The sequence below is a fragment of the Zeus faber genome (genome assembly GCF_960531495.2).
Source record: "Zeus faber genome assembly, chromosome: 7".
Classification (NCBI taxonomy): domain Eukaryota; kingdom Metazoa; phylum Chordata; class Actinopteri; order Zeiformes; family Zeidae; genus Zeus; species Zeus faber.
In genome coordinates this window covers 25,852,208-25,991,272 of record NC_137203.1, presented here as the reverse complement: position 1 = coordinate 25,991,272, position 139,065 = coordinate 25,852,208, and the positions used below count along the sequence as shown (strand labels likewise).

At 44.3% G+C, this 139,065-nt stretch overlaps 8 protein-coding genes across 9 annotated transcripts in view; 7 read left to right on the top strand and 1 right to left on the bottom strand.

Annotated features, from left to right (window-relative positions):
• The first annotated feature begins 6,240 nt into the window (after positions 1 to 6,240).
• smad2 (SMAD family member 2) lies at positions 6,241 to 12,991 on the top strand. Its single transcript, XM_080003152.1, has 11 exons — positions 6,241 to 6,377; positions 7,172 to 7,575; positions 9,033 to 9,122; positions 9,371 to 9,564; positions 9,779 to 9,913; positions 10,187 to 10,261; positions 10,615 to 10,668; positions 11,214 to 11,426; positions 11,732 to 11,869; positions 12,317 to 12,461; positions 12,846 to 12,991. The coding sequence occupies exons 2-11, from the start codon at positions 7,340 to 7,342 to the stop codon at positions 12,967 to 12,969; spliced, it is 1,404 nt and encodes a 467-aa protein (XP_079859278.1). The 5' UTR covers positions 6,241 to 6,377; positions 7,172 to 7,339; the 3' UTR covers positions 12,970 to 12,991.
• Positions 12,992 to 15,979: 2,988 nt separating this feature from the next.
• ier3ip1 (immediate early response 3 interacting protein 1) lies at positions 15,980 to 18,545 on the top strand. Its single transcript, XM_080003453.1, has 3 exons — positions 15,980 to 16,146; positions 17,788 to 17,889; positions 17,988 to 18,545. The coding sequence occupies exons 1-3, from the start codon at positions 16,056 to 16,058 to the stop codon at positions 18,041 to 18,043; spliced, it is 249 nt and encodes an 82-aa protein (XP_079859579.1). The 5' UTR covers positions 15,980 to 16,055; the 3' UTR covers positions 18,044 to 18,545.
• A 406-nt stretch (positions 18,546 to 18,951) lies between these two features.
• Positions 18,952 to 22,440, top strand: LOC307233353 (uncharacterized protein). The gene is made up of 5 exons (XM_080004683.1): positions 18,952 to 19,307; positions 19,390 to 19,553; positions 20,461 to 20,703; positions 21,044 to 21,262; positions 22,109 to 22,440. Exons 1-5 carry the CDS (start codon positions 19,069 to 19,071, stop codon positions 22,309 to 22,311), a joined length of 1,068 nt encoding a protein of 355 aa, XP_079860809.1. The 5' UTR covers positions 18,952 to 19,068; the 3' UTR covers positions 22,312 to 22,440.
• Positions 22,441 to 43,722: 21,282 nt separating this feature from the next.
• Positions 43,723 to 46,164, top strand: ctu1 (cytosolic thiouridylase subunit 1 homolog (S. pombe)). The gene is made up of 3 exons (XM_080004530.1): positions 43,723 to 43,860; positions 44,435 to 44,935; positions 45,052 to 46,164. The coding sequence occupies exons 2-3, from the start codon at positions 44,440 to 44,442 to the stop codon at positions 45,585 to 45,587; spliced, it is 1,032 nt and encodes a 343-aa protein (XP_079860656.1). The 5' UTR covers positions 43,723 to 43,860; positions 44,435 to 44,439; the 3' UTR covers positions 45,588 to 46,164.
• Positions 46,165 to 46,907: 743 nt separating this feature from the next.
• Positions 46,908 to 72,783, top strand: pxnb (paxillin b). 2 transcript variants are annotated; one of them, XM_080004580.1, is made up of 14 exons: positions 46,908 to 47,026; positions 57,957 to 58,165; positions 59,490 to 59,575; positions 59,688 to 59,827; positions 65,410 to 65,593; positions 65,848 to 65,968; positions 66,154 to 67,428; positions 68,010 to 68,276; positions 68,410 to 68,823; positions 69,033 to 69,194; positions 69,416 to 69,589; positions 69,734 to 69,815; positions 70,078 to 70,226; positions 70,438 to 72,783. In XM_080004580.1, the coding sequence occupies exons 1-14, from the start codon at positions 47,014 to 47,016 to the stop codon at positions 70,702 to 70,704; spliced, it is 3,543 nt and encodes a 1,180-aa protein (XP_079860706.1). In that variant the 5' UTR covers positions 46,908 to 47,013; the 3' UTR covers positions 70,705 to 72,783. The 2 variants fall into 2 exon arrangements, with proteins under 2 accessions (XP_079860706.1, XP_079860707.1); XM_080004581.1 differs by lacking the exons at positions 66,154 to 67,428; positions 68,010 to 68,276; positions 68,410 to 68,823.
• A 3,791-nt stretch (positions 72,784 to 76,574) lies between these two features.
• gcn1 (GCN1 activator of EIF2AK4) lies at positions 76,575 to 107,641 on the top strand (the record flags this gene model as incomplete). Its single annotated transcript, XM_080004304.1, has 57 exons — positions 76,575 to 76,592; positions 77,330 to 77,432; positions 77,539 to 77,602; positions 77,687 to 77,818; positions 78,669 to 78,777; positions 79,025 to 79,123; positions 79,460 to 79,594; positions 80,178 to 80,355; positions 80,448 to 80,522; positions 80,780 to 80,908; positions 81,013 to 81,063; positions 81,168 to 81,266; positions 81,449 to 81,622; positions 81,708 to 81,860; positions 81,999 to 82,091; positions 82,202 to 82,277; positions 82,742 to 82,901; positions 83,093 to 83,282; positions 85,040 to 85,164; positions 85,306 to 85,484; positions 85,807 to 85,900; positions 85,997 to 86,110; positions 86,225 to 86,423; positions 86,537 to 86,686; positions 87,308 to 87,489; positions 87,789 to 87,869; positions 89,093 to 89,236; positions 89,885 to 90,009; positions 90,135 to 90,324; positions 94,084 to 94,154; positions 94,494 to 94,659; positions 94,768 to 94,962; positions 95,159 to 95,405; positions 95,574 to 95,695; positions 95,982 to 96,096; positions 96,308 to 96,487; positions 96,968 to 97,188; positions 97,498 to 97,566; positions 97,656 to 97,794; positions 99,666 to 99,862; positions 99,977 to 100,119; positions 100,215 to 100,332; positions 100,476 to 100,691; positions 101,006 to 101,170; positions 101,438 to 101,599; positions 101,777 to 101,869; positions 101,966 to 102,109; positions 102,639 to 102,908; positions 103,055 to 103,168; positions 103,643 to 103,873; positions 104,015 to 104,208; positions 104,695 to 104,809; positions 105,090 to 105,186; positions 105,541 to 105,689; positions 105,907 to 106,017; positions 106,616 to 106,837; positions 106,969 to 107,641. The coding sequence occupies 57 exons, from the start codon at positions 76,575 to 76,577 to the stop codon at positions 107,092 to 107,094; spliced, it is 8,013 nt and encodes a 2,670-aa protein (XP_079860430.1). The 3' UTR covers positions 107,095 to 107,641.
• A 244-nt stretch (positions 107,642 to 107,885) lies between these two features.
• Positions 107,886 to 135,317, top strand: rab35b (RAB35, member RAS oncogene family b). The gene is made up of 6 exons (XM_080004063.1): positions 107,886 to 108,182; positions 113,209 to 113,259; positions 113,370 to 113,493; positions 125,975 to 126,099; positions 126,217 to 126,341; positions 132,948 to 135,317. The coding sequence occupies exons 1-6, from the start codon at positions 108,131 to 108,133 to the stop codon at positions 133,074 to 133,076; spliced, it is 606 nt and encodes a 201-aa protein (XP_079860189.1). The 5' UTR covers positions 107,886 to 108,130; the 3' UTR covers positions 133,077 to 135,317.
• A 3,531-nt stretch (positions 135,318 to 138,848) lies between these two features.
• The window catches only part of bicdl1 (BICD family like cargo adaptor 1), a gene marked incomplete at both ends in the record, with an annotated part of 16,272 nt that continues 16,055 nt past the window's right edge, over positions 138,849 to 139,065 (bottom strand). Inside the window, 1 exon segment of the mRNA XM_080004303.1 lies at positions 138,849 to 139,028. Coding sequence (XP_079860429.1) covers positions 138,849 to 139,028 — 180 coding nt within the window.

The following is a 139,065-nucleotide window of genomic DNA, read 5'->3' as shown; positions in this document are numbered from 1 at the left end:
CGCCTCCTGGGAACTGGGAAAGAAAATCCTATTGTATGCACCTGCCCCAAGTCACGCATCTTACCAGTGATCTTGCAGTGACGGCCATCAGACTCCATGATGTATCCTGGGTGGCACTGGCACTGGTAGGCGCCCACAGTGTTTATGCACAGGTGACTGCACGTTCTGGGGCTGTGGCTTTCACATTCGTCAACATCAACACAGGTGGTCCCATCCGCCGCGAGCTTGAACCCCATCGCACAGCCACACCTCTACACTCAGCCCAAAGACACCAAGAATAAGTACGGGCAGCAACATCACGAATACATTAAAAATAACCATTATTTTAGCGACGAGTTTCAGAAACACTGAGCCCTGGCCAAAAGCAATCAAGTGTCCAAGAGAGCGACGTCAAAGGACAGCCTCTGTAAATCTAGGTTCTGAATGTGTGCTGTGAAAAGAAAGCCATTTTAGGTATGGTGCTCACGGTCCCCTGTGGTGTGCTGTAGCAGGTCTGGGAGCAGCGGGCTGCGTCCTGGTCTGGGCATTTGGACTGACAGCTGCCCCCCTCATCTGAGCCGTCAGCACAGTTTGTCATTCCATTGCACACAAGGGTCGTAGCCAAGCACTCCTGACTGCCGCACTGAAACTGGTGAGGAGGACATGCGGACGTGCCACCTGGGTAGTAGCAGCACACAAACCGAACTATGAATACTACCTCAGAAATGTATGAAATCTATGTAGCTGTTTAACACAAAGCAAACAAGTTCTGGACAGTTTTTTTTTTTCTTTAACGCACACGGCACTGTCCGGGTACAGAACCTACTTTAATTTGAAAGACAAATGACGATGTAATATATAAGCGCATAAGCACTTCACTTATTCACTGTTGCGTTTATCTTTTAAGTAAAGAACATAGTTTACACTCAGATTCATCGCTGCCGTCATCACAGTCTTGGGTGCCGTCACACTTCCAGGCAGTGGGAATGCACTTTGTCTTTGAGGCGCAGGACCACTGGAATTCCTCACACTTTGATTGCGCTACAGGGCAATCCTGAAAAAGCAATGGTTTTCTTAAACTCCAAAGACAAGAGTACATTGCTGTACCTTCAATTTAAATTATGAGTAACCTTAAATGTGATAACTGAAACAAGCACAAGCAAATTGCCCTGCAAGTTTATGATTCCATACGGGACAGTAAAGTAAAACTGTACAGCGATGTTCTTGCAACTCTTAACACCCAATTCTATGACAAATTTCTATTGCCTTCATGCATCTGGCCATATCTTTAATATGGCATATTTAGTACATGCTACATGCACATTGTTCATTTCAGCAATACTCTATTGGTGAGTTTAGACTCACCTGTATAGTATAAACAATCTGGACAACATTTCCAATGTAGTGTGTCCATTTGATTTTCTGCATATACACCAATACAGGCTTTGATTCCTTGTTTTCGCCTACATACCCAACAAATTGATTGATTAAAAACTTAACCAAGAGACACTGCTGTAGGCTTGGTTTGTGGAAAATATATAGTTACATTTGGCAAATGAGTGACAATGCCAAATAAAATAAAATCCCACATTAAAATAATCAAATGAGGTTCAAATTGAACCATCTGATTGATTCCCACTGCAATCATTTTCAACTTCCATGACACTGCATTGCTTAAAACAGCTATGCATGATTTCCCACGGAACTTTAATTGCATAGTTTGCACTTGACAAAGCAAGTGCATTCAATTGCCATCACACTGCAAAACTAACACTGGTGCATATTAAAATAGCCTAACAATGTTTGGAGGAATTCCCTTTGGCCCCACCTTCTCATCAGTGCCATCTTTACAGTCCTTTTCTCCGTCGCAGATCCATTCTGGCACCAGACACTCTTTGCTCTGGGGGCAGCGCTGCTTGGTCACACACGCCGAAGGCTTGGTGCAGCTGCGCTCGTCCGAGCGGTCCCAGCAGTCCGGGTGGCCATCGCAGCGCATGCTGGCCGACACACACTGACCACTACTACATTTAAACTCACTGGTACTGCACTCATTGTCCGCTGCAGGGGGGAAAGTAGTTTGGGAACCCTTTCAATGGGGAACTATGCCATTTCACTTCAAATCCTGAAAGTCTTTGTATAATCAAAAAATTCACAGGTAAGTCATCAGCGCTTCACCATTATGCCCGTCATATTCTGTGAACCAAGTAATTATATATTTATGTACCTCATCTTGGTACAGAAATTTCAAAACCCCAACCAAGTGATACACCTAGTGAAACAGACTGCTTGAAGGCGGCCCCCGCAAAGGAATCGCCTTCACCTCATCTTGTACTGAATGACGCAAAATGTTGTATGGCGTCATGCAGTAATACTGTCTATGCACAGCCATACTGCTGACTAGATACTGAGGGGAATATGCACCCACACCAGATTTATTCTACAATAGTGATTAATTTAACGGCAGTTTCCTGCAACTGAATCATTAGACCCACACTAGGACATTAGCTAAACCCATTCTAACGTCAACCAGAGCTTGAATCCAGCCATGACACATGCCTCCATTTAGTTAGATCGCGTACCACAGTTTGCTTCGTCGCTGCCGTCCATGCAGTCCTTCTCGCCGTCACACAGGAAGCTCTTTGGCAGACAGCGGCTCTTGTCGTCACACTGGTGAGCGCAGCCCTCTGTTCGCGCCGAACACTCCAGCTCATCAGAGCGGTCCTGGCACTGGGGAAGGCCGTCGCACACCTGGTCCTGGTCTATGCACTTCTTACCGTGGGCGCACTGGAACTGACCTGAGAGAAACATCCCATGAGTCAGGGTGACTGGCAGACAGCCAGATGGAAAACAATGTATAATGCATTTTAAAATAGCTTGCATAAGAAAATTCTTATTGGGTTCTTAAGCAAAATGTAAGTAAAAAATGATGTACACCAAGGCTCATCCTGCCACAGCTACAAATGTTCATTTTTTTTTTTAATGACGGATACTATGCTAGATGAATTCCTGCCTTAAATAACGCTGACCAAATTAAGTTAAAATAATGAGCAACATTAAATTTCAGGTATCAACTTAACACTTAAGAGATTTCATCTTTTTGGAATGGCAGGACAATCAAATGTTATTACATGCTATGCACTGTTGTGCTTATAGATGCCGATGTGAAGTGTCATACTTTATCAAGCCATTAACCAACTTATTCCACATTTGTAAATTATACATCTCACTGATTTCCACAGCCACAACTATAGTGTGCCATTCAGTTTACATAGGTCACCATTTTGTTAAATTTGACCTGATATGAAGCAGTTGCGTCGATCTCATATACGCTACCAGTAGTACATTCCTAGACATACTTTGAAGGAAGGTAATTTCTCTGCAGTAGAAAATGTAATCAAGCAAAGTCATGTCGCATCGAAAAGTTAAATGTTAGGCCAATTCTTCACCGTTTTCACATTCAGATTCGCAGTCCTCCTCATCAGAGCCATCTTTGCAGTCGACTTCTCCATCACAGACATGGCTGTACAGGACACAGTCTGTGTTGTCGCTGCAGGGTCTGGCACCCAGAGAGCACTTGATGGGGTTGAGGGGAGTGGAGCCGAGGTGATGGTGGTGGCCAGAGGGCACTGGGGTCGTAGCGGCTGGAAGTCCGCTGTAGTCTTCTTCCCCATCTTCTGACATAACGGAGGAAAGTGAACAAACTAAGGATTTAGGCCAATATCAAAGAAATATCCAGTTAGCTGAGTCAATGTTTTGAAAGGTGATGGGGAGCCTTGATGGAGGAACATACATTCCTCCTATTGAGGGCGGTGGAGGGAGTAGTCAGCCCTTTTATTTCCGTAAAGAGTACAAATACAGACATTACTTTATTCCAAGTACAACATTGATATTTCTACTTAAGTATACAACCATTTTGCCCTTAAATGTACTTCAAGTAAAAGTACTTGTCATAACTATCCTAAAACACAGCATAAAGTGCCGATGTACCAGCAAATTCAAGGAGGCAACGTGAGTTTACCATTCCCCACCAACACAAATGTTTTAGACAGAAAAATACCACAGTTTTCTTCGTCACTGCCGTCCATGCAGTCCTCTTCCCCGTCACACAGGAAGCTCTGCGGCAGGCAGCGGCTCATGTCCTTGCACTGGTGAGCGCAGTCCTCCGCCTCCTCCGAACAGCGCAGCTCATCAGAGTGGTCCTGGCACTGGGAAAGGCCGTCACACACCTGGTCCAGGGCGATGCACTTCTTACCGTGGGCGCACTGGAACTGCTCTGTTTGGGGCGTCAGAGCACTTCAGTAAGCCGAAACAGAAACTACATAGTAAAGACTAGAGATCGTTGTAGCATCCATAACTAAAAAAGCTTTTGGGTCTGAATTCTGAAGTTATGGGTAAAGTATGGTATCAAGTAATGGGCCCTCATTTGTCTACGTTCAACCATATAACCTCACAGATCAATGACCTGATGTCAAATACAATGCGCGCCAAGGTTCCAACCGACCCCAGCACTGGGGTGGGATGTAACCCTAATCTCAAACGACCTTTGTCTTAATTATAGTTCTTAAACAGTTCCAACCATCCCCAACAGCCGCCACCATTTAATTCCTGTAGGGTTACAGAACAGCAGTTTGAGTTACGCATGGATGGCATGGAAACCTAGCCGTTTAAGCCAACATAAGCGCTGCCACTTAAACCTCAATCTTCGCACTCGCCAAATAAATATTTTAAAGCGCAGGTCTGTATGGTTTTGAACGTGACCATCTTCCACCCGTTTGGTGGAACTGGCGCCTTTACCGCCCCCGCCCAACCCCGAGGGAGTCGCTCGGCTCGGGCCGGAGCGGCCGGGATGGATTACTTTTTGCTCAATTGTACTCACTGTGACCACTGGAGAGATTCCTTTGGGGGTTGATAAAGTCTGAGTCAAGCATTCGAGATGATTCTCTAACCTGCTCTCACGTTTCAGCTACCACAAAGCGTTTCCTTTAAATAATGGCTTATTTTATTACCTGGTGACTTACATAGAGCTTAATTCATATTTCTCTAATATTTCCTTGAAAACAACTACACTATCTTATTGAACAGTTTGTGACTCCCCCCCCCCCCCCCCCCGTTCCGTATACAGGTGTACACACATCATCCGGATTGGACCCCATCCACGGACGGCGAGCCTTAGATTTGCCACCCCATTCGCGCCCGTGGCCCCAACTCCGACACCAATCCAGCGGGTGCGTTACCTTTGGTGCAGCCGACGGCACAGTCCTCCTCGTCCGAGCCGTCCCTGCAGTCGGCCTCCCCGTCGCACACGTGGCGGAAGCTGACGCACTCTGAGCCGTCGGCGCAGAGTCGGGATCCCAGGCCGCAGCGCGGGGACTCACCTGGGGCACCGGCGGAGGAGGAGGAGGGGGAGGAGGAGGAGGAGTCAGCAAGGAGGAGCGACAGGATTTTCGTTTTTTGTTTTTTTTACCCAAAATAAAGAAAACAACTTCTCATTCTATGGGGCTTTTGAGTGCTTACGGGATTGTCCCCCTCTCCCGCAAAATAAAAATTAAAGCGACATTTCCGAGCGGCTACACACGCCACATCGAACCTCATCTGGGAATGAACGGGACGTCATCACCTTCCACCGCGCTCATCCAAAAAAAAAATAATAATAATAATAATAATAATCACACGACCACAGTTCGGCAAAACACGTGCTCGCCGTGACCCCGGCGGAGCGGCCTCACCTGGCGTCAGCCCCGCGGACAGCGTTAGCGTTAGGGACAGCACGCAGAGCAGCACACCGGCAGCCATGGCCTCGGACCTGGGGAGCCGCGCCGCCGCGCCGCGTTTTAACCTGCAGGTGGAGCGATCGCCGCGCGAGCCCTCCAATTAACAAATCATCCATTAAATAGTCCGGTCGTAATTAGGGGGCGTGGCTGATGGATTGGCCAAATAAGTGTCCGTTTCAACGAATTAATCGGATGATGAACGTGTTGATTGGTCTAAGACCGTCAACGGGACCGGAAGGGCGTGAACGTCAGAGAGGCGAAGTCTAAGCGTTTGCTCCGTTTCCACATGCCGCCAAATAAACAATCAAGAAGTCGCACGAAATCAACCAATCACTTGCGTTCTCCACCATGGCGCTACTTGCAGCTGTCCAATCAGAATTCCGAAAGGCGGGACCTAGAGTTTGTACCCAGCCAGCACGTCTGTCTGACGCGCTCCCGGCCAACCTAGCGTCACCTAGCTAGCCTCGGTAGCTTTAGTAGCAAGTTGAGAAGAGCCGTCAACCCCCCCCTGTTCGAGGCAGCGGCCGCTGTTCAAAGGAATTAAGACGTTTTCAAGCCGTTCGAGCGTTCGTTAAGCGGCGCCTTTCGTTTCTGCAAAAAGAGGAGCTCGGTTGACGCAATTTGAGGGTAACTATGACAAGGATTTCGATAGTTTTCCTCGACTTTGATACGTGTTGTTTTGTTGTGTGGACGAGCGACCTAGCTCGCCTAACTGGCTAGCTGGCTAGCCAGTTAGCCGAGACGCGGCTCAGTTTGGAACAGTTCGGTGGAGTGCATTCATTTTATTGAGTTATAAACATTTATATTTCAGTACGACAATGAATGTGAAAATAAGCAGATATCGTATACTTGTTTGATTGGTTAATGTTCGTGAGCAAAGTAGCGCGGGTTGCTTGTTGCGCAGAGGAGCTTTTTCCGCAGATCACAACAAAAGGATTGTTGATAACAAGCCTGCTAGCTACCCTGTGTAGGCAAACGGTGGCTAGCCCGTGTAGGCTAACGCTAGCCGGCCTAGTTAGAGAGAGAAGCCTCTATAGAATGACTACGATACGCATGTAAAGCTTTGTCACCGCTTTTAAGTTGATTATATTGTATGGATTTAAAAGGTGAGGTATTATTAAAGCAATGTGCGTTAGCCGTGTGTCCTCCGAGCAGCACATTTTAGGTTCATTATAAATTGGATTTTTGGGTTATTTATTTGATGTATTGTGTACTGTCATTTTAAGCCGTTTAGTTAATTTTTTTGATATACTGTATTGCAATCTTTTCTATTTTTGTTCATGTCTTAGTTTAATTGCATATTGCAATTGTTTTTATTCTTAGAACTATAGTACTAACCCAACTCTGTGAATATTAGAGTTTATACTAGACTATACTGTGCTGTTGTAATTTTATATGTATATATTTGACTTTCTGTCCAGGTGTCTCATCGGTTCTGTGCACGTCCTGCCTGCCCCGGCCTTTGCCCCGTCACCCTTGGGTCAGTACAGGGGCGGCACCAGAGCGAGGGCCCAAACTGAGCCTCCAGGTCCCCTCTGCGTGTGACTGGTCGTCAAGTTGACCGGAGACTCTCGGCTCGCCCCACCAAGATGTCCTCCATTCTGCCGTTCACCCCTCCGGTGGTCAAGCGGCTGCTGGGCTGGAAGAAGTCGGCCAGTGGCCCAGGCGGAGCGGGTGGCGGAGAGCAGAACGGACAGGAGGAGAAGTGGTGTGAGAAGGCCGTGAAGAGCTTGGTGAAAAAGCTGAAGAAGACAGGCCAGCTGGACGAGCTGGAGAAAGCCATTACCACACAGAACTGCAACACCAAGTGTGTCACCATCCCCAGGTATAGCTCCAGGTTGTCATGTGACTGGTACAGGAACATAAGCTCTTACTGTGCCACATATGAACTTTTGCTGTGTCATATTTCCTTGAGGTCTTTGACTAAGCCAAGACCGTGAAACGTCCTATACCTGATGGATAGGGATTTTCACTTGCGTTTCTATTATCTTAGTTTGACTGCCCAGGTGACACTGATGTTGAAAGGTTTGTTCAGGGTTTATTTTTAAAGTGCGGAGAATTGCTGGTAAAATCTTTAGAAATGGCATTGTTTAGTGTATCAGCTGGTCCTGTCAGAAATGCAGATAATTATTGCACTTGTTGTGTGGAGACACTACACGCGATCAGGATGTTGTTTTTATCAGCCAGCCTTGATGGCCTACTCTACTCTTTGCTGGGAACAGCGTGTTAACTCTCACTTCTCCCTGATGTGCTGCCAAGTGCCACCTCCGATGTTTGGATGTCTACAGATAGCTGGTCGGTCGCTATCGCCTGAGAACTGTTCTAGACTGCATTGTTGTATTTATGTTCAGCTGTAACCGCTGGTTTGATGTCAATGAAATTACTGCCTCTCATTATTAGCCCTTTCCTGGGTCGTAAAACGTTTCTGCACAGCAGCAACCGCATGGTCAGCTTCCCCAAATTATTCCAAGGAGAGAAGTCGTCGTTAGTGATGAGTGTTTCGGCTGTGGTCGACTTGACAACATCGCTGGTCTTTCTTTGTAGTTAACCAACTGAACCCCTCATTGGCTGATGAAGGATGATTTGTCATATAAAACGCAATTTCACTTGTGGAGAAATACCTTGGTTGTTGTTAGGAACCAGAAAATTAATTTGTTTTTGGTTTTCAGTTAGCTCAGTTGAGGTCCCACTTCCCTTTAGCCCGGGTTTCAGGTGTTGTGTTGGTACCGTGGTACGCAGACTCTCTTCTTGTCCTGTTCTTCAGAAGCAACTATTCTGTCATTCTCCGGCATTCCATGTTATGATTTACTGTTTTTTGTTTTTTAACCATTTTAATGTTTTGAGTGTCTGAAAATGGAAATGTAGTCCTTTCCAAACCCCCTCCCTTTTTGTCCCATTGTGTCTTCAGTGTTTGTTTGAATGTCCTCAGACAAGTTCACTGCCTCAGATATAAATGGCTTAGTGAAAAAGTTTGAGTTATTTTTGATGTTCAGTACAATGCCATAATTGTGTAAGAATGCTCTTTGTCTCACCAACAGTGTCATTTTGTTGTAGTGAATTCCATAGTTTTCTTTAGTTGATTCTGTCAAAAGGCTTCTTTTATTTGAAGTTGCCATCTTTCATTTCCTCGCTGCAAATGAATCTGATGATGATTTCTTTCTCAAGACTCAAATAAAAGAGGCCTTTTAATGTTTACATTTCCCATACTGATACTTCTGAATTATCCATGTCCCATGTTTATCATTTTTTTTGTTTTTGTTTTGTTGTTTTCTCTGTGCACAGCAATTGCTCTGAAATATGGGGACTGAGTACACCAAATACGATAGAACAGTGGGATACATCAGGCCTATACAGCTACCCTGACCAAACCAGGTGACTATCCTCAACTCATGTATGGTGTTGCATACAACTTTGATGTGGGAAAGTTGTCTTTTAAAGTGTGCAGACGGACATTGAGAACACCTTTTGCTTCTCGTCACTACCCCCAACGCGATCCATCTCCATTCCCCTCCCCTGCCTGGCCACATTATGCATTTTCTCTCATATTTATACCATCTACCTTTGCCTATGCGCCTCCCTGCCTTTCTCACCACCATTTGCTCAATTGCTTGTCCTATCAGGTCCCTGGATGGGCGCCTGCAGGTCTCCCACAGGAAGGGGCTTCCGCATGTCATTTACTGCCGCTTGTGGCGTTGGCCCGACCTGCACAGCCACCATGAGCTGCGTGCCATCGAGGCCTGTGAGTATGCCTTCCACCTCAAGAAGGACGAGGTCTGCATCAACCCCTACCACTACCAGAGGGTGGAGACTCCAGGTGAGCAATATTGAGTGACTCGGACAATTATGCTGATAGAATTGTATTTCTTGTTTTAGTGTTTGTTGTTAGACGTTCCATCGTTTTCCCTTTTTATCCAACGGCCCAACTGGTAATGATGCCATTGGACCATAACATTGTAATTTTTCTTTTGAACTTGTTACTTGCTAAACTTTATGATGACCAATACTGTTCTATTCCTCCAATGCTCCAGTGCTGCCTCCCGTTCTTGTGCCAAGACACTCGGAAATCCTGACAGAGTTGCCGCCGCTGGATGACTACACTCATTCCATACCTGAGAACACAAACTTTCCTGCAGGAATTGAACCACCGAACAACTACATACCAGGTTAACACACTTTTACAATGTTAGAATGAGTGGACCATTATTCATGCAACACTATTAAACAAATGTTTAATAGTTTAAAAAAATTATCAATAAACTTGCCATTCATATATTGGTATATTAGTTTTCTCTCAATCTAACTGTACCAGGCTGCTAGGACTGGAAATTGATGGTTGGTTAAGGCTCCAGTGCTTGATTTAATTTTGACATCTTCGATGCAGATTATGACATCTGAACAGCATGTTTGTTTCTCCCTAACTTCATTCATTCCAACAGAAACGCCACCACCTGGCTATATCAGCGAGGATGGAGAGGCCAGTGATCAGCAGATGAATCAAAGTATGGACACAGGTACCCTAAACTAGTGCTCTCCTCCTGTGTCCCTCCATCCCACACCCCAGTAGGCGCAATCCTCCGCCCAACTGTTTGTTGCTGAAGTTGAGATGCACAATTTAACATGATATGGCTATTGTGCTACATCTAATTCCTCTTCAATAGTAAATAAAAGCAGCTCAAATTTTGATTGTTAATGAAATTAGCAAGGGTTGCTTCTTAAGTGTTGGCTGTTTAGAACATATTTCAAGACAAAGCATATGACATTGTTAACTTCAATTTTCAGATTTGGCAAAACCGATTTAGATTTAAGAGGTGTAGTAATATTTTGGGTGTTTCTTTACTGACCTTTGTCTTCTGCCCATGTCCAGGTTCTCCTGCAGAGCTGTCCCCAAGCACTCTGTCCCCGGTCAATCACAGCATGGGTAAGGCCTACCAGGGCTTAACTTCCAAACAAGCTACACTATAGCATTAGCACCAGATTGGAGGCCAATGGAACTCACCATTTTATATTTGGTTTTTATTCTGCTTATTGAACATATTGTGGGGAGCTGCCACATTAGAACGTAGAGACAGTCATGGGTAAAAGTAAATAAATATAATTTGGTAGACCGCTGTCATTGACAGTCCAACTGAGATGACTATTCCAATGAGGACGTTAACTCATATATACTGTTATTGGATGTAGATATGATATGCAAATGCTGTTTAACTCTGGTCAGATCAAACATTGTTCAGTGAAATGTACCCCAAGGCCAAAATGTCGTGATGATATTAAAATGCATCGTCTTTCAAAGCGGAATAGTCACATCTTCATTAGTTTAATAGTATTTGTAATAATTTTGCAGTGTATACTTCATGTTCATCAGATTAGGGGAAAAATATCTACATAAATAATACAAATGTATGTATCTGTATAAATTCATTCAAAGCCTGCCGCAAAATAAGATTCCCTGCTGTCACTCCACAGACCTGCAGCCAGTGACGTACTCTGAGCCGGCCTTCTGGTGCTCGATAGCTTACTACGAGCTGAACCAGCGTGTGGGCGAGACCTTCCACGCCTCCCAGCCCTCGCTGACAGTGGATGGCTTCACAGACCCATCCAACTCTGAACGATTCTGCCTGGGCCTGTTGTCTAACGTCAACAGGAACGCCACGGTGGAAATGACTCGGAGGCACATAGGTACGGCTTCTGGGTGGGATTCAGCGGTCACATTACAGTGGTTAAACCATTTCCTGGTTAGATGTGAAGTGCAGACGTCTTGGCAACTTGAAACAAGGAAGGCCAGTTCAGCAAATGTTACGGTGGACAACGTTTTCATGGATTAAATCCATTCTCTTCTGGGATTCAAACAAAGTATGGGCTTTAACTGTTTATGTAATAGGCAAAACTGTGAAGCGCTAAAGTTTTGCACATCTGTCAGTGAGAAAGATTTTATGTATATTTGTACTTGGAATGTGGTTGTGATGCTTTCTACTGTCTTACAGGAAGAGGCGTTAGACTGTACTATATTGGCGGGGAGGTATTTGCTGAGTGTCTGAGTGATAGCGCCATCTTTGTCCAGAGTCCAAACTGCAACCAGCGGTATGGCTGGCACCCTGCCACAGTGTGCAAAATCCCCCCAGGTAAAGCAGCTGGAAACCAAACCCAATGAGTTGAAATTTCAGATGATGGGGCTGAAATCTGATCATTTGTGTCCATCTGGCTGACTAGTGCTGCAATAAGACAAGATATACTCCTCTAATGGCACCTTGATAAACCAGCTAGTTGTTTTGTCATTACTAGCATTTATAACCATAAGACTGTTTCAGATTTGTTCTTGGATCAAACATTTTGTCTCCGAGCAAATAAAACCCTAATGGATAAAATAACAGAGGGCTGGAGCAGGACTGTGTCTTCTTCCGCAGAACTATGCATCTGTAGAAACTCAAAGCATGACCCTGATGCAGGAATGCATTTTGAGGAGACATTCCTCTTTTTTTTTTTTTTTTTTTTTTTTTTTTAAATAAATAACCAAAGGATGCCCAAATTCAAAGCATCCACCCCCACCCATCTTCTCCTGTGCCCTCTAGGTTGTAATCTGAAGATCTTCAACAACCAGGAGTTTGCTGCCCTGCTCGCCCAGTCCGTCAACCAAGGGTTCGAGGCCGTGTACCAGCTCACCAGGATGTGCACGATCCGCATGAGCTTCGTCAAAGGATGGGGAGCAGAGTACAGGTGAGCGGGATAAGGTCCAGGTACATGCACGACAATACCTCTAACGTTCAACTTAAGCAATGACCATCTCATTTGTTTGCCATTGTATTTTTGCAAATGGCAAACTGGATTGTACGCTGCTTTAAGTTCTACTATTCACCAAATGGCATGGCCGGCCTTCTGATTACCTTGAATATTTGGGATCCTTGTGGACATGTTCATTAGAATAGCTAGAGTGGCCAAAAAGTAGAGCAACTGGAGCTGCCTCACTGTATTTAATTCTGAGTTCACCAGGATGCAACACTATTCTCTTTGATTGCCAACACAGCTTGTCCCCACTTTTGAGTAATTGAAAGTCTGAAACCACGCAGCCTAAACAGTGGATGTTATTATTTTGTCTCTTAGGCGGCAGACTGTCACAAGCACTCCATGCTGGATCGAGTTGCACTTGAACGGACCCCTGCAGTGGCTAGACAAGGTTCTGACCCAGATGGGCTCCCCCTCCGTGCGTTGCTCCAGTATGTCCTAAACGGCTAAGGAACCACCCAAAACGTCAGCCCATAACAAAGATCATGACATTCTAAACTTGTGATTCCCATCATGAAAAAAAGAAACCCCACAGAATGAATTTCTGTAACATTGTCATAGTATTTGTGGCTCAGTTCCACGTCCCAGTTTGAACTCTCATATATATATATATATATATATATATATATATATATATATATATATATATATATATATATATATATATATATATATATATATATATATGAGGCACTTGCACACACTTAAATTCCTACATACAGACTTTCAGTATAGAATTTGGCACTTTGTTACCCATCTAAGTCATGCACCTTGTTAAATTGCTTTTCCCCAAATCCTTAATTTTAGATCTATTTGTGGTACAAATGAAATGTATATTGGTTTTTAGTCCAGGAAGCCAGGGAAAATACCAAAAATATGTCAATAGTTTCTTCAGTATTGGAATATGCTTGTATAAGTAACACAAGCTTGAATACTAAAATGACCCCCGCCCCTCCCAACTATTGTTCTGAACCTAAGTTTACTTTTCTCTGGGAATCTTGGACCCATCTCTATTCAGGAGGGAGTTGGCTTGGTTGAGAAACGATGGCCTTTGGTGGCTGTTCTCCCCTGAGGGGAAACACCATTATGTGTTTATTAAATTTGCTGATTTTACTTCACTCTATGCCTGAATGGCCCCCCTTCTCTCTTTTTTTTGTTCTTTTTTGTTTGTTTTTAACTCTTGATGTGTGTCGTTGTAAGACACACATCTTAACGGACAAATAGGAATGTTAGTAAAATAAGAGACAAACCCTAAACAAACTCAGTCTGGCTGTAGTTTAAATATTTGTCATTATATGGCACCCAAATGTGTCCTTGGTATATTGGATTTGCACCCTCCCTAAAAAGAACACCTGGCATGAAGCTGTTGAAATATGGTCCAGGTTTGCCGGGTGTACTGGGCAGGGACCAGAGAATATCAGCTGTTAGGCAAAGCTTTTCGTTGTTCTTTTTTGACATGACACTGGGAGTTGTAGAGCTCTGCAGGGTGAAGTGATAATAAATGAAAAACGTACAAAAAAAAAAAAAAGTCTCACCATGAGAAGTTGAAGGTATCAATTAATTTCATCTTGTATTGTTTTAGCCTATATCCCCTTTCTTTTGCTACTTTTTTGTATTCTCATGTATTTTTATATATAAATATACTTAAAGTTTTCTGTCGTTCACTTTTTCTTAAAGTAATATTTTAAAGACCACAGCTGTTTTTAAAGACATGGAAAGCATGGATCATTCCTCTGTTTTTACCCATCAGAAGATTCAGCTTGAATCCATTTCCAATCGGAGCCCTTTTGTTTTGGTATGATAATCACTGCCCTACAAGACGTAGCCCGTTTTTCTTTTCTTTTTTTTCCTTTTACTGTATCCAAAGAAATCTGGTGCATTTAAAGTACATGAAGCAACTGAAAGGCTTTTTTTTTTTTTTTTTTCTTCCCTGCAACGGTTTGAACGATTCCAGAGGCATGTTGTAAAATCAGAGTAAACGGCATTTATATCCTTGCATTCTTAAACCCTTATCGATTACTTTTGGAAGCCTTTTGGTGCTTATCTTTACAGCTAAAGGTCAACCAGTAAAAAATTGGCTTTCAAAATGTTACACAAACATGGCAGTATTCCAGTTTCTTACATCGGAAAGGAAGACCGAACAAGCCTGCACACTGAGACATTCTGTGTTAATGTGTATTTGTTCCCGTCTATAAAATATCCCCCATGTACAAAACCTACAAGCTTGCAGTCTGCCATTTTTGTCATTATGTGGCTGTTGCAAGGTTTTTAAATGTCCGCCCCCCGCCCCCCCTTTTTTTTTTTTTCTTCTCCATCCCTACTCCTTTTTGATGTAAATGTGTTTACCTTACGGCACTAGTGATTGTACTTTAAGTGCACCTAGTGAGTTTGGATTTGGGGAACTGAACCATGTGTTAAAAGGGTCCAGTGTTACAGTGTTTTTATCTTTGGCCTACAACATATGAATGTGAAAAAATACAGTACCAATCTGACGTGGACCAGAAGTACATATACATAACAGTAGTACAGTATGTGTGTATTTAACAGTAATCTTTTATTTTTACTTTTATTTTTTTTTTATTTTATTTTTTATTTTTTGCAAAGCAGTCAGTACAGTAGATGTCGCAGTTGTTTTACCAGTAGAGGGCGATATTGATAGAGCAGTTCTTTTTCTGACCATAAGCTTCTCAGGCGTGTGGCATATTATGCAGACTTCATAAAACACTAATAAAGATTTTTATTCTCATGATGAGAATGTGGTTGTGTTTGTTGCCTGTTGTTTTTGCTTTTTAAAGTAAAAAAAAATGTAATTAACACGTGAAGTTGGAAGGTCTAAAGTTGTTTATGTAATTCAACATTGGTTGCATTTAATAGCTTCATCACTGTGTTCTAGTGAGCACTGGGTGGTGTGTTGCATAAAGTAGCACTGTGATACTGTAGCCACAACAATTGGGGGATAAAATCCAATTATAATAAAGGCTTTCATTACAACCAACAGCATGCATTATTACTATTAGTATGTCATTGTCGTTATTTGTGATAAAGGTTAATGTCCTTATTTACAGAAAGGTGGTGCCGTTTCTGAGCTTCATAGACGGTTCTCGCTGTACTAAGTGTGTTTACAAGACACGTCCACGATTACACCCCATTAATCGATACTTCAATATATCTTTATCTGTCACATACATAAAACATACACGCTGTGAAAACCTCATGACACCCGGGCGATCACGCGCCGTGAGCTCTCGAAACTTCTAAATCGTGCGCGATCGACACGAGGCGTCGCTTTCGGGTCATTTTTCTGCTTTGTACCTCCGCGAAACCCTCCGAGGCGATTGGCCGCGTCGGCTTCAAACCTGCGTCCCACCGGCACCGGCACGTCGAGGACCCGGTCACCGCTGCTTGCCGCTCTTAACTGTATTTATAGTTCGCCACGTCAACGCGGCACTCGTTCCTCCCTTTTCCGGCCACCGTACGCAACGTCGGGTGGGGAAACGCTGTGACTGCTGAGCGTCGTCTCCGTCAGACATGGCGTTCACTTTGTATTCACTGATTCAAGCCGCGATCCTGTGTGTGAACGCGGTCGCCGTGTTGCACGAAGAGAGATTTCTCAGCAAGAGTAAGTGGCCGCGCTTTGCCTTTGTCTGTTTCACGGTGTGAGCGTCGACGCTATGAGGTCGGCTAAAGCTAACGTTAGCGTTCACAGTCAAAGCGACTGATGTTGGTTGAGTCTAGTAGAACACGTATTTGTATTTATTTTTTATTTTTTGATGTATGATGTATTTGTTAACTGGTGTTCATTGTTGACCTGACAATTAACACCAGTGTAACAACTGTCACTTCACATCAGCTTTCACCTGATTTAAGATTATTTGTCACGTAAAGGGCAAACACTAACAAGGTAGGAAGAAAAATCAACAATATACAATCTGATACAGTAAAACCCAAATCAGAAGTAAGTATATACAAGAAAAGAGTATTGTAAGTATAAGTAAATATCCTTAACCAAAATATATACACGGATCAGCCACAATATTAAAACCGCTGACAGATACAGAATAACATTGATCATCTCGTTCAGACTGCACTTGTCAAGGGGTGGGATATATTGGTCAGCAAGTGAACAGTAAGTTCTTGATGTTGACGTGTTGGAAGCAGGAAAAATAATCAAGAATAAGGATCTGATTCACTTTGACAAGGGCCAAATTGTGATGGCTAGAAGAGTGGGTCAGAGGGCCTCCAAAGCGGCAGGTCTTGTGGAGTGATCCCGGTATGCAGTGGTCAGTACCTACCAACAGTGGTCCAAGGAAGAACAACTGTTGAAACGGCGTCTGGGCCGTGGGTGCCCAAGGCTCATTGATGCGCGTGGGGAGTGAAGTTTAGCCCGCCTGGTCCGATCCCACAGAAGAGCTACTGTGGCACAAATTTCTGAAAAAGTCAATGCTGCTATGATAGAAAGGTGTCAGAACACACAGTGCATCACAGCTTGCTGTGTATGGAGCTGCATATCCGCAGACCGGTCAGAGTGCCCATGCTGACCGGTGGATGGCCTGTGCGTGTGCATCGTTTACCTGGGGAAGAGATGGCACAGGATGTACTATAGGAAGAAGTCACGCCGGCGGAGGCGATGTGACGCTCTGTGAAATGTTCTGTTGGGAAACCATGGGTCCCGGCATTCATGTTAATGTTACTTTGACACGCACCACCTACCTAAACAGGTGGGTGGTGCTCTTTAAGCAGGATAATTCGCCCTGCCTGACTGCAAAAACTGTTCAGGAGTAGTTGGAGTTCAAGGTGTTGACTTGGCCTCCAAATTCCCCAGATCTCAATCCGATTGTGCATCTGTGGGATGTGCTGGAACAACAAGCTTTATCCATAGAGACCCCACGTCGCAACTTACAGGACCTATAGGATCTGCTGCTAACGTCTTGGTGCCAGACACCACAGGACACCTTCAGAGGTCTTGTGGAGTCCCTGCCTCAACAGGTCAGAGCTGTTTGGGTGGCAGAAGGGGCAGCTACACAATGTTAGGTAGGTGGTTTTAATATTGTGGCTGATCGGTGTATGTTTGTATGCACAGTAAGCAACAGTATGTACTGCAACTAATAATCCATGTTTTGGCTCGACCTTTGTCCGGCAAATTTGTTTAAACATGGAAGTTCATGCTTGTGAGCAAAAACTGGAGTTCGCTGTGTCTGTAAATGCTGCATTACAGAAACTGTATTGTACTGCAGCTAATTTAACATATTGATCCTTGTAGTTGGCCTTGGAGTGGACCAAAGTGTCGGAGGGTTCGGTGATGAACCAGGAATCAAACAGCAGTTCATGAACCTTATCCGTTCAGTGAGAACAGTGATGAGAGGTACTGTGTGTGTGTGCGTGTGCGTGTGCAAAGAAACGGTATAACAGGTGTTTTGATGCCCTCCTGACTTTGGATTTGTCATCTCTGTTCATCCGCAGTGCCCTTGATTGCAGTGAATTCTGTGTGTATTGTGTTGCTGCTGCTGTTTGGATGAAGACAAGTGATTGAAGAAGAACTGACAAAACAACAAACCCCCAGTCAGGAGAGAACCAGCCCCAGTCAAGAGAGAACCAGCCCCAGTCAAGAGAGAACCAGCCCCAGTCAGGAGAGCGTCGTCTTGGTGATCTCAGGAAGCCTCTGCTTTGCGAAAGGATACACGCACCCTGTGTTGAATGTCAAGACAATTCATAGTGTTGGCAAGTGGAAATATAAAGCTGATCGGTCTGATCAAAAGCAACTAACTGCCTGTGTTATGTAGATATGGTCAGATTTGCAATTTGTTGAATAGTTTAAATAATGGTTAAATGTGCCCTCTCGGTCGGGGGTTTCCAATTCATAAAGTCCTGTTTTTTGATTCTCTCTCGCACTTCCCGGTCATCTCTTTAACTGAGTTAACTGTTAAGACTCATCGAATGCCTTGCCCTGAAAACAACTTGACACTTGTGTGTTGGACTGGGTGTTTTGTATTGGTGCACAATAAATGGCTTTGAATTTCACAGTGGCGTCCTGAATTCATTGGCACTGTTCTACTGCAGGGGTTGCAGAACTTCTGATCCAAAGGCTTTGGATGTGTAGTCAATTGAATCATCACTGTAAGTCGAGGACCTAAGTGTGCCAAGTCACGTAATGTAATATGACTTAAAGTGGAAGCGCTCGCAACAAAAAACGCTGGATTTTTGGAGTTGAGCATTATACCCTTGTGGACAAAACATATATGTTTAATTATGTAAAACAATAGGATAAAAAAAAAAAGTCCGTTTTTTGAACGTGCCCCCCGCAACTTCTTTGAGCACCGCCCGGGGGTGCGGGGGTTGTGTCGCGTTCACTTGTATTTTGTCCCTGTGCGCGATCCGTACTTCTGCTAACTTTTGTGTCCATAGGAGAAAATGCGATTTGGACATTTCCTCAGCGTGTGAAACACAGCGGTGTGTGTTTATACATATGTATATTTAATGTTCTATATTCGCGTCTGCAAATCGACTTTTTCCTTTTTATAAAAGACACTGTTTCCCTGCGACCATGGGGAATCTGCAGAGCTGCGTCGTCGCCTCGCTCACTGCTGCAAGTGCACTTCACATATTTTATACTCAAATATATTGCTCTTATAAGTTAAAGTCAACCGTGGTGAACTACAACGATCGGACGCCAGGGTTTGTTTTTCTATTCATTAAATATATGATCCGAGCTCTTTCAAGGAGTCCGGGCCACTTGTACGCGGACACCAACGAGTGTGTTTCCTACACGGTCACCGACTGCAGGTAAGCAGCGTAGAACCCCAGTCAAACCCCTAGTCCAAGCAGTTGACTGAAGCGCGGCTTGGGTGTCGGTGTCCCTCCCCAGGATGCAGCCTCTCCTGCTGAGGAGGTTCTGCAGGGCTGCGGGTTACGGATGGGACTACCCGGACAGCGAGGGCAGAGACCTCCCGCTGTGCTTCCCGGAGATCCTCTGTCTCAGGCTGCTGCTCATGGTCCTGTCCGCCGGCGGCTTCAGGCTGAACCCCGCAGGTGTCACCCCGATCGGCCTTGTTGTTGATCTACGCAGCCGTGAATACGACTGACTGTCTCGGGAGAGAGCATCTCCTTATTTACGGGGTTCTTACCAGGTCCTTGAGGTGCTTGAATTTCACCCTTAGAAATTGAAGTACTGGAATGCCTTGAAAATAGCCCCTGTTGTGCTGAAGTGCTCGAAAAGTCATTGGGGGGGGTCATTTAAAACCTGTGATATTCCTCCTGGTTTTGTTATTCAAATCGTAACGTAATAAAACAATTCCAGAATCGCTTTTATGACAGATTATGCGAGGGGAATGAAATTTAATCCAGCGTGGTTGGAGATAGACACAGTATAATAGTAGATCACAATGAGATTAATAATGGATCACATTAAAATTTGATTTCTATTTGTTTTGCATGAAGTCCTTAAAAATTAAGAAAAACAGTGCTTAAAAAGTACTTGGAAGTCCTTGAATTTCATTTTGTAAAGGCAGAATGAACCCTGGATTTAATTTTATATTCCCCATACAAGATGGTCTCACATTGTAGGGTTGCCAACCTAGGCTCGGAAAAATAGGAAAATAAGGGAGATTTACCCCCTGCTGCCCGATCCCACCAACCTCACTGGAAAATGTTGCTGTTTTTATAACAATTCCTCTCATTCTATGAAGGTAGGTTGTGGTATTAGTACAGCCTGAAAGGTTAATGTATAAGGAAGATGAATAACAGACTACAGGGTGTGTGCATAGTGATAGTGTCTCCAGAATACCCTAATAGCATTCATTCAGTAAAGGGACACAACACTTTCTGGAGCCGACTCTACCTAGATGAGTTGGCCAGACAAACGAAATGTCGCCTCAAACGTGCGCTACCTACCTTTCCCAATGCAAACACATTGGTGTTGATGCTGTCAACCGTCCAGGTCTCATCCGTGTGCGGCAGAGCGTGAAAACATGGCAGCCGGTCGACGAGCTGAAGAAGGGCCCGTTCACGCTGCGGGCCCGAGTGTTGGGGTACCGGCGCGTCGACGCGGGGGCCGAGGTGGACATCTCGCTGGCCGCCGCCTCCCGGGCCGGCTGTCCAGTTTGGGAGAGTGTCCTGACCCTGTTGTCCAGGAACAAGCGCCACACAGCACCCAGACCTTTGGCCCAGGAGGAAATCAAGGGTGAGGAAGCTAGAAGAAAATAAATGTGTTCTTTTAATTTTAGCCGTTTAGCACGAGGAGCCCAGTGAGTTTGTATTCATTGACAATTTGTAATTATTGTGTACAGTTAACTGTAAGATTTATTATATATTTCAAAAATGTTCCCAATATATTTCAACCTATTTTCATCTGCCTATTGTTTTTTGATGTGAGCTACTGGGACATTGATCTGTCTGTCTGTCTATCTGAGTGATGAAAAGGGTGACTTGACTCCAGACTGCAGGACATAAGAGGAGAACCCCGTGGGCAGAAGGTCCAAGTGTTCCTTCTGGTTATATATATTTTCTTTCTTTCTTTTCAGTTTTGAACAGCCTTCCGGTTTGCCCCCCTCCGGACACTATGAAGAGAGTAGAAATTCGGGTGCCTGGGACCGCGGGGCTGCGACATGGCTGGTGCTTCTCCGGCTGCTCTCTGTACGGACCCCTCACTCTGGCAGCCGGGCTGCTGGGCTGCTGCATCTGGACGTCCCCGAGCCTCTGGATGCTCTCTGTTTGCCTGGCCGAGGTAGAGAAGCACAGAGGTACGACATGGCCACCGTGACAAGGTTTTCATAGATTATCATATCAGAGGCTGTAATTGGCTAAAAATATCCCAGATTATTCCTTGAATAAGATTGTGCCTGTCGTTATATATATTTTTTGGGTTTTAAACAACATTTAGGATGTGTCCTCATATAACCTACGGTTGGGCTTCTACCGCCTCTTAAAGGGGACCTGAATAAATCAATTTTTCAGTGCTTGTGCCCAAACACTTGGATCTCTGAGGGGCCTACTAACACACAAAATGTGAAATAAGACAACTCCTATTTCAGAAAACGTGTTTCAACAAGCCGTTTAGAAATGTCAGTATTAAAAAAATAATTGTGCTGTGTGTTTCTTTTGCTGTTTAGCACCAGCTAACGGTAATAGTTCACTTATAACGGCCTGGTTACACTTTAATCCTATGATAAAAAGATCTTGGCGGCTGTAGGTGGGATTCCCGCGACTAAGCTTAACATTGACGAACTGGTGGATAAACAAAGACACGCAAAGATCACCGAAAAGGAGGGCGTCGAGCCGGTGTGTCAGTGCGCCGCCGCCATCTTCGTCAGGTCCAACCGTTCCGGAGCGGGGCGTAGCGTAAAGCGACACACACTGAAACAGCGCGTCAGGAACAGTCCAGGTTATAGAGGCATTTTGGAATGGCTAAAATGCACAATCTGAGTGGTATTTTCAGCAAAAAACTTCAGACATGTTTTGGGGATCTCAGAGACCTACTATATTAACTTGCTGAAAGTGTATAATAGGTCCCCTTTACAAATCCTGTATTGGCCCAGCCCACATTTCTCCTGAACTTCTAATTTTCTGTGTTTGCGTTCTCTCATCAGGGGTTGAAGTCATCAAATCTCCCATCAACATAACCGTCCGATTCCAAGAGCCTCTTTTGGTACCAAATAAGGTCATTATCAAGTTCTGGCGGACATTGACAGAGGATGGACCATCTCCTGAGAGGCAAGAGAGCCTCACCTTTCAAGTGGAGCAAAACACAGACAATATCACCCTCATGGAAGGATTAATCTCAAGGACTTGATGAATAATTAATCATGCTTACACAATCATATTAATAATGCATTCACAGTCAAACGATTATTCATTTTGTCCGTGTGAGTTTTTTTAAATTCAGTTTGCTTTCTAGATTTTCATATTTGTAATAACCATATACACTACCACCAATAGTATGTATTATATGTATATTATGATATACATATTATATTATATTATATTATATTATATTATATTATATTATTATATTATTACATACATATACACATATATTATATTATATTATTATATTATATGGTAGTACCCATACAAATGTATGGCTTTGGCTATTACAGCCACACCCATTACTAACAAGTTCATAAAATCAAGTATGCGGCCATGCAATCTCCTTCGAAAAACATTTGCACCAGAATGGGTCGTACTTAGTGCTCAGTGACTTTCAATGTGGCACTGTCATAGGATGCCACCTTTCCAGGTAGGCCACACAAGCTCACATAACAGGACCGCCGAGTGCTGACGCGTATTGCGTGTAGAAAACACTAATTTGTGACGTCCAAACTGCTTCTGGAAGCAATGTCAGCTCAAGAACTGTTCATCGTGAGCTTCATGAACTGGGTTTCTATGGCCGAGCAGCTACACCGAAAGCCTAAGATCACCATGCGCAATGCCAAGCGACGGCTGGAGTGATTCTCCATCTGGCAGCTCACAGTTTTATTATAGTTTGATGGACCAATTGGGGATTGACAGATGGCAGGAGGACGCTACCTGCCCGAATGCATAGTGCCAACTGTAAAGTTTGGTGGTGGAGGAATAATGGTCTGAGGCTGTTTTTCATAGTTTGGCCCCTTAATTCCAGTGAAGGGAAATCTTAATGTGGCAGCATACAATGACATTCTAGAGAATTGTGCGCTTCCTTAAAGATTAAAGATTATATTAAAGATTCTTCTTCTTCTTCTTCTTCTTCCAACTTTGGAACAACATTTGTTTGGCAACAGTTTGGGAAGGGACCTTTTATGTTTCAGGATGCACAAAGCGAGGTCCATAAAGAAATAGTTTATGGACTCTCGTGTGGAAGAACTTGACTGGCCTGTACAGAGCCCAGACCTGAACACCTTTGGGATGAATTGGAACACCAACCGTGAGCCTGTCCCCATCGCCCAACATCAGTGCCTGGCCTCACTGATGCTCTTGTGTCTGAATGTGAGCAAATCCCCGCAGCCGGAGTTACTGCAGTTATGTATCTACAGTTCTGTGAAGGAGGCCTAGCCCCTTACTAATGGTATGGATCAAACCACGTATGCGGACTGCTGATAATTTATTTATACACTCCAGCCAATCAGAATGGAGCAGCATGGCTATATTAGCCCATGGCCCCTGCTAATCGTCTACTGAAACCAATTCAGCAAGACTGATAGGAGTCCAGTGCCGTAAAAACCCTAAGGGGCTATGCCTCCTTCATAGAACTGTAGTAACATAACTGCAGTAACTCTTGTTCTATGTCAAACCTATGGAGACCCTCGATACTGAACTCCCAGCTGGACCTGAACACCCCCCCAAGTGTGTAACGGTCCTGGGTGAAGGCTGAAGCAGCGAAAGCTGAACGTAATCTACGCACACTGCGACCCTGGCAATCCATCGTGCCCCACTGAAGGGCCAATGGGAAGCAAACACTACACACACTGTCTATCTGCAGAACGCGTCAAAAACCAGCTCCAAGTCCCACTGAGGGGCGAATGCTTGTGTTGCAGGATGCCTCGTGAGTAGCTGACTAAACTCTGGCTCGTTATGCCATGGACACAATACACAACTTTCAAAGTCCTCAGATCTCTGTACTAGTCACACTACACATCTTTCTATCTTGTGATCGGGAATGTTGAAGTTGTTGTGGTTCCACGAGACATGACTGATCGGTGACAGGGGTCACACATTACAAGATCTTTCACCAGGAGGAATCCCCCACGAGATTGTCGCATCCCCAAACTACGGTTTGTCATGAAAACGCAGGCGAGAAGTGACACCGGAAATGACGCAATACCGTGCACGGGACAGGATTTTTATTTATTTTTTTAGATTCTTGATCGCTGTAAAAATACAAAAAAAACACGGAATAAAAGCAGAATTTAAATAAGAAATACTTTAAAAACCGAGGGAATAAAAGTAAAATAGGTATGTTGCATGTTTCTGGCTGCGGCTCTGGTGCACTCCCGTCTCTCCTTCTCTACCCCTCCCCTTGCTTGCATGTCTGCTCTTATTGGCTGTAGCTTGTTGCATTACTCATGACTCGAGCCTGATACAACCAGATATTAACCTGCTTGATATCTCGCCGGCATTTGCAAGCCATCGACGAGCACTCGGCCAGCAGTCGGATCCCGTTGTGAGCAGTTCACACCACACCAATCTCACGATTCCTCCGATCTCGGGCTTTGATCTCCAAAAACCTGTCGGCGAGTGGAAAATCAGATCAGAATCACGTAGCCTGAACTAGGCATAAGCAAAACTCTCATGGCAAGTCGAAATCGCTACTGTGTATACCCTAATGGTGAATTAGGTCTCCCCCAGGTCTCCCCGCGCTGTCCCAAATAGTCTCCAAAGCTGGACTACTATATTCGGATGGAGGCGCCACTCTGCCTCATGGGGACCTCCTCGTGACATGAGGACTGCCCCCATGTTCAGGCGGCCCAGGATGTAGCTCACCGACAGAGAGGGGAGCTGGAGTAGCACCCATCTCCAAAGCCTGTCGGCTGCGTAATGGAGTGCGGGTGATCTCACCCCCCTCTGACCGTTGATGTAAGTCACCGTAGCCCAGTTGTATGACCTGATCTGCATGTCCTAGCTCTGTACGAGGGGTTCGAAGTGCTCTAGGACCAGTAAACCAGTCTCCAGGTCCAGGAGGTTGATGTGGTGTGTGGACGGGGGGCCACACGCCACTTACCACCTGACCACGACTGGTCCCATCCCGTCAGGGAGGCGTCTGTGAAAACCTGTGCGTAAAAAGAGACTCAACCAAGACACACACCCTGTGTAAGGGTCTGGGGTTCTGTCCAATATGCTAGATCTCTTTTCAGAGATCCCTGCCCAACCAGCTAGCGTAGTCATTTGCGCACCATTTAACAGGAGCTCTCCAAACCATTGCTGGATACTGCGCATGTGTAGGAGGCCTAACGACACTACCACGTGGGAATCCGGCTGGTCAGTGGCGTCACTAAGCAGCCCACCCAAACACACCCAAGAGAGGAGATAATGTCCACTCTCCATGGTTCGGACAGTCAAGCCCTCATTGCCATGGTGTCCAACTGCAATCCCAGATAGGTCACCTGCTGGTTGGGTATGGGAGCGCTCTTCTCCCAGTTTATCGCGAATCCCAAGTCTGGGATCCCCTAGGATCAGAAGGTCGTCGAGATACTGTATATCAGGATGCTGACGACGCAGCGACAGCAATGCAGTCTCGAGCTTGTGAAGCCGCTTGCTTTAATGGCAGCAGCGGTTTCTTGGACGTCCAAGATCCCACTGCAGTCGGGAGAAAGTAGTGGGCCAGCGTTTCCTCGAGGCATGGTGTGCCTTTCTGTTGAGCCTCGAATCCCATCACAACCTGTGTGAAGGGGTTATAAGATGAGACTGAAGCGCGGGCCTCGGCGGGGGCAGCCCAGGAGCCCCCTTAATAGCAGTCGAGCGAGGGTATGGCAGGAATCGAGTCCGCCACCCGCTCCTGCGCGTATGCTCCACCCACCATCAGATCCACATCCATGACCACTGGTGGTGGAGGCATGGGGATATCCAAGCATCCTGCCGCGGAGGCGAGGAGGCCATGGAAATCCGTCCAAAGAGATTGGACCAGTAAGTGGAGTGGGCCCGCATGACAGAAGCCTTGGTCCTCGTCGGTCAGCTTGGCGCCGTTAGGGAAGGTGATGGACCTGGACAGAGAAGGGCCTGGAGAAGATGTCCTCATCATCAATGGTGAGGGCGTCTTCGTCCTCCTCATCGGTGTGATGGAAAGGGGACGCATTAAACATCTCTGCGACAGCCCGGTCCAGTGGCGTACGCTCAGGGAAAGACCTCGCTATAGCAGGCCTGCTTGGGACCTAGTATGACCTGGCAGACCTCGGAGGTGGCGGTTCCGCGAGCTCAGCGAGAGCGTGCTCTGCCCCAGACAGATGAAGCACCTGACATGAAGATCACCGTCCCATTACCGTCAGCCCGACGCAAAGGCAGGGGGCTCTTGAAAGCGCTGTAGTCAGAATTGTGTGTGCTGTCTTCAAGACGCAGAGGAAGTGAGATGCTTGACTCGACGATGGTTGTTGATTATTTTTGAGTGTAGAAGTTCTTCAACAGATTCGGTCGCTGCTGAATTGAAAAACAAGACGATTAGCAGGCACCTTCGGCTTATATAGCAATGCTGCTCCGTCCTGATTGGCTGAAGCGAGTCTATAAATAAATTATCAGCAGTCGATATATGTGGTTGGATGTTTATCATGAGGAGCGTAGCCCCTAAGGGGCGGAGCATAGATCATGTTCCAAAATCTAGTGGAAAGCCTTTCCAGAAGAGTGGAGGCTGTTATGGCAGCAAAAGGGGACCAACACCATATTAATGCCCATGAATTTTACATGAAATGTTCAATAACCACATATGGGTGTGGTGTTGGGGTGTCCACATACCTTTGGCCATCTGTGTGTATCTGAAACACAGGTCTGCATCCTTGCTTTTATTTCAAATGTTTCATGGCATCATGAAATCAGCAGGGTTTGTTGTGACATGTCCCACAGATCTGTTGAGGCACTTTGTCCGATGCCATGTCAACCAGCGTGTCGCACTTCTCCGAGATGCAGCAAATGCAGACCCGGTACCCACAGGAGCCAAAGACTTTTGAATATTTGATCCCTTTGATATTCCTCTTCGCCGCTTCCATGTACGTGAAAGTCTGCCCACTTGTATTATTTATTGTAATACACCCAGGCCACGGCATTTAGCGAAGGGACCCTTTTTCCAAGAGTGCCGGCACTAGCATGACACGGTAGAGTTAACAGGGTAGTGTGTTCTCACAGAGATGGGGATTGACAAAAAAAAATCCCCCCTCCCCCAAAGAAGTAGAAGTATCTCTGTGGTCGACATGTTTTGTTCATGGCTCACCTCGGCACAAACAGATTTATGATCCCTCAGCTCTGTAAAATCTTAGTTTGTCTTCAAATGATAGACAGATGTTTTGAATAATAATTCTATGAAAGCCGTTACACAAAGTGCCTCTATTATTATAAACTTTTGGTGGAAAACAAGTGTCTCCTATATAGAGGTTAAAGTTACAAAGCAAAATGGCACTTAAAAAAAGGTATGGATGCCCAATGTGGTTGGTTTTAACAATCCAGTGCACAAATCAAGTCAGACTCATTCGATAGTTGTGTTTTTTTTACAGTCTGTCTGACACCGACATGCCATTGAGGAATTAAATTGGGGGGAAAAAAGCCACTTTGAACAAAAGCGTCTGCTAAATGACTGTGTAATTTAAGTTGGAAACCAAATTTGTAATCCTTTAGTGATGGTGATGTCAAAAGAAAACATGGATTTTGAGACGTTCTGTGATGACATTCTATTAGAAATACCCGAGATGTGAAGGCAAACCGGAAACACGCGGTGACCGTTAAAGTCACAATTAATTCTTGCGCGATCAATTCTGACGTCATGGTGCGTTCAAAACATCGGATTTTTTCATAAACCTTGGAGGTGCGTCGCTGAACACCAATTAAACCATGAACGTGAATGGTTGGTATCATTGATTCGATATTGAACAGCGTTCAAAACCCTCTTTGGGATTTGTGAAGCCTGCTGTGAAAACAAGGAAAGGGTGAATTTCACTGAATTTCTTACACACACACACACACACACGCACACACACGCACGCGCACGCACACACACAAACACACACACACAGACTACCACTGGGTCTAGATAAAAAAAAAAACAAAACGACTGTACATGAAGTACTCCAACCCGGACTACAACGAGCGATGTGTGGCAGTGTGGTCGGTGGAGCGCCCTGTGACCCTCTTCCTCTCCCGTGTTGGTGTTTCTGTACTTTGTAAGGAAGAGGGTGCGGGGCGGAGGAGACGTGGACGCGGAGACTCGGTAGAGCGGACCAGACCGTCCCCGACCAGATCGGCGTGATTTCAACCTCTTCCGTTGTCTTCTGGTAAGTGGATTCTGTCATTTGCGATGGATTCGGTGTAGCTGCCTCGACTCTTTTTTTTTTTTTTCTCATCTATTTTTTGGGTGAATAAAACCAATAAAATCCCAATTTGAAATAAATACATTTTTTTTATCATAGTGCTTAAAATGAACCGTACATACTGTAATAATCGAGATAGTTCATAGTAATAGTTCATATTTATAATTTACACCCTACATACAGTACCATAACAACAATTTATCCTGCGAATAGTATCGAATTTTGTATATTCTGTATATTTTTATACATCTGTTTTTTATTTTAATTTGAATGTTCTATTTGTATATATTTAACTATATATTCTAACTAATAATTCTTTATTCTATTTTATTTAAAAATAAATTATTTATTATTCTCCATTATTTTCGGACTATTAAGCTTTTTTGCGCTTTATTGTTCTGCAGTGCAGCGCACCAACCCTAGAATGAACGAGATGTGAGCACTAACATAGACCTGTATAATTAAAATCTATCATAACATTGAACCATATTTTTGGAGATGAAATTATGTACAAGTCCCACTATGTAGTAACCAATGTAATGTAATTGTTTCAGATGAAGTATGTTTGGACCTCGATTCTTTATTAATTATAGGTGCCATGCCACATGTCTTCCCCCTTATCACCGGAAAAGCATCTTTAAACATCTTTATCCATTGTTCCTTTGTCCCAGCCAGAAACAAGTGTGGCACTCATTTGCTGGAACATGTATATTGCAGCTATTATTAATTTATAGAGTCCCGATTCTGTCAGGCAAAGGACTCAGTCATGTGTAAGAGGGCCAATTTGTCAAGACCACCATATAGAATTCGTTCCTTGTGTTGGCTGTGGGTGACATCAAAATATAGAGCCTCCGAAAAATTCTTAAAAGTTTTCCCGCTGTAAGCAGCTGTTGGGTCTCAGTAATTTGACTTGTTTGAGTGAAATTCATTCAGTCCAGAGGTTATGTACAGTATTTTAAACCAGAAATATAATAGTGCAAGTTGAGGCTCATAACGTGCTGTTTTTTTTAAATTTGTCTTCCACAAAAAGTCAATATGAAAACATTAATAGAAACAAATTACCGTTGTTCAGTTATTAAGTCAAAACTGGTTTCACGCTACAGCAGGTTTTCCTGATGTGTCCAATCGATATCTGATATTCTGTGTTTATCAAGATTTTTCTTTGTTTCCTACATCCAAAACAGACATTTACAAATCTAATTTAAATGTTCTTCCTCATGGGAAGGGTGTGTGTGTGTGTGTGTGTGTGTGTGTGTGTGTGTGTGTGGGGGGGGGGGGGGGGGGGCAGACTAAAAACGGCAGCAGTAGCTCTCCCTCCCCCTTCCTTGATTCCTGCACTTTAGATGAGTTCAGATGTCTCCTTCCTCTTCAAAAGGCCAATCCTGTGGGGATTGAAGTTATTTTTTGCCTCTTTTAAAAGTACTCATTTCATTTATTTATTCCGACGGCCAATACAAAATAGCAGAGTGTTCTGTCTTTTCTTCTACCATTCTGCTGTCTAAAACTGCCATCAAAAAAGCTGTGCTGTGCATTTACCCAATTGCTTTGTTGCCGTGACAATTCAGAAAAGAAAAATAGTAGCACTAAACTACTATGTGTAGATATGTGTACTATGTGTAAATAAGCAGCTAGGTTGTGAATGCTCTTTTCCAGTGGTTCCAGTAACAGTAGAATAAGACTAGATTCCATGTAGCTTAACATAGAGGCTAAACATAATGTCTGCCTCTCTCCCCCTGCAGGAGGCCACAGTGTTCATGTCTACAATGACCTCCAGGGGGGGGTGACACATGAGATGTATCCCGAAATCACTCACGCCAACGGCTCCCGCACCATGAGGGACGGTCTATACCAGGTCGCCAGCCACGATGGCCGGGGGAAGGCGACTTCCACGCTGGACATCGTCTCAAACGGAAAAGACCAGAACTCTCCGAAGGGCTCCGCATGGATGGTCGACTCCAGCAGCCAAGCTTTTTCGGGTCCGGAGGACAACTCCACGGACCCACACGATACCCTGACAGAGACCTCCACATTGACCTTCGTGGACACCCATACCATGGACGAATCAGGAGATAGCCTCCAGGGCTTGGGCGTGGGGATGGGGCCGGTGTATGTCAAGGAGTTTGTCCTCATAGACGACGACGATGACGGAGACATGTCGTTGAGGGAGAAAACGGTGACGGACATATCCGTCATGGACGGCAATGCTGCCGACCTGGTGTGCGGAAGGTTGCTGTCCATGTCCAGCGGCTCGTTGTCTGAGTGCAAGGCGGGCTCTCCTGCCACAGAGGACCCTCCACTGCAAGAGGCTGAGCCCCCGCCCAAAAAACAGCACTGCTGTTGCACCATTCTATGACCTTAAGGTCAGAGCGCCTTTGACTAGCCGGTCTATGGCTAGGGGTCTCAGAGGCTATTCCATTGGGTTCGAAAGATAGCCACAGAAGTCTTTTATGATGATTTGGCGTCATTAAATATGACATTGATGATTGATGAACAATCACATCCTTTGATTCAAGAGACCCCCATGAGACCCATGTCTTCACTGTAGCCAATCATGTTTGTTATACATGGTCTCTCCATTAGTTGCAAACAGCACCCACACATTCTGCGTATGTATACTGTTGTATTCTGCAACTATGACATACTAACCCTTCCTTTGTGGTCGTGATGATATCAAAATCTCAATATCTCTTCCCTATCTCAAAACTGATATATCCTTTGTCCAAGGTGGTTCAGGGGATGGTTTCTATTCAGCTACTTCTTTCAAGTGCCCTAGCATTGGGAGAGCCTGTAAAATGGCTTCATGAGGAAATCATTGGCACACTGGCAATAGGTTAGGGTTAGGGTTTGAAGTCAGGCTCTTCTGGTTTTGGGACACAGCCTCTGAAAGTGAAGCTGAATAGGAAGGGAGTCTCTCTGTATTCTACGTCTGTCTTGATGTATAATGATTTGATACTATCTTTTTAGTGTGGGAATGTGACCCGAATCTGTCTGATAAATGGAATATACAGTATAAAAGAAATTTGAAGATGGTTATTGGTGGTCCTCACTGCACTCACCCCTCGATAGACGTTGAAACATTTTTCTCTCCTCCATCTTTTAAATGCACCTTTGCAAGTCAGGTGTGCCGCAACGTAATGTTCATGTTTTTAAACATTGAATGGTTTGGCCCTCACGACAGTTATGTATTGCGCCTGTGAATGGACCCTGGCACTACCCTTCCCAGCTCTAGAGAAGCTCACAGCAGCATTAGCACTCCCACCAGCCCTGAATTGTATGTGTATGTATGTATGTTCATGTACAGTATGTCATAAAGGGATAGGCAGAGAATGAAAAATCTCATTAATATGACATTTAACTGCATTTACTGTATGTATGACCGTATGTATATGTATGTGACAAATAACCTTTTGAATCTTGAATATTCCAAAAAACACATAAATTATACATTGCGGCGATGAAGCGGATGGAGGCATGTGGTCATTTGAGACACTTTTTCACCTTTTTGCATTTGAATGCATTGTGAATAGTTTCTTACGTTTAAAGCCTCACCAACAATCCTTTATTTGTCTTGAATGCCTATCACTTGCTTTTTATTTGAGAATCACCATTCACGTGAACATGACGAGTGTATTTGCAGTCTGCATATGTGGTATTTTACATTGTGTTTCAATGACAGATAGTATTGTTCCACCTGTTCCTGTAGTCAAACAATCTTTATATTTCACCTTTGTACAATATAAGGAGTTTTAGTTTTTTTTTTTATGTCATCTTTCTAATACCCCTTTCCCACTGCACCAAAAAAACGGTAACACCCGTTAACATCTGACATTTGTCCACAGTGGGAAAGGAAAAACCCGGGTTTCAATCCCGTATCAAATTACCCTGCAATAGACCCAGGCTTTTATCGGCTTCCCCCTCCGATCGGCTCTGATGTGAACAGGCACCGGGCACAACAGGCACAGTCGATCCGCTAATTTTGGCCCCTTTACCGGTGAGTTGTGATGCACGTAGAAGTTAATAGGCAGGAAAATCTGTGTATCATTCCATCATTTCATATCCGATTAAGAATCCAAAATCAAAATCAGAAGTTATTGACTTTTTTTCCCATATGGGGGACCATGAAATGTTTTGAGTGTGGAGATCACTCCGTGGGGACCACAGCGGAGAACCCCCACGCTCCCTGCCAGGCTCTGAGTCACTCCAGCATTGCCCAAAGCCGGTCTCCGAACTTGAGGAGAGTCTCCGCTCCCCACTGCCGAGGGGACCAGTGCAAGCAACAGCAGCATGGAGTATCCATGCTCTATGCATGGATACTCCATGCTGCTTCTACTGTAGTGTTGGGCCGTTCAAGCACGATCCAATTCTTCTGAATGGCTCAAAATACTTTTTTTTCCCCAAGTTTTACAGTTTATGTCATTGTTTGTTTAAGTTGCTTTCTCTACAGTTTTGTTCCAATCACACTGGAACCAGGACTTGTCCCTTTTCCAACGTGTTTGTGGCATTGAACGTGACACACCAGAAAAAAAACGGCACTTCTCATGGCATTGGGAAAGGTGTCACTCGGGTAAATCCACTAATTTTGGTGTAAAAACGGTATAATGCAAAAAATAAATAAAAAATCCTAATCCTAAATTCTCCAATGAGAGATTACTTTTTGAAAAACCTGTCTACACCGTTTCTTAAAATGTTTTTTTATAAGTGCATGATGTCAAAGCGCACAATGGCTCTTGAGCTAATCCTTAATCAAGGAAAAACACTTAGCGGAGTAGTTTAGTATCTTCTGTCTATGTCCTCCTTTTGTACGTTAAGCAGTTAGTAAGTGACATTAATAAAACAAACATTTCAAAACCACATTAAAATAAAATGACATTAAATAATAGTGTAGATCATATTTTGAGGTTAGATATTTAGGATAATGTCCGTTGTTGATTTTAGAATGGTGTACAGCCAAACTGTAGAGCTCAAAAGTTTGCAAGTCAAACAAATGTATTGTTCCTTGAAAATATATTTACTGAAGTATAAGAAAATAAGATTTGGGGATTCTTAAAATGTGCTCAAGGGTGAAATGAGGGTTCATCCTTGGTTCATCCATTTTCCCATTCCCAGAAAAGGGTTAATTAAATCCTGGTCTTGACTCTATTCAATGGTCACACAAAATTGAGTTTACGTGAGATCCAGGGAGTTGATACCAAAAAACAGAACTTCATATTTCTGGTTTACCAGTGGTCTTAAATGCATAATGACAATAGGCTACAGCTACCGGTCAGAACGTAGAGGAAGTATCAAAGACTGCGTAGACACACAAGATCTCACACAACAAGAGGAGATAGAAGAGCTAAAGGCAGAACTTCAACAGGGGATTTCTGAGTTTGATCTCCACCCTCAGGAGATTGAGAACCTGACCAAGGAATGTGATGGGTAAAAGAAATCTGGAGCAGGAGAAGTCCAGGCTCTGCAGAACGATGAACAGCTCCTCAGAGAATATGAAATCAAAGAAGACCGCCAGATCCTACAAGCTGCCATGATAGCTGAGGATGAGGACAGGATTGTAAAAACGCCAGATTGGGAAACTCAAAAGAGCAGAATGACTGAGCATCTGGCTGACAGTGAACAGAAGAGGGTTCTCCTGCAACAGGGAGGCAGTTGGTGCCACAAGTACACCATCAGAAAGCTGAGACCCTCAGGAATCATTCCAGATACAGCTTGACACTGTATGTAAAAGGAAATAAATATATTTTTAATTGCACCTCATAAAATAAATATTTTGAATGTAAACATTTGAACATTATTCTAATGCCTTATGATGGCCATTCCCATGCTCAATTATGTGTGATTAGTTTCTGCACAAAGTTGTGGGTTGATACCGTCATTTACACAGCTTTGGTACACTCTCAGGCCATTTTTGACCACTCGAGAATGGGAGGGGGGAAAGGGTCAAAAATCTCCCCAAAAGACCACCCGAAGACCTCAAGACCTTGAAAAACGCTTTAGAAAATGTAATGCTGTGATGCAGTATCAATAACTTTTGAAAATTGGAGATTTACGATGACATACACTATTTTCTGAAAATGTCTCAGAAAAATCCCATACGTTTCCTGAATGGTCTAGGTTTCTGGATTCTGGGTCTAGAGCTTCATGAGGCTGTGATTATCCTAGAGGTTACAATAGGTTTTATACAGTAAGTTCAAGTTTTAAAAAATGCTGTCAAATTGAAACGGTTACTATGAGGCCATATTTCATCACACATTAATGGACTGAGGATCTTTGTCTCAGCTTTGCAGCCATTTCTACAATTCCATGGCTGTTTATGTACCACATTATGCAGAATTAGGGGAAAGAAAATAAGGTGAAAATAACATATTTGCACTGCATGCAGAACAGGGTGTGTTTAGGACCCTGAAGCTAACATAGCCTATGTAGCTGACATATGTCAGGCATGGCTGTAAAGGTGAGACTCTTGCGGTTCTAATGAGCCCAGTTTCATTCAGATATCTTGATGTGAGAGGTCAAGCAACACATTTGAAAATGGTCATGCCCATTTCCTTTGTCAAAACACATTGCCGACTTAAGAGGTACCTTACGCCAGCTTTCCAGTGAACTAGCATGACATGCTTTACAACCAAGGATTCGTTAATATCCAAGTGGAAACTATACAATAAAATAAAAAGGATTTTATAATTTATTTGAATCATTTAATATTTTTACAAATATATTACAATATTACAAACTAAGACATTTATAAAGAATGTAAAATAAAATCAATGTGTAATTGTCAGGGTTTTTTTTTATTGACTTATGTGTTGCATTTATGTGCTCTTTTGTTTTGATTTCAGAACAGCTCACCTTTGTGTGTAAATGTGTGACTTTGGGTTTGTTTTATTTTTAAATGCACTATGACACAGTGGAATAATCCAAAATGCTAAAATGCAATATTAAAAAAACTGTAAAACTGCTCGACTTTAAAAATTCCCATAGACTGGAGAGGTATTTTATCAGGTTTATATTTATTAGATTCTTCGTGCCTATCATTTTGTGTTGGAAGAACATGATGTTACAATATTTACTATCTGCTGCAGTGGCCTCAGACTGAAATGCTAAGTTTGTTTGTATTTATGAATGGATATTGCTAGATGAATGTACTCTTAAATTACTTTTAACATGGGTGATAACGTAATGTTGAACCAGGTGCAATGTTGATAACACCAAGTCTTTTAAAATATAAACATTTCAAATATAATGCTGGTTACTGGACACAGATGATCCCATTGATCTAATCGCCAGCACTGTAGAGGTTAGTGTCTTGGATGATATTAACAAGAAGCTGGGCACACTTGGTCTGCTCCTCCAAGACATTTCTGAGAGCAAAGCCAGCCTTGATTTCCTGCACCGCACAGTCGTCGAGATGCAAAAAGACAACGTGGATCTAAAATCCTCCATGAAGCGTTTCACAACGGAGATGGAGGTTGTAAAGAAATATGATAAAATAATGTAAATTACTATCCTGGATATACTATCCAGAAGTATGCGGGAAGACCTCATCTTTTCTGGGATCCCAGCGATCAACACCGAGACACCAGAAGACATGGTGCAAGACTTCCTCTATACCGCCCTGAAACTCCCCACAGACACCATGAAGCAGATCACCTTCCACCGGGTTCACCGACTGGGACATTACGTGGGGAACCGTGCCCGCTCCATCATTGCTAAGTTTGAACACTTCGAGCACAAGGAGCTGATTAAAAGCAAAGGACGGGAGTTGAAAGAAACCACGCTGGGTATGAACGACCAATTCCCCTGGGAGATCAACAACGGGAAGGGTAAACGGGTATCGCTGGTTGTTCATTAACTAAATATAGACGGTCAGTTACCCGAGACTCCTCCACCACAACCTGGTTATTCTGATCATTCTGATATGCAAGATGTAGAAATTAGCATCCTACAGTATCTATGTCAAGATTGTAAATATTGCTCACTCTCATCATCTCACCTTCCTAATCCCTCCCTCCCTATTTCTCTCATCACTCTCACGCTATCCACTATCTCACCATATGTATGTCTGACTCTGCAATGTTCTTTGTTTATCCTTGTCTATTTGTCAATTGTTTGTGTAGATATGTATCCCTCTCAACTTCCTGCAATACTAGGACATTAAAAAGGAATGTAAAGGAGAAAAACTCAGACTTATATATGTGAAAACATGGGCACAGTAGTGTAGCTATTGCCTTGGATGCACTGTGCTGTTGCATTGTAAAACTAAAAATACACATCCATCACCCCCTAATTAACCTCAATGACCCCCCTAAGTGTGTTAGTTGGGATGTGAGAGGTTTGGGCTCACCAGCTAAACGTAGCAAAATTCTAAGTCACCTCACCAGGATGAACCCTAGCTTCTGTCTACTACAAGACACTCACCTCTGCATCCAAGCACCTCAAACTCAAGGCTAAATGGGTTAATCAGATGTTTTCTGCATCATATAACTAAATAAAGGGGACTATTGATCAATAAAAGTATCCCATATCAGAATAAAACCCCAATATCAGACACAGAAAGGCGTCACATAATGATTAACAGAATTTTAGGAAATATCAAATTAACCATAGCTAATATTTATGGCCCCAATGAGGACGACCCAAATTTTTTGCAAAATTTGTTTTCAAAACTCTTCGAATTCTCTGACTCAATTATTAAACTGGGAGGGGACTTCAACATAGTACTTGATCCAAGTTTAGACACAAACCAGAGGTGATTACAAGTCCTGGCGTTCATCTGACACTATAAAACAATATGAGTGATCTTGCTCTTGGCGATTGTTGGTGATCAAACAATCCATATAATGGAGAAGATACATATTATTCACCACCCCACAAAAGCTGTAATGTCCAAAATCACTAATGCCAAATCCACACTATTGTAATTTTTGATCACAGGCTGATTAGTTTCAACCTCATAACCTCCTTACCTTCCCAGCAGGTGGCGGTTTAACACCTCACTTCTGACAGATATAGAATTTAACCATTCCTTTTCCAGTGAATGCACTTCCCTAATTGAAAGACTCTCCAGAAATATCACCATCCTAACTCTGGGAAACGACAAAGGCAATTCTGAGAGGTAGTATTCTTTCATTCACCACTCACAAGAAAAAAAAGGATAAGAATGCCAAAATTAACTAGAACAATTAAAAGACTTGCACTCCCAATCAGCCTACTCCCCCACTGAGCAAATCTGAAATGAGATCCGGACAATTACATCTCAACTTGATAATATCATCCATCAAAAGACACAATTCCACATGCAAGGAACAAGAGTGAATTATTTTCAATTCACTGACTAAACAGGTTAATTTCTTGCCAATCTTGCCATTATTCATCAGAATAGTTATGGAGATCAACCTCCACCATACCTCCACACATGAATAATGCTCTTTGGTTTTGCTCAAATGCAATAAGGACCCAATCCTCACCTCCAGTTATAGACCCATAAGCCTAATTAATTGTGATTTCAAGATTATTTGTAAAACACTAAACAACAGAATTGAAAAAGTGATTCCATTTATAATTCACCCAGACCAAACAGGCTTTGTCAAGGGCAGACACTCATCCAGCAATGTGCGCCGTTTATTCAGTCTGATCAGCATATCTCAAAGGAACAACTTAAATTTCACTGCATATATGTACGACCATATGTGTATGTATGTGACAAATAATCTCTTGAACTTGAAATACTCTTATTGCTCCTTTAGATGCCAAAAAAGCATCTGACAGAGTTAATTGGATATCGCTTTACCACCCTCAAAATATTTGGCTTTGGAGAGTCACTCATTCAATGGATCAGAATTCTGTAGACCTCACCATGTGCTTCTGTCATCACCAATGGTTACACTTCACAGCATTTCACTTTACAACGTGGCACAAGACAAGGATGTCCACTCTCCCCTTTACTATTCGCTGTCTTTATTGAACCCCTCACAGCGGACATCCGTCAAAACAGTAATATCATTGGCATACAAACAGGAAACTCTGTTCACAAAGTCAGTTTGTATGCAAACAATTTTCTGTTGTATTTATGGAACCCAATATCATCCCTTCCGGAAATGTTCAATCTTATATCTGAATTTTCAGCTATCTCAGACTATTCAATAAACTGGACTAAAACAACGGTCTTTTTGGTACTACCAAAAATAAAATATATTTTCAATGACCCCAGTCCATCCAACAGTAAATTGGTTTAATACTCTCGACTCAATAAATTCTATTGGAAGTACAAGAAACCGAGAATTAAACTAGAAACACTACAGAAAAAACAAAGACTGTGCTCCTAGCAGTTCCAAACTTCAGATACTACTATTTAGAGAACCATCTTCAATTTCAAATTAAATGGTGACAACCAGAGCAACAATTGGGCCATGGATGGTGAGACACTGAACAAACAGAATGTCACGATTTATCAGTATCTGATCTCCCATTCCTTACTGAATCAATTAAGAAACAATTGCTTTAAAAACCCATTAATCACAATGACTATGTCAGCCTGGTGGAGATTCCTTAATCTCACTGGTCACACTCCCTCTCCAAACAAATTCAGTCCAATCTGGCAAAACCCAGATTTTCTTGTTAAAACAGACCAATAATCTTCAGGTCTTGGAAAAGACGAGGAACTACTTATCCGAAACACATTTTTTAAAACAATTCGCTATATCCTTCCAACCTTAACCCAAGGTATAATATCGATGGACAAAGTTTCCTGCAATTCTTTCAACTACAGCAATCTTTAAAAGTTCAAATCAAATGAACAAACAACATCCTACAACCACCTCTGATTACTGAATATCTTACTCATATAGGCATGTGGCAGCTTCGCCTACCATGCGCCACCCAAGTGGCGTGTTCAGGGACCTCCAGCATAGAGACACAGAAGACGGGGTTTTAGACACCAGTTTATTGTAGAGAGTGGGCCAGTTGGAATAGGCCCAGGAGCAGATAAACATGTGTCATGACAGGGGCTCCTCTCCTGAGTGAGTGTGGGGATGGGGGTTTTACCTGCTGCTAAACCTGAAAAGGACAGACTCTGGCGCAAGGTTCCTATACCTTAAAATAATTAAACATCAGACTCTGAAACGGTGTTCCCATAACTTAAACCAACAAATGTCCAAAAAAAATTAATGGTAACTGGTTTACCAGAACACCATGGCGATGACAGACTGCCCCCTCCTCCCTTCTGGAGCGTGGGGCCTTGGGCTGCTGTGCTGGCTGGTGAAGGCGTGGCCAGACTTGGCTGTTAAGGGGGCTGCTTGGAGGGGTGGCCTGGCTGCTGGTCTACTGGATGGTCCCAGTGGTGGCTGCTGGGTGGAGGAGCTAGCTGCAGGCGGTTACTCATGGTGGTTGCTGCGGTTGCTTCTCCCGCGGTCCTCTGCTGGACACCCTGGGTGCTGCTGCTGCCAGTCGGAAGAGGATTGGTGCTGGGGTCACCTGTTGACCCGCTGGTGGCTCCAGGGTGTCTTCGGATGGCCCCTCTGTGTCTCTTCCCCGTGCCGGGGAGAGTCCCTGTTTAGGTGCCAGTGTGGCAGTTTCGCCTACCACCCGCCACCCAGATGAAGTTTCAGGGACCTCCGGCACAGAGACACAGAAGACAGGGTTGTAAACACCAGTTGGAATGAGCCCAGGAGCAGATAGACATGTGTCATGACAGGGGCTCCTCTCCTGAGTGAGTGTGGAGATGGGAGTTTTACCTGCTGCTCGTTAGTCCAGGGGTTCCGAACCTTTTCGGACCCGCGGCCCGCTTGAAAATCTAAAAGGTGTTTGTGGCCCACATGTGACCAGAAGTAATATGGGAGCCAAACAGTGCGTTCTCAGAGGACGTATATTTTAACAATCATATGCATTTTCATACATATAGTACAGTAGTGGTAAAACAAAAAAGAGGTAGGTTAAAAATAACCTTATATCTATGATTTATTATTAATATATCTATGATACTCAGAAGCAACATGAAGCCAAAAAGTTTGTCAGGTACTTCTGTGAGAAAGCCAGTTTCAATGCACTGTCACAGGAGAGATCCAAAAGATTAACCTTCTCTTTTGCGTTCAGCCCTGCGAGAGTCTCGTCATGGTGGCTGGCGAAGGGGTCTTCGATCCATCTGCACTGCACATCTGGGATGGGGAAGTATTCGCTCAGCTTGGTCCTCAAACCATGCAGGTGCTCTTTGACATGATTGATCACAATGACGGGAAGCCTCATTTCTTCCTTTGTCAAAAAATCAGACAGATTCTCAAACGAGTTAAAGTTTGACCGGTCAACTCGCCTGCACCACATATCCATTTTCCATAAAAACTACTCTCTCGTATGCTCATTATCTGCTGTTCTGACACATTCTCTGCCATCTCGTCAATCCTGCGTCTGACTGAGTTATCAGACAATGAGATGAGGTTGATTGGCTTGCATGCTTTCTCTCCCAACATCACCTCCACTATCTCTATTGTGGCAGGAAGAATTTAATCCTCCCCGATTGTATGCGGCTTACCAGCCTTGGCTATGAGTCGGGCGACACAATAGGATGCTTCCACTGCCTTTGTGTTCTCGGTCCCCATACAGTACATGACATTTAGATGACTTTCTTCTTGCCCTGATACTCCTTTAGTTTATTATCAAAAAATTCAAGTGGCTTCGACATGGAGCCAGGTGATGGCACAGTTTACATGGCTTCAGAGCCTCGTTTGATAAAATCTCGGAACACACCACGCACAGTGTTAACGGTTCGTCTTCCGTGCCTGTCCAAAAAATTCCCAATGATAAATATTCAGTGCTATACTTTCTCTGAACCTTTTCTCTGAATCTTTTTTGTTTCACATGCGGGACTGTCCTACCTGTCCGATCCATTTTAGTTATCACCGCAAGTTCAAAAATCTACAGGTGCATGCCGATCGTGGTTCGGCTTGGACATAGTATGCCCGAACATAAGTTCCTATCTATCAGTGATGATGCATTTTTTAAGGTTTTAAAGAAAAAATAGCATGAAATGATTTTTTTTTTTTTTACATTTAAAAACGTTATTTTTTTTTGTTGTTTTTTTTTTGTTTTTTTTTTCAAAAAAAATCGATGTGTTTTGCCCATGATTTTGCAGACCACTTTCAACACCCACGCAGCCCGTCAGTTGGCCGTGCCCATAGGTTGGGAATCACTGCGTTAGACCAACCAACAGGTATGCAGCCACTCTGATCCTGGATCCACCAATTATCTAGATCCAGGTCAGGTGTGGCTGCTCAAATTACACCATCCCCACAGCACAAGGTTATTTAAAAAAATCTGTTTTCCACAATATAGAAAATTGTATTAAAATCAGATGACACTTTATCATTACCTACCATGGAAATGGGAAAGAGACCTTGTTGTTTACACTGATATCAAGCTGTGGAAGCTTATTTGCAACAACACCTATTCTATGGCCTGGCTCTGGGCCTGCGGCCCATCCCTGGCATCAACGGACCCGGTTCTACGCAGCCTTAAGACTGTGTCTTGTGCTTGCACGTGGGTGTTATGTGTGCGCCTAAGGGGTGCAGGGTCTCCTCGTGTGCTCCGGGACTTGGTTATGCTCCTTGGGGCCGGGCATGGGTGTTGCACCGCGGGCTTCCGGCTTCTCTGGGGGCTCGGTCTTCTGTGGCTGCAGGGCGGGATCCTTGGGGCTTTCCTGCGGTCGTGGGTGTCTATACAGCTGTGGGACTTAGGAGTGGCTTTGGGGCCTTTTCCGCTGCTTGGAGGCGTGATGATATAATACTGACCTTATACTCAAGAACCAATTGGGACAAGTCCCGTACACTCACCAGTGGACAATTCACACATCACACACACACACACACACACACACACACACACATACAGCCAGTCTCATCACAGGCACACAAACACCACCAGCACCTGCTTTGCACACACCTCCAACACAGGGGATGGTGGCTCAGGCGGTAGAGCTGGTGGTCTAGTGATCTAAAGGTCGCTGGTTCGATCCCAGGCTCCTCCTGCTAGCAGGCTGTAGTGTCCTTGAGCAAGACAATTAACCCCTCATTGCTCCTGATGGCTGCGTCCGTCGGTGTTTGAACAATTGTAAGTCGCTTTGGATAAAAGCGTCTGCTAAATGTAAATGTAACACCCTCCTGGTCACATCCCTCTCATTTTCTCCCTCATTTACTGCCATAAGTAGAACTGGAAGAGGCCCTGTGCCCAATTGCTGTTCCATTTTTCTGGACTTAATTAACTCTGTTTTGTCGATACATGTTGTCATCCGATGTTTCTATGTTTATGTTTTTTCCATGTACATGTTGTTGTTTGGTTCTATGTTTATTTGTTTCACCCGTGGTGATTCTCCCCTTCTTGGAGTAGTGATTAGCTGTTTATTGACCAAAACATTGTAAGATTGTTCTCCAAAGAGGGGGGTTGGTGGTGGTTCTGTACAACACAAAACTGTGCTCTTGTCATCCCACAGGTCGTCCACAGGACAGAGTTGTTGCAGCAGTTCTTGACGATTAAAGAATTATTTAAGAGTTGCATTGCAGGTTGAGAAGTTGAACTCAACTTGCAGACTAACCCTGTCCTCGATGCAATGGCACGCAAATACTTTGTGTTGTATGCCCAGCATCCTGACAGCACAGGTTAAAAAAAATTAATAAAATAAAATAATAAACAAATAACTAAATTAATTAATAATTGTATTATTATTATTATTATTATTATTATTGTTATTATTATTATTATTATTATTATTATTATTAATAATATTATTTCTATAACAGCGTCTGACTGCGACTCAACGCTTCAAAGACGGTCCCATTGTCTTCGACGTCACATCCTGTTTAGTGGTTACTATAGTAACAACATCACCCTCAAAGTGATAAATTAAATTAAACTATTTTATTTGAATACATATTATTATATTGTATCCCATTGCAGATAAAAATAAAAATCTATGAGCATTATTTAAATTAATTTAAAAAAAAGTATTTTTTCGAATCATAAACATGTTGGAATGCGGACGGAAATTAGTCATTTGAGGCGTAAATACCACAATATATAATAAATAAAATATACACACTATTTTCGATGCACACGACGCGTGAAGATCAGGGTCTTGTAAACTATAAATATATATATTATCGTTATTATTATGATTATCATTATTTATAAACTCCAACCTGGGGGTGGCGCTACGTAAAAAATGAACCCTGACGTCACGTCCTGTTGTTGGTACGCGACATGTCAAATCGCTTAAACCACGATCACTGCTTTTACGTTTGAAAAGGGAAAACATGTCGTTTTGAAAAGGGTCTTTCCCCCCATTTCGCCGGACAGCCTCACGGAAGAAGTCTTGGAGAAACGAGGTAAAAAAAAAAAAAAGCCAATATCGGCCAACTTAGGTGAACTAGCTTGTTTGCTAAAGCACGTTCTGCTGGCACCCAGATCCGTGTTTAGTTAAGACTCAAGATTTAAAAGGTTTATTCGTCACACACGTATAAATACTTTCATACATATATGCAGTGAAATGTCTTTACAACGCACCCGGAGATTATGCACAATAGTTACTAAACCGAACATAATAGCTAAGCTAATTCCTACCTATCTAGCTAACTAACGGAATTGACTGATTCCTAAAACGTAATGCAGTTAGTGAATAGAATATGAATAAAATAAAAATAAAGTCAGACTCAAAAAGATAATGCAATGTGGGGGAAGGGCATAGAGCTATAAGCAATTATGAGTTAATGCGTCCAAGGCAAATATTATAAAAAATGAGCTAACTTTAGGCTTGTTATCTGTGCTGCATATAATTTAATTGGAGGGATCGTTTGCCTTCTTTCTGATACAGTTTGGTTTTTTTGTACAGCTGATGGGGTTTCTCCATCTTCTGAACTGAAATAAATGTGTACAAACTTCAAAGATTTAATTTTTCAACAGTCAAGATGCCTGTCCAGTGCAACTGTTGCGCCGCGAGACGCGCTGTGCTGAGACGTCCAAAGACCGGCCACTCGCTGTGTAAAGAGTGCTTCTTCGCTGCGTTTGAGGAGGAGGTGCACCAGACGATCGTGTCGGCGAAGCTCTTCAAACCCGGAGAAACGGTCGGAATCGGTGCGTCCGGCGGGAAAGACTCCACGGTGCTTGCGCACGTCATGAAGATCCTGAACGAGCGGTACAACTACGGCCTAGATCTGATCCTGCTGTCGGTGGACGAGGGGATCACAGGCTACCGGGACGACTCTCTGGAGACGGTGAAGAGGAACCAGCTGCAGTATGACCTGCCGCTTAAGATCGTTTCATACAAAGAGCTGTACGGCTGGACTATGGATGCGATAGTTGAGCAGGTTGGAATGAAGAACAACTGCACTTTCTGTGGTGTTTTCAGGAGGCAGGCCCTAGACAGAGCTGCCAAAATGCTCGCAGTCCATAAGATTTGCACAGGTAATCCCATACAAACATAAAAGGTAGAATATACAGGAATATTAGACCACACGTTCTAAATAGTAAACTGTGTATTTATATAAGCTGACACAGTCTTGTTTTGGCTGTTTTCACAGGTCACAATGCAGATGATGTTGCAGAGACGGTGTTGATGAACATCCTGCGGGGGGACATAGCTCGCCTGCGGCGCTGCACAGCCATCTCCACCACCAGCGACGGGGAGGGGGTCGTGCCACGCTGCAAGCCCCTCAAATACGCTTATGAGAAAGAGATTGTGCTCTATGCTTACTTCAAGAAGCTGGACTATTTCTCCACAGAGTGTATCTACTCGCCTAACGCCTACCGTGGGCACGCCAGGGCCTTCCTGAAGGACCTGGAGAGCGTGCGGCCCAGCTCCATCATTGATGTCATTCACTCCGGGGAGAACCTGTCGGTGCGGGAGGGGGTGAAGATGCCCGTGCAGGGGACCTGCGGCCGCTGCGGCTACATCTCTAGCCAGGCGCTCTGCAAGGCCTGCGTGCTGTTGGAGGGCCTCAACCGAGGTCTGCCCAAGTTGGGCATAGGGAAACACCATCGCCTGCACAACAAAATTCTCTCTCAGCAGCCCCTTACCGAAGCAGAGGAGAAGAAGCTCAAAGTCGTGGACTTCTGATGATAATGGGGAGATCTTATGGCAAGATTGTAACAAATAATAAGCAGCATAAAATGTTCACTCATTTGCTGAGAAGCAGGATTTTTATATCTGACGCATATTTTAGCAGTTTCTAAGAAACCGTGTTCCCAAAGGAAGGTATTATTAAAATTGTGGGGGTTTTTTTCTTTACGTATCCATTCAATATGAAATCAGCGTTCATCTACATTTCTTCACCGTGATTTGTTGTCTGTAAAAAAACTGCTTCCAAACGGCCATCGTTTTTTACATTTTTATTTAGCATTATGTTCAGATTTTTATTGTTTTTCCGGCAGGAGATAGAATTGCTGCGACTTAACTGGACCCTGTGCATTGCTGCCTGCAGCTATATTTTTAAACTTGGAAGTTGTTCTGTACTGTATTGCTGTAGGTAGGCACAAGTCAATATCATTAGTCTTGTGCTGCAGGATCTTTATTTCATTAAATTATTTATTTTGTTTTGCCACCTCTATATCCATTCTCTCGATTCCGTCTAGTGTGTACCAAGCAGACGATCGTGATATTTTATGTCATTAAAATAAAGGAATTATCGCTCAAATTATCGGTTGTGTTTTTCCTCTTAATTTCTTTACATCTCATGACAGGACATAGATTGAACTAGAAATTGCATTTGTGTTCTTGGTTTAATCCCTAATCCCCATTGCAAACCTAAACATATACCTAAACAGCTATTATTATATGTAATCATATACCTCAATGTAATCATAAACCTAACCCAACGTCTAAACGTAACCATTTAATGTTATACATCTGCCGGCACAGATGGGGAAAGGGGACTGAACCCGTTCTTTAAAAAACATAAATCAACGAAAATGTACTCTGAACCAAATGACCAACCAGATCACCAAAAAAAAACAAAAAACGCACATTTTTATTTTTTTTTTTTGTTGCCTTAAACAATCTGCATATTTACTGCACTTTTCCAGGGCGTGAATCACGATATCTTACTTAACTGCAGCTGGATGATTCCCCCCCCCACCCCTCACATTTTTCACTGTAGTTCGAGCACGCGGCCGCTAGGGGCCGCTAGGGGCCGCTAGGGGCCGCTAGGGGCCGCTAGGGGCCGCTAGGGGCCGCTAGGGGCCGCTAGGGGCCGCTAGGGGCCGCTAGGGGCCGCTAGGGGCCGCTAGGGGCCGCTAGGGGCCGCTAGGGGCCGCTAGGGGCCGCTAGGGGCCGCTAGGGGCCGCTCTCTGTTGTCTTTCCAGTCGGACCGCGCGTGCTCGTGAAGGCACACATCACAGCGCGGTCACGAGGGCTGCCCGTGAGTAAGTTGCGGGGCAGCGAAGAAGTTTAGTGAGAAAAATACGGACTTTTAAAATACAAAATAATAATAATAATAACAACAACAACAACACAACTCCTCACAGCCCGAAACCAGTCCCTCACCATGGACGACTTAGGTAAGTAGTGGACCCTTTCCCCCCCTTTTCTTTTCTTTTTTATCCTTTCTATCGGGAGGCAGGGTGGAGAAACGAGCGTTAGCCTTCCTACGCAACCTTGTGGAGCGACTTTAAATGGACACAACCTCCCGCAGTCCGCCCCGCTCCGCTCCGCTCCCCTTCACGGGCGGCGCGACGCATCCACACACGTTCGTCAACGTTATCCGAGCTGAGGGACGACATTAAGCCGTGGACGTTGCGCTGACATTTTCGGCTCAGCGTCCCGTTTAACGTCCCCTCCCCATCTTTTGACCGCAGGCTACTCGTTCCAACGTTGAAGTGCGAGGTCTAAAGGCCCGACCGCCGCGGACACGGCTCCCAGCTCCCCGTCCCCCACTTCTGTCTTGACCGGTGAAGTCAGGCCAAACATCTCCCGGTGGCGGAGCTCACTTCCACCATTCCTGCCGTTAAAGCCACGACGAGCTGCAGAGGCCGTAGTCGTGATCGGGGCAGCACATTAAAGCAGGACACATTAAAGGGAGCCTTCAGGATTTGGGGGAAAATCTGATTTGGGGTCTCATCTCACCCTTGATATTCCACGCGTCCTGCAAAGGGCAGGGTTGTGGTGAATTGGAACTCCACTTGCAGATGAACTTGCCATGGCGTACAAATGCCTTCTGTCGTATGCCCCGCCTGCTCACAGCAGAGGTTAAAATAATAATAATAATAAATGCTTTTGTCTCCCTCAGAGTGCCGCCGTGTTTGGGAACGGCAACGTTTTTATTCTTTACTTGTCTTGAAGACGCCGTTCGAATAACTCAGGCTTTAAAAATGCTCGAACGTCCAGCTCCCTGATTTTGCGGGAGCTAGGCTAGTTGATTCCATCTGCAGTCATTCATTGGGCTAACGCGGTTAGCACGCAGCCCGTTGCGGTCTCCGTACTGGACACACACAAAAACACACACACACACACACACACACACACACACACACACACACACAGAAGGATGGGATTGGTATCAACCTTGTTGTTTGAATGTGGGCAAGATGGACCAAAAGCCAATCTCCCCCAAAAAACTGGAGTGTCCCTTTAAGGGCCGGGGAGGCAGGAAATGGGAATATCTAATTTGGAGCTCAGTGGGAGTCTCATGTCATAAAATCCCAGTGAAAACACTAGACAAGATAAGACGAGACTCAGAGGTCTGAGTTCCCACCTGGTTTTGACGCATTAACTTTAAAATAACAAATGTTTGTTAAGTGTTAGAAAATATGTTGTTTTTTTTTACCTGCCGGCCATTATATGTCAGCTGGTTCTCCTTAACTATGTGTTATTTTTTGGTGGAAGGGGCCAATAATAATTGAATACATTTTGTCCTGGTCATTGTTGTTAGTTGTACTTAACTTGGATTGTGGTCTGAAACTATCCTGTTGTTGCTGAAGCGGGATATGAATGCTGAGCCTCTACTTTGGTCGAAAATAATTTTTATATTAATGTATAAGTATTGGCCTAAATAATTTTTAGTGTTTAATTTCAAATTTAAGCTGCTGTGTAACTATCTGGCTGTCAGAAAAAATATCTTCTTGGGGCACATTTTCACTGTTCATGCTATTTTTGAGAACATTATAACTGTTGTTTTCGTATGTGTGGTTTCTGACAGGTCCTATATAGCTTATCCCAGTGTTTTATTTTTTATTTATTTTATTTTTTTTACATCAGTTGTTTGGTTTGCTTTGTTAATAGGTGTAAATTAAATGAATCTGCTTACTGATGGCAGGAATGCTCCCTCTGGATGTTACAGGTGTCTCAAAATAGAGAGGGTACTTAAATGGGTTGTTGAGAATTGTTTAAGTGGAGAGACGAGGAGCCGCATTTGAGTTTGTGCCGCTCTAAGAATCCTGCCGGGGCATATTAGATGCTGTAGCTGCCACAGGCCAGTGAAAGGACTGATTGTCAGTGTGGATGGAGCCTGCAGCCCTGCTTAAACAGAAAGAACAGCAGGCTGAGAGGCGGGTGAGGCTGCTGTGGAATGTCTAACATCACTGTGTGTCAGGGTCCAAGGCCAAATGCTCACTGGGCTATGGCTTGTCTCTAGCGACCCCTTACAGCTCTCAGCTCTTGGGTCTGGTGCACCTAGCGCAAAATGTAATATAATGTTGTTGTTGTTGAACTGCTTGGATCACAAAGATAGGAGGAATAAAGTTTTAGAAAAACAAGTTATAGTTGAGTTCTAAGCCGTACCAAGCTGTGATATTTCTAAACTCCCTGGTAATCAGTGTTGTGTAACACATTCTGGTCATGTGCAAAATAAGCAAGTAAAAAAAAAACAACCCAAAAGTTCAAATATTGTTAGGCCTGGGCCTTCTCCTTCCTTCCAGTAAACCTCTAGACTAGCCCCTCCCGGTCATGGGCTCAGTAATGACTGGGAAGCCTGCATGGAGCTGTTTTGGAAACCTGATCAACCTCTTTTTGAGGTGTGGGCTTTATTGATCCTCCCACATCTCTCTCTATTTAGGAAAAAGGGAATTCCCTTGGAGCAGAATTCTGAGCAACTACCTCGGCCCGCTTCTTGAGTTTAATTTTTTCCAGAGGTTCTGTCCAGAAAGAGCAGATGGTAGCAGCCAGGCCTGGGCTCATCATCAGATGTGGCCCTTAACCACACGTGACACAGTTTTAGTTGGCCCTGGCTCCGCTGCCTTGTTTGATGTTGGCGGGGTGTGAAGCAACCGCCAGCTTCTCTGTGTGAATTCCTCAGGATCTTGTGAGATTTCAGAGCGACTCTGTGACCCCAGTGGGCTATGGAGGGCTGCTCCATGTCTGCTGGTTAACACTGTAGAAAATGGATTATGGATGCACACAGAAGCTGGACTAAGTGAGATTACTGCCCCATTAGATTAGCTCAGACTCCAAGACAGTTTGTGTAATTTTAGATCAATGGCAAAGGAAACTCTAGGGACAGTTGGAATTTTGTAGCCTGTATTGGTATCAGCAAGGTTCAGCTTAAATGCAGGTGTCAGTTTTCTAGAACAACACATTTTACAATAGTAAAATATTTGCTTTGCATGCAGAAGGAGAGACTGAATTGACCTGCGAACAGGCCAAAGTGTTTTGGTTGACTGTGGGCTTAATAAACAGAAAAGCAAATAAAAATCCCTTTTATAGACATGCACTAATACACTATTCATTTTTCATATTGGAAACTCCTCTTAACTATGGCCATATTCAGTCAGAGAAAAGACAGTGGCTGAAATGGGGAGGGGGTGTCTTAAATGTGCAACACCCTTTTCACAGCATACCAAAAGACCTTAGAAAGTCTTTAGTGAGCTCTGTGTCTCAGGATGTTGGCAGGGCAGGGTTAGTGTTACCAGACCAGCGTATCATCACACCTCAAGAGCTGCATGCCCCGCCATTCCAGTGTGTTACAGCAGGCCTCCTTAGCTGCTAGGTCGAAGGGAGGGGCCAACTGTAAATCAGCCTTGTTGCCGGGGCTCCACACCCATCCTGTTCTGGGTCTGGGGAAGAGAGCCGCATGGCTGACCTCATCGCTTAGGAACAGACCCTGCCCCACATCCTGAGGAAACGGAGGAGAAAACAATGAGCAGAATCGGTGCTGGAGGCCAGCCGAACGCAGTGGGAGGTGGGGGGAGGGACATCGCTGCTTGTGGTCCTGCTATTAAAACAGTTGTTTTTGAAATGGCTAAAAGCCACGTCACATTCTGTTCACTTGCAGAGCCCTTGACTTTCTCTCCACTGTAGTGTTCAGTGCTGATTATTTCACTGACAGGTCAGGGAAACTAAACAGGAATCGTCATCCCCTCTGGATTCCTCTCGCATTAGTCAAACGGGGACACTCCAGGGCATGTTCAAAGAGCTGACTGTGGACTCCTATTTCTGAGCAGCAAAGCATTTTTTAGCCAAAGTTCACCAGCCTCTCTTAATAGCATCCTTGCAAATTATGCCATGGACACACTACACGACTTTGAAAGTTGTCAGATCGCTGTACTGTTCACACTACACAACTTTCTGTCTTGTGATCGGAAATCTCAAGATCGTTGTGGTTTCACACTACATGACTGATCAACAACAGGGCGTCAGACGTTCCAAGATCTTTTACCAGGAAGAGTCCCAGACTAGTCTGTCGGGTCTCCAAACTAAGTTTTGTCACGAAAAACACGCGCGAGAAGTGACGCAATACCATGATTATATATTTTTTATTGATCACTGTAAAAAAAAAAAAAAATAAAAGTAGAATTTAAATAACAAATATGTTAAAAGCCTAGATAAGAAATGTAAAATACGTATGTTGTGTGTTTCTGGCTTCTGCTCCATGCACTCCGGTCTCTCCGTCTCACCTTCTCGACTCCCCGAATCCTCCTCTCACTCGCATGTTCGCTCTCATTGGCTGTAGCCCGCTGCATCACTCCCAACTCGATTCCTGCACAACCAGACATTAAACCTGCGAGCGGCGAATCGGCGATCAGTCGGATTGCATTGTGAGCAGTTCACACCACACGCTCGTCGCTCGAGGGAGCTATGATTTTCCTCTCATCTGGGGCTTTGCTCTGCGATCTCAAAAAACCTGTCGGCGAGCGGAAAATCATGCCGGAATCACGTAGTCTGAAGTCGGCATAAGATTTCTAGAATACAAGTGAAACTTGGTAGACGACTAGTCATTGTGATTGCCGGAGTAGACTAGAATTTACAGCCGTGGCCAAAATTGCCCAGGGTCTGGCCTGTTTCTGTTGGCAAATCTATAATGTAGCTGTCCGTGTGAAGGATGTTACCACTTGACTGTCACTTTATAGAAAAGAAACTAGATGGCCGTTCTTTACTCACCATCCTACCTAATTAGCATCTCTTCTGTCAAAATGGACAACTCACTGGTATACCCTTTTACACACACACGTGTGTGTGTGTGTGTGTGTGTGTGTGTGTGTGTGTGTGTGTGTGTGTGTGTGTGTGTGTGTGTGTGTGTGTGTGTGTGTGTGTGTGTGTGTGTGTGTGTGTGTGTGTGTGTGTGTGTGTGTGTGTGTGTGCGCGCACTCAGTTGTCATACTGTAAGCTGATTATTCTCTAGACTTTCCCCTTGTCATCTGATTTAGTACTCTGTGTGGAAGTGGTTATATTTTGGTCCAGCGTGCTCTCAAGGGGAGTGTCATCTTTCGCATGTAGGACTGCCTGGCGTGGTATTTATAGGTATGTTTATTTGGAAGCTATTTCCCCGAGACACTTCACTTCTGTCTTTCTGCCTTCATGCTTTAACACCTCTTGTATCCTTCTCGACAAGCATTTCTCTATTTGGTGCAGTAGGTTCAAGGAGTGTCTCGCACTGAGCATTTTCATTCATCTCTTTGATCCTCTGACTTCTTCATTCATTTCTCTCACTTCCCCTCACTTGCTTTCTTGTTTGTGTCACTAGCATCTCACCCTCAATATATGTCCCTCACCCCCGCACTCTCTTGTTTGATATAAATATCACGTTGGGTTGGCCTGACTGGGTAGGGTTACGGCCGGGCCAAAGCCAGCTCTGCTCTTTGCTCCTGGGAGATAAACAGGTGAGCGGTGAACTTCGGTGGCCAGTGCCTCATCCCACATGTTAATAGAAAGGATTAGACCATCCTGCTTGTATTTCTGTGTGTATTGTGGCCTGCAACGTTTGGTCTCTGGGAACTGGGCAGTTAAAAACATTAAATATAAACATATACATATAAATAACATCTCCCTTATGCTGGAATTCAAGGCATGCTGCACTTTGTGGAATGGCTCCTATAATTGTCCACACATTATGTTTCATTCTACAAACTGACAGATGGTGGGGTTTTTTTTAGTGTGAATTCCTCTCAACCTTTCTACCTGGTATCCTCTGATAGTGTGCCTCTGTTCATTCCTCATGAAATATTTTCTCTCTTAGTAGGTTTGCCAGTTTCCTGTCAGTGTTGGCCTTTGTGTTAGCACAGCCCATCTCATGACCATCCTTCTCCCATGCCACTCTCTCATGTCCCTGGCTGGTTGCTTTCATTCTCAGAGGCGGACATAAGAATGTCTGGAATTCCCCATGCACCTTCCCGTCCATCAGATAAAGACTGTGGCAATGTCTGGATAAGGGGTGGGGGGATACACAGGCAAGTATGTACACGTACCCAATGCCTGTAACAATGTGAAAAGCATCTGCATTCATTGGCTTTTCTTGAACTCCACAAACATTATTAATGGCACAAATTAGTCCTCCGTTAGTGTTGGAGCACCACATTGTTTGTCTGTCGGAGAGCAACAGTAGTGTGAAGTAGCAGCCTATAATCCTAGTTGTATTGCTTTGGTGCAAAAAAACAACAACCCTTATTTACCCCCAGCTCTGGAATGGAAAAGATAATTCTGTTCCTTGGCTTACATTGCATGTTTGCATTGTTAGTGCTTTTAATTCTCCATGATTCAAACTGGACTCAGACCACTGCCCACTTGTCCATCCTTACACCAGGCTGAATGCTGCCCTCTCCAGGCAAACAAAATGGAAGAAGAAAATTCAGGCATATCTTTCTAGGGTGGGAGGAAACCAGAGCACCCAAGGAAGCGAAACTCCATGCAGAAAGATTATGTTCTAACCCAATACCTTCTTGCTGTGAGGCAAAAGTGCTGACGACTATGCCACCATGCCCCCATTTTATTTTATTTTACTTTATTGAAAGAAGTAGGCCACAATATTCCACCAGCATCAATTCAACCCTTAATAGCATGTAGTACACTAATTGATAAGTTATAGGGAAGGTAGTGGTTGTATGTGTATCAATAAAGGCCTAGGTGGCTAATTTGCCGCTGAAACAACCACCATCTTGCTACGGTTTCTGACTGGTATGGCAAGGCTATAGGACAAGATTACAAATGTTGCTGTATAATAATAATTACTGTACATATAAAAAAAAAAAAAATTATACACATATTTTACATTTTCCCCCATAACCATCCACCTCTGAGCCCTTGCTATAGACGACATGTTGTGCACCCATATGCGGCACAAAACTGTGGCATTTTGGCAAGACATATGATAAGATTATTTTGACCAGTGCTGAATGAACACCTGGCCAAGATGGCTGACATTTCTGACATTTCAGTGCATTGCGGCATCTAGGATTCTACATCTATGTGTGTACCCCCATGTCAGACATGTAATGGGACATGTAGACACATCACACCAAAACAATGGTATATAACTCAGAATATCTATTTTTCAAGTCTGTGACACTTAAGCTGCTTTCACACATGCACTCCGGACAATGTTCGGACCTGATTATCTGGACATTGTCCAGAGTTGCCCTTTAACACATGTAGCGAAAAACTGGAGATTGTCCCTGTCAGACGCTTTTACACAACCTGGAAATAATCTGTTTGGTTTTGACGGGGTGGAGCCTGGGTAGAGCGTTCAGGAAGCAGGACATGACATAATGACGCTGCAGTTTTACAGCACACAAGATGGTGGACGAGGCTACAGACCTATCAGTAGCTGGGCTTTTTTTGCATTGATACTCCATGTATTTGGACGCAATATAAAAGAGAGAGTGGGAAGGAATAATACAGGATGCAGAAAGGAGTGCACAGCAGCTACGCTCTGTGCGTAGACGTCATCAACACGTGACACGCCCACTTGCTCACTGTGAATGATCCGGAAAATCACCTGCTCTGTTCACACATAGTGCTCAATCAGACATTACCCAGACTTAATACTAGAGTGCTGGCTGGGTAAAGTCTGGGTAATGTCCGGGTCAAATAATTCGGACATTTGCGTTGACGCATACACCGGGTAATAATTTCAGGTTTAAAGTACAAGTATGAAAGCAGCTTTATTCTCCAATGCTACATGAGACTAGATTACATAATAAAGATAACGTAATTATTGATTTGCATTCGTTTTGATGCGTCATTGCCAGCTACTTCCCTTTCAAATACTACTTACTAAGAACTCTCCCTATACTCGAAGGTTGGAATACAGGCTCACTGCAGTAACTAATAACATGATGACAAATCTGGTATTGACGGGAGGCCCCTGTAGATGTCTTGTTCAGAAGTGTGTACGCCTGTGCCACAGATGTAGTATCAGCGGGAGGGGGCTTTAAAAGACACAGGGACAGATTCTCCGAAACTTCTGGAAGCAAAATGGCCTGCCTCACTGCCAGAAGTGACTTATTTTTCAGCAATACACCATGAGAATTAAAATACATGGATCGGAAAGGCATCATACTGTACAAAATCAAAATTGTGCAATTGGTGGTTATATTTATAAACAAAACAGCCTGACATTTTTTTCTTTGTCAATGCTTTATCTCATGGGTGACTTTAGTGAACTTAAGTAAGAACTTGTTTAGTACGTCTGCACCAGGTGCAGATTATTTTGAGCTGTTCGTGATATTTCAGCACATTTGGACAGACCTAGTCTACTCCCTGAGCTTACAGCTTTAAATAGGCTTGGGCTCCCATGTGCATGAGTAAAACATTTTGCTATGGGAGTGTATTCCCCGTGGTCTGTTAGAATGTCTAGATAATGGATTAGGTCATGATGTTGTGGTTGTAAAATATATATATATATATATATATATATATATATATATATAATTTTTTTTTTTTTTTTTTTTTTTTTTTTTTTACTTAAATCATAATACCACAGACTTCTAATACAGGATACTAAGTTGATTAGAATTGTACATACATGTGTTTTTTTCCAATAAGTGCGATTGCAATAAATTAAGATCAATTATCAAATAAAGGTCCCCTTGGTCACAAGGCCATGAAAGCCACTTGAGTGCTGATAAAGGGATATGTCGAAAGCACTGCACAGCAAGTATAGATCTGTTTGGATGTTAGTGAGGGTAAATTTTCAGTAATTAGTCTGTAACTACTCTGTCAAACAATGCTTGTCTTTAAACCACGCCCCTGAAATACTGACAGAGTATCATTGCTCCCTGTCCAGTCTAAACCCTATGTGCAGCGCTCCCCACTTGGTACACACACTAGCACACATACACCCTGTGACGCTTGGGTGCTGGAAAGTGGATGCAACCACGTCAGGTTGAGTATCGAAGATATTTTCTTTTTTCGTGTAATATACCAGTGCATGCCCATTCAAAATTTAAGTCTTGCTAAAACATTTTAATGGCACAGTTTAACAAAGTGTCAGGACAACTTTGCAAGAAAGAAGAAGCACCAAATGTGAAAATGTAGGATATTAGACCTTCAGGAGGATCAGTCGAGTCCAGGTTTGTTCTGTCAATGATTCAGTTTATGCAACTGTAAGTCCTTTATCTCGTCAGCACCTCTTGTAAACAACATTGCTGAAAATGCGGCGCTTCTTCTTCGTCTCTTCATCTTCAGTAAGAATGTGAACCCTGCTTGATCTGCCAACCCCGCTGGCCGCCACTCTTTGTGACTCGCAGAGCCCTTAAGCCCCGCCCCACTGCTGCATAGAGCTGGGCGGTCGTGTTTATTAATATTACACGTGTCGCGTGTCCAAATTGCATCAAATTTGACACTGCATGTCCTTGGGTCCCCAGCAAAACACCCGCCAAGTGTGAAGTAGATCGGTTGTCAAGATAATCAAAGGACATACAGACAGCCATACAGACAGCGATTCTGTCCCTTATACTTAGATTAGATTTGTTTGTGTTTTGAATCAACTTGGAAAATCTGGATGCTGGATATCCTTGGTTTAAAAGTGTCAAGGTGTTGTAAAAGTGATCAAGTTTATAAGTGTTGATGCGAGCATAGAAACGAGTCTTTGCACTGCCTTGGTATTTGAGATATTGAATTTATTTTCTTGAATAACTGATTGTGAATTTTAACAAAGATTCTTCTTTTCAGTCAGCTATGGAGAGTGTAAGATGTCTACAATTTAATTAAGCTCTAATTCTGGCAAATTTTCCTGTTCGATTCTACTTCAACATGCCATCTCAATCAAGATACGAAAGTGGCCTCTTATTGATGATTGGTGTCCAGTTAATTTCACTTCCAGTTAAGAGCCACTTTCAGTATTACCAGGATCGATTTTAGAATACATTTAGTTTTGTTAACTGTTGAAATCTGCCCAGTGCGGTTTTGTTTAGTTTGTCAGGCAGCTTGTGTTCATTTTCCACCGTTATCTTGGGCCTTATTTAAATGTTCTGTTCGAAAGCACTTCTTTTAAAAGAATCTTCAAACATTTCCTTGAAACAGACTGGAACAGTTCCATGGGTACTACAGTGTAACAGTATGCAGACTATCTGTACAGTCTATTCTGGACTAGCTGAGGATGGATGGATTGTGTGATGTAAGAGTCTATTTTGTTCTTGTGTTCTAGTGTCCACTTAACAGGGTTACACTGTATCCCCTCAACCATGGACGGCACTGACACATATGGAGCATGTGTCTGTGCCTGCTTTCAGACTGTCTGTTTCTCTTCATTCATGTTGGTCTGTCTTGCAAGATTCACACTTATTCCCTGAAAGAGTAGAATAGCCTCCATGGAGGTGAAAGTAAACTAGAATTGTAAATGGATAGCTACTCATTGACAGCTTTGGTTGCATTTATAGAAAAAGATTGATTGGAAAAGAGAGTTGGAATTACACAGTGCATGATAACCAGACTTGACGGGTTTAGAAATGACAGTGGATACAGACAGACAGAGCTATGACCCTGACCATTTTTGGTGTGAGGAAGGCTGACTGACAGGTTGGAATGAGAGGCTGTCTCTCACACACAGGCATTGTCAGTTAAAAGCCTCACACCACATTCATACGTCACCAACGAACACCCAATAACTCCAGCAAAGAATTTATTGGTCAGACTGGACTGGGCTTGCTGGTCATAAATGTAAAAAAGAAAATGGCACACACTGTGGTGTGTTTGTTAAAATGGCAATATGCATTTGAAGGAATTGGTTAGTGCTCCCTGCCACCATCTGAAATGTTTTAACTGTACAACCTTCTCTTTCAGATGCGTTGTTGGCGGACCTGGAATCCACCACCTCCCACATCTCAAAGCGACCTGTGTTCTTGCCCGACGAGACCCCCTACTCGATCCCTACCGGAGGACATTCGTACCAGGATGTGTCAGCCCCGCCCCCCGTGCCCCCACCTCCATCAGCCGAGGCTCTGAATGGCTCCCTGATAGACTCTCGTGACTCCCATCACTCCTCTCAGCAGGTAATGCCAGACCGCTCAGCTGCCACACCATAGTTGGTTACATTTAACTGTAAAGCGTCTGCTGTGACTGTTTCATTCAGAAAGATATGTTCTTCTATAATTGTGTCAGGATTGTTCCAGCCGTCAAGACAAACAGACTTTGTTTGTAATGGTGTCTCAGTGGGCAACTGTGACTGATGGGCCGATATCAATCCTGGTAATCAATATCGGTCTGAAGGCCGGTTCAAATATTGGGTATATCCCTAATATAAAAAGGGCCATATTAAATAAAAGTGACTTGACTTTCTGCTATATGGCACTTGGAAGCACGCTAGATGTCCATAATAGTAAAAAAAAGTGATTATATGTCAATCATCGTATTGTAATATCCCCAAACTAGTGCTTTAAGCCTATTTCTTTTTAGTAATGGTGTAACAGAACGTAGTTGATCCATGATCTGTACAGATCAATCCCCCCCCCCCAACAGTTCGGCACGCATGTGAACTGCGGATTAATTGCAAAATGTAAACATAAAAGTGAAAGAGTTTTACTGCCGCTGTTACTTTTTAAAGTAATAATTCCCTAAATCTCAATGCAGAGTTTCAGTGAAAAGAAGATAGACAAGACAGATGCGTGCTGTGTTTTACTCTAAAGCAATGATTGGATTACGGTACGTCTCGCTATGTTGCTGCTACTTTAAGACATGTCGTGAATGAGCTGTGGATACAGCCAATGTCGCTGCTATGTGTCTGTGCATCCGCCATATTGGAGTGGTCAAGATCCGCTAGTAATACATTCAATGTGTATTGAGAGATGCAGACTTCTCTACAAAATCGACTGTAACTCGCTTAATTATGAACCGATTATCATGAAATTTGGTTTGTTATAAATGTCAGAAATTGAACATGATACTGGTTACTTATTGGAATTAAATTCAGTTACTGGGAGTGGTATCATGTGTGCCTCATATTGCACTTTAATATAACAATTGAGTATTGAATATTTTATGTGTTTTAAGGTTTTATTTAAACATTGGACATCTTGTATGTTGTTTTTGTTCAAGACCAAGGGCAAAAGTTCCTTGCATTACATTTTTTCAGAGTAAATGGAAAGCTAAGTTATATTTGTCTCCCTTATTTTTTTTTAATTTGCTGATCCGAAAAATGATCTGATCCGTGACTCAAAACCGTGATACAATCCGAACCATGAGTTTTGTGATCTGTTGCACTCCTACTTTTCAGCAAAGGTAACAAATCCCATCAATGCCTAAAGATTAGGACCAAGAATCGGCATTGGCAGTGAAACTGTTATTGGTACATCCTCAGTGACAGAGTTTCCTCTGCAGTCCTTAGGTTCAGCGAAGAAGAGCTCATGGTCAAGGGACAGTAGCAGTCCTCCGTCGTCTCACATTGAAGAGGACCACGTCTACAGGTCATCTGCAATATGCCTCTCCTATACTCATGGATGAGTCAGTCACTATATATCTTATTGTTTTAATTCCACATAAAGGCAGGTTTCTGACAGGTGACTGTTTCCCCCTCAGTTTTCCAAACAAACAGAAGTCCTCTGACTCGTCTGCAGCAGCCATGACCTCTGCTCTTGGCAGTAACCTGTCAGAGTTGGACAGACTACTGCTGGAACTCAACGCCGTACAACAAAGCTCTCCCTCATTCCCCACTACAGGTGCACACAGGGCTTACTGTCTTACTGTTGGCATGCAGAATTACGAGAATTAGTGGATTCATAATTCAAGTTATTATTATGTCAGTGTATTCAGACATTGATTTATTTGTAGCAGCCCGCCAGACTATCTACACCGCCACATATTGATTTTCTGTTTTTTTTTACTATTTAAAATAGGTAAAATCTTATTCCATTGTAGAGATATGCACAGCGCATGAGTCCCTCCTTGATCTCGCTCTCTCTCCGTGTACCAGTGTTACATGGTGTTTGGGCGCACACCGCCCCCACTGTCGTTATTTTTTTTAGTTGTTTTTTTTTAGAAATAAGACCTTAATAAAAACATTTCGTTAATTTTTGCATATCAGCGCCGACATTCATCAAATGAAAAAAAAAAAATTTGAACTTCTAATATACTAAGCGTGTTATCAATACAAAAGTGAAAGTGTCTGCTTGTGAGCGCAGCAGTCACAGAACAGTCTGCTTATCACAGGAGGAGAGGAGAGACTGCTGTAGGAGACCTTATATCAGGTATAGATCGGGACCTCTCTCCCAAAAATAATAATAAAAAAAAAATAGCCCCAGATCTATTCATCTGCCCTCGAAAATAATATGATATCGTTGTTCAAAAATGCAAATATGATTTGGGTCCTTTGTGTCCTCTGTGGGAGTGATTGGAGTGCAATTTGTGCCAGTCTCCCCCTCCATGTATAATGGAGACATTGGAGGGGGAGCGATCAAGTATCCGGTTCCTTTTTATGAAGAAAATAAAAACTTTGTCTTTATTTTAGATCGTTAGTAAATCCTTATTGAACAAAACCAAATTTATTTAGCGAATGCAAAGTCCCTAAGCCAGGCAGTTGCCTCCTAGTCTGCTGTATGGAGGGTGACTTATCCTCCTTTTAGTTTTTGAAGAGGGCAAACTTCTATGATATGTTCCATGGTTTGCTCCTCTCCACAAGCACACAGTGAAGTGGGGCTACTGCCCCATTTGTGAAGGCTGGCCAAGCAGGGGCCATGTCCAGTCCTGAAGCGATTGAGCGTGGACCATTGTCTCCTTGGGAGGTTGGTGCCAGAGACCTGTTGATTGGGGTCTGCCACCAGATGTTTGTTTGGGACCTCCTTGGACTCCCATTCTGTTTTCCAAGCCAGTTGGATGGTGAAGTCAGCTGGTGGGATGTTCTTCCAAATTGGTCGTCTAGACGGAAGTCGAGCAGTGGGTGGGTTGTAGATGTCTGCATGGATTGGTAGATGGGGAGACTTTGACCTTTTGGAGCATCCTTTGAGTGGCAGCTGCTCGCCGGATATGTGGAGGGGGAATGTTTGATAGGACAGGGAGCCAGGGGAGTGGTGTTGAGCGGATAGTCCCGGTTATGGTTCTCATGGTTGTGTTGAGCTGGGTGTCCACATGGTGTGTATGGGGTGACCTGGACCAGAGGGGGGTGCAATATTCAGCTGCAGAGTATGCGAGAGCCAGTGCTGAGGTGCGCAGTGTGGAGGCTGCTGCCCCCCATTTTGCACCAGCGAGCTTGCAGAGCAGGTTGTTCCTTGACTTAACCTAAGCTGCCGTCCCTTTTAGGTGTTCCTTGAAGGATAGGGCCCTGTCAAGGGTCACTCCCAGGTAGGTTGGATTAAAGGCATGCTTCAGCTTGAGTCCGCCCAGATAGATGTTTAGTTCTCTGGCAGCTTTTGCGTTGTGGAGGTGGAATACACTGGAAACAGTTTTTGCTGGACTTGGTTTTCAGGCGCCAGGTTCTGCAGAACTGGTCCAGTTTGGCAAGGTCATCCGTGAGCACCCGTTTCAGTTCATCAAAGTCTAGTGCTTGAAATGCCAGACCGACGTCATCTGCATAGATGAATTTGCGAGATTTGGTGGAGGGTAGGTCATTTGTGTAGAGGTTGGAGTTGGAGCTAGAACTGAGCCTTGTGGGAGTCCATTTGTCTGTCTTTTCCATGTGCTCGTGTTCTGACCAAGGTGAACCCTGAACCTCCGGTTTGTCAGTAGAGTTTGTATTATTGCCGTTGCCCAGGCAGGGAGCGCCTTTGTGAGTTTGCGTAGGAGGCCTTTGTGCCAGACTGTATCATAGGCGGCTGTGAGGTCGAGGAACACAGTCCCTGTCTTCAGTCTGCTCTCGAAGCCATTTTCGATGAAGGTGGTTAAGGCCAGTACTTGTCTCCTGTGCTGTGCTCCTTGCGGAAACCTGCCTGATCCACGCAAAGAATTTCCTCTACTCCTGGAGAGATACTTTGTAGTATTAGGCGTTCCAGGATTTTGTAGGGACCGCTGAGTAGGGAGATTGGGCGGTAGCTGGCAGGTAGTTTGTGGTCTTTGCCAGGTTTAAAATGGCAATAACTTTTTCTGTCCGCCATTTCTTTGGGATCAAGTTTGTATTTATGATCTTGGTATAGAATTGTGTCAGCCAGGTTAGGGCTCGGGGGCCAAGGTGTTTCATGAACTCTGGAGAGATGTTGTCATATCCTGCTGCTTTTCCACATTTCAGGCCCTGCAGGACTTTCTCCAGTTCAGCAACCTCAAAAGGTTCAGGGTTTCTATGGTCTCTGAGCGCTTTCTTTAGCTCAGTTGTAACTGCTCTTCTGGTGGGTTTGTCTTGGGTTGCTTTTGCAATAGTCAGTAGGTGGGATGCAACTTGGTTGGGTGTGACAGATGCTCGGTTTTGGCTGGGGGGCTTCTGTGCAGCTCCTAGACGGCGGATGAGGCTCCAACATTTCCTGCTAGAGTGTGTGAAGTTCAGGTCAGCTACTGTCTCCTCCCATTTCCTTCGCCGAGCTGTATTTAGCGATTCAATGAGATGGTCTGCTGTCTCAGGGTCCCCTGATGTTTTGTAGGCTTGTAGGAGTGCAGCACTTTCTCCGTCCAGGCATGGGACGTAAAGGGGTCGGTAGCCTCGTGGGACTGCTGAGTGGACAGCTTTGTAGATGGCGCTGCAGAAGCGGTTGTATGCTTCATCTACAGTGATGGTGTGGAGTGGGATGGTAACAACACTCTGCTCCAGGATTTCACTGTATTTCTTCCAGTTGGCTTTGCGGAAGTTCCAGCGCATCTTCCTTGGGCTGTCTATGACTGGGAGGTGTAGGCCAACGTGTACAAGCAAGGGCCGGTGTTGACTGTGTGGAAAATCGTCAAGAATGAGGATCTGAGCAGGATAGGGCGTTCCATTCAAAGAGCTGACCCAGCACAGGTCAGGACAGTAGTCTTTTTTTCCACCTGGCGGAGTGGAAGAAACCAACGAAATAAAAAAAAAACACTGTGTGAAGCGGGGACACTCTCTGTCACTCTCTTCCCCCCTTTCTAAAGTCCCTTTCTCACATGGACTCCGTAACATTGCTGGATAAAAAATGTCCGGCAAAGGCAGTAAGTAGTCATTCACACATTGGCCTCCTTTACGGAGAAGTTCCGTATGGAGTCTGTTCCCACATAAGCTGTTTTCGCACCGCAGGAACTTTTTCATGGTTCTAACAACTTTTGGAGGAACCCTCCGTTTTTTTGTGTCTGCACTGCAGGAACTAGGAACGATTGTAGTTCTTAGAACACCACTTTGAGGGACTTTTTTAGCTCCTACTCCAAGGCAGGGACAAACCAGCACAAGAGGAACCTTCAGTGACGTAAGCGCACGGTGATTGGTCCAAACGAAAGTCCATGGTTCCCTGGACTGAGGACAGCCCGCCCCAGTCGAGTCGCATCCCTCTGGGTGGGGACCAGCGTACATACACGTCCACTTGGTGGTAATAAACAAATAACCAATAAAAAGATAGTGACAGTTTTTATTGTGATGTATTTACTTCATTCATTTTATTAAATTTTCCGACATTAATTGAATGAAACAAAAAAATCCCTGTGGGATGTCCCAAGTTGCCCCTGCCTTATGAAAGTTGGAACAAACTTTTAAATTACACCTTATATATCTAATATGAGTTAAGATTCAGCAGCTGGATTTCTTATTTCTTGCCTCAAATTTGTTCAAAAACAGATATTTGTGGAATATGTAACGATTTATAGACTAATACAACACAGAACTTGTGCCGAAACACATTGACTTACGTCACTTCAGCGTTCCTACTGGCGGTGCGAATGCAACCAGGAAAAAGCCCTTGACGTTTGTTAGATCTCGGGGGATCACAGTTACTAGTTCCCCTCAGGGAGTCCCCAGAACTGTTTGGTCTGAAAACGCCCATCGATGACTTACAGATTAGGGAATGCTCACGCTTGAGATGTTCAATATCACGTGAGACTAGGCAACAGAATCGGTTTTGTTTTTAGCCCAGCACTTCCTGTTTCCACCTCCTCTTCTCCCTCCCCTCCCGGACAGACTTGGTTCCCTTCGCTGACTAGGGGACAGAGCCCCTGTCATCGGATGCAATAATCCTAACCCAATGTCAAGTAATCAGTGTGATCATTTTCAACCTGTCCTACCCTCTTTTGCTTTGGAGAAGGAACTTTTACCACCCATTCTAGTACTTCTCCCTGTCAGCTCGTTCCCTCTCCAGCTCCGTGCCGGCTCCGGTGCAGCCGGCGGGCAAGTGAAGCGTTGTGCCTGATGTCCCCGCACCACACCCCTAACTCTAAAAGACACGGGTCTGAGTGGAATTTTTAAGAAGAAAAATAATAAAATTTAAGAATATAAAGACCTGTCTCTGTAGAGACCGGACATTTTTCAGTTCCTCGTCTTTTTAGCCGAGTGCCACAGTTCGACTGCAACAAATCTGATGCTTCCATTCCCACACACTTCCATTCACAGCCGTATTGACGTTTTCCTGGAAATTATATTACTTCGAGAGTGGGGAAATTTATGGGACGGCTTTTACGGAAAATTGACACCGGCTCCTGTTCCCACATGACGCCAATACGGAACATTGCCAGTAGATTTATGGCTTTCAGTGCAAGTGGGAAAGGTGCTTAAGATATGTGAATGGCACAGTTTAACAAAATGTAAATGATTCAGTCCTTAGCATGGCTGTTCAAGACACTCTTTGTGACTCAGTTGCAGAGCCCTAAAGCCCCGCCCCCCGCTCAGTTTGCTTGTTTATTCAAAGTTTATTAATATTACGCATGTCGCGTGTCCAAATTGCACCAAATTTGACACTGCACGTTCCTGAGTTCCCAGCAATACACCCGCCAACTGATGAACGGTTGTGGAAATAATCAAAGGACATACGGACAGACGTACAGAGATTACTGCCTTTGTGGTTATATAGATTAGATTAGATAAGATTAGATGATGGGAATAAATTGGTCCATAAAGTAGGGCTCTTGCAGTGTTTTACTGTGAGTACTGTTAGTCTGAGTCCCTCAAGTGATGGATGGACAGAAGGTAGAATAGGTGGATAAATTGGGCAGGTGGGTAGCCAACTATTCCATAACAACAATATAATTGTCAACTATCAGCTATGTGATAGAAAGCTGTACAGTATATGCTTAATGCGTTTACTCATGGCTACTTAGATTTCTCCCATCCATCGATACTATTGCATTACATACTATCACACAGGTTGATAACACCACAAAATAAAGTTTAGTCTGCTTATTAATGTAGAACTCTTGACAGATTGTTGAAAAATATCCACAGAGGAGACGCCTCCACCCCTACCGTCCTGTAGCATCACCCACTATGAGAATGGCAGCGCCCCTGATATCCTGGTGAGCCCTCCCCCTCAGGAGAAACCCAAGAGGAATGGAACACGGTTAGAAGAAGGCCGGCCCACTGTTGAGAGTCTGCTGGATGACCTTGAGGGTTCTGTGCCTTCACCCAGGTAAACAAACCCCAGCTACAGCAGCTGTGCTTTCATAGTTTAGAATTTAAAAACCTTTCAAGCTTGTGACACAAGTAAGAGGGCTACTGCTGGTATCTACATTGGTGGAAATATTTTGCCACTATTGCCATGCAGAGACCTATCCGAAAAGTACCTATTGTCCATTTTGAATCCTAGCTTATCGTTTAATTGCCAGTTTTTCCCTATGTCTGAAACTTTGAGGTCTTGGTATTTACATGTTTTGTGTTCCCTAGCCTCAGCAGTTCGGTTCTCCACAGTGAGTTGGATACACCCTCTCAGCAGCAAGCCAGAATTTCAGCTTCCTGTGCCACACGTGAGCTTGATGAGCTCATGGCATCTCTGTCTGACTTCAAGGTACATTTCATGGCATTGTTGAAATTCATTTTATGTGATTTTCTTTTCCTATACATATACTTAAAAATAATTGCCCTGTAGACCTTTTCTTAAATTATGTCTGTACATTCTGTCATTACTGTCGTATTTTTATAACTTCCCTTTCCTTCTGGTTTCTCCTACCCTCTTCTCTTTCTGTTTCCTAGCCTAGTTCTTTGGGCTCTGTGGTAGATCAGACAGGAGCCTTTCCTAGCTCTCCCCATTCTCCAGTCTCCTTCTCCATCCCCCCTGGAGCTTCCCCATTCCCTAGCCTGTCTCATCCAGCTACCTTCTCTCTGCCTTCTGGTCTGGAGCTGCATATAGATGAGGATGGAAGAGATAGTTGTTTGTCTATGCCAGGTCAAAACCCCTTCCCTCCTCAGAGTCCAATTTCCTCACTCTCTGCCGCCAGTGAGCCAGACTTGGACTCTGTCATAGATGTATCTGCCACGCTGCTGTCATCCCAGCTCCAGTCTCTGGTAGTCCTGTCTCACTCTGCCAGCAACAACTCCAACCTACTGAGGACTAGCCCTAGTGCTTCCAATACCACCACCCCCTCTCTGACTTCAGTCAACACAATACTGGACCACAAGTCCTCCAAGTCCTCTAGTCCCTCTGCAGAACGAATATCACCTGCCTCTCCATTTGTTAAGCCCCCCTATACGCCCGACCCCATAGCCAAGGCGTCCATCTACATTCATGACCATCATTTCAGCTTTGATCATCCCATTTCTACCACAACCCTTCCTTCTCCTTCCTCTGCCCCCAAGACTCCATCCCCTCTCCCTGGTGTTATCCCTGTATCTCCCTCTCCGAGTCTCATTCTCTCTAAAACGTCCTCTCCGTCTCCAGTCGCCTCTGGGAAGACAACTATTTCCCCTGCTTTCACAAGTTCAAGGATCCCCAGCAGAGAGCTGCTAGAGCCAGGACTAACAGCCAACAGAGCCAGTCCCAATTACCCTATGATGGAACCCACCCTAGATGAAGCTCTGGATAGTCTGCTTGCTATGAGTTTTCCAAGAAATGATACAATAGCACATATGGAGGAGCACCACAAGATGGAAGCCCTGTGTCTGAGCAGGGAATTCCATGCAGTGCACGAGGAACCAATTCTGCCCACGGACAGAAGCAGTGTGCAGCCTGATATGTTTTCCAGCACCACCACTACCACGGATGGCTCAGTGGACGGGGGCACTGATGGGCAAGGGGACCTGGAATGGGCCGATGAGGATCTTTCTATGTCCTTCCATGACGGATTTGATGGCACCATGACACCGTACACTGAGAGGCCTTACACAGATGGCAGCATGACACCACTGACTGAAGCTAGCTGGATGGATGAGTCAATGACACCTTCTTCATGTCCTGGGACCCCAGATGTTGCCCTGGATTTGCCCCTCCTGCAGCCTGCCACTATGGACAGAGTTTCAGCATCTGGACATGTATGCATCCCAACTACATGGCCTACTTTAAGTAGGAGGGGTGGGGGGGTTGCCAGCATTGTGCTTTTGCACCATCTGCTGTATAAGTCTGCCCTTTAGCTGGCTATTACACAGGAGTTTATACCTTGTTATTGAACACTGTGATTTTATAGCAGTCACATGTGGTGCACGATATCTTTGTATGACTACTACAATAATAATTGGCTGAAATATTGTTTGTCAGTTTTCAGTGTGTGGCACGTTAAGATATTCTCCTGCCCTCCATCACCTGTTGTACCAGACTGACATGATTTCTTGTAAAGGAATGAAGAGTGACCCTAGACTGTGTTCTAAAGTTGGTATGTCTTGGAGTGGGTGAGTGTAAAGGGTTTGAATTAATCTTACCGAAGCATGTTAGATGTGCATGGAGTGTGAAGCTGAGCCCACTGACCCTCACAGGAACTGCCAAAGCCTCCCACTGCATCATGGCTGCCAGCTACTAGAAATGAAAAGTCCATTTGACTGTACTGCCGACCCAGCTTCTGCTTGATTTGGATCATGGATGACACGCGTATATGCTGAGGTGCTCACTGTTCCTTCAGATAAAGGCAGTCATAAAGCGCACCAAGGAGACTCCCAATGTGCATCCCATGTACCGAGATGGCCACCCACGTAGGAAAATGGGCCCTGTCATCGTCAACAAGAGCAACTCCCAGGATCGCCTTATAGAGGAGCTGCAGGGTAAGCTAGGGATTGGCCGCTCGGAACGCAGGCGCAAACATCCGGATGACTGGCTGACCGAGGGCGTCATCGTTATGTCGAAGCCCCAGCGCTTCCGGCCCGAGGGTGTGGGGATGGAGGCAGACAAGGTTGGCTTCATTTATATAGAACTCAGATGGGAAATTTCAAATATTTATTTAGGATCAAATCACCTTCATTGTGTTCCACGCCTCTCCTCTTCTTCGTCTCTTCCTGCTTCTCTTTCTTTCCTCCTTTACTTAGATGATAATTGCCCCAGATTCGCCTGTCCCTCAGAGGAAAGTGCTCCCACCTGCTTCTCCCCCTGCCCCTCGTCAGCCCAGACAGACTGTGGAGGAACCTAGAAGGTCTTCCCCTGTAAAGCCGCCCCTGGTTCCAATGCCCCCACCTCCTCCTCCTCCCCCTCCCTCCCCTCCTCCTCCACAAGTTCCTCAAGTCCAGGAGCCCGCCCCTCCTCCACTTCGACAGACTATAAAACCGTCCACCCTGCTGGCTGCAGTTTATCATCATCCTGTCCCAAAGCCAGAGCCCCCTCCCCCTGTTGTCAAAGTCCCAACTCTGCCTCCACCAGTGGCGCCTACACCACCCATCACCCCAAAAGTTCTGGTGTCAATTGGCTGCCAAACAGAGTACGACCCCATCTTCCCTCCAATGCAGGCATGGTCTTCTGTCTCTTATCTTTTCTGATTTACATACACTTAAAACTATTCTGTCCTATTTTCTATTGAGCATTTTTTTCTAAATCTTTTTTTGGGTGATCCAAGTGTTAAATGTTATATTTTCCGTATGCTGTGCCTGGTGTGTCGTTTGGCACACATTTTTAAATGCTCTTAACCATTTTGATTGCATTGCTTAACGTTTTCCAGATTATGGCTCAAGGGAAGGGCGGGGTCCCTGGTGCTCCTCCAACACAGGTCAACAAACTGGACAACATGCTCGGTAGCTTGCAGTCTGACCTCAACAAGCTGGGTGTGCAGACGGTGGCTAAAGGAGTGTGCGGGGCCTGCTGTAAGCCTATTGTGGGGCAGGTGAGAGGCTAACACTTTTGGCCAAGAGAAAAAGATCATGGTAATAATTCAACTAGTCTATTCAGTCTCCAACTAGCGGTCAGTTTCGACAAAACACCTATTTCTGTTCCAAGAAAATTTCTTCTGTCATCTAGTCTTGTTAAGTTCCTTACTACCTTCCAAAATGTAAGCAGTTTGGCTATTAGATTGGCAACTATGCATCTGTTCTTCTGGAAATCAAGGTGGTGACTGCCATGGGACGCACATGGCACCCTGAGCACTTTGTGTGCACGCATTGTCAAGAGGAGATTGGCTCGAGGAACTTCTTTGAGAGAGACGGGCAGCCCTACTGTGAGAGAGACTACCATAACCTATTCTCCCCCCGATGTTACTACTGCAATGGACCTATACTGGATGTGAGTCAAACGTATACATTCGATCAAAATGTATTTCGTTCTAAATTCTCCCTCAATTAAAATTGTGTAGTAAGTAACAATAATAAGTAAGTAAGCAATAATTTGTAATTCAATGTTTGTAAATTTTTAATTTTGCCTTTTCAGAAAGTCGTGACAGCATTGGATAGGACATGGCATCCTGAACACTTTTTCTGTGCCCAGTGTGGATCTTTCTTTGGACCAGAGGGTTGGCTTTTTTTTTATTTATTATTTTGCATTCATACTGATCAATCTATAGAAGCTTAATTGGTGTGACCAGTTATCAATTATAAAAAAAATATATTTTTTTTTTTTATATCAATGATAAAAAAATGTAAATACTCAAACAAATGCACTATAGGTTATCATAACATACCTTTTCAAAACAAAAATGAATAATCTGATAAATTCATTAAGTGTGAAGATCTTGTAATCATCATCTTATTGCTTTTTCCATGTTCTTTTTGTAGGTTTCCATGAGAAAGATGGGAAGGCATATTGCAGGAAGGACTACTTTGATATGTTTGCGCCCAAATGTGGCGGCTGTGCCAGAGCAATTCTGGAAAACTACATCTCTGCGCTGAACAGCCTTTGGCATCCAGAGTGTTTTGTTTGCAGGGTCCGTACATTGTTTCATGCAAAACATAAATTCATACAACAAAGTGCATAGAAAAGCATTTGTTCTTGTTAAGAGTTAATAACACATGGCCTAAGTAGTATTTCAGAGTCTCCTCGCTCAGAAGCATTTCACACTGTTCTGAACGCATTCAGTGTGTCGTAGTTTCCTCTTCTCATCTCCCTTTTCCCCATTCTTCCCCTTGTGTCAGCAGGAGTGCTTCACCCCATTTGTGAATGGAAGTTTCTTTGAGCATGATGGCCAGCCCTACTGTGAAGTACACTACCATGAGCGCCGCGGCTCCCTCTGCTCCGGCTGTCAGAAACCCATCACTGGCCGCTGTATAACAGCCATGTCCAAGAAGTTCCACCCGGAGCACTTTGTCTGTGCGTTTTGCCTCAAGCAACTGAACAAAGGCACCTTCAAGGAGCAGAATGACAAGCCTTACTGCCAGGGCTGCTTCGTCAAGCTGTTCAGCTAGGGAGCTGGACGCAAAGTTTGTTTCTGGTAGCGACAAATGTGTCAGGGGTTAAAGCATCCTCATCAGAGTTAGACGTGTGAATCAGGTGATGTTTCTGTTTGTAAAAGTGTGCCTTTATTCTGACATTTTCAGCGGAAGTGTGTGAGGTTTAAGGTATGTACTGCATGTAGTTTGAGCAGTATATCGTTGTTTGTTTAAAATCATATATCTTCAAAAAGTGGACTCGAAATTTGTAAAATAATCCTTTTTTTTTATATAACGAAAGCAAACTGTCAAACCTTTTGAAAGGATATTATGGGCCATGGGGTTACGACACTTGCTCAACATGCCAAGAACCCTGTAAACATTCTTTGTTCAAGTAGAAACATGAAAATCACCAAATCTTGAGAGTTACAGATTTTCTCATACAGGCAGCAGAATGCAGGCTTCTCCCCTGTCGGAGTGTAAAGGACATTTTGATGCCTGCAATTCTCAGAGTATTGTTTTTAAAACGCATTTGTTTATATTGACTTTTTAGATACGGTATGAGCTTACTGGACACTGTAAGAACACATGAAATGCTTTGCGTGTTGAAGGTTGTTGCTCAATATATAGATAGATATGAATGAATGATACAGCCTTTTCAATGTGGTGAAGGGGAAAAGACTGTTGGAGCCTCATATTTTTCATTCTTGCTTTAGTTGCTTATAATATAACAGAATTGATCGATAGTTGTTACATTGACTGGAAATGTCTTCAGTCAGCTTTCACATTTATTTTTGTACTTGTGGAGTATATGTCAGTGTCTTTAAATCCTTTATTAAATCACTCGCAAATTCAAACTTGAATTAAAGAAGCTGTAAGAAAGCTCGGTGGTAAAGCTTTTTGGGCTCAGCGATAAGCGGTGAGGTTTTTGTTCATCAACTCCTCTAATACAGCAATAAGACGCTTACTCTGGATGCATGATTGTAGCAATTTCTGTGCTACTTGTAATGCATGTTTTGAGCCAGCATCTGGTATATTTTCACGAAAGCCTCATTTTTTTTCAGGTTACTCATTCCCAGATCATTCCTCGTTTTTTTGGCAAACGGAAAGAAAACATAATTTGAGTTAATTAAGCAATTCTTTGTGAGATGCACTGCAGCAGTAGTTAGTCACTGTCCAGGAACAGTACATGCAGAACACAGTTGAAGTGAATTGGGACATGAGCCACACCGGGATAATACTAGCTCTTGCTCTCTCTCGCTGACCTAATTCTCCATTGACAAAATTGTGAATCCTTTTTTTGTAAATATTTAATTTAACCAGACTGTTAGCAAATTACTGGTCAGTTAAAGATTGTGCTCGGCATGTACGTCTGTTTAATAACCACTCATTTAGGGAGGGAGAAGTCCTCTGGTAAGGCATAGTAAAGATACTGTACTGATACTGTTGATATATATATTTTTTCCAAGTTTGTCATTACTGTATTGAGAAGCTGATGAATTTCATTTTTTTTTAAGAGGGTGTAATAAACAAACCAATACAAGTATGTGATATCCCAATGATACTATGCAGTCATGTACTAACAAAGATCTACTTAGTATATTTTTTTTCCTCCATTTACAGGCTCTCCGTCAATTTATCAATGTCTTTTAACACTGTCGAAACCAGCAACATACTGATTACATTGATAGTCCAGGATTATCTTTATATTTTAGTCTGTGACTCCACTGAAAAACATAGGGTGTTAACAAAAAAAGCCCTTCAGTCATTGAGAAGAACTAGAGATTAAGATAACTAATTTCTCTAAGTATCTACTGTACGGTTACCAGCGTTGGCCATGTAGATTTATTACTTTGCTAACTTTGTAAAGCAATACGTATTGGGCTTTTATCTTTTTTTCAGGGAATTCCAGAGCCTTAAAACATCTTTCTATTTAAATGATCACATAACGATTGTGTGCTCAAATCATTTAGTAGAATGCTATTTAACCAAAGCCATATTTTTTTGTGAAATGATCATTCTTTTGTTCAACTGATAAAATTTCTCTTTTCAGTTAAAAGTTGTAATTAATAGTGAGATTGCTCACTTCTAGCTTGATTAAGCCAATAAATTGAGTTTTGGTACCAAAGTGTTGTTGAAGGTCTCCCATTTTGTTGTACAGCATTGTTTTGGTTTTCAATGACCAGACAGGGACAAGAAAGGGCTTTGACAAGTTGGTGCAAGCAGAGTCCAGATTGTGCTGAAATCCGTGCACTCAATGGATCAGGAGCTATCTGACTAGTGAGGAAAGGTTTGTCTCTTTTTTTGGAAATTGTTTTTTGATGAGTCACTCACTAAATAGATCTGTTCTATTTTCCAACTTTTGGTTCAGTCGATTCACTCTGTAACCAATACATTGATGAGTGAAGACTGCTGGCGAATGACGAACGACAATCAGAAGAATCTGTTGGCTGATTTCATTCTGTGCAGTTCTGAATGGACAGAATATAACTTTTTCCTTAACTTTCATTCAGGAGTCAAAGATTCCCCACTCACTGAAGGGAAATTAGAGTTAGTGTAGCTTTATAACTAGCGTTATAAATTAGAGTTAGTGTAGCTTTATAACTACAGCTCTATGAAGGAGGCGTAGCCCCTGAGGAACTACACTGCTGTTGGTATACATCCAACCCTGTGTAACAGAAATACTGAAATTCAACATGTGCACTCGCTTCAGCCAATCAGGATGGAGCAGCATAGCCCATATAAACCCCCGGAAGTCCCCCCCTTCGTCTTCTGAAACCAATTCAGAAAGACTGATGGGGTGTAACATAAAACCTGAAGGGTCTACGCCTCCTTCATAGAAGTCTAGTTACAAAGCTACAGTAACCCTTGTTCTATGTCAGGAGGCTCCGTCCCATAGAGGCTGCACTCCTATTGGTGTATCAGGGGTGGAGACCCCTGATACTATACTCCCCACTGGACCCAAACACGCCTCAAGTGCGTAACGAACGGTCCAGGGTGATGCCTGAAGCAGCCAAAGCTGACAGTGAACGTGCATGCACACACCCTGGCAATTCACCGTGCCCAATAAAGGCCAATGGTTAGCAACGTACACCACACACACTGTATGCACAGAGAGAGTGTTAGTCACTAAACACAGGCACCACGTCAGAGAATCTGAGCAGCCTGTGATACAAAGAATTCCACACTTAGAGAAGAGTGGATGCAGAGAAGGCATTTGTTGCCCAGAAAATCCGCTACCTCGATAGGAACTCCTCGAGGCGTGGAATGACTGTCCTCTGTGCCTCAAATCCCACAACGTTCCTGGTGAAGAGGTTGTGGAAGGAAACCGGGGTGCGGGCCTCGCAGAAGGACGCCCGGGTAGTAGCGGTCGAGGGAGGGCGTAGCTGGGACCATCAGTTCCGCTGTCCGCTCCTAATTATTACATTTCACTGTATATATGTATGAAAGTATGTATATGTATGTGACGAATAAACCTCTTGAATCTTAATGCATGTACGCTGCACCCACCATCAGGTCCACATCCGGTGGGCATGGGAATCTCCAGGAATGTCCCGCAGCGGAGAATAGGAGGCCGAAGAACTCTGTCCGGAGGGACCGGACCCCAGGCTTCCAGCTGGAGGAGCATGCCGGTGTGACGGAGGCCTGGTCCTCGTCGAAGCACTTGCTGCTGGGCCCGAAGACAGGTGGAGAAGGAGGCTGCGAGAAGATGTTGCCCCCATCCACGATGAGGCGTTCGCTGTCCTTCCCCTTGGTGGTGTGGGATGGTGACGGCCCCATCACTTCCGCGGTGGCCTGGCCTATCGTCTCATTCAACCACTCGTCAGCAACCGCCTCTAAGACACGCAAAAGCTTCAAAATTCAAGAGTGGGGTATTTAGAGACGTACTTTATGTGGTAGAAAATGTGAAAATCTCTAAAGCTTGTGTTAACCACAGACCTTATTTCAGCCATCTAACCAAAAACCCATTCAAAAATCCCAACGTCTTCGGGACGTGGGAATCGGAAGTTCAGAAATGCTGTCTTATTTCCAGGTTTTAGGACTCATTCCTGCACCACTCTATACGGAAGAGCGTTGTGCCAATATGGCAGTACCCGGTATTTGGAAGCACTCATGGCATGACACCTGAACTCTATGAGTTTGGTACATGCCATGTTGTTGTGTTTGTGAGTGCAGTTATAACTTGACGCGTTTTGACATTTGATAGCCATAAGCTGGGGCTACAGGCTACATGCTGTGACTATTATGTTTGCAATTATGTGTTTATTTGATCATATCTGCAACCTCGTGACTTTGCGACTGGTGTGTTTTGTTTGTTTGGTTTTAGAGTCTGTCACTGTTTTCCAACCCATGATAGTAGTTGATATGCAAACAAACGTTATATGATTGTTTTAACCCTGGCCTGCCAATTGACACATACACCACTCACAAAGTATTTGAGTATAAATTCATTTAATCTCTTCTCTATTTTTATATGAATAATATTTATTTATGTATGAATAAATAAGTAAATTAATCGAAGCTCCGATTTCTGTGTGCCTCTATTATTGAGGGGCAACCACAGGTGTTTGAATATTGACATTTATTCCCATACGGCTGCCTAGAGTCAGCGCAGCAGCAGCTTTTGTGACAGCAAAGTGTCTCTTCTCCTGTGTTGTCGGGACATGGGGTGAGTTGCTATGGTTACTGGGACGCACACACACGGGCGTGTCAGCATTTTCTTCCTCTCCGGGTGTCTTAAGGAAAATGTAGTCTACTGAAGTTATTCACTGCGCATCTACTAAATAATTTAATTGAGAAAACTATTTATGATTTTTTTTCACATTTGTGATAAAGTATTGAAGAAAAAAACCCTCCTTTTCCTTATTTTTGTGCATGTTCAGAAAATCATCTGGTGACCCCCGGAAAACATTTGGTGACCACCCCCAGGGGTCGGGACCCACAGTCTAAGAAGCCTTAAACTGAGTACAATATGAACAACTTCATATTGTTTCGATGTACTGTCTGTTCATTCTTTTTTTCATTCTAACTGTCGCCTCACAGCAAGAAGGTTCCGTGTTCTCCCTGTGCCTGTGTCCTCCCACGTTCCAAAGACATGCAGGTTAGGTTAATCGGTGACTCTAAAAAATTGACCGTAGGTGTGAACGTGAGCGTGCATGGTTGTTTGTCTCTGTATGTTGGCCCTGTGATAGACTGGCGACCTGTCCAGGGTTTACCCCGCCTCTGGCCCAATGACAGCTGGGATTAGCTCCAGCCCCACGAGGATAAGCGGTATAGATAATGGATAGATGGATGGACTAAGTTCAGTGGGGGAGACGTTGGGCTACAGAGGAGAACATGATCCACAGCTTTCTCCAGGCTGTGCCAGGCAAACTAGTGCTGCCTGGTTGTTGCCGTGCTGCCGTTCCAGTCCCATAAACCGTGTCTACGTTTGACAAACTGTGCTTTGGCTTTCATTTATGTTTGTATTTTCTTGCGAAGTTTAGGATGTCCGAAGTTTTCAGTAAACAAACGTTCTTTGGAACTGAACATTAAAATAATTCAAGATTAAATTGTCGTACAATTACAGGGCTGTGAAATGACCAAAGGAAGAAGAGAAAACATCAAAATCAGAAACACACACACAAATACATAAAAAAAAATCCACAATCAAAATGTATAATCTGAACTACTATTAATCAAAGTTGCTAAACATAATAAATCAACCATTTTTCGCAGACTCAAATTAGCAACAAAGAGTTTCACATAAAAATGTGTGATAAAACTAATTTTATTTCTAAAATCTTCTGACGCGTGGACGGTTCCAGGCTCATCTCACTGGAAGAAGCCGAATCAACACGTGCTTGCCCATATGCCAAATGACCCGGAAGTGAAACGCAAGTCCTTCCTGCAGCAGGACCGGCAAGATGGCGGCGGACACGCAGGTCTGTTTCGCTGCATTTAAAAAAAAATTAGTTCCACTTTGTGTTCCGAATATCAGCCAAACACACGAATTAAATAGACGAGTGTGTTCGAGAAGCAACCACGCTGGGTTTCCACGTTAAAAGCGGCCCGACAACAGTTCAATAAAAGCTCATTAGCTAGCTAGCTAGCGAGCACTCATTCCCATGAAGCTACAGCGTTTCCTCCAGCGGCGTTGGCCACATTAATCAGCTGCCTCCGCTATCTAGCTACGCCTCAGCCAGTAAATTGTGCTTGGAGTGGAGTGGTGTTATTAACGTGAATGATTGATATTGAGATATACACACACACACACACACACACACACACGTATTCTTCCAGTGAGGGGAAACCATTGCATGTTACAGCAACTCGCATTTAAATAAAATTCGAAAATAATTGTCAATGTAAAATACACCTAAAAAGTCGGAAGGTTTGGCAAAATACAACTTTTTTTAAAATTTTATTTTCTTTTTTTTTTAGCAATTTACAATAGACTTAGCTTTATTAACAATTACCACAAAACAGAAACGTGTTTGCACACACACACACACACACACACACACACACATATATATAACATATATATATCTCACACACATATATATATATAAAAAATACTATTTGTACCTGGGTTGAAAACAAAATGTTTCTAAGAATATAATCGGAATGAATGCTACTCTTGACTTTGTACAGCTTCTATTACATTTGATTTGTCCAGGTTTCAGACACACTGAAGAAATTTGCTGTGAAAGTGACTACAGCCAGCGTGAAAGAACGAAAGGAGATTCTTGGTGAACTGAAGCAATGTTTGAATGGCAAAGGTAAGAAATGTGTTAAAATGCATTGCTTTATGTTAGCTCCCGCTGTGTTTATGTGTAGAGGAAATAGAGTCATAACATGCTAACGGTTCTCACCATGTCTGTTTAGAATTACCAGAGCCAGCCATTAAAGGACTATGTAAGCTGTTCTGTCTCACTCCACACAGATATCGGTAGGGACACAAATTAGTCTTAAACCTCAAAGAAATTAATATTCAAGTAAAGTGAACGCTTATAACTGTGTGTGGTTGTTTCAGGGATGCTGCATCCCGGAGAGAACTCCTTTCTGTCATTGCTCTGCTGGCGCAGAACCAGCCTGACATCTTGGCAGCCAGCCTCCTTCACTGCCTTCTCAGCAGTGGAATCATCTGCAAAAACGGAGAACCCAGGTAAAACCTATGGAAATCAGTTATCGTCCATTTCCAGCTGATTTAACTTCCTGCTTTCTACTTCAGTAATTCATCAAATGGAAGATGGAGTTGTGGTTACTAATTAAACTGAGCGATGGTAAAGTGATATAGAAAGCCAATTTTAAACAGAACATTTGTATCAAGTAGAGGCAAAAACAGAGAGAAAAAGTGAACATAGTTACAATTTTGAACCTTTGGTGCTAACATCTGGTATTTGTCAAAAACGTATTAAGGTACTGGAATCAATATATTTAATCAAGGAGTGAGAAAAACGTGATAGTATAACAGTTCAAATTTCCCCCCAAAAATGTTAGCACAGGCTTTTACAGGTTTTCCAGGAGAAGTCCAGCTTCTCCAAACATCCTCAGCATCTGGACTGAATACATTTCAGTCAATAAGTTAAAAAAAATATTGTTTTTGAGTGTAGCCGAAGTATCCCACAATACACTCTCAGTAGTACTCAATACTCCCAAATAAGACAAACATAGAGACACACAAACAAATTACTGCTCGGCATTATGAACCGTCAGTGAGATACCACTTTAGTGCAAGAAACTGGCACTTAATGAATACATTTGTTTGAAACAAAACCAAAATACAAATGGCAAATCAAAGTTGAGAAAAATAAAGTGTCCCTTTCATCAGCATGGAATGATCCTGTTTACAACATTGGATGAGGTGACTTATGGCAGTTAGCTCGATAGAACTACCTTGGTGAACACGTCCCCTGGTCAAAACGGATGTGTCCACAGTGTGTTTTATGTGTGTCATACACTAATGTTCTTGACATTTTTGGGGTATTCCCCCTATTCTTGTGCTTAATTTTCAGTAAGAGCTCTGGTTCCGCAGCCTTTACCGGCTTGTCCTGGACTTGTCTTTTGGTACGCTCGGCTTTCTCCACTCCAGAGAAAAGAGCTGGGCCTGTCTGGAAAAAAATGGTGGGTACAATGGTCTAAGATGATTCTCATTCAGGCTTTACTTCTTCACTTTCAGCTCTGCTATGGTTTGCTCATGCCCTAGTCCAAAGTCCTAGTCTCATTTTTAGGATAGGACATCTCAAGGGTGACGGTCTGTCACAAGCGGTCAGTTGATAATGGTATAAAATATAAAGTATTTTCTCTGGTGTGATCATTTCCTAGGTTGATGTTTGTATTATTTCAGCAAAAAAACACTTATGTCTTACAGGTGGAGGTGCAGAGTCTATTCCTGGCTGAGGTTGTCGGGGGGGCTCAAGCCACGGCTTTGAAGTCAGGCTTGAAGAACCTCTGCCAACTCTGGAAGGAAGTGAGTCGAACATTGCTAATTTTCTTTGCTAGTTAAATACTTGTGTGGTTACCTTGTCACACGTTTATAAAAAAAAAAAACAAAAAAACAAAAAAAAAAAAAAACCAAGAAACAAATCGGATGTTTTTCCAAATGTTAACTGATGCAAGGGTATGACGCTGTATATGCGTGTGTACACAGATGTTGCCTTATGTAACATGTTGATGACTTTGTCTTTGAACCTGTCAAAATGCCTGCCAGTCCACTTTTTGGTGCCAACTTATCTATTGACAAACACAGTGCTGCATTGGGTGGTGGTGTTTAAAGGTTTATTTCTTTTTCCCCCCACTTCCCCAGAGCCCTGGACTGGTAGATCACTATATGGACACACTGTTGAGTCTGGAGCAGAACCCCACCCACCTGGTACTGCTGGGGGTGTGTCTTGACTTCTGCACAACACAGAAAGATATGGCTACCATTAACAAACATAAGGTGAGCCCTTTTAAAGTAATTGGTTTGGGTTGGTTTTAGTGGTCGACCGATTAATCAGCTGGCTGATCAATCGTGCCGGTTATCTTCTTTGGAGATAATCGGCATCAGCCGATGCCTGCACTCACTGGGCCGGTAAGCCATAAATGTCTGCGTAGGGGTGGATGGTACAAAAGATATAGAAAGTACACACATATGAATTTGCACTATAATAAAGGATTTTGACTATACCGTGCCGACCATTAGAGTGTAGGGATGCACTGCATCTATTACGCACTATGCACTCATCTATTGCGTTGCATCTATTACCATGGGTATTACCACCGTTAATATTTATTTTTATTTATTTATAAAAAAAAAAAAAAATCCCCACACTCAAAACACTTCACGGTCTCTTATGCTGGAAAAAGTCAGTGACTTCTGATTTTGGATTTTTAAATTGTCTATGAAATGATTGAATGATACACGGATATTCCTGTCTATTTACATACCAACGTTTGGTGCAGCGGGAAGGGGGTATTGGTGACATCTATTACTACTGCAATGCCAGCATTGTATATCGCTGTGTCACTGTTCTGTTTTTAAGAGCGCCCTGCTGGACCTGTATATGAAGTCAGTCCTGATGAGTAAGACCCGGCCACAGCAGCACGTACTGGGCAAAAGCGGCTCCTTGCTGCGCCATGTGTCCCACTCAGAGTTCAAAGAGCTGCTGCTCCCCGCAATGCAGAAAACCATGCTACGCAGCCCTGAGAACGCGATGCAGAGTGAGACTGCTACAGGATCATTTTTCCATTCTAAGGTTTAAGGCCTCTCTTACACATGGTTATTGTAATTGTATGGTATTTTTCTTCCAAAGCAATTTCCTGCCTGCTAGCCTCAGTGACTCTTGACCTCAGCCAGTATGCCATGGATGTTGGCAAGGCAATTGCAAGTAAGACCTTTATGTATTCTAGATTGAAAAGTTTTTGTGTGTCTGACATATATTTTTGTGTTTACTCGAATGTTTTTTTGTACACATTATACTTGTTGTGGTATGTTTTCGGCATAGATGTGTGGATTTTGACATACAATAATTTCTGGTTAGATGGATTGCCGTTTTTCCATGTATTACGTTTGTTATTTCTAAGAATTATCCTGGTTTACCTGCATTGTTAGCTCATTGTGTTGAAGGAATGCATTGTGTCTCAGGCCAGCTGAAGGCCAACAATCCCCAGCTGATGGAGCAGGCAGTCCAGGCTATGCAGAACCTGACCCAGCAGTGCAGCGACTCCACCGCTGTGCAGGACCTGGTCACGCAGCTCTTCAAGATCCTCGGAGGTGAAATTAAGTTCTATCTAGGTTTTTTGAATGTTGCGCTCAATTCAAGTCAACTGAAGAATATAGGAATGGCATCTGTCTGACATTGTATTTTTTTGTCACAGGTTCAGAGGGAAAGCTCACGATTGTGGCCCAGAAAATGAGTGTGTTATCAGGTAAAGATTGAAAACACCTTTCATCTTTTTTTTTTACCATCATTTATAGGGTAGTATTGTGAAATGCTTTCATGAACGAGCTATTCTACTTGATTGATTTGTAGGAATTGCCAGCTGCAGCCATCATGCTGTGTCTGGAACATCAAGCCAAACTCTGAGCTCCAAAGTTGCTGTGATGTTTGTCCCCTTTTTACAACAAGAAGGTATCATACTTTATAGTTAAATGTGTTGCTATATCATTGCTATTTTGCCTAATCCCTTTTTAAAACACTTTAAAATTGACCAAGTGATAATTGTTCCTGGCTATCTCCCACGCTCTGCTCGTGCCAGAGTACACATCACATCTTCCGTTGACAATTTGTTTTTGGTTTCCTGTTAACTGTAGTACATGAGGGGACCTTGGTGCAAGCCGTGCTTGTGCTCTCCCAGTGGAGCAGTCGTCTCACAGTGGAAGTCCCCACTGCACTGCTGGACTGGCTGAAAAAAGCGTTTACTCTCAAGACCTCCACCTCCGCTGTCCGACACGCCTACCTGCAGGCCATGCTGGGGGTCTTCAAAGGTCTGCCTGCTTTGTCTTCTGTGCTGAGCTGTATCTCCTGCTATCCCACCAGAGTCCTTATTTCTCTCCTTTTATGGGTCTGTAGGTGACACCCTGGCAAAGGCATCAGAGCTGGTGCCACTCCTGCTGCAAACTGTGGAGAAGGCTGCAGCCCAGAACTCCCAGCATGCACTCCTTGCAGAAGGCGTTGCAGCTTCTGTTCTTCTGAGTCGACTGGTTCTGCTGGAGACACAGTCAGGTGGGACACAGTGGCTTCTGGGCAGTTATTTGCAGTGACTCTTAATGGTCACAAAGCACAAATGGGCTTGGATGAGCTAATTCATGTTTTCTTTTTATCTTATTCTTTTTAAATTTAATCTAATTTTAATCTTTACAGATGCCAAATTCACAGGCTTTTGGAATTTGGTTTTGGATGAGAAAAAGCCGCTTTTCACAACAGAAAAGTTCCTCTCCCAAGCCAATGACGAAAGTAAGGGAAAGTTATATACGTCACCATCATCAGTTCAAATACACCAGTAAGCATGATTCGAAGTAGGTCAAATCATGAAATAGTATCTTATTGCTGTCCCCTGTCTCTAGCTCTGTGTACAGTACTGCAACTGTGTGAGAGGCTGTTCCTGGACCATGCCCACAGGCTCAACGCCTGCAAGTCGCAGTGAGTCGGCCCTTCCTGTTCAATAGTTTTTCCTGATCCAGAAATGTCCTTGCATGATGACAATGAACAGTTATTTTACCCAGGCCAAGTTATACGCTAACCTTCTCAATCTCCATAATGCAAATTAAAGGTAATACCTTGAAGCAACTTACGTAATGCCATTAGGGAGCTCATGGCTAGCAACAAAATGGTGGTTTTAAATGCCTTTGACGATGATTACCGATGCATGTTGTCTGAAATAACATTTCTGTTAAGACAGTTCTCCATACACATAGGAGGAAAACAGTGAAAGAAATGAACCCGCTTAGTAGAGGTATTTCCATAGAAACTAACCAGGTTTAGGTAGCTCACGCTGCTTGGATGAAACAACCTGAGGATACAATCAGCCATTCACAAATGCATATGCATAAGTACTGAATAAGCAACCATCCGATTTCCCCCTTTTCCATTTTTTGTTTTCGCAGGATGTACCACCGTGCCACTGTTGCTGTGATGCTGTCACGGGTGTGGCCAGTGCGGAAACGTGCACAACAGACTGTTAGGAAGCTGCTCTCCTCCCTGGGTGGGTCCAGCCTCGCCCACGGCCTTCTGGGAGAACTTAGCGTGGTCATTAACAAACATAAAGTAAGAAGTCACGCGTGTTTAGCTGATCAACTGTGTGTTGCATAATGAAATGTTTATGGAATGTCAGACTGCCCTACTACTTTCATATTGGACAGTTCTTTACCGAACTAGTTAATTTGATTTCTTTATTTGTCTTGTTTACTCCAATATGAGTTCCCTCTGCTACAATCTTTGCCCCCCCCCCCCCCCAGGTGCTTCCTCAGGACCTCCTGGTGTCAGAATCAGGGGAGCTGACTGACCTGGGCCGTGCCTACTGCCCCCCTCGTATCCTACTGGAGGCGCTCTATGTAATTTGTTCGAGTGCCAGCCAGTGGGGCGACCAAGGGGAGGCAGAGAACATGGCGATGGAGATCCTCATCGTTACCCACCACCCCTCCCTTGGTAGGGGACTCTGTTTAAGGTTTCATACCATAAACCTCTGTATCTTTAATAGCCCCCCATCTTATATATCCCACGTGGCCATTATTTTTTAAGTATCCACGAGGATGTTTGTGTGCGTTCATCTCGAATCCCAGCCATCCCAGGTCCTTTCTGTGTGGAGTATGCCTGTTCTCTGCGTGCTTGTGTGGGTTTCGCCGGGTGCTCCATAGGGGTGGTCATGATACGATATTATCGTGATACTTGGGTTTCAATACGATAATATCGCTATTTTTTATGTTTTGCAATACACCCAAGTATTGCGATACGATACTGCAATTTATATTGAATTTCATTCTCACCTGACTGCAGTAAAAAGTTTAAAACGCATCTTTTCTCCGTTTCGGTCTTGCTTGCGTGAAAATGCTGATGTCATGATGTAAACTTGCGCATGCGTCAGTGTGGTCAGTACACAGACGTCACATCTGATACGCATTATGTTTACATCCAAAGGTGCCATTGTTAAAATGGTAACTTCCATTGTCCCTAGTCATAATATAAATAAAACCAACCTTTTTTTTTCCCACAACGGTCGAACATGTTTATTGATACGTAAACAAACAAACAGTGGATAGCGGGTGAGGAAAATGATATTCGCTACGTAGCTGTAACGGCTGCTTCTGTACATAAATGAACAGTGTCAAGAAAAAAATCGGAGAAGCTCAAACAAATCAAAATCATTTATTGGAAAAGAATGCGTGGCCAAGACCGCAGGTCCTTATATATAGGAAAATGATAATTGTTGCATACACGTGACGTATACAAACGTCGTCGCTCACGCATCGCGTCATTTTTTGTCGCCACTGTAGTTTTTCTTCGGGACTTCATTGGTGCCCATTTTAGCTCCGCCGCTGACACAAACCGTAACCAAGAACAAGCGGTTTTTGTGATTGATTTGAATTCTTGTACCAAAAACTATAATTTCTATTTGCAATTTATATAATAAAATATCGATGCTTGGCATCTGTATATCGATACAATGTTGCTGCACAAAATATCCTGACACTTTGCTGTATCGAATTTCCCCCCAACCCCTAGTGCTCCGGTTTCCTCCCACAATCAACACATGAGGGGTTAATACTCCTGTCGGTTCCCACTCCTTTCAGAGCTGAAGTTGGGTCCCCTGGCACTCTACTGTGGCTGCCCACTGCTCCTAGGTATAGGGAGGGTCAAATGCAGATGATAGCTAATTTCCCCCAGAGCGATTAATAAAGTATACAAAATAAACAAAATTAAATATAACAATGTTGAAGGAACAATCTCCGCTCTGCTTCCCGGTTTCTCAAAACAAATAAAAACAGTACCCCTTCCCTATTTCTCAAAACGAAACAAAAATAAAAACTGTGTTTTTATTTTAGATGTATTTATTTTTCTCCAATTCTTAATTTAACAAAACAAAAAAGCCCTCTGTGTCCCGTGCCACATCATGCACATCTTTTGTTGCTTTCCGTTGTTATGGGACTTAATTTGGATTACTGGATTTAACTAGATTTTTTTTGTGTGCCTACTTTTTGCTTGTAAATAATAAATCCTGCACTTCTTTAACATGGAGACCTTCTCAGTCACTCTCACAGGCTGTCTCTCAGAGCCATCGCCCCTCTCCCGCTCAGTATATTTTCCTGCTTTTTTGTCCTTTGCCAATCACATGCCTGGTTATATACTTTATCCATTCTGGTTGTATACTTTATCCATTCCACCGACGTCTCTTCCTCTTGGTGCAGTCGCAGCTCGACCAGGCCTCTGGCCCTGTCTGCTTTCAGCCATGAACATCAAAACCGAGGACTTCATCGAGAAAAACCTGGAGCGCATCCTGCCACGCCTACTGGAGGTCAACGCTGACAATCAGGTCTCACAATGAATTCTTATAACGTTTAGATAAATATGAAACCATGCACAGTGTTTTTTTATCATTTATTTGGTGGATGTTCTTGGCTTAACTTTTGTGATATGTCTGTCTGGTTGGTCTTGTGTGCATGTGTGCGCCTAGGCGGTGAAAAATGCAGTTGGCGGGCTGTCTGGTCTCTCCCCCACCAAGCTGTTACCCCGGGTGATGGAGCATGTTGTGGAGTGGCTCTCCAAGCCGGCCCTCTGTCACGTCACGAGGGAGGAGTATGCCATCATGCTGACTCCAGAGGGAGAACTCTATGACAAGAGCATCATCCAGAGGTAGCAGCCTTTGATTCCCAACTTGCAGGGAGTACAATCATTGGATCATCTTCTGTGTCACGTTGAGCTGGAAATAATTCTTTACAAGACTTTTTCCAAAAAACATTGGACTAACTAATGTGTAGGATATACCAAAGTGGAACAGATTTAAAGAGTCATGTGCTCAATGACACCAACTTTTTGCTGACTTCAGAGTACTTAAAAGACATACATTTTCACTTTTTTTGTTGTGATCGTTAAACAAGTGTTTAACATCCTATTTGACCAACTGCTTTTTAGCAGGGCATAACAATGCTTCTTTCCCTTTTAACATTGGCTGCAGTGCAAAGCAGGAAAGTGCAAAGAAAGGCAATATGAAGAGAGAAAACAAGGCCTATTCCTACAAGGAGCAGATCATTGAGCTGGAGCTGCAAGAGGTGGATTTATCTTAAGAGCATCAGTATTTTTTACAGGTGTTTTGCATGGCAGCCATGTTTTATTGTTGTAAATCTTTCTTCTCTGTGATTTTGCAGGAGCTGAAGAAGAAGAAAGGCATCCAGGATGAGGTGCAGCTGACCAGCAAACAAAAGGAGATGATGCAAATCCAGCTTGACAAGGAGGCCTCCGTCCGCAAGAGACTCCAAGGGGTACCGCTCGAAAATAACTATCTCTGACAGCTTTTCGATAATCATCTTTTCTCTCAAGAGTGCCGCTGTTTATCTTTCGCATGTCAAACTGCGTCCGCCTCATGCTGTCAACAGTTGGACATGGAGCTGCAGTGTGCCGTGGGCCTGCTGGAAGCAGCACTGATTGCGAAACCACCCCAGGTCGTCTGGCATCTGCCTGCCATTCTCCAGGTCCTAATGCCCCTCCTTCACTCTCCTCTTGCCGCTCCACGCCTCAACAAAGTTTTCCTGGACATTGGAGTTTGCCTGATGCCCAAACAGTTACACTGTATAGGTAAATGCCCTGACTGTTGGAGCAGATGCTTGATGAATATCTGTATTGTCTGTAAAATTAGATAATCCACTGTCCATAATCTGTATCTCTATATCTTGCCACTTCCTGTGCAGCTATGCTGGTGGGGCATGTGACCATGCGACTGCAGAAACCTGAGTTTGACTTGGATGAGGCCTGGAGCCAAGAGGACCTGGGCACTGCTGCCCAACGCACTGTTCTGCTGCTGCACAACCACACGGTCCCACAGAGAGAGGGCAAAACCGGTGAGAACGGCTCAGTCCAAATCACATGACTTGGATCAGAAGCAGCTGCTAGTCATATGGAATGGAATATACTGCTTCTCTTTTTCATCTTAAGCCTCTCTAATTAGATTCTCCCCTTTCCATTTACATCTATTGGTTTCACAAAATTAATGTGAAAAACAAAAATGTGGGAGTGGGTTGAGACGGAACATGAAAGGATATCAAACTTTGTTATATTGGCTTTAGAACAGTTCTATTTACATTCTATTACTTTTGAATGTGAGGAAATCTCCATCTCTCTCATGCACCAGTAATAAACAATCCTATTTACTTTTTTAGCACTTCTACATATTATTTGACTGTGTCTAGTTGGCCTAAATGAAGTGTTGAGCACAAAGCTCTTCAGTATCAACAGCTAGAATAGCTTCCCTAGCTTCTCATCTACTCCTGGCATACTGTTTTGTTGCAGTTGTTGGAAAAAACTGTTTTACTCAAAATTCACATTGCTAAAACCTTTGGAACTGGGTTTTGACAACCCTCCATTGTGAAAGTTTTTATTTCTCGGTGAAAATCAACTTTTCCTATTAAAACATCAGTTTTCAATTAGCTCACCTGCTTGCTATTTGAATTCCTATATTCCAGACACCACTCCGCTATCAGCTCCAGCATTTTCCTTCTGCTTCCCACTCCTCAACATCATGCTGAAGGAGTCCTCCGGCAGCACAGACGACGCTGAGAGTAAGATGATCAGCGCCTTGCAAATCATCAACGAGCACTCCCAGCTCAGAGCGCAGGTGGACAGTACGGACACGTTCATCGATGAGGTAACAATTAATGTTTGCATTTGAGTATGAATATTTTGTCTTTCATAACCATTAGCAGTGGAACTCATGTGCTGGTGTTTTGGAAAAACACAGCAGTATGGTTGTGCTGTAATTAATGGTAACAGAAGCAAGAGTACAGACCACTGTCAATAATCAAACATTGAATAATTGCACTCTTTCCATTTTACTATGGCAATTCAGCACCGACCAACCATCGACGTGTCCTTGACTATCATCACACCCAACCTATATACCAATTTATTTATTTCAGTTTGTGATCCACTGTCTCTTTTTCTCAGAACGGCCCAGAACTACTTCCACGTGTGGGCATGCTCCAGCTGCTGACCAGAGTCATCTCTACGTCAACTCCCAGGCTCCAGGTGCACATGCATGCCGATACATGCACATAACTTTCTCCCTCAGAGGATGTGTTGCGTGCTGTGCTCTCAACTCATTGTTGTGTATAACTTACGTGCCGCATGCAGCGTGCAGCGTTGTGTTGCAAAGCGGCAAAATATGGAGAAGAAACCCATTTTAGTGGTGTCGGGGGGGAGGGAGTTATTACAGTCCTTGAGTGTGCGAGTGACCCGCAGGTCTAGACCCGCTGTGAGCGCTGCAGGAGTTTTTCTTTCTCACTTTGCGTGCTTGAAAATGTATTATTTCATAATTTATTTCTTTATTTCATAGACATATTTATTTGCATGCTACGGCCACATACATCTTTGTATGCGCAAGTAAATGAGCTACTTGCTCGTCTCTCTTGGGCGCGGGGGTTGTGGACCGGGACTGGACTGTCCCTTGTCCCATCTATTCCGGCATTATCATGGCATGTGTGAAAAGGTGCAAGATGGAAATGTTCCTGAATGTAGCTGCATGTGCAAAAACCCCGTATGTTTAAATTGAAAATCGAAAATCGAATCAATCTTGACCTTAAAATCGAAAGTCTAATAGAAACATGGATCTAGAGAATAGTGACACCCCTAGTCTGAATTCCCAGAGCTCTACAACCCTTCATTATGGATTTATCAGGTCATTGGAAGGAAATCCCTGTCATGGAAACAGGGTTCCTACCAAGTGGACAGACCAGGGGTGTTTAGATGATTAGGTGAGATTAGGCTTTGGCAGATTTACGATTAAATCGTCTATAGGTGATCGACATTGATGACAGACGATTTCTTTATTTTTTTTATCTGCCAGGAAAAAGCCGAGCATTGAAAAGGTCTAAGTGCAGTTTACTGTGTTCTGAAACTGGAGTGGATAGAGGAAGAGAGGGGCAGAGTCTCTCCCTCTCCACTCCGCAGCACAGTGGAGCCACTGTGCGCACATTGCAGGTGCGGAAAGGTGCAAGGTTGATGAGGAGTCCCTCATGAATATGCATCTTGCCCAGACAATCCGCTACCTCGATATCCATCCACATCCATTATGTTATAGCAATATTATAATATATAAATGTAATGAATGAATTTAATATTACATACTGACCAACCAAACTTAAAATAATAATAATACCTTAAACTATTTTCCTGATACAGAAGTAATGACAGCAGTAAAATCTTTGCATTGAAAGCATCGGCAGTTGATGCATGGTGTTGATGCGTTTCAGGTGTTGGCGTCCCAGTGCCTGACAGCACTGTGTGCGAGCGCAGGAGGTCAGAAAGGCTGCACCGTGGCCGAGCAGCCCGAGATCGACGTCCTACAGGATGCTCTGCTCTCGCCCTGCTTCTCTGTTCGTGACACCGCTCTCAGGGTGAGTCTGGCATTTAATTCACCGCTGTTTGAGAGAGAGAGAGAGAGAGAGAGAGAGAGAGAGAGAGCGAGAGCGAGCCCCTAAGTTCCCCTCTACAGTCCTATACAGAGACTTTGAGGGGCATGGGCTCCAAAAAGAAAAGGCATTTGGACCCCCAGCTCCTGAATTTTGCCGCTCTAGGCAAGTGGCGTGCCGAGGTTCGTGAGGTGTTCCTCATGAATATATCTTGCCCAGACAGTCCGCTACCTCGATACCCATTAATGCTTTAAAAAAGCATCATGCACTTACCTGCTGCTCAATATGCAAATCTTGTGATTTAAATAAGCAATATATAATATAATCCTTCCGTATTGTTCCAAAAAAAACCTGTACGTCCCCACTGTCGGGACAATTGGGACGCATGTCTCCGCGTTGCTTTGGGGACGTAATTTAGTAAAAAATTGATGTTTTTGTGTAAATACTTTATTTGTAAATAGTGAATCCTGCACTTCTGGCATGGGAAGACCACATTTGCCACATTACGTTCTATGCGTGTGCAAACCTCACCGTGCGCATGTGCACGCACCCGATAGAAAATCATATATCGTTTGTGTTGAAGAAACCCTTTGTGGATGAATGTTAACATACTGAACATGATTCTGTGCAAAGGGCCTGCTGGAGATGGAGTTTGCCCTGCCTACAGACAGTACGGAGGCCAGTGGTTTGAGTCTATTGCGCAGGATCTGGGTCGCCAAGTTTGATGTGGAGGAAGAGGGCCGAGCTCTGGCTGAGAAGTATGTGTTTCTTTCTCCAAACAAACTCTATTAAATTCTAATAGAATATAAAATGTTGCACTTTTTACTACTTGTAATAAGGATGAAAAATGAAATATGTTCCAAGATGTGGTTCTCTGTCCCAGGCTCTGGGATACTCTGTGCCTGGAGCTTGTCCCTGAGCTCTGTCCACTGCTGATTGGAGACGTCACCCACCACGAGGATGCTGTCCGCACCGCTGCAGCAGAGGCTCTGTCCAGCTCTGTGTACCAGTACAGAGACCAGTCCGCCACAGTTCTGGCGAAGCTCACTGAGCTCTACCACCAGAAACTTTATGTGAGGACCCCATAATACACATTCACACACACACACACACACACACACACACACACACACACACACACAGATGGGAATTGATAAGATTTTATTGATACCAATGCCATTATAATTTCTGCTTATCTGTCCGATTCTTTATTGATTCCTGATCAATTTTCCATGTGGGGGCAGGGGGAAAGGAGGCCTACACAGGTTTTGAGCGTCAACGCAGCTTTTTTTTATTATATCTGAGTCTGAACACAGTGTAGCATGCATGCCTATTTGAACATGTTAAAATAAATTACAATGCTCATTTTCTTAAAAGGATATAACTTGAAAAAACAAATATAAAACTGACTCATAAAATAAACAATTATTCTTTAGAAAAGATTCAAGAGGTTTATTCGTCACATACATATACATACTTTCATACATACACTACTCACAAAAAGTTAGGGATATATGGCTTTCGGGTGAAATTTCAGGATGAACCTAAAATGCACTATAACCTTTACAGGTGAACTTAATTTGACCTTCTCTAAACTTTTGAATGCAAATGTCCAACTGTTCAGTGTTTCAGCACTTTTTGCACAACTTGCTGTTCTCTAACAAGGAGCTGAACGGCAAAATTCACAACAAGTGTTTGATCCATGAATCGACCAATACATTTCCTGGTTCAATTAGAATTGGTATTTAAACAGTCCTCTTGATAATGCTGTTCACATTTTGACATCATGAGACCAAGACGACACCTAACAACTGATCAACAGTACCTCGCCATTGTGAAGCTTCAAACAGGATGTTCTCAGAGGGAAGTGGCCAATGAGTTTAGAGTGTCACAGAGTGTCATCAGCAGGTTGCAACAGAGATACAGAGAGACTGGAAGAGTCACAGAAAGGCATAGAAGTGGACGTCCTTTGGCCACATCCCACACTGATGAGCGCTTCATTGTGAACAGTGCCCTGCGGAACTGGATGATGAATGCCACTCAACTCCAGGCACATTTAAGGGAGGTGAGAGGCACCCAAGTGTCACGTCACACACCACACGTTGACATCAGTGTGGTCTGCGTGCAAGACGACCTGCAAGGGAACCTGACCACACCACCAGGCGCAGGCATCATCGTCTTGCATGGGCCAGGGAGCATTTACGCTGGACGAGGGACCAGTGGCCTCAGTGCTGTTCTCTGATGAAAGTCGATTCACGTTGAGCAGAAATGATGGCCGCCAACGATGTTGGAGACATCGAGGAGAGCGCTATCCATCAGCCACTGTTGTCACCAGACGAGCCTTTGGTGGTGGTGGTGGTGGTGGTGGTGGTGTTACAGTGTGGGCAGGTGTGTCTAGTCAATACAGAACTGCCCTACACTTTGTGAATGGTACAGTGACAAGCCCATACTACCTGAATAACATCATTAATCCAGTCATTGTGCCCCTGCATGAACAACACAGGCCTCATTTCATCTTCATGGAAGACAAACTCCAGCTCATCAAGTTCGCATCGTTAGGGAACGGCTGCTGGAGACGGGGGCACCTCAAATGGAGTGGCCTGCACTTTCTCCAGACCTGAATCCCATAGAAAACCTATGGGATCAGCTGAGTCGCCGTGTAGAGGCTCGTAACTCTGTACCCCAGAACCTCAATGACCTGAGAGCCGCCCTTCAAGAAGAGCGGGGTGCCATGCCTCAGCAGACAATAAGTCGACTTGTGAACAGCATGAGACGTCGTTGTCAAGCTGTAATTGATGCTCAAGGGCACATGACAAGTTATTGAGACAGACCACATTTCTTGTTGTGGTAAACCCACCACTGTTGTTGGCTTTTGTTTCAATAAATTGTTTTAGATGAGGAAATCACCATTGCATGCTTCTACCTAAATGACATACTTTCATGATATATCAGGGTAGCGTGAACTTTTTAGATTTTCCATAAATTTCACCCTAAAGCCAAATATCCCTCACTTCTTGTGAGTAGTGTATATGCAGTGAAATGTCAATGCACACTGATTACACACAGTATGTCCTAGACTGAACACAGTAGCTACCTAAGAATTTCTACTTGACTAACTAACTGATTCCTGAAACGTAATGCAGTAAGTAGAATACTATAGAATAAAATTGAAATATGTAGAATAAAACAAAATAAAATAAAAAAAACTCCATGGTAATGCAGGGTGGGTGTACAAAATAGATAAAGGGAATAGGCTTATGTATATGGGATAGACTTATGTATATGGGATAGGCTATTTATGTATGTACAGATATGTGCATTAAAGTGGCATGTGAATAAAAAAATAGGCATGTATGCCTAGTAACATTTGAATAAATTACAATACTCCTTAAGGGAACAGGCTTGAACCAAAAATGAAAAGTGTACTTCTAAAACTTGCACTTAAAATAATAATATTAATAATCTCTCCCTACAGATTAATTTTGTGAATGAAATAATAAATTAAAATCGCACAGTCTGTCTGCCTTAAGCTGTGTCTCGGAAAGCAGGTAATCTACCGAAAATCTGGTTCTACTCTACTCTTCTTTTGTTGGGAAAAGGGGAAAAAAACCTTTCACTACAAATTTTTGACTGCATGGTGACACTCATTCACCCTTTCTTCACTCATTTTCCCTCTCTGTGCAGCAAGCATGAACGGAATCTACTGGCTGAGAGCTGATGGTTGACTGTACTGTCTTGGCTGTAGCCTCAGAGCTATCTGTAGCAACAGTCTGTCATCATCCAAAATGGATGAAATTAGGGAATATTTGTACATCATTCATTTTCATTTAGGTTTTCTTTGATCAAAGAAAAACATCTGCTACCCCTGCCTGCGTGGCGCTAATGTTACGGAATATTTACCCTCTGTAAGGGATGTGCTGCTTGGTTGGGAAGCAGTGGCAAGTTCAAGTTCAAGAGATTATTTGGCACATACATACACATACGGTCGTACATATATGCAGTGAAATGTCATGACACCCGGTGATTACGCACAAGCTCTATAAGCTCTAAAAATACCCAAATGTGCGTAATCGACACCCGGTGCTCGCGCAGGCGGCCACAAGGGGCGGCGCCACAATCGCGATTCTGGGTTCTATAATTATATAATAGGATTAATTGTCTGTGTTGTATTAAATATACATCTAAATCCACCTAAATGAAACTTTACCATAACTTACCTCCAGTACTCACCTCACAGAGTAGAAATCCTCTTTATATGACGAAATTCTGCCCCCGACTTTGGGACCCGTACGCTCCCTGCCAGGCTCCGAGCCACTCCAGTACCGAACCAACCCGGCCTCCAAACCGGCATGGATACTCCATGCTGCTTTCTACTGTTTTGAGCCTTACATGTAGAGTGTAAAATACACGGCATTCCTGGAATTATAGCCCATGCTGTGTCGAAAGATGTTTCCACATATTGCTGGTGTTTGCACACCCTTACTTGAAATTATAATTGAAGACATTACAAGTAGCACTGTTGTCATTTTTCTTTGTGAAATGAAGCCCCACTTTGGACCGTTTCTTCCTCTCCGTCATCTTGTTGCTAGTTTCCAGCAGCGTAGATGCAGTGTTTGACGTCATGACGCAATTTTGCAATGTGACTGTCAGAAAAACATACCGGCATCGATTAAAGGAGTTGATAACTTTGGAGGTGTATGATTCTGATGGATCAAACAATTTGGAACCGGTTCTCAATTCCCATCCCTACACACACTACCCAGCTCCAAATTATACCCTAAATAATGGTTCTTGTTGGTCTAATATATAAGGATCGCTGTTGTTTCACACAGAGACCGCCTCCTGTGCTGGATGCTCTGGGCAGAGTCATCTCCGAAGCACCGCCAGACCAGTGGGAGGCCAGGTGAGCTCAACCAGACTGGACTGATAGTATTTCGTTCCATCGGCTTCAAGCACCACAGAACAGAAATTAACTGGTTGAGAGGAGTCGAGAAGGTTGGGATTCTGCGATTTTACTTAGCGATCTGCTAAGTAAAAAATCGAATGATTGATTGATTGATCGATCAAAAGACGAAGACGCACATGGCTCATTTCACCACCTGCGCAGAAACGAGTCCCATCAACACAGTGAACTAACACATCAAATGCTATGTGATGACACATGTATATTTGACATTTTCCTGTTCCTATACCTCTTTCTAATGACTACTCAAGCAGACACAGTTACGCTCTCTTTCACCAGATGTGGCATTGCCCTGGCTCTGAACAAGCTGTCGCAGTACCTGGATGAATCGCAGGTCACTCCCCTCTTCCTCTTCTTTGTCCCGGATGCCCTGAATGACCGCCATGCTGAGGTGCGACGCTGCATGCTGGACGCCGCCCTTTCTGCTCTCAACACACACGGAAAGGTACTGCGTTGCACGGGCTTCCACTACCTCTTCTGAACAGTTATTACGAGAACCATAATTCCAGTCGATATCTAGTCTCATATTGTCATATCTTTCCCTTGGTTTCAGGACAATGTGAGCTCCCTGCTGCCAGTGTTCGAGGAGTTTCTGAAGAATGCCCCCCAAGACGCCAGCTACGACTCTGTCCGCCAGAGTGTTGTCATCCTCATGGGTTCTTTAGCCAAACATCTGGACAAAAATGACCCCAAGGTCAAGCCCATCGTGGCCAAGCTCATCACAGCGCTCTCCACACCTTCACAACAGGTAACATGTCATACATAACACACAAGTTTGGTGTCTTTCTTCTGGATTGTCAATACTCTCAAATCAACCCGCCCCTCACAGACATATTCCATATTATACCATATTATATATCATTCAATTAAATCACATTTCTCCATCTACAAATGTCTTCGGTGCCTTGTTCCAACATTTTGGCGACTTGTTCCCCTCCCATCAGGTCCAGGAGTCAGTGGCAAGCTGTTTACCCCCGCTGGTCCCCGCCATCAAGGAGGATGCTGCAGGAATCGTGCGCAACCTCCTCCAGCTACTGCTGGAGAGCGACAAGTACGCAGAAAGGAAGGGTGCAGCATACGGGCTTGCGGGCCTGGTTAAAGGCCTGGGCATTCTGGCCCTCAAGCAGCAAGACATCATGACCACACTGACTGACGCCATCCAGGACAAGAAGAACTTCAGACGCAGGGAGGGTGAGCTGCAGGGATAACTTATTTTCAACGCATTTATTCGTTAAAGTGTTTTTGTTTTTTTTTGTCTCTACATTGCATTTGTCAGTATTGCAGTGGTACTATGTTGTCTGCAGTAAAAGTGACACACTTCACCCACCTTACACAGCTTCTATCCAACCATTCTGCAAGGTTCCCTGTTTGCCTTTGAGATGCTGTGTAACATGTTGGGGAAGTTGTTTGAGCCCTACGTGGTCCACGTCTTGCCCCACCTCCTCCTCTGCTTTGGCGATGGAAACCAGTACGTCAGAGAGGTGAGGATCCATTTCTTGTGCAACTACAATCGCTCTCTCTTTAACTTGGTGTTCCTATAGTCACTGAAAGACAGAAATACGGTTAAAATGCTTTGGAAGATGCACCCAAATTCCCCCGTCAAGTGCTGTATGCTATAAATATTAAGGAATAATAAACCAACATTATGGTGAAGTGACTTGTTCAATAATATATTCAGACAAAGCAGTATTCAAATTCATAGATAAAATGGCTTGTCAAGCTGTGTTGTGGCATTTATCTTTCCTGCCCTCTCCCCTCCCTCCCAAGGCTGCAGATGACTGCGCCAAGGCTGTGATGAGGAACCTGAGTGCCCACGGGGTGAAGCTGGTGTTGCCCTCTCTGCTGGTGGCCCTGGAAGAGGAGTCATGGAGAACAAAAGCAGGTTTGGAACATCTATGGGGTTCAAGGGTTCAAATGTATTTTTAATATAGATTTGATATCAGTAAAAATTGGAAAATCTGGAAATATGAGCTGTGGTTTAATGGTAATAAACACTATTTGGATAGAAGTTATGTAGGGAGAGTCTGGGTTGTGTCGTGACCGCCCATCTGTCCCTGTTCCTTGCTCCCTACTGTCGCTTGTCCCTCTCCCAGGCTCTGTGGAGCTTCTGGGCGCAATGGCCTACTGCGCCCCCAAGCAACTGTCCTCCTGCCTGCCCAGCATCGTCCCCAAGCTGACGGAGGTACTGACAGACTCCCACGTGAAGGTGCAGAAGGCCGGCCAGCAGGCCCTCAGACAAATTGGCTCCGTCATCCGTAACCCTGAGATCCTGGGTAAGACTGGTGCTCATAGCACCAAGAAACAGGACCAGACCCAAGGCTTAACTGTAGTGGAAACTGTAAGAAAGCAAAACTGCTGTAAAAAGAGGTCAGCTGTAGAAACTCATAAACAATAAATTACGAAACTTAAATACCCAAATGAATAGGTTCTTGGCTTTTGATTTTTTGATGTTGCGACTCTTTTTGGGTTATAATTCATTTTCTATCCTTCCAATGTTTCAATTTGTATTAGAAAGCAGTACCTTATTTCCTGCACAACAGCTGTGAAATTCATTGCGCTTATACATTTTGGTCCTCTTATTTAAGGTGATATTATATGTGGGTTGACCTGCCTCCATTATTATTAGCTTGTTGTTATATGCTTTTACCCTACCGTTCTATCTTTCTGACACCCTAATTGCCCCCAAGCAGAAAAAAACAAAACATCAAAACAGTTCTGTTACAGTTATTAATGTTTGAGTGGTCTTCTCTCAGCCATCACCCCCATCCTGTTGGACGCTCTCACGGAGCCATCTCGGAAGACCCAGAACTGCCTGCAGACGCTGCTGGACACCAAGTTTGTCCACTTCATCGATGCCCCCTCCCTGGCCCTCATCATGCCCATCGTCCAGAGGGCCTTCCAGGACCGCTCAACAGACACTCGCAAGATGGCCGCCCAGATCATTGGCAACATGTACTCTCTGACAGACCAGAAGGTGTGAAAGTTTTTCCTGATAAAATAGTTAACTTTATGTTGTTTAATTTTGTATTAATTTAAGGTAAATTACAATATAAAATTACAGTATTTATTGTTGAATTGTATTTTTACTATTTAGTTGTACAGCCAAAGGGAAATTGTGTGAAGATGTTTTTATGTTAAGATGAAAAGCAACAAAATTGTTTTTTAGTGATTGATATTTTTGTTTGACAAAACAAATGACTTAACATACAGAATTTACAATATAATTTATTTTGATGTAGTCATGTGAAGTAATCATGTTTATAAATATGTTGTTTACTTGCAGGACTTGTCCCCATACCTGCCGAGTGTCATCCCTGGACTCAAGGCCTCCCTGCTCGACCCAGTACCTGAGGTTGGTGTAGTGATAAGTCACCTAACCATGACGACACACCTATGTGTTATTGTAGCAGATAACATGACTGTTCATCCCCTCCTTTCCAGGTCCGTACAGTCTCAGCCAAGGCCCTGGGTGCCATGGTGAAGGGCATGGGTGAATCCTGTTTCGATGACCTCCTGCCCTGGCTAATGGAAACTCTGGCCTCTGAGCAGAGCTCTGTAGACCGATCAGGAGCAGCTCAAGGTGGGGTCTTCTCTAGTATGGGCACATACTGTATACTCACAGTCTGACAAGGCTTTGTGATACCGCTTTATGTTTCTTTGGTGGGGCAAATAAGATGCTGCTGCTAAGTAAATATTAGGGATGTTCAAATGTGTCGACTAATCTACTGACTGTTGACGGGTTCACCATGTCGACAGTAAAAAGTAAAATCGACCACGGTTAAAAAAAAACGTTTTTTTTTTTTTCAGCGTTCAACAAACTTTACTGTTTATAGCCTATTCAAAACGTTCCAAATAAAATAAAAAACTAACAGTACTGTTTTCCAAATGGGAGAGGGAGAACTGTTTGTGTGCACATGGTGGTGTGGGAGAAGAAGCAGAGTGTGCATGTTCCATGACAGCGTGCGCTGCAGAAATTTTGTTTCTCAGAATTCAGAACCGGGTCGATCATAAAGGGTTTTTTTGTGCCCGCGACGTAAACTGCAGATGGCAGTCAGACTGTCAATGTCAAAACCACACAGTTCTCTAGCGTTTTTATAGCCGAATATCAAATTCATCGTTATTTATTTATTTTCCAAACAAAGTGTGTTTTTATTGTAGATTTATTTATTTTATTATTTTCTTAATTGAATGAAACAAAAAAGCCCTGTGTGTAACCGTGTGTTACACACACGCTTCCTCTGTCACGGTCTTGCCCCCCCCCCCCCCCACACACAATGACTAATCGGGAAATGCCTCCAATACGTCGACGAGCAAAAAACTGTGCTGTTAATAGGGCTGAATGATTAATTTAATTCAAACTGACATCGCAATTTAAAATAACCAAATTTTCAAATCGCAAAGGCTTTTTTTTTTTTTTTTTTTTTATGTTACACAATCTAACCAATTGGGCTGTCCAGGGCCAGCTCTTCCTGTAGGTGAGATAGGCAGCCGGGTGGGGCGTGCGGCACAGAGGGAGTAATCGGGCGCAATTTGAGCACCTGTCTGTCTCTCCGACGGTGCCAGTGATGCGTGCTCCAGGGATGGGGTGCCTGCGAGCGACGTGCCAGAATAGTGTTTTTATTTTACTTCTCTTTGGCGTAATGAGGACACTTTTAACAACCAAACGTCCAAGCTGTCCCCTCGATTGAAACCCAGTGCTCTGGCCCGGGCCACGGTGTGCTGTGCTGGGTGTGTGCTTCTGGCAGAGCCTTGAACATCTATAGAGTCATAGAGATAGACATCTCTATAGAGTCCTCTTCCAGAACACTGCGTCTGTTTGTTCTTTTTGTTTATTTTTACTTTTTTTATTTAATGAGCATAAAGCTGCCCCTGAGCCGTCAGAGTGGCGGGACATATGCAACGTATGTGGACATGTGCGCGCAGCATTTTTATAAAAATAAAACACATCTGCTGAAACACTGCATATTTTTTTAATGTTAATTTTAAGATTCCAACATTTACAAGGCTTGAAGTGAAATCAATCAGTTAATATTCTACTTTGGTGGAAGGTTTTTCTTTTTACAAGTCAATAGTTAAATTAAGATATGTTATTCATATCAATTCATCTCATTTCATCATAACACGTAGGCCTGGCCTACAGGAAAGATCAGTTTATATGTTCACTGTATCCAATATTGTGTTGGTCATACCAAAAAAAGGATTTATTGCTTGTGTTTAGCGAATAGTACAGAAGATAAGGAACTTAAAAAAACGCATACTAAATCGCAATCACTATATTGGTCGAAAAAATTTGATCATTTTCCGAAATCGTTCAGCTCTAGTTGTCAACATTTCTAGTTTTTATGCCAGTGTACTATTTTTTATGGTGAGATGTGCTCTTCTGAGTACAAGGGATAAAAAGCACTACCAGTGGTTGCATATTAAGCTATAAGGCCTCCCTGGTCTCGGCAGGTCTGGCTGAGGTCATGGCTGGGCTGGGAGTGGAGAAGCTGGACAAGCTAATGCCAGACGTGGTGCAGACAGCCAGCAAGGTGGACATCGCCTCTCATGTCCGAGATGGCTACATCATGATGTTCATCTACCTGCCCCTCACATTTGGGGACAGGTTCACCCCCTACGTCGGGCCAATCATCCCCTGTATTCTCAAGGTACTGAATCCTACCATGATGCCACAAAAAAACATTTTTCCAATCATTTTTTTCCATGCATTGGAATCTGACCCATTGCATCAGGTCTGAAAACCTCTCTCTTCTGTCCTGAAGGCTCTGGCTGACGAGAATGAGTACGTGAGGGACACAGCGCTGCGTGCCGGCCAGCGCATCATCAGCATGTATGCCGAAACTGCCATCGCACTCCTGCTGCCAGAGCTGGAACAGGGCCTGTTTGATGACCTGTGGAGAATCAGGTCGGCCCAGAACACAGGAGGACACTCGAGACGAATAAGAAATCACAGTTCTAGCACATGCTTACTGGCTCCTCGTATTATTTTCCACCTCACAGGTTCAGCTCCGTTCAGCTGCTTGGCGATCTCCTGTTCCACATCTCCGGAGTGACAGGAAAAATGACCACTGAGACAGCTTCAGAGGATGACAACTTTGGAACGGCACAGTCCAATAAGGTAGGTTCTCGCAATATTAGTAATCTGAAAATATTCTTAAAGACTAGAGCTCAATTGCAGTTGTTGTGGAATGCCATGTTTATTTCAGTTGCAATAAATAAATTCCCAAGCTGTAATGCCCCCCCCCCCCCTCCCCACTTCAGGCCATCATAGGGGCTCTGGGTGCCGAGCGGCGAAACCGCGTCCTCTCTGGCCTCTACATGGGCCGCTCAGACACCCAGCTGGTGGTGCGCCAGGCCTCACTCCACGTCTGGAAGATTGTGGTGTCCAATACACCCCGCACCCTCCGCGAGATCCTGCCCACCCTCTTCACCCTGCTGCTGGGCTTCCTGGCTTCCACCTGCCCTGACAAGAGAACGGTACTGCTCCCCTCTCCATTGTGAACAACAATACTATTAGGGTGCTTCCTCCTGAATGTCTGTTTTCTCAGACATTTTGCTAGTTTGGCCACAAAACCTGTAAAGCTACTTTTAGCCCACTTTTTATTCCAATTTGGTCCTTATCGCATCCATTTTACGGTAATTCTGCTTTTTTTTTTTTTTTTTTTGCATTCTATCCCACAAATTTTTCTCCCCAGTTGGCGCTGACTCTTCATATAGATTTGTATCTACCACTTATTTTCATAGAGATAATTTAATTATGCAGTCTTCATAGTCCCCATGTATGGTTACAGATCGCTGCTCGGACACTGGGCGACCTGGTGAGGAAGTTGGGGGAAAAGATTCTCCCGGAGATCATTCCCATCCTGGAAGAGGGGCTGCGGTCTGATAAGAGTGATGAGAGGCAGGGCGTGTGCATCGGCCTGAGTGAGATTATGAAGTCCACCAGCAGGGATGCGGTGAGTTGCGTAACAGACCCTAATATGTAAATTGTTTCTTGTCTCGTTCAGTGCAGATGTGTATATGTCAAGGCCGCAGTGTAACGCAAACAAAAGTTTCCTTCGTCTCCTCATCTGGTATAATGCATTGAGGAGGTTTCCTATAGCGCAAATAAGTGCTTGAATTTAGATCTTTGTCACCTTGTCTGTTATTTAAACACTCACAAAACACTCTGAGTCAAAGTTATTTTGTCGATAAAGAGTATTAAAGTGTGGGTCTGTGTGCAGGTGCTGGTGTTCTCGGAGTCCCTTGTGCCCACAGTGAGGAAGGCTCTGTGCGACCCCCTGGAGGAGGTGCGGGAGGCTGCAGCCAAAACCTTCGAGCAGCTCCATGCTACCATCGGCCACCAGGCGCTGGATGACATTCTGCCTGCCCTGCTCAAACAGCTGGTGAGGGAGGAACGATGTTAAACCACTAATATACTGTTTATTGTATTGCAAAAATTGAAAAACACCAATACATTATGAGTATTATTTTTTTCCTCAGGGTAAGATACCCTTTACTTTTTTTGTGTGGTCTTTGGTTATTTTGTTTCTGAAGACAAACTGCTACCTTTCTGTTTACAGGATGACGAAGAGACTGCTGAGTTTGCTCTGGATGGCCTGAAGCAGGTTATGGCCGTGAAGAGCCGTTCTGTGCTGCCGTACTTGGTCCCAAAGGTAAAACATCTATGCTACAGCTGTTCCTTGAAGTATTATCTTCGTATTTAAATGTCTGACCGATGAAACTGTCTGCTGCCCCCCCTGCCCTGTCAGCTGACTGCCCCCCCTGTCAACACGCGTGTGCTGGCCTTCCTGTCTGCTGTGGCTGGAGATGCTCTGACCCGCCACCTGGGGGTCATTCTGCCAGCGCTGCTCGCCTCCCTCAAAGGAAAGCTCAACACAGAAGATGGAGCACAGGTAGCCTCAGCATATATCCACCATAGTTACTGTAATGTAACTAGGGTTGCCGCAGTTATGGGTGTTACCCGTGTTACACGGTGTTCGGGTGTACACAGATTACATTACTTGCCCAGTCACCCTACTGTCGTTTTGCTTAAAAAAAACAAAAACAACCAAAACTAAAACACAACAGCACAGTCTGCTTATCACAGGGGGAGAGAAGGCTATCGGAGACCTTAGATCAGGAATAGATCTGGACCCGTCTCCTTCCATCCGTAATTAGCATAAGTGCCCAAGCATAACGGGGACCCCCCCGCCCCCCATAAGAGAACACCGGTGTTTTCATGAATTTATTAACTGGTGGGGAAATTCCTCACCGTAACCTGTTTGTGTTTAATATACAGGAATATGTTATGGTTATTGATACATATAGGCATTAGGTTTTAGCAGTAATTTTTCATTTTCTCTTTTGTGTGTAGGGTTTGTTTTGTGATAGTCATCAGATGCAGTACACAAGCTGAAATATGAATCTCTGCTTTCCCTTCAGGAGCTGTGTGGCTGTCAGACAGTGATCCTCTCTGTGGAGGACGAGGTGGGCCAGCGCATCATCATCGAGGACCTGTTGGAGGCCACACGAGGCTCTGATCCCGGCCTCAGACAGGCGGCCATCACCATCCTCAATGCCTACTTTGCCCGCACCCGTCTAGACTACAGTGCCCACACGCGCAACCTGTTGTCCGGCCTCATCCGCCTGCTCAATGACCCCAACCCTGAGGTCCTGGTCCAGAGCTGGGACACCATCAACTCCATTACCAAGGTGTGTTTTGTTTCACTACCACACATACTTTCACATTACAGTACACTGATGGAATTTAACTGACACACAAGGACATAGGTCCATCTAGTTATCTGCTCTGTATTAATTTGGGAATGTACTGAGCCCGGTTTGTTTGTGTGGAATAGAAACTGGATGCCAATAGCCAGCTGGCTCTGATCGACGATCTGCACAGAGACATCAGGTCGGCAGCTGCAGACGTCAAGGGTCAGACTCTACCTGGGTTCTGTCTGCCCAAGAAGGTAAGGAGGCGTTTTCATACCATACAGCTTTTTTCTTCCACCTATATTTCTACCTTTATAGTACCGCCTGTAATGGGCCAACAGAAAACAAAATAGTTGTATGTATTCAATACCACTAACCTGCTAGGCGTGGCTGCCGACTGCCAAAAACTTGTTTTCAGCTTTTTCTCTTAGAAAAGGTTTTTATACCTGGTCTTTATATGCCCTATGTATCTTCTATGCTGCAATGTTATCAAGTTCAAGTTCAAGTTCAAGAGATTATTTGTCACATACATATACATACGGTCATACATATATGCAGTGAAATGTCATGACACCCGGTGATTAGGCACAATAAGCTCTAAAAGCTCTAAAAATACTAAACAATACCAAAATGTGCATAATCGACACAAGGTGCTCGCATCTTATCATACCTTCTAGTGAGGCACTCTGCAGTACCTTCAGGTCCTTAATCCCTTTCCTTGTTTCCTTTAGGGAGTGACCTGCATCCTGCCTGTCCTGAGAGAGGGTGTGCTGACTGGTAGTCCAGAGCAGAAGGAGGAGGCGGCCAAGGCGCTGGGTGGCGTCATCAAGCTGACCTCCGCCGAGGCCCTGCGGCCTTCAGTGATCAACATCACAGGACCTCTGATTCGTATCCTAGGCGACCGGTTTGCCTGGACTGTGAAGACCGCTTTGTTAGAGACTCTCACCCTGCTGCTTGCAAGAGTAAGGCTCTCCAAAACATGCTATTCATCCAGACTTATAGATCACGTAGCATTATCCCAGCTGTCAGTGCAGCGGCTGTGTACATTTTATTCCTTGTGCCAATGTGCCTTTCCATATGACTATACTGTGTTTTTCCTCTAGGTTGGCATTGCCTTGAAGCCCTTCCTGCCCCAGCTGCAGACCACCTTCCTGAAGGCCTTGCAGGACTCCAGCCGCGCTGTGCGGCTGAGAGCTGCAGAGGCCCTGGGCCAGCTGGTCTCCATCCACGCCAAGGTGGACCCGCTTTTCACAGAACAGCTCGCTGCCATTCGCAATGCTGAGGACTCAGGAGTCCGGTACGCATTCACAGAGCACAGATACTTTACAGAGGAATGACCTTGGTCATCACAGCAGTGTTTAATTTTTTCATGACTATCAGTATTAGTTGGCAACTCTTATTTTGATGACAATGTCGGTTAGTAGCTCTTTGAAAATAAAAACTCACAAAAATGCAGGAATGGATGTTAATCTTTATTATGAAGAAGGCAAGAATCACCCAATTGCGCACAAATTACATTCGCTAACTAATGTCAGTTAAGCAACTGGAGGTGCCATGGTTTTTCTTCTGTTGTTAAGTGTATTCACCCAAACCTCTGTCATTGCCCTCGGTAGATTAACTACTGGTACTAAAGTGCAAAGTGTAAAAGTACAATGATTGCAGGGGCAGGGTATGAAAGATGTGCCATTCTCCAAACAACAAGTCAGTGTACTATCAAAATTCTTTTGAAGCTGTTATTTTAAGGTAAAAACAGACATGCGTTGTGCTTTCTGTGTTCTCCCAGGGAGACTATGCTCCAAGCCTTAAGGTTCGTCATCCAGGGAGCAGGGTCAAAGGTAGACCCAACCATCCGCAAGAACATCACCACTGTATTACTCGGCATGCTGGGACACGATGAGGTATGATGTAGATTGAGATACATCTTGAATATTTCGATAAAAACTAGATGTAAAAAGTAAGACCGCCGAGTAAAGTGGATATCCTCAAGATGTTATCGTACAGAGATGCTCATTTTTACAGACTGCTGTTCTGGTTTGTAGTTTCCTCTAAACTCACAATTGACTACTGATAGGATGTGGTTTTAAACAACGTTTGTCGGCTCTGTTTTTCCACTGTGTGTGTGTGTGTGTGTGTGTGTGTGTGTGTGTGTGTGTGTGTGTGTGTGTGTGTGGCGCATAGGATGCGACGCGCATGTCCTCAGCTGGCTGTGTTGGTGAGCTGTGTGCCTTCCTGTCAGAGGAGGAGCTAAAGAGTGTTTTACTCCAGCACATCTTGGGTCTGTGTCTCTACACAACTTTACATCATTGGTTTTCGATCTTCCTATCTAAACAAATTGCATTCGATTTATACTTGTAAGACGTGATCGTAAAAACAGAGAATGATAGTTGCTGACACTGCTCCATTCTCATGAACACTTACAGTAAAATGATATCCTTTTGTAAAAACGCTGTAGCTCTAATGATATTCAATGATGTTTAATAACCTGACAATGCTAATATGCTCCAATGTACACTTTTTTTTCGATGCTGCTGCATGGTGAATTGAAACTATTGTATTACAAACTTAGTACTACATACATACTTAAGTTTTTATTATCTAAATTACTTTTCTTTCCTCCTCCCGCCTGCAGCTGACATCTCTGGGGTTGACTGGATGGTGCGGCACGGTCGTAGCCTGGCGCTAGCCGTGGCAGTCAAGTCTGCTCCCGAGCAGCTGTGTGCTGAGGAATACAGAGACACAGTGACAGAGACGATCCTGACCAATGCCACTGCAGACAGGGTGAGGATATGTGATTTGTCAGGTATAGGTCCGTCCGCCCTCTTTTATGTTGAGGGGTTGAGGCCTATGATGTCGTGCTTGGTCGTGTTGTCTTGTGGTCTGGTTATCCCCACCCCCCACATGTATCAGTATACGATTATTAGCGGTCATTTTGTCCTTGTGTGCTGGGTGTCTCGGTGTGAATAAAACGCCATCTTGCAACCTGTCCCTCCTCTAGATCCCCATCGCTACCAGTGGGATCCGAGCCATGGGCTACCTCATGAGGCATCAGCTCAGGGCAGAGGGCTCCAACGCTGTGCCCCAGCGGATCATCACGCAGTTTATAAAGGTAAAGCAGGAAGAGGCTCACCCACCTCGGCTCAGCCAGTTTCTTTCTTTTTTTTTTTTTTTTTTTTCTCCCCCCCTTTTACCTGTGCTGTCAGCATGCTGGGCATACAACACAGGGTGCTTGTATGCCATTGCATCTAGGGCAGAGATAGTCTGCAAGTAGAGTTCAGCTTCTCAACCCTCAATGCCACTTTTTATTCATTCTTTAATCAAGAACTGCTGCAATAACTGTCCTGTAGATGACCTGTGGGATGGCAAGAGCAGAGCTTTTTGTTACACAGAATCACTACCAACCCCCCTCTTTGGATCTTACCATGTTTTGGTCTTTAAACAACTAATCACTAGTCCAGGAGGGGGAGAATTCCCACAGGTGAGACAAATAAAGATGGACCCAAACAACAACATGTACACTGAAAAACCAACATAGAAACGTCAGATGACATGTATCGACAAAACAGAGGTAATTAAGTCAAGGAAAACTGGAACAGCAATGGGCACGTGGCCTCTTCCTGTCATAGGACTCAAAGTCAAAGTATTCCTCCCGTGTGATTGCCAAGTTGGCGTCTTCACCACTATCTTGTCTGGATTTGCCCGTCCAGTGTCTCCAGAATCAGTCTAGCGACATCAGGCTGGTGGCTGAGCGCGTGCTGTGGTGGGTGTTCCGGGAGCCCACCACGCCCTCCATGGAGGCCGCTCTCATCAAATCCCTGCTGAAGAGTCTGCTGGACAACACCAAGGACAAGAACACCAGTGTGCGAGCCCAGAGCGACCACACCATCGTCAGTCTGCTCCGACTGCGCCAGGGAGAGGAGACAATGCAGGTTCGACTCGAAAAGAAAGGAGACCCTCCCTCTACTTTCCCCCTTACACACTTTGCAGTATGTGATTGTGATATCAAAGGCTCCCAGATCTCTCACGGGATTTGTCATTGTCAAAATTTTGGTTTCTTTAGAGTGTCACCGCCATCCTGGACACTGCCAGTAACGACCTGCTGTCGGAGTGCCACCGCCGGTCTTTGAAGAAGATCGCCAGCCTCCAGGACTCCGTTGAAGAAATAGACGACACTATCCTGACGTGATGGGGCCAGGACCGCTCGGCGCTAGCATACTAAGAAGTCCTCCTCGGCGATTATGAGAAGCTTTATTGACATGTCATACAACCGAATAATCTATTGAATGAAACCCCTCGACACACACACAACACGTGTCCATTTTGCCATTTATGGACCAAGGAAGGGTTGGATAGTGAATGGACTTGCCTTCCTTCGTGTTCCTCTAGAGTTGTTTCTTATTTCCTCATTATTTTAAAGGCCTACGAACTACACATTTATAAATTTTATCCTACCAAGAGCAGGTTTTTCTTTATTGAACTTGCGGTCAGAAATATATCAGGCCAAGTCTATTTTGACATTCAAATGTGATTTCAGTGGCTCCGTTATTTTAGGTAACACAGAGAAAGCTCAATACTGTAATAAAACACCAATCACCCCTGTTTTATTTGGACTTTCTGTGTATGTGTGTTGTTTTGGGGACACATCCTCTTATAAGAGTAAGTAGAAACAATTCTTATTATTTACATGGTTGTAGAAAAACAAAATGCAATCCAAATAAATAATTTGATTTAAAGTGTTATTTTGGGATTTTTTTTTTTCATGTAAATGATGGCCCGGAGTTAGTTGAAAACCATTAACTTCTGGAAGTTATGTACTGTGCTGCATGTTTAAAGCAGAGGCGTTCAAGGGGCCTGCTTTCCGAAATGAACGTTGAATAAATGAGTCGCTTTGATCCGTGAACCACGTTGCAGTTCCACTCTTCGCCGCTAGTCCGCGCAGTACGCTCCGCCGGGCGCAGTCACCGAGGAGGAAGCGGAGTTTCCGGCTGTTCGCAGCGGAGGAAGAGGATCGCTGACGCCGCGAAACCCCGTTAAAAACAGCCGCCGGCTCAGCGGGGCTTGCAGTTGAGCATCGGTAGCGGTCGTTTTCCTTCATAGCGCGGGGCTTGGGACTGCTAAAAAAAAAAAAAAAAGAATAACAATACGGGCCGAGCGTTCGGACCACAAGCGAGAGGAAGAGCGAAGACGCGGCACAGGGCGGGGGTGAGCCACCGAGCAGCGGCATGGCCCGGGACTACGACTACCTCTTCAAGCTGCTCATCATCGGCGACAGCGGTAAGTGAGCCGCGGGGATGCGGGACGGGAAGCAGGCCTCGGCGTGTTTTTTTTAGCGCGAAGGGGAGTAAAATGTCTCCCTTGGACCAGCCTTAGGCTATGGCTCCTTAACGTTTAGCCCTTCTCCGTTTTGCGTTTCGGAATAACAGTCGTCTTATAGCAATTTTTGACCGGTTAGAGAGTAGTGACAGGGCGGAGGTTGGTATCGGGGCTGGGCTGCTCCGGTCAGGCCGGATCTCTCTCCTGGGGGGTTGTAGTCGGGTTTCCAGCGTTCTGTCCGGACAAGAGTAAGCACGAATGGAGGTTAAGTGCGTAATAAGTGACATGTGTGATAGGGTTCCACATAACAAGCTCGTAACACGGCGGCGCCTGATAAGCAAGGAACACTGCAGTGCAGTTTGTGATTTTCATGGAGGTGTTTAGTAACTTGCAGCCAGTTTTATGATTAAACCTTTTTTTTTTCCTGTTTCTATGTTTTATGGCACTTCTTGATTGTTTCCATTTAAGTTGTCAAAGATCAAAGTCACCCAGGTCGTAGGTATTAACTTGCTCCTATTGGCATGCTATCTTAACAATTTCTCCAAAAAAACCCAAAACACTTTTAGGTTAATTGCATTTAGCCATTTTTCCATTTTGTATTATTATAACTTTATTATTATTTCCTATTGTTTTGATGAGAGGTGCTGTAACACTGCACTTTCCCTCCATCTATCCATCTGTCACCCATTTAGCCATTCATCCATATATCCATCCATATATCTCTATCTATCCATCTGTCTATCATTCATATATCATCTATCCATTTATCTCTCTATCCATCTACCTATCCATGTGACAAATATACCTCCTATCTATCTAACTATCCATCTATCCATCCATATATCCATCTATCCATCCATATATCTATCATTCTATCCATATATCCATCCATCCATCTATCACAGCCGTTGCAATACAGGTTGCAATACAGTCATTGTCACCAACGAATGGCGAGTAATGTCACCAACGAATGGCGAGTAATGCATACAATCTAGTGAAGGAAGAAATCAGCAATAGTGTTGATTATTTAGGACAGCTTCTTAAATAGTCTTACACTATATATATATATATATATATATACACACACACACACACAATTTTATTTTTTTAAATGCTGCGCCACCCTTTAACAGACATATTCAGGATCTCTTTGTCAGGATAGATATTGCATTCATTTTGTCTCCCGATCCTGGCACTACCCCATCAGCTGCCGGGTCACAATAGTAGGCCAGGCAGCACAGCAGGCCTTTTACTGCCGCTCACACACAGGGGCCAGTGTCCCCTCAGCCGCAGCACACCAGCGCCACTGGTTAACCACCATCCCTCAGAAGTTGGGAACTTTTATAGACATGGCCTGGGCTGGAAATCTGTCTCCCCCACGGGCGTGATTTCCACACCATGAGCAGGGACACACCTTTGACCCTCTTCTGTGCCTGTGATGTTTAGTGAGCTTAGCCTCAACTTCAAAATTAAAATGGGTGGGTCAATAGTGTGAAAGACTAGATATTGTGTGGTATTTTGATTATCTTAGTAGTTAAATGTGGTCTTTTCCTGGTCTTCGCGGCTACAGTACAGCAAAGAAATTAACATTTCTCTGAATATGTAATTATTGATATAAAGGTTTTTGGTTGGTTTATTGGTGGCAAGTTGGCTCCCAGGTCTCTGGAATTGTTCAGTTAGTTGTTGTTGTTTACATACAACAGGAACTACAAAGTCTAATGTCTTAAGAGTCAGTGAGTGCATTCAACTTCCAGTATTCAAAGGTACATTTCTATTATATGTTGTGACTCTTGTGATAGATTTCGTGGAGTCGTGTCTGTGAAGCTTTGGCATATTAAAAGAAGAAAATAAGTGTTCTCTGTTCTGCTTTGGAGCCTGGAAGCCATTGTTGGCTCACACAAAACTGTGGTGTGTAAACCACAGGAATTTGAGCTTTTGTGTTCAGACCAATCAAACGTAATATGTCAGGGGATACAACAGGTAGGCAAAAGCTTTTGTTCTGTTTTTCCATTTTCTGTGCTCCATGGTAACCTGAACATCAATAGCAGTGAGACTAAGTTCTCATCGCTCGTTTCTGGAATTTCTGCTATTCACTAATTCAGGCTTCCACCTGGATGTATTCGTCTTTCAAACACTTAACTCAATTGAACAGGTGCACGTTATGACTTAGTCTAACTCAAAATGCATTATTTGGATTTAGCAGTAAAATATCAAAAATATTTTCTGAGGGAATCCTCTAGGAACGGGACATTGCCTCTCACGTTATGTCCCAGTGCTTGGGCTTTGACCTTTACTCCCTTGGTCTTCCAGGAATTTAAGCCAAGTCAATGCTTTGTTTTTTATCCATCTCTTTACAAGGACAGTGAAACCCTTTCTCCAAAATAAATGTAGAACTCAGGTTATACTTTTTAGGCATAGATTTATTCCTAAATTCTGGGCCAAACCCTATCCCTAGGAATAAACCTGTATGCAACCTAAATCAGTTTCAAAAGTCTTCATTTTGGTATATCATCTTGCTAAAATATCTGCAGTTGGATTAAAGAAAGTTTATCCTGGACAGTTGGTGACCTTTTACTTTGTATCCTGGTGTATAGTGTACCTTTTCACACCGGTCCAGTAATCACGTCGCTGTGATGCAATTCCTGATCAGGTCTGGGAGACTCATTAAACATTAAAGGAGATCTATTATTTTGCTCCTTTTCACCATTCAGATTATGCCTTCTAGGTATTCTAACATGCCTCTAAACCATCCTGTTCCAGGACGCTCTGTTTCTGTAGGGTGGCGCCACCCTCCTGAGGCCCCTAGTTTTGTGAGCCAATGGGGTTTGAGCACAAGTTCTTGGTTCTGGGAACCGATGGGGTTTGAGTTTGAGCTTTACTCCGGGTTCCATTTACTCCGTAAACCTTCACTGATTTCACATTATCGGTCCACCAAAGTCTGTTTCTGAACACATTTGAGGCGAGAAATAAGCAATCTAGTTGGGGATCATCAGTCATATTAGGTCTACAAGGTCTCATTTAAAGTTTTGTTCCCCCACTGCACCGGGACACCGCACGGAGGGATTTTTTGTTTCATGTAAATGTCGGAAAATAAAATAAATACATCTACAATAAAACACACACTTTTTAATGGTTTTGTTTGGATAAATGCACAGGGGATTGCGTACTGCAGCCTACAGTTTATTTACAGCATACTTTATTTATTTATTTATTTTTATATATTTTTTTAAAAAAAATTTGAGGGAAAAAAGGAAGAAACGTTGTCTGCAGTTTCTGGTCTGTGAAATGAATTCCTCTTTCTTTAAAAGATTTGTGCTTGTCTGTGAAATGAACAAAGCAGTTCCCAGCGGTGCTTGTTATTCTAGCAAGTGGTGTGGGTAGAGTTACTCTTACCACTGCTACACCAAAATTAGCGGGTATACCCAGGTTTTTTAAACGCAGGTAAACCCGCTAAAAATAGCAGATTGACACCTTTCCTTTTGCCAGGAGAAATTATTTTCTCTTTGTTCTGTTTGTCACGTTCAACGTCACGAAAAGGCTGGAAATGGTTCCAGTGGGATTGGGAACAAAACAGTAGAGGAGACAGTAACTAAAACAAACATAAAACTGTAAAACTTGAAAAAAATGCCTTTTGAAAAAAGGCTCAGAAAAGGTTCAGAAAAATCGGATCGTTCGTGTACAACCCAACACTATAGTAGAAGTTGCACGGAGTATCCATGTCCGCAACTGCGCACCAGTCCTTCGGGGGTAGAGAGCGGAGACCGGCTTGGGTTGGTGCTGGAGTGGCACGGAGCGATTCCCCCACTCAAAACATTTCATGGTCCCCCATGCAGGGAAAAAAGTCTTTTGATTTTGGATTCTAAATCGTATATGAAATGATTGAATGATACTCTATTTACGCGCCAAGGTCTGGAACTTCAACGTGCGTCGCATCACGCAGCTAGAGGGCCAAAATTTGCATGTCATCCCGGGTTGTCCTGTTTACATCAAAGCTGATTTAAAAACCTGTCTCAGGGTCATATGACCTGAGACTGAAACCCGGGTTTTTCCTTTCCGATTAATGACAAATGCAGGATGTTTAGCGGGTTTTACCAGGTTTTTGGCATAGTGGGAAAGGGTTATCAGATGGATGGCAGTTCTAATTCTAATGAACCCCCACTCGATGTGGGAAGGGGCAGCAAATCTGAACAAGGTGTTTCACCACGTTTTCTGAAATATACAGCTCACAAACAAATGGCGGTCCTCTGACAGTTTGTGTGTTAGCAGGCCCATCAGAGACCCAAATGTATGTGCACAAGCACTGAAAAAGTGGGTTTTTCCATAACAGGTCCCCTCTGAACATTTCTCGGTGTCTGCAAACATGCACAGGTGTCGTGTGCTCTGCGGACATTCCCGTTACGTGGGTGGTGTCCACTAGGGGGCAGTGTCACGTTTGCCAAACTAGAACGAAAAAGCATAACGGCTCACTGCTGTTATGTTTTAATGAGCAGTCGTGAAAAACATTATGAAACTCTCCTCACTGTGTACAGCATTGGGAATACAAGAATACCAGTGTTGTATATTCTGAATTCAGATTTCTTCTAAATGTGTATGTTTACATTTGACCTCAAAATATGAAAAACACCCAAATTGTCAATATACTTTGGGATTTAAAAAAAACAAACCATTGTGGATTAGATGCCACTTGGTCTATAAAGATATAACATCTACTCCTTATTTATTCAAACATCAGTGCACATTCACGTGTCGTTACTCTCGCAGAACTGGAATACATGGGAAAACAAATAGTCACTGGAAACGCACCCACTGCCTTGGCGCACAATCTGTTGACACAACAAAAGCCGCATCAAATCCTTCCCTATCGTTCATGTGTTCAAACAAACAGAGGCCTTGGTATTCTGAGACCGGCTTCGGCGATGCAATTTGGTCTTTTATCCTGAAACTCCCGGTTCCTCCAAGTCACCGCATCTTCCTCTTCTCTCCTCAGGAGTGGGGAAGAGCAGTCTTCTCCTGCGGTTTGCGGACAACACGTTTTCAGGTAAGCAGCTGACGTTGCCCTCAGTGTTTTAAGTTAAGTTTGTGGTTTTCTACTTCTGCTACTTCTGCTGTTTCACGGTCCTGAAACTTTGAAGTGTGTGTATTTTGCAGGTAGCTACATCACCACAATCGGAGTGGACTTTAAGATCAGGACGGTGGAGATTAATGGCGAGAAGGTGAAGCTACAGATCTGGGACACGGCGGGACAGGAGCGTTTCCGCACCATCACCTCAACGTGAGTGGAACACACACACACACCCGCACGCATATGTGCACACAGCCTACAAACTGCCAGAATAGTTTGGTGCTGCGTTTTCTTTTTTCTTTTTTTTTTTAACCTGTGTTGTCAGCATGCTGGGCATAGAACACAGAGTATTTGTTTGCCATTGCATCTAGGACAGTTAGTCTGCAAGTGAAGTTCAAGTTCTCAACTTGCAATGCCACTCTTTATTCATTCTTAAATGATCAAGAACTGCTGCAATAATTCTGTCCTGTTGACGACCTGTGGGATGACAAGAGCACAGCTTTTTGTTCTACAGAACCACCACCAATCCCCCTCTTTGGGAGAAATAAACAAAAACATGTACCTGGGGGAAAATAGAAACATCAGGTGACAGCACGTATCGACAAAACATAATTAACAAGAGCTCCAAGCAGCTATGAGCAGGCCCTCGCTTTGCATACGTCGCGGGTACTGGTGCGATACCAGTTGACACTGCCGCACACTTTTGCGAGCATCGGACACTGTTTTTAGGAGGAGTATATCAAAATATAAAGCATGCCATTTTCTATTTCTAGTAGGCGGCACTATGACCATAACTTAATATTGCCACGTACATGTCTTCAAGCCAGGACTCTTAGTAAACCTGTAAGGATTGGGGAAGATTTCACCATGAACAGTCAAGTTACAATCCACTCCCTGCCAATATTGGGCGCTATGACCATAACTCAATATTGGCGTGTAAATGTCTTCGGACCGGGACTGTTAGCAAACCTGTGAAGTTTGGGGCAGATTTGATTTGTCATTTGAGTTACAAACCACTCCTGCCAGTAGGGGGCGCTATTAACCATTAACCATTATCCGACAATATGAAAATATTAGGGCACTGTCCCCCGAAAAAATAAATATTTTTTTACGTATTTAATTATTTTATTTATTTTTGCTTTAAAAATTCTAATTGTAAACAAGGGGAATCATAAATATTTTTTTATACTCGAACACAGCTCTCGGTGCAATCTCGGAGAGATGTGGAGCCGATTTTAGTTGTTTTATTTGAAGGGAGGGGAATGGCGCACAGAGGAACTCGTGCCCTGTTCCTCCGTGGGCACCCCCCCTAGAATTTATAATAATTAATAATAAATGGACACGCACAAAAGTAAACCCCATATGTTTAATGGACTGACCTTCTCTATTTTTCTTTTACCATGCAACAAACCTTTTTTTCTATTACTTTTTTTTAATGATTTTAAATAATATTTATTTAACTGATAGTATTAATCGGTCAAAATTCTTGATGGTTAACTGTTAAAAGGTTGATTATTAACATCCCTAATTGGCATGTAAATATTTTGCACCGGGACTCCTGTGAAACATTTGAAGTTTGTGCCACATTTCACCATGTACAATTGAGTAACAAACCACTTTCTGTTTTGTGGTGAAAGAAACATGGAAATTAAATCCAAGAAAATTGCAACAGCAATTTGGCACATGGCCTCTTCCTGTGATAGCTATGGCAGTATAGGAGGGAGAAAAGGAGAAGGATGTAATCGTGTGTGTGTGTGTGTGTGTGTGTGTGTGTGTGTGTGTGTGCATGTGCGCCACTGAGTGTACGGGACTTGTCCTAATTAGTTCTGGTGTATGAGGCGTAATTGATCTGGGTCTGAGGAATTATATCGTAGCGCCTCCAAGCAGCGGAAAAGGCCCTGCAGCCACCACTGAGTCCCGCAGCCCTATGGACACTCCATGACAACAGGAAAGCAAAGAGCACGCTGCCCTCCAAACAACACACTGGTGGAGTGTTGTTTGGAGTAAGATTTGTGTAGGTGGATGTGTTCTCAGCTAAAATTTGTAGTATTATAATTGCAGGACAGACGTGAAGCACGCCTGGGCAGGAGCATGATGGTAAAGATCGCAGCTGCCCGGCACATCCCTATTCACAGAGTATGTATGTACTGTGTTTGAGTTTTGGCACTGGGAGAAATAGGCGAGGCACAACCAGATCAACACAGGGGTGCAGTTGGCCGGGCAGCGGCCACCCCATCCTGGACCTGACAGTGCCCCAGTGTTGTCATAGCTCAACCCAGAGACAAGAGCAGACGCCACCCCCCGGAGCACCCCAACCCCAAATGTCCAGGACCCCCCCCCCCCCCACATGGCGCTGCTGCTGCGTTTTCAAATGGAGCGGAATTCCCCACAGATCCTAATTACAGACGTCAGAAGGAGAGTCTCTGGGTCGCAGTCCAACAAGACTGCAGAGGCAGATCATCTGCACCCTCTACAGCTTCAGTGTCATCCCAAATTATCTCCTTGAACCACCTTTTATATAATACAGTGTCTTCTCTAACTGTTTTTTCGCTGATGTCACACACGTGTCGAATACAAGGCCCGTGAACCACATCTGGCATGCGGTGTCACCTCGAATGACCCACACCACAAATCATAATCTAATTGAGGGTTTTCACCCCTTTCAGCAAACCTCATCGAGTGTCCTCCATCAGCTACCATATCACAGCAGAAACTGGGGCACGTATGATTATTTCAGTGAGTCTTGATATTGCTTGGTGACAAAAGATCATCACAATTTTTATTTTCTATGTTATATTATAACAATAATAAGGTGTCCTTGAACCACCTTTTATACAATACAGTGTCTTCTCTAACTGTTTTTTTTACCCCACGTTTACCATAGAAATAAGGTGTCTTTTTGATTCTGTTTACATTGTAAAACATTTAAGATCCTTGTGAAAAATGCAGTTTGATTTATTTAAGTAAAAAAAAAATGCTTAAAAAAAACTGATTGCTCTACATTCATGGAATATATTGCCGAGCCCGTCCCGTGGAGCAAACCAGCTTCAGGTATTTATTAGGGGTCCAGGCGAAGGGGCAGAAGCCCTATTGTTTTTGTTCAAAACAAAATGGCAGTGACATGGATATCCCCACGGACATGAATGAGATAGTTGTATTCGGGGCAGTCCAGACAAGCTGTTGTCCTTGTTTCACCTACATCGGGCTGAATTTGTGGAAAGAGTTACGAAATATCGGTGTTATTTTTCACCCCTATTAAGGTAATGTGAAAACATTGTGGAATGCTGATTGGTCACAGAGAAGAATCAGTGCCTCACTGCATCATCATTGCGTGACTAGGGAAATCTGCACTCTCTAGTTATCATTTTCGGGGTCTTTAAAAATATGGAATTGAAGACACGCACTCCCAAAATGCAGCAGTTTATTAGCTGTCCGAGCAGAGAGGAGAACACGCTGGATCACAGCTACCGTCCTCAACGGAACACAGCCACTCTTATGTCACATATCAGCATCTGAGAGGACAGCTGTATGCCGATATGCACCAGGGTGAGTTATAAAAAACCCCCAAAAAAACCCTCAGAATTAAGTGAAATTCCAGAGATATATATACAGTATATTTTACCAAATACCTAGGTCTTTATTTACCTCTATATCCCAGCATACATTTTTATTAGTCCTTAAATATTTAATAGGACCTATTATGCTCCTTTTCAACAAGTTAATATAGGTATCTGAGGTCCCCAAAACATGTTTTTGAAGTTTTGCTGAAAATACCACTCAGATTATGCATTCGAGCCATTCGAACATGCCTCAAAACCATCCTGTTCCGAAACGGGCTGTTTCTCTGTATGTAGCTTTAAATGTAAGTGAGCTGCCAGGCCCCGAGTTCTGTGAGCCAATGGGGTTTAAGCACATGTTCCGGTTTCTCTGAGCCAATGGGGTTTGAGCTTGACTTCCGGGTTCCATTGTATTTAGTCCATAAACTTTCTCTGATTTCACCTTATCATACTGCTAAAATCTTTTTCTAAACAAATTTGAGGCAAAAACAAGGAATCCAGTTGCTGAATCATATTAGAACTACAAGGTCTTGTTCAAAAGTTTGTTCCGACTTTCTTTGCCGACGACGCACCAGGGATTTTTTGTTTCATGTAAGCATTGGAAAAAAAATAAAATAAAATTTTTGATAAAAACTCACTTTTTATTGGTTTTCTTTGGAGAAACGCAAAGCTAACCACGTGCTATTTTACCGCATGCTTTTTATTTTTTAATATATTTTTAGAAAGAAACACTATCATTTTGTTTAAATATTAATTTCTCTCATCTGCAGTTTTGTCACGGACACAATTTTAGCTTTTTTTTTTTTTTTTTTAATCCGTCCGACAGAGTGGCAACCCCCCGCCCCGATCAATTAACGAGTACTAGGCTCATTCTCTGATGTTCACTGTCTCCGAAAACTGTAATGCGTGGGACTGGGTTCATGGGAACCCAGAAAACTGTCCGCTACCACCATAAGTATATTTCAGACCATACATGTGTTTTCTTCCCTGTACAGTTAACTGAAACTAAACTAAAAACTAAAACTAGGCATGAAAAAAAACATTTTATTTAAAACTAGACAGAAACAACAAGAACTAACTGAAACCATATTGTGTACTTAAAAAAGAAACTAAAATAGAATAAAAATACCTATATAGGAATGTTTTTAGTTTTGTCTCAGATCATTTTGGTCAAATTTGTCAACATATAGTTCTTATTTTTGTAGACCAACTGCATTAATAATGGCTCAGACCTCAGCTATTTTAAATGGAAAGATGCAAATTAGAATTTACCATTATTAACAATGAAGGGACAAACAGGTGTGTGTGTGTGTGTGTGTGTGTGTGTGTGTGTGTGTGTGTGTGTGTGTGTGTGTGTGTGTGTGTGTGTGTGTGTGTGTGTGTGTGTGTGTGTGTGTGTGTGTGTGTGTGTGTGTGTGTGTGTGTGTGTGTGTGTGTGTGTGTGTGTGTGTGTGTGTGTGTGTGTGCGTGCGTGCGTGCGTGTGCGCGAGAGAGGAGAGAGACCAGAGGAGTTAATGTTATCACAGCCCTTGTCTGTCTTCACTTGTTTCTTCCCCTCTGAAGATTCAAGTTCTGTAAAGTATCAAGTAAACACTAACTACAAATTAAACCTTCTTTTATGTCACTGCGGCAGTCTCTGCCCACAAGTCGGAGTTTAGGGAGGGAGAGGGCCATGGTTTCCTACGGACCACCCAGAAATTAAAGGGCTGGAAAGCCAGGTACCACCGGGTGATCCAGGCGTTTGTGTCCTTCATGCAGTGGAGCCACTGCAGCAGGGTCCGTACAGACCGTGAAAGCACGTGCCAGGAGGTAATAGCGGAGGGAACCAATGGCCCACTTGATCGCCAAACACTCCTTCTCAACTGTGCTGTACCTCGACTCCCGCTCCGAGAGTTGGCAGCTGAGGTACAGCACCGGCTGCTCGGTCCCCTCCACCTCCTGGGGCAAGACTGCAGCCAGCCCTCTGTCTGATGCGTCACTCTGGAGACAGAAAGGGAGAGAAATTAGGGTTCAACTGCACTGGCTTCCCGCAGAGAACTGACTTTACCCTCGCAAATGCCTGCTGGCACTTTTCTGACCATTGGACCAGATCTGGAACCCCCTTTCCGGTTAAGTCCGACAAGGGACTGGTTAGCTCCGATAAGCCGGGTACCTATAGTAGCCGGCAAGACCCCAAGAACTGCTTCAACTCCTTCTTGGTCTTGGGTCTCGGCGTGTTTGCGACTGCAGCTGTTCTATTAAGCTAGGTTCGGACCAGGCCTTCACCTAAGTGGTACCTCAGGTACCGTACCTCCCTCCGTCCCACGGCACACTCCTTGGGTTGGCGGTGAAGCCTGCCCGCCTCTGGTACTCAAGCACTGCGAGCACATGCTGCTCCCAGGTGTAGCTGTGAATGATTACGTCGTTCAGGACGCGGTCCATGAGTCTCTGAAAGGTGCCTGGGGCACCAAACAACCCGAACGGAAATGTGTGAAAGTGGTACAACCTGAACAAAGTGGAAAACACAGATTTTTCCTTGGACTCCTGAGACAAGGGAATCTGCCAGTAGCCCTTGGTTAAATCCAGTGTCGTGAAAAAACGAGCCATACCTAACCTGTCGAGAACTTCATCAACCTGGCGCATTAGATAGGCGTCGAACTTTGACATCGCATTGACCCTTTGGTAGTCTACGCAGAACCAGACCGACCCATCGGGCTTACCCACCAGCACGATAGGACTAGACCATTTACTCATGGACTCTTCTCTCTATCACGCCCATGTCCAGCATGGCCTCAAATTCCGCCTGCACAATCTTGCGTTTAAGTTCGGGCAGGCGATACGGCTGAGAGCGCACCTCCCCCCCCCTGGTCGTCTCCACATGGTGGTGTATGAGGGATGTGAGGCCTGGCAGGGAGGAGAAAACATCAGAGAAGCGATGCTGAAGTGCGGCCGTAATAACGCGCAATGGCACTGCCTCGGAATATCAAGTTGCATAATCCCCGAACACAAAACGGCCTGATGAGGTCCATACCAATTCTTTCCAACAGGACCTCGACGGTGCTTTTGATGCAGCCGGAAGGTTGACTAACTGGTACTTAGGAGACACAGCGCACCATTTACGGACATCTGCCCAAATGCCCGCCCAATAGAAGTGGGCCATTATCTGCTCCCTCATCCGCCTGTCACGTTCAGACCGAGAGAGTCGTGTGCTGCCTACTTGCATAGGCTCCTCCATCGATGCTGGAGACGGGCTCGGGACAGCTCGGAGCTGCTCGGGAGACGTCGTCTCCAGGACTGCTCTGCGCGCTGGTAGTGGTGAAGCGGAAGAACGGCATTCCCCTTGTCTTTCCCGGAGGCGGTTGTCCACCCGAATAGCTGTTTCGAGGAGCGTGTCCAGGTCATCCTGCGCCTCCCGGGATGCCAGCTTGTCCTTCACACCATCGATGAGACCATCCTGGAAGGACGCGATGAGTGCCTAGCTGTTCCATCCAGACGCCACTGCGAGGGTGCGGAATGTGATGGCGTAATCTGCTATGCTCTGTACCCCCTGGGGGAGCCGGAGTAGCCGTGTCGACGCCTCCCTCCCACTGACTGAGTGGTCAAAAACTCGGCGCATCTCTTCGGCAAAAAGCCCGGTAGCTGGAGCAGGCCGGGGTTTGCTGGTTCCAGATGGCTGTGGCCCAGGAGAGTGCTTTGCCTGTGAGTAGGGTGACAATGTATGCCACCCGTGAGCGCTGGGTGGGGAACCGTGATGGCTGGAGCTCGAAAGCCAGGGAGCATTGTGTCAAAAAGCCACGACAACCTCCTGGGTTACCGTCGTACCTCTCTGGTGCCGGCAGTCGTGGTTCGCGGAGGGCGCGAGTCCATGGGAGGCAGCGCTGGTGCAGGAGTCATAGGTGGAGCCTCTGCCTGGCTCTGCTGGACGGCCTGGGCGAGGGACTGCAGTTTGTCCAGGATCTGTTGGAGAGCCTGCTCATGACGGCCAATCGCAGTCCCCTGGTCCGTCAGGGCCACCCGCATGCGTTCCATCTCTGGAGGCTGACTCTCTGCTGAGTGGACCCAGGTGCAGAGAACGAGGCAGAAGGAGCGATGCGGTGGCAAAAACAAAGGTTTTACTTGTAACAAGCACAAAAAACGGACAAAAGACAAGTAAGAATTTCGTGGCCTTGGAAACGAGAGCGTTGCCAGGAGTCTAGACAAACTCAAGGCTGAGCCCGGAAGGACACAAAAGACCGGGTATAAATAGGAAAGACAAAACGAGACACAGGTGAAACATATGACATAATGGGGCTAGGTAATCGGAAACAGAAACAGGTGAAACAAAGCAACATTGATGAGGCAGTACTGGCGGCATCTAGTGGTCGATGCCGGAAGGACCTGGGCGAACAGGAACTAACCGCAGCCTGTACCCTATGCTTTTTTTCCCCTTGTAACGAATTTTGAGCCAGACCATCGGATACGTATGTGTGAATATCCCCATGAAAACAACAAATTTCTCTGCCCTGGGACATTACAGGAAGGGGAGACAGTGTCCCACGGCACCACAGAACCTGGCTGGTGAACATTTGCCCTCCCCAGGCTGGCAGGAGGGGGATTGTGCAGGAAAGAAAAGGGGCGAGAGCTTTTATTATAACGTTGAACAAAAAGGCTCGCTGCCCACAACAGAACCCCATAAACTCTCGATACAAAATGGTGTGTTTTATGTCAGATAACACAACATTATTGTCCTTCATGATGGTCACCATGTCATATTAGGCGATGATAGTGCCATAAATTCTCAAGGAGTCTTGGTGTGGATACTGGCAACACTACAAGTATGACCCGACCAATCATCATTGCGCAAGTTCATAGGTCGTCCGGGGAAGAGGCAAGTTCATAGGTTGTTGCGGGGGGGTCAAGAAGCTGTCAACAAACACGGCTACAGAAGCATAATGTATGATGCACGTCTTGTGTTTCAAAAAAATAAAAAAGAATAAGCCATTGTGGACCCGTTCCAGTGTAGATCCGATTGTTTGGACAATCTGAATCGGTTTCAGTTTCCCCCTCAGTCTCCTTGCGCCTCCTGGACGGAAGCGGTTCCCTCCGCTTCTCTTCGCCATGTTTACATACAGGTATGTGCACCAGAGAGCACTCTGTCATCCTATTGGTCAACGTCAAGGAACTAGGAGGAGTTGTCAGACTAGGAGACGCCCGCTCGTTCCCGACGTTCATATTCGGGCCTGTCGCCAAAAATCTCTGGTATTAATGGTAATAATTTTATTGTTATTGCTCTGCTTTTTTTTTTTTTTTTTTTTTTTAAATCTCTGCTCGGCTAAAAGTATCTGAAACACCACAACTGCAGTATGCACAGACATGGTTGAGGCCTCGTTAGAATCGGAACATTTCAGACGTCTTGTGGTTCAAATTTGATCAATATTGATCGACATTTGGAGCACAAATGAGTGAAAAACTGTTGTAATTTCACTTGTTTCAGGAGCAGGCCGTTTTGTGAAACTATCATCCGAAGTTCTATACGCTTCGTCTTTCAGAAATCATTCCCGTCCAGGGACTTGCGCCATCCACTTGGACTTCATAGCGTTCACAGACAACCCGAGTAGTGCTTGAGACGCCGTCCTGTCATCCCGGGGATGATAGAAAATGTGTTTGGGATGAACAGACAACGGTACACGCTGTCCCTGCTTCTGGGTCAGGGGGCTACCTGTGGGGCTGCATGAAGGGCTTTCGTCGTGAAGTGCAGATTTATGGCGCAGCTAAGTTGTTTTCCAGCTCCATCGCTAGCACTGTTAGCCATTCTAGCCGTCCAGCCCGTAGGGAACAATAGGAAACTTATGCCAATGTAATGCTAGCTCATTAACCCTTTAGTTTAACGGAAATATTCACATGGAATTGACTTTTTATTAAAAAATTCAAATACATTCAAAAAAATGTATAAATGTTTTTGAATTACCATTACCAAAATATATATATATATTTTGATTCTATAGTTATTTTATTTAAAATCTAATAATATATGACCACAGAGAATATCAAAACAAAGCAAAAACATAAGTAAATATTAGACAATAATATTATATGAAAATATCGATGTGAATGTGTGACATCTCAGAGGCTTTTGTGTACTACTAAGTGCACTACCTCAAGAAGAATATTGTTTTTATTAATGTAAAAAACCTTAATTAACCATAATTATTGTTTAAGTTTACTACAGTCATTCTGCTGTTCTCTGCTGCTAGCGTCGTACCTTGTTGTCATGTTATAGCCTTGTTATATTTATCTTTTATTAAAAAAATTTCTTTGAATGGAGCAAAGTAGAAAGTTATTTATGTCCTCAACATTTTAATGGTGTTTTTATTTTACCCCTCATAACTATAGAGTAGAGAAACCACATTTCGATTTTGGGACAGTTAAACTTGTGTTTCGGGGGGTGGTGGTGGAAAATGTTAGTCTGCTGCCCTGCCGAGCTGATGCTGTGTTTAATGGAAACTGGGAAAACTGTAACTCGTGCTGTGTTTCACAAAACTCTGAAAACTGTAATTGGTCACAGAAGGCGTATTCGCAACGCAAGAAGTTCTGTGAACCTCTGGATGAACCGACGCTTTCTTTTGTGTCTGCACTGCATGATCAAGGAATGATCATAATTGTTAAAACACTGTTCCTAAGGCGCATTTGAACTAAACAACACAAGAACAACATCCATTGAAGTGCAATATAATGTGTTTTGTGGAACCTCGGAAACCTGTAATACATACCTTACATTACTAAACTGGACCCCGTGTATTGCTGCCTGCAGCTATACCATTTTACCGCCTTCCAACGGCACATCAGCAAGGCCATTCCTTTTTATTTATGTTAGTATCACGGCCCTACTGGGATTCTATTGGTGTTCATTTAGGTGTGTCTTTAAGATTCTTTAAGATTCTTCTCCCCCCCATCCTTTGTAGAAGCGCAGACCTGGTTATGGACTTACAATGGAGGTGCAAGTGCAAGGGTGGGGGGTGTTAACGTACCAATTTCGTTTGATTTGAGTCTAATATCTTCCCCATTTAAGCCAAAGAGCGGATTCACCATCCTGTGCTACTGTGTCTGTGAGCTATGCCTGAATGACTACTTGGTGTAGCCTGGTACGAATGCTGTCACACAAGACAACTCTTAGGATGCACCAAGATGGCAGCTAGTAGCCCGGGGCAGTAAAGAGACGGCATTCACAGACATAAGCGGCCATTCTCTAAACATTTTGTGTTTTCGTGTGTGGCGATGGCAACGTGAGCTGTACGGGCTGAAATCAGAATGTTTCAAACTCGTGGAACCCCCTTCAACCCCCCTGGACAAATAAGGGCGTAGCTGTCGATGTGTGGGAATCCCTCCGCCGAGTCGACCTGTTTGGGCTGATTGTTAATTGTGCTGAAGCAGAGTGGCGTGGTGCCTCATTAGGGCCCTCAGTGATTTTCCACCTCGAACGGCCTAATGTAGCGGCCCGCCTCTCTCTGACCGTTAGCTTGTCCTCCGCAAACGGCTGCCATAGGTTTGACCTGGCTCAAGGGGTTCTTTGCTGTCGTGATTTTCAAAGCCCTCTCGAGCCGATTTCACGTTCTGGTTTCTCCCCTCAAATTTTCTCTAAAACGGGGCATGGTCAGTAGTTGAATGACACTCATTAGAAACCTCAGAGATAAACGGTGATAACAGTACTGGCTAATGTCAGCAATGGAGAACAAAAGTTATCTAAGCCACATACATTTTAAGGTCGAATTCTGTGGTGCCATGTACCGTTTTAACTGGACATGGCACCACAGACCTGCTGCCTGGCTGAGCATTACCACCTCTTACCAGGGGACACACTGGAGATACAGGAGTGTTGTCACGCCAGGCAGCACACACTGAGACACACACACACACACACACACACACACACGTTCAGATAGTCACAATAGGCCCGACAAAGCGTTCTTTGTGTTTTGTGCAGTGCAGCTAGATTGGGGGATGCTGCCATCACTTGGGTTCTGCCCACATCCCTCTTTCCTACCACAGTGGCACGGACAGGGCCCCAACAGCCCCCTCCTAAGCTGGCCTGTTCTAAAATCTCTAGGGAATGACATTAACCTGTTCAGCTCAGAGCCCCTATCTTGGGCTGGTCGGTCAGCAGTCGGGGTTCACATAGAAAGCTGAGACCCTAAGAAACTTGAAAATTTTAGATGCAGCTTGATGCTGTATGTCAATCTTTTCTATCAATTAAAAGGTAATAAACATTATATTTTTTAATTGAGTCTGATAAAATAAAAAATATTTTGAGTGTAAACATTTGAAAATTTTACTTATGATGTCCATTCCCATGCTCAATTATGTGTGATTAGCTGCTGCACCAAGTTGTGGGTTGATGACGTTAATTGCACAGCTTTGGTACACTTTCTAGCCATTTTTGACCACTTGAGAATGGGGGGGAGCAAATCTCTCCGAAGACCTGCCCAAGATCTCAAAAACTTGAAAAACACTTTAGAAAATGTTTTGACGATTGAATGACAAGCACTATTTTTTCTGAAAATGGCTCAAAAAAAATGTGCTTATCTTCAATGTACCTGGACATCACATACGTTTCCTGAATGGTCTGGATTCTGGGTCTAGAGTTTCATGAGGCTGTTATTATCCTAGTGGTTTTATACAGTAAGGATGTCATCATATTGAAGTGGTTATTAGGAGTCCATATTTCATCACACATGAATGCAATTGGGCTCTTTGGATTCACCGGAGTCTCAGCTTTGTAGAAATTTCTACAATTCCATGACTGTTTATGTACCACAGTATGCAGAAATAGGGGAAAGAAAATAGGCAAAAATAACATCTTTTCACTGCATGCAGAACAGGGTGTGTTTAGGACCCTGAAGCTAACATACCCTATGTAGCTGACATATGTCAGGCCTGGCTGTAAAGGTGAGACTCTTGCGTTTTAGATGAGCCCAATTTCATTTAGATTACATGGTTTATAGCTATAGATTCATCTGAAAGTCTAGTTTACGCTTATACTGGAAGCTTAAACTCAGGTGACAAACTGAGCTTGCGAGAGCTTGTCAAGCCACGGACAGTGCCATAGATCTGGTACAGGCTCCGTCGGGCTTAACAGGTTAATAAGAGCCAACTGTTTGTGTCTTACATCCCATGCGCAGATATTACCGGGGGACGCACGGGGTTATAGTGGTGTACGACGTGACGAGTGCCGAGTCCTTCGTCAACGTGAAGCGATGGCTACACGAGATCAACCAGAACTGTGACGACGTGTGCCGGATATTAGGTGAGTGGTCCCTCTCAAGTCTGCGACCGGAACACTCCATCGTCATGCTTTCCGTATGTGTACGTGCATTTGTATGTCTACAAAATCTTTTCTTTTTTTTCCTGCATGCTTTTACAGTGGGGAACAAAAACGACGACCCCAACTCTAAAGTGGTGGAGACGACCGACGCACAGAAATTCGCTGAGCAGATGGGCATCAACCTGTTTGAAACGAGTGCAAAAGAGAACATCAACGTTGAAGAGGTAACTTTATTTACTTCTTTCCGCTGGTGGGGTACGGGGATGGAGACGAGTCGGTTTGGTTTCTGACGCTGTTTAAACAGGCAATTGTGTCACAATTAGTTGACCGCCGATTCCAATTATTTGAGCAGATTGCAATGGTTTTGTCAAATAATTCAGATTACGCAGTCATGTTTCTGTCCGCATTTAAGGGGGATTTTGAACCCAATTTTAGAAATGCCACAATCAATGGAATGTAGGGTTAGGTGAGTGGCCATCAGTTGCGTTCAGGTAAAAACTGTGTACCCAAATATTTATGTCCTGATGTGCCAATAAATTGCTCAACTGCAACAGGTCTGTTATTAAAAGTAGTATTTTATGCCACTATGATATAGACGATTAAAAAAAAACAAACAAACAAAAAACATTCATACAAGTATTTGTATGCCATTGCATCTAGGATGGAGTCTGCAAGTGGAGTTCAGGTTCTCAACCCTCAATGACACTTGTTATAAATTCTTTAATCATCAAGAACTGATGAGAACGATCTTACCATGGTCTTTAAGCAACTAATCACTACACCAAGAGGGTGGGGGGGGGGGGGGGGGGGGATCATCAGACAACAAGATGTATCGACAAAACAGAGTTAATTAAGTCCAGGAAAACTGGAACTGCAATTCGACACGTGGCCTCTTACTGTCGCGCCCGCAAGCCCTGAGCAACCTGCCCCACAGAAGCCGGAAGCCCGCGGAGCAGCACCCACACCCGGCCCCAAGGAGCATAACCCAGTCCCGGAGCGCACGAGGAGACCCTGCACCGCTGAGGCGCACACATACGCTGAGGAGCCACACGGCGGGAGCAAAGGCAGACAGCTGCCCCCCGCACTCCAACCCACACCCACCACAGCAAGCGGCCTCCTAGGGGCCACGGAAGGAACTGGAGATTGCTGCCGGGTCACAGCATGCCAGAAACCACTCAGCACCAGGCGCAAGCCGCCAGGACTCAAACACAGCTGGCAGGGGGCCCACCCGGTCGGCCCTACCAGCGCCCCGCCACCCCGGAAAACCCCGGTGCTCAATGTGTGCTGCTGGCAATTGCAGTTAAAATTGCTTGGTGTGGGGGTGTGAGTCCTCTAAACAAGTCGAACCCAAATCACTTGCACCCCTCCAGCCCTGTAGACCTTTGTCTGGTGGAGTATTGTTGTGAGTAAGATTTATGTGCCAGTGTATGTGAGTGTTCCAAGCTAATATGAGATTGTAGGACTGACGAGAAACACATCGGTGTAGGAGCGTAACGGGGAAGATCGCAGCTGCCCACCATTTCCCTACCAAAATAGCTCGTAACCCATCCGTCACGCAGACACTAGGCCTATTGTGTGCTGTATGTACTTAGTAGGAGTTTTGGCACTGGGAGAGACAGGCAAAGCACAACTAGATCAACGCAGGGGCGCACCCCGGTCACGTCACCCCGGCACCCCGGACCCGACCATGCGGGTCCGGGGTGGGGTTTTGGGGTGGGTTTTGTTGATAAATGTCTTTATCAACAAAACCCATTTTGAACATTTTGTGTTGGGTGATATGTGCTCTGTGCAATATCTGTATTGTATTGTATTGTACAGTATATCTGTAAAGGAGTTTTTCTTTACATTCATTTTTGCTGTCCTGGTATTGCAGGAAGTTTGTAGGGACACATATCTACACAAACAAATGGCAAATAGACAAAGATAAACAAAGAACATTGCAGTGTCAGACATGCATATAGTGAGAGATTGGATAGAGAGTGAGAGTGATGAGAGAAGTAGGGAGGGAGGGTGTGAACGCTCACTGTAAATTACGCACATTTTATTATTTTTTTTCATTTTACTCCCATCATATCCGTCAAAAACACATGGGCAGTGATCTCCTACGACCGTGATGCACTCGTGGATATAAACAATTCCCTGAGAGCATAACTTTGGAACATTTTAGTGTGGCCAGCGGAGATTTACACGCTAACACTTTTAACAAAGAAAATAGCAACAATGCTGCCGCCGTTCCACAGGAGCGCCGCTGGAGGAAGCGCCGCTGGAGGAAGCGCCGCTGGAGGAAGCGCCGCTGGAGGAAGCACCACAGTAGGCGAGGCAGCTTTCGGATCAGAATGAGACAACCTTACCGTCCACCTCTGCCCAGCATCCTTTTTGCCAATGTCCAGTCCCTGGAAAATAAGATGGAAGACCTTCGGGCGAGGATTACATTTCAACGGGACACAAGGAACTGTTGCGTCCTCAGCTTGATGGCGACATGGCTGAACCTGCTGGTGCCGGACCACACCGTATGTCCAGCCAAGTCCTTCTTTGTGTTCCGTGCAGACAGGTCGGGGGAGTCAGGGAAATCCAAGGGTGGAGGCGTCTGCCTCATGATCAACAGTAGCTGGTGTAATCCCAACAACATCAAGACACTCTCCTGCTCCTGCTCGCCGAACCTGGAACAGCTGACCATCTCATGCAGTCCATTCTACCTCTCCCGGAAATTCAGCATGGTCATCATCACAGCCGTTTAAATTCTACCGCAAGTGGACACCGACATAGCACTATCGGACCCATATGATGTTGTGTTGTGTGGACTTCAAAACAAATATCCTAACTCGGCTGTGGTGGTGATTGGGAACAGGGCGAATCTTCAAGTTCTGCCTAATTGCCATCAACACATCATGTGTGCCACCAGGGGAGAAAGAACTTTTGACCACTGCTACAAACCATACAAAAACCGATACAAGACTGTCTCGCTCCCTGCTTTCGGGAAATCTGACGCGCTGAGTGATGTCAACTGGGACATGTTCCAATCAAGTTCCAGTGATGTTAGCGAGTTTACAGATGTTGCTATGCGTTTCATAGCCAACAATAGCAGACAGCATCGTTCCCAAGTTAGATATTTCCTATCCAGAAACCGTGGGTCGATAAATCCATCCGCTGCAGTCACGAGTGTCGACGCCACCCTAGCCAACAAACTGAACTTATTTTATGCGCAGTTACAGGCTTGCAACAACACCGCTAGCTCACTGGCTAATTTGAATTACATCGCTGGGGATGAGCGCGCACTCTGTGTCTGGGTTGACATCAGTAGAGCTCTGATGCGTGTGAACACCAGGAAAGCTGCGGGTCCAGATGGCTTATCTGGCCGGGTACTGAAGACCTGTGCTAACTAGCTAGCCCCTGTGGTCACGAGGACATTCAGCGCCTCCCCGGCCGAGTCGGTGGTGCTGTCCTGCTTCAAGAGGTCCACCATCATCCCTGTGACGAAGAACGCCTCTCCAGCCTGCTTGAATGACTACAGTCCGGTGGCCTTCACCTCGGTGGTCATGAAGTGCTTCGAAAGGCTGATGGAGGAGGCTTACATCGGTGCCTCCCTCCCCCAAACCATTGACCCGCTGCAGTTCGCAAACCGGCCGAACAGATCCATAGATAACGCAGTCTCCCAGGCACTGCACACCACGCTCACGCACCTCGATGGCCGGAAGAGGGGCTATGTGAGATTGCTGTTTATTGATTACAGTTCAGCCTACGGTTCATAGTTCCCACCAGACTGGCTGTCAAGCTGCTGGAGCTAGGACTGAACACTCCGCTGTGTGCCTGGATCCTGGACTTCCTTACAACCAGGCCCCAGGTGGCTAGGTTGGGGAGTCACATGTCCAGCACCCTCACCCTGAACACAGGATCCTCCCAGGGCTGCATCCTCAGCCCCCTACTGTACTCCCTATACACACATGACTGTGTGGTCAGGTCCAGCTCCAACACCATCATAAAGTTTTCTGACGCACCGTTGTGGTGGGCCTGATCACCGACGATGATGAGAAAGCATACTGTGAGGATGTGGCTGACCCGTCACTCTGGTGCCAGGGCAACAGCCTCCTCCTGAACGTCGGCAAAACTAAGGACTTGTGGACTTTAGGAGAGGATTACAACCAAGGACACACAAGCCGTTGATGATTAATGGGACTTCTGTCAACAGGGAGAGCAGCTTCAAGTATCTGGGTGTCCACATCACAGAGGACTTAACATGGACTATAGATACAGACACTGGTGAGAAAGGTGAGGCAGTGTCTTTACCACCTCAGGCAGCTGAAGAAATTCAGGGCCTAGGTGAGGATCCTCACGTCCTTCTACTCAGGAGCAGTGGAGATCATCCTGACAGGCAACATCACTGCCTGGTTTGGTAACTGTACTGCTCAGGACAGGCGGACCCTTCAGAGGGTGGTGTGTTCAGCCGAACGTACCACTGGAACGACCCTTCCTTCCCTGCAGGACTTATACACCAGGAGGTGTTGTAGCAGAGCCCGCAGGATCATGGAGCATCCTCATCACCCTAACAGACGACTGTTCTAGCTGCTGCGGTCGGGCAAGCGCCTCCGCAGTGACACGGTGAGAACAGAGGGACTGAGACAGTTTCTTCCCGCAAGTTATAAGAACTGTCAACACTCAACTCACCAGGGGCCCTCTCACAGACACACACATACTGTTGCTGACGTACTGCATACTGTATTACTGTACTGGGGTATAGCATACTGTGCTGTATTGCTGTTCTGTTTCGGTGTGACTGTATTGCTGTGCCGTAATGTTGTATACAGCACTGCATACCCCCACACCACACTTACCTCACTTTATTCACATGCCCCTTTACTGCACATATCTGTATATACCATAATAGTCTATTCCTTTTATTTCTATTTTGTTTCCCTACTTTGTATAATTAGCCTTTTTTTACTCTAATTTTATTCTATTTACGAATTGATCTTTTAGGAATCAGTTAGTTAGTTAGTAAATTAGTTAGTTATTGTGCCAGATTCTCTGGGTATGTTGCAATGTCATTTCACTACATATATGTATGCTCGTATGTATATGTATGTGACAAATAAACATCTTGAATCTTAAATCTAGGAAGGTGAAATGATGAGAGTGAGCAATATTTGCAATCGTGATATAAATAGGATGCTAATTTCTACATCTCGCATCAGAATAACCAAGGTTAGGTGGAGGAGTCTTGGAATAACAGATCGTCTATATATAGTTTTTCAGCAACCAGCTAATTTCTTTCAACCTCCGTCCTTTGCTTTTAACCAGCTCCTTGTGCTTGAAGTGTTCAAACTTAGCAATGATGGAGTGGGGATGGTTTCCCACGCGGTGTCCCAGTCGGTGAACCCTGTGGAAGGTGATCTGCTTCACGGTGTGCGTGGGGAGTTTCAGGGCGGTGTGGAGGAAGTCTTTCACCATGTTTTCTGGGGTCTCTGTGTTGTTCTCTGCGATCCTGGAAAAGATGAGGTTGTCCTGCATACTTCTGGATTGGATATCCAGGATAGTATCTTTCATTATTTTATTTTCTTTCTTTTCAACCTCCATCTCTGTTGTGAGATGCTTCATAGAGGTTCCTCCTCTTCACTGGATTGTTACGGTCCTGGTCCTCCTCCATCACGATAATACTCAATATAATCCTTGAGGTTTTCCAATTTGGATTTGCGTTGTTTTTTGTTTATATTTTTTGAAAGTCGCTTTGTTATTATCTGAGTTGGAGCAGATTGTCAGCGTTTTAGTTCGTGCAGCTGGGCGGCGCCATGTTGGATCTGTACTTGCTTCCGTCTTCGCGCAAGATCACAGCATGCTCCGCCTCGTCACCGATTAACAATTGTTAATATGACAATCTTCAACTCAGTGCAAGGTCAGCATTTGAGCCATGCACTACAGCATGCAGGTTGCTACAACAAGGATTGTCTGGAAGCCATAATAGATCAGATGTCGTACCAGGTTAAAATGTCCAACCAGTCTAAATAGTGCATCGTCTCAGAATGAGCATGATTTAAACGTTCAATCATCAGTCAATCGTTATTTCTGAAAAGTGACGCGATTTCCAGATGATTTTGTTTTGGTTGTTTTGGATCCGAGATCGGAGACAACCAGCTCCTCCCAGTTTGCGCCAGAAAATCGAAGATTCGAACGGGGTGTCTTGCGGGGGTATCGTACCGAAGAGAACCTTCGCGAGTGGCAAGATGGCGCCTACCGATGAGGATTTTAATAACCAGTGTACACAGTGTTGACGATTGCAAACCATCACAGAAACTTTGTCGAAGAACGTCAGTATCCGGACAGGATGTTTTAGCTCGTCTTCCCACCGGCTGCGGGAAAATTTGAGTTTATCATTGCTGGCCGGGTTTGTGTTCGCTATTGGCCAAGAAGTAATCTGGCATCTCAGCTCTCCTTTTCTAGAAGGGTTTTTTTAGTCCCTGGCAATCGAAGGACATACATGTCACATTTCAATTAGCATGTTATTATTCTAGTTTTGCTGGTCAGGTTATTTCCAGTAGGGACTCATTCCATGTAACGCACACACAGATCCCTGCGAACGGATTGAAAGGAAAGTCTGAGTTGTGAGACTTGGTTGTCTCTAATTGAGAAAACGGATCATGTTCTAATGACCCCAATGATCTTGAAGTCTATACTGTTGAGTGAAAGGATCCAATTGGCGCTCTGAATCCCAAACTAAAAAAAAAAAAAAGGTATTGGTGGACACAGAGGGGGGAGTCGATGCCTCCTTACTGCGTCTACTGACAACTGTGTTTTTCAGCGGCTATTTTCCACTAAAGCGTCTCGCTCTCTCGTTGCAGATGTTCAACTGCATCACGGAGCTGGTGCTGCGAGCCAAGAAGGAGGTCCTGGCCAAGCAACAGCAGCAGCAACAGAACGACGTGGTCAAACTCACCAAGAACAGTAAACGGAAGAAAAAATGCTGCTAGCGGACTCACAGAAGGCCGGCGGCGTCTGTTCTTCAAAGACCACGCACACACACATGCGCACACTTACACACACACACACACACACACACACACCCATACATGCACACAATGGGACTCTGAGCGCCTAAATTAAAAATAGCAGGTAAAAATATTTAATAAATATACAATTTAAAGAAAAATAAATCAATGGAAAATGTCCCATTTTGGACAAGCCAATCGCAAAGATGAAGTAATAAAAAAAAAAAAAGAAATGTACAGATTTTATTCGAAGTCAGATCAAGTTTTATTTGGAATTCAGCAGATGGGCACTATGGACCGCAGGTCCCTCCTTTTCTGGAAGGATCGGCCACAACTCTCACATTTTGTGTCCACGCTCCTCATCCCACGTTACACAGGACGCTGTCAAGTTAAACTGCACCCGAAGAGGAGATGAGGAGTCACTTTGTTTTGGGTTTTGGGTAATATTTGGGGGGGGGGGTGTGCAGATCTTGGGTGCAACATTTTTTTGTGTTTTTTTTCAGACACCACCTATTTCCACAACTCACGCCAAGACATCATGGACTCGTAGTTTTTATTTCTTTCTTTCCTCGTGTGCGTGTGTGTTTATTTGAGTCGACGGCGGCAAAAGAGAAATCGCGCGGATGATGATGATGATGATGATGGTGGGTAGGTGACGTTTAGAAACTAATCCAATGGACAGAACTGGTGACTTTGCAAAGCATTTTTTTTTTTTGTTGTTGTTATTGTTTATCTTGTCTATTTTTTTGCCAAGCCCCCCCACCCCACCCCTCCTTCTAACCTCCAGTAGTGCTGAGCCAACGACCCTTTTTTTTTTTTTTTTAAATATACATTTTTTAGACCACTGTGCAGAGCAGCAACCCCTCGCCCCAAAAGCATCGGGACGCCAGGTTTACTGTGCTTTTGAAGTTTGCTTTTTAACTTTCCCCTTCCTTCCTTATTGTTTTAAACGATGACACTGCCAATATATCGAGGCGTTCCGTGACGTCTCGTTGCGTCTGTTGAAGAGTGGCGTTTTGGGGTGCGACCTTAGTGATGCCTCAGGGAGAGCTCAGGGCCTTCCTGCACTCTTTCTCCCCCTCCTCTTTGTTTGTCTGTCCTCTCTCTCTCTCTCTCTCTCTCTCTCTCTCTCGCCACTCTGCAGCCTCAGGCCTTTCATCTCACCCGTGCACCCACATACAGGCACCTCTCCCAGCCGGAGACTTGCCAGGCTTTTCTAATTTCACGCCCGGAACACTTGATTTGGAAGGGTAATACGAATTTAAGGTAATACAAATTGACACGTTTGGCAGTGACACCTCCAAGGACTTCTCGTTTGCAGAATATACCTGTGGACTAAACATCTGGTGTCATGGTTTTAATTTTCTTAAATTGTATTTCTTTTTTTCTTTTTTATTATCTATTACCTTGCACACTATTGACACCCATTCAACTGAAGTGTTACCGTACAGTGTTTTGTCTTTGACTAAGGTGTGTTGGTGAGAACCAGTTAAGCCAAATCACCTTGTTTTGCGGGGGGGGGGGGGGGGTGTGAATCCTGCTCCGTGCAGAGGACCAGACACCTCGTCCTCCTAGAACGTTGGAACGGAAATGTTCTCGATTTACTCAGAACTGTTGTATTTTTATCATCTTTCTTTTTTTTCTTTGTGTTGGCTTTTTGAGAGAAGAAGTGATCAGGACAGTTCTAGATATCGGAAGCATTTCCCCCAGAAACATTCTGTGATCAATGTTGGAACTTTCATGCGATTTGAGAGGATTTTGTATTTTTTTGCGGGCGCCCTGGACTGTGTGTGTGTGTGTGTGTGTGTGTGTGTGTGTGTGTGTGTGTGTGTGTGTGTGTGTGTGTGTGTGTGTGTGTGTGTGTGTGTGTGTGTGTGTGTGTGTGTGTGTGTGTGTGTGTGTGTGTGTGGAGAGGATCTCCAGGATGAGCACGGTGCACCGAGGAACAGAGAACTGGTATCAAATCTCCAGACTGTATGATTACTACTCATTATGTGTTCATGTGTATATATAAATATAATTGTGTGTTTATATTCAGTATAGGACATACACACGTATTAGCACACGTCAATTGCGCATGTGTCATGCCCCGTGTGCCCTGAATTGAAACACTTAAATCAGCTGTGGTTTGCTGTACACTGGAGAAAAGAGATGTACCATTCATCCCCCCTTCCCTTACATGAATTTAATCAATAATAAACGTTAAAAGAATAAATATTTGACACAAAATAAGCCATCTCCTTCGTCGATGATTTCAGACAGGTTCCTTCTGAGCCGTGTCAAATTCTTTTTGTTAGTTTGTGATTTTAAATTGCACTTGAAGCTGTTTTCCGATGGAGTCAATCTGTTTGCTGAGACGAAGGACAGACTGAAAGACGGGCTTTGTGGTTTCTTATTTCTTACTCACAGACTTGATTGTTATTCATCATCATGAGCCAATGGTCACGGAAACTGAATCCTGAACACCCTCAACTAGAGAGACCGTTCATTACATTCATTTACCGGTCGCAGCCAATTTCCCCATGAAATCACACAGTTGCTGATATGGCCCTCGTAGTATCAACAACAGAAGGATATAAATGTAGAAAACCCACGCTTTCATTTGTCAATACAAGCATCGTATGCATAGAGAAGTTAATGCTGATATGTGCGGATTAGCCATGCACGCGTGCTTCTTCACCATCGTCTCTACAACTGGCGGGTCACTCAGGAACACCCCCCCCGGAGACCACCCTCCTACTTCCGGTGACTGGAGGCATCAGCGTCACACCCTGACCATCTGCACCGGTTGGGCCTCCCAGATGGATGAGGCAGGTGCGTAACCGAGAAGAGGCCGAAGAATCGGGATAAGTGCCCCACAATTACGGCGCTTTAGCCTCATGCTGTGATATTGTGTCAGGAGACGGAGGACCCCCGCCCACGGAATTTGTCGCGACAGATGCTCCACTAACGCACGCGGTGACCAAATATGTGTGCTGGAGTTGCGGTTGTTAGAGAGAGAGAGAGAATTTGGCCGCTCTACTAACTCATTGTATTGCTTATGGACGTGTGTGTGAATGGAGGCACTCAGGCCCGGGCACAATGACCACCTGACCATGACCAAAAAGCACTAACCAAGTCAACATTCCACACGGCATTTCTGGTCAAGCAGGAGACCCTGAGTCTCGGTGGAATGCCGAGCACGGCGGCACAATAAAACGCAGGAGACAGTGTTGTTAAAAAAAAAAAGGAAAATATTTTCAAATCCAAAATAGGCCTAAAGGAGGAAGCGATACAGGTTGCCGCTGGGGCGACACATACGAGAACAGTACACATAATGAAACATGGTGGAATATGGGAAAAACAAGGACGTAAGAGGGAATAAGTGGTGTTTCTCTGACAAAACAATGTGTTGGGAATATTGAATTATAATCAGCTTGTGGCAAGAGCGCCTGGGCTTCTTATCTAAATTAAAACCTGTTGCAGGAAAATGACGATTTACCACTTTTCTCACTGCTTCATCCAAAACCTAAAACCCCTCCCCGGGATGTGACAGTTCCATGACTTTCATTCTGTGTTGTTTTATCAGCTTCACTGCCTTTTCTCTTTCCTGCTCTTTTTTTTTTTTTTTTTTCTGTACACCCGGTCACATCCCTGAGACAAACCAAAACAACTCTCGGGCGCAAGAGAGAGAGAGAGAGTCCTTTAACCTCGCTTTTATCGGAAGAAACTGGGGTAAAAGTCAGAAGTGCTAAGTTCTATGACCGCAGTCAGCCCTCCAGCTGGTGTTAGGCCACACCTAAACATTTGGGATGGGCGATCTGGGGATCGTGATGTCCGCTCCAACTCAGCCTAGTCAGCCCCGCCCGTTTGAATGTTCTAACACATTCATACGCAGTGAAAGAAATCACAAATAACAACATACGGGTATTTTCTCTTCTTAAAAAAAGGGTAAATTTCTTTCAAAACATATGCATTTTATAAATATATCGAGTGCATCCAAACCTACACAACTTTCTCTGTCTATATATAGTCTATATACTGTATATACATATGTATTAAAAAAATCATTCTTTGGGTTGATCCTTCCCAACAACCAGCTGAGATGACGAGAAGACATCTGCATAGGATTCGCACGGGCGCTTTTTTTTTTGTTGTTTTTTTTTTTCCATTTCTTTTTTTTTTTTTCTTCTTTTTTTTTTTTTAGACGTGAGCTCACAAAAACATAGGCTTTGGGCAACTCCGAGAGTTCAGGTACGTCGACACCCGTGGCGTCGTCACACACACACACACAAACACACACACACACACACACACGCACACACACATGTCGAAGCCTAGAAAGGAAGACTGACGGCTATGAAATCAAAGTGCACACAGGTCGGAGAAAGCAACGAGAACAGAGGTAGACTTTTCTTCTTCTTTTTTTCTCCTTTCGTTCGTCGCATATTGCTGATCCAAGCCGAATTGGAGAGACGGTAGATTGTAGGGCGTAGGCGCCTTGCAGAGTTGGTGCAAGAAGGGTGTTGCATCTCCTCCTGTCTCTTGCCCATGTAAACAATTTTCTTTTGGAAATTTTGGTCAGCTAGGAAGGTTGATCGACAGATACAGATGGCACGTAGCGTACGCCCCCCCCCCCCCCGATACTGTACTGAAACAAAAAAAAAAAAGGAAGGATACCAACCGGACATCAGCTACCGCTAACCTTCACTGCCCAAAGGTTTATTCACCCATCAGAGATAAACACGAAGCCCCGTTTCAATTTCGCCACAAACCTGAGAGAGACGCAACCAATAACTCGAATAGGCTGGTTTTGATACATTCACTCGATCTGATGGCCCCGTCGTCCTTCAGGTGAACTCGGGTTCTGCTCAGGGTGAATTAAATCACTAACCTCGGATCAAGCTACCATTAACTGTCTTAGGATGAAAAAATATATACTGTATATCGCTGCACGTTTTGGGTGACTTTGCGGGGTCGAGTTTTTATAAGCCTGGGGGGCTCAAACCTTCAACTTAAAAAAAAAAAGAAAAACAAAAGTCCACTCTATTCACGACCTTATAATTTGTTGTGGACTTTGCAAATACAGAGAGATCTGTAGTCGATCGCCCAGTCGGACAGACCGGGACCAAGGCCTCATGGTGAACGTCGCCCTGAGCAAGTGAATAAACCTGAGAGCTCACACGCCAGTTAGCTGTAGCTGGCGCTGAATGTCTCACAGTCAGTGGGACATTTAGGAAAGTATTTAGTCTTAAGTTTTCCATTGCTTTTTTTTTTTTTTACCCCCTCCCTCCCCAGCCACACACACACACACACACACACACACACACACACACACACAGACACACTCCTTGGCCTGAAGACTCAGATGCATACGGTGAGAGTTGGTACACAGTGATCCCTCGAGGGCCTCAAGAGCTGGCAGTGGGGTACTGGAGATGGTGGTAGGCACTACGACGGACCACCTGTTTCCCTCTTTGGAGGTAAACTTTGAGACCTAGTCTCAGTCATTCCCATAGATTCCCATCGGAGTAGCTGAAGGGGGTCAGCGTGTACCTTCCTTCACGTCGAATTTTTTGAAAAACGAAGGAGCGAGATGAGAATGAGACAGATAAAGTGCAAAATCCCCGCCCTCCCCCGCAACTCCTAGAGCTACCCGGCCCCCCCTGCCTGGAAGCGGCTGCCTGTGCTGTGCTGTGATGTCCCCCCCCGCCTCCCCCTCTTAACTCCCACGTCCAGCTCCGTCTCCGTCTCTGTCCCCCCGCCCCCCAGGACTCAGCTCTTTTTAAAGAAAGAGAAGAGCCTCTTGTCCCCCTCAGAGACGCGGTGGGCCCTCCGGGAGGAGGACCGCCCGCCGTTGGCCCCCGAGGGCCTGGACACAGAGTAGGGGGCGTCGCGCCACTCGTCCTGGTGCTTGTCCATCAGCTGCTGATCGATCACTCTGTGCATGTCGTCCTGGAGAGAGGGAAAAGAGGAAAGACGGAGACGTGAG

What these genes read in the sequence shown, in the direction of transcription:
- ier3ip1 (XM_080003453.1), top strand. Translation starts at nt 16,056, where the DNA reads ATGGCGTTCACTTTGTATTCACTGATTCAAGCCGCGATCCTGTGTGTG. An exon ending in AGAGAGATTTCTCAGCAAGA is followed by an intron (nt 16,147 to 17,787) that starts GTAAGTGGCCGC and finishes TGATCCTTGTAG; the next exon opens with TTGGCCTTGGAGTGGACCAA. An exon ending in AGTGAGAACAGTGATGAGAG is followed by an intron (nt 17,890 to 17,987) that starts GTACTGTGTGTG and finishes GTTCATCCGCAG; the next exon opens with TGCCCTTGATTGCAGTGAAT.
- pxnb (XM_080004580.1), top strand. An exon ending in GAAGAGGACCACGTCTACAG is followed by an intron (nt 59,576 to 59,687) that starts GTCATCTGCAAT and finishes TTTCCCCCTCAG; the next exon opens with TTTTCCAAACAAACAGAAGT. An exon ending in GCAATGGACCTATACTGGAT is followed by an intron (nt 69,590 to 69,733) that starts GTGAGTCAAACG and finishes TTGCCTTTTCAG; the next exon opens with AAAGTCGTGACAGCATTGGA.
- LOC307233353 (XM_080004683.1), top strand. Translation starts at nt 19,069, where the DNA reads ATGGGGAATCTGCAGAGCTGCGTCGTCGCCTCGCTCACTGCTGCAAGT. An exon ending in CTTCAGGCTGAACCCCGCAG is followed by an intron (nt 19,554 to 20,460) that starts GTGTCACCCCGA and finishes TCAACCGTCCAG; the next exon opens with GTCTCATCCGTGTGCGGCAG. An exon ending in GGCCCAGGAGGAAATCAAGG is followed by an intron (nt 20,704 to 21,043) that starts GTGAGGAAGCTA and finishes CTTTCTTTTCAG; the next exon opens with TTTTGAACAGCCTTCCGGTT.
- rab35b (XM_080004063.1), top strand. Translation starts at nt 108,131, where the DNA reads ATGGCCCGGGACTACGACTACCTCTTCAAGCTGCTCATCATCGGCGAC. An exon ending in CGACGTGTGCCGGATATTAG is followed by an intron (nt 126,100 to 126,216) that starts GTGAGTGGTCCC and finishes ATGCTTTTACAG; the next exon opens with TGGGGAACAAAAACGACGAC. An exon ending in AGAACATCAACGTTGAAGAG is followed by an intron (nt 126,342 to 132,947) that starts GTAACTTTATTT and finishes CTCTCGTTGCAG; the next exon opens with ATGTTCAACTGCATCACGGA.
- smad2 (XM_080003152.1), top strand. Translation starts at nt 7,340, where the DNA reads ATGTCCTCCATTCTGCCGTTCACCCCTCCGGTGGTCAAGCGGCTGCTG. An exon ending in CCAGAGGGTGGAGACTCCAG is followed by an intron (nt 9,565 to 9,778) that starts GTGAGCAATATT and finishes CCAATGCTCCAG; the next exon opens with TGCTGCCTCCCGTTCTTGTG. An exon ending in CCCGGTCAATCACAGCATGG is followed by an intron (nt 10,669 to 11,213) that starts GTAAGGCCTACC and finishes GTCACTCCACAG; the next exon opens with ACCTGCAGCCAGTGACGTAC.
- ctu1 (XM_080004530.1), top strand. Translation starts at nt 44,440, where the DNA reads ATGCCTGTCCAGTGCAACTGTTGCGCCGCGAGACGCGCTGTGCTGAGA. An exon ending in AGTCCATAAGATTTGCACAG is followed by an intron (nt 44,936 to 45,051) that starts GTAATCCCATAC and finishes CTGTTTTCACAG; the next exon opens with GTCACAATGCAGATGATGTT.